The sequence below is a fragment of the Phoca vitulina genome, unplaced genomic scaffold (genome assembly GCF_004348235.1).
Source record: "Phoca vitulina isolate PV1807 unplaced genomic scaffold, GSC_HSeal_1.0 scaffold6, whole genome shotgun sequence".
Lineage (NCBI taxonomy): Eukaryota > Metazoa > Chordata > Mammalia > Carnivora > Phocidae > Phoca > Phoca vitulina.
Window position 1 is genome coordinate 31,605,244 of NW_022589709.1, and position 144,179 is coordinate 31,749,422.

Consider the following 144,179-nt stretch of genomic DNA (forward strand, 5'->3'; position numbering starts at 1 on the left):
CAACATATATATTAAATATCAATGCAATATTGGGCGCCTGGGTGGCTCAGTCGTTAAGCGTCTGCCTTCGGCTCAGGTCATGATCCCAGGGTCCTGGGATCGAGTCCCACATCGGGCTCCCTGCTCAGCGGGAAGCCTGCTTCTCCCTCTCCCACTCCCCCTGCTTGTGTTCCTGTTCTCGCTGTCTCTCTCTGTCAAATAAATAAATAAAATCTTTAAAAAAAAAAAATATATCAATGCAATATTGAAACATAAAACTTATTTCCTGGCTCAGATCTGAGCTGAAAGGGGAGGCCCCGTACCTGTGGTTCTCAAATGACAATCTGTGTGAAACCAGTATCAGTATCATCTGAAGCTCTCATTGAAAATATAAATTATTGGGTCTCTACCCAGATTTATCAGTCATTATCTTGGAGGGCTGACTTAGGAACCTGTACTTTTCATACTGTCCATAGATGATTACAATGCCCAACCAGGTTTTGAAGGACTGATCTGTTGTTTAATGTTCATGTTTTTGAAGCTTCTGGTATATCCACTTTGGAGCATCACTTGGTGCGGCAACAGGTGATTATTTTACTACTTATCCATTTCATGTAAATGATCATTCGGCTCTTTCCCCTCCCCCAGCTTACACAAAATAGAATAACAGAACAAAATTCAAAATTTCCAAGTCATTTATAAATGATACTACTCAAATATTCATATAGTATCTTCATTTTATTTAAATATTTAAACATTGACATTAATATTCAATTTATTTAAATTCATTTGAATATTTAAATATTCAAATATTAAATCTTCCTATTTTAACACTTGAAAAATAATGGAGGGTTTCATACTTACTATGGCCAGAGTTAAATACATTGGAAATATCCCTTGTTTACACTCAGGTCATTATTTTTTAGATAGATGATAAATAGCTATAAATAAAGTGATAGACATGTTAAACATCTGCATTTGGGAATCTACCTCCTGAATATATCAGAAGCTCTTGGAGTCATAAAATACAGACAAGAGAGTGGTACTCCTCAGATCATGGGATAATGCTCTGGGTGGTTTAGTAGAACTGCCAGTTTGCTGTTGTGTCCTCTGGACCTTGGCAGTGGATATGGTTCTTGGCCTCATATTTTCATATATTTTTAAGGGCAGCTGTTCACAGGCTGGCACTCTAGTATGAAATTGTGTCCAGTTTATTCCACATGGCTACAAGATCTGGTTACCTGACACAACTGGCATATAGCCAGGAGAGGTTGGCGTTTTAGAGAATAACACAATGGCAATTTCTGAGCTGTGGTTATCAGCATGACCCCTAAGATCTTTTTTTTTTTTTAAAGACTTTATTTATTTGACAGAGACACAGCGAGAGAGGGAACACAAGCAGGGGGAGTGGGAGAGGGAGAAGCAGGCTTCCCACAGAGCAGGGAGCCCGATGTGGGGCTCGATCCCAGGACCCTGAGATCATGACCTGAGCTGAAGGCAGACACTTAACGACTGAGCCACCCAGGCACCCCATGACCCCTAAGATCTTAACATGTCTACTTTTTCAGACTTTTCTATTGCCCTCTTCCTTCCTGATCATCATGCCTAGACATGCATACATCTTTACCTTTCTGAACTGTGTCTTTGTGATATTGCATATATTGGTCCATCTGTGGGGAGTTAACTCCTTCCACTTTCACTTGACCAATTCCCATTCAACTTTAAGGGTCAGTTTAGAGGATGACTTACTCCAGATGGCTTCAATCATTATTTCCTTTCTTCACGAAAAGTACACTTTGATGTACTACCATAAAAGCCTATAGTCTAATCTGTCCTAGGGTTCATAAAATTATACTGAAATTATTTACTTGTCTGTCATCTTTACTCATCACAATTGTCCTTGGACATTTTATCTCTTTCAGTATGACCATCTAATTAGAAGCTTGTAACAGAGTAGGCATTCAGATAAGGATTAATGATTTAGTTATGCTTATTCTGTATGACTGTATCCAAGCCTATTGATAATATTCTTACTTTTGAAATGTAGAAATAAGAGAAATTATGAGGATTTTATCCTAAAGAAATTTTGCTAAAATTTTCCATGTAATGCTCTCATATTCTCCCATTGCTTTAAGTAACATTTTCAGTTACATATGTTACGCGGATTTTCATGTTAGGTCACTTTTCAAATAATTGTGTCAGCACTCTGATATAAAAATTTTCAGTAACTTTATCTAAAGTCTGTGAAGATACATCAGTTGTCCTTGACAATAAAATATAAATATATATATATTCCTTTATAATATTCTATATTTTTATCAAATAATCATTAGAGTATGTATATATTTATTCTATATAAAATATGTAAATGCTGGTAAGTCCCTAAGTATTGGTTTTTGTTAGCTGAGCAAAGAATTACAATATTTTGTAAAATTTCCCAGAACCATAGAACATCTGAACATACATATAACATGTATTGGTTTAAAGGATTTACCAACTATTTATGCTTTCAAGTTATTTGAATTATGAAATTTGAATTAACCATTAATCACACCACTAATAGCACTCTAAAAATATCATACTGCTTTAGAATTAGGAAGTATAATACTAAGGAATTTTGAGTCTATACCAGCAAAGATTTAATCTTAATTTGATCATGAATGATTTTATGACTTGAAATGAATATATTTTACCATGTTCTACATTCCTCATTATAAAAACAATAAATGTTCAAAAAACATTAAATGTTCAATTTATATTTTTACAATAAGATATTGATAAATAATGGTTTGATTGCTTCGTTTAATGACATTGTCTGATTACTGATTTGGTATATTTTTCAATGTTTTCTTTTTTGGTTCTTGAATTAGAATATTGTTCTGAGAGTAAATATATCATGGGAAAACTGTGATTATAATGTCCAAAGTGAGATTCTTTTCTGTATCATTTTGACTAGTAGAAATCAATGGTGTATGATGAACTTTAACTTAGCTCCAACCAGATAATACAAAATAGATATTTTATTCTAAATTAGAAATGACAAATGTCAAGTTAGAATTAACTGTAGCTATGATATAAAACTAAGCTTACTACATCCATAATAAAATAATTTTTCACAGTAACATGAGGGGATACTCTAACTTAGTTGAATTTTCTTTTTCTTCATATTTTTTAATTGAAGTGTAAACATACAATGTTATATTAGTTTCATGTACATAACATAATGAATTGACAATTCTATACATTATTCAATGCTTACCATAAGAGTAGCCACCATCTGTTACCATACAATGTTGTTAAATATTATTGACTATATTCCCTAAGCTGTATTTATTATCTCTGTGACTAACTTATTTTATAATTGAAAGTACTTTTTAATCCCCTTTATCTATTTCACTCACTGCCCTTCCCATCTCCCCTCTGGCAAACCCTCTAGTTTGTTCTCTTTCTGAGTCTGTTTTTGGCTTTTGTTCATTTGGTTGGCTGGTTTTTTAGATTCCACAAATAAGTGAAATCATATGGTATTTGTCTTTATTTGTCTGACTTATTTTACTTAGCATAATATACTCTAGGTCCATCTGTGTGGCACAGATGTCAAGATGTCAGGAGCTCATTCTTGTTTATTCCTGAGTAACATTCCATTCTCTCTTTCTCTCTCTCTCTCTCTCTCTGTATGCATAGCCCTTTATCCATTCATCTATCAGTGGACACTGGGTTTGCTTCCATATCATGGTTATTATAAATAATGCTGGAATAAACATAGGGGTGCATGCATCTTTTCAAATTAGTGTTTTTGTTTTCTTTGGGTAAATAACCAGTAGTGCAATTACTGGATCACATGGTATTTCAATTTTTAATTTTTTGAGAAACCTCCATATTGTTTTCCAGAGTGGATGCACCAATTTACACTCCTCCCAACAGCGCACAAGGGTTCGCTTTTCTCCATAGCCTCTCCAACATTATTATTTCTCGTATATTTTTTGATAAAACTATTCAGATTCATGTGAGGTAGTATCTCCTTGTGCTTTTGATTTGCATTTCCCTGATGATTAGTGATGTCGAGCATCTTTTCATGCATCAGTTAGCTATCTGTATGTCTTCTTCAGAAAAATGTCTTTTCAGTTCTGCCCATTTTTTAAATGGATTGTTTGCCTTTTTGGTCTTTAGTTGTATAAATTTTTTATGTATGTTGGATAATAACTTTTAATTGGATATTTCATTTGCAAATATCTTCTCCCATGTGGTATGCTGCCTTTTGGTGATTTCCTCTGCTGTGTAAAAGTTTTTGGTATAGTTCCAATAGTTTATTTTTAATTTATTTCTTAAAGAGGGAGAGGGGAAGAGGGAGAAAGAGAACCTTAACCAGGCTCCACGCACAGTGCAGAGCCAAAGGCAGGGCTTGATTTCACAACCCTGAGATCATAACCTGAGCTGAAATCAAGAGTTGGATGCTTAACCGGCTGAGCCCCCCGGGTGCCCCTCCAGTAGCTTATTTTTGCTTTTGTTTCCCTTGCCTGAGGAGACATATCCATAAACATGTTGCTAAAGGCAATGTCCAAGAGATTACTGACAATCTTTTCTTTAAGGGGTTTTATGGTTTCAGGTCTCATATTTGGGTCACATTTATCCACTTTTAGTTTATTTTTGTGTATGGTGTAAGAAAGTGGTCCAGTTTTCCCAGCACCATTATTGAAAAGACTGTCTTTTCCCCATTGCATATTCTTGCCTCCTTTGTTGTACATTAATTGACCATATAGGTGTGGGTATATTTCTGGGCTCTCTATTCTGTTCCATTGTATATATGTCTGTTTTTATGCCAGTACCATAATGTTTTGATTACTATGGATTTGTAGTATATCATAAAATCTGGAAGTGTGATGATTCCAGCTTTGTTCTTTCTCAAGATTGCATTGGTTCATTGAGGCCTTCTGTGGTTCCCTACAAATTTTAGTATTTCTTCCAGGGCTGTAAAAAAATGTTATGGGTATTTTGATAAATTGCCTTAAATTTGTAGATTGTTTTGGGTAATATGGACATTTTACTATTAATTCTTCCAATCCATGAGCATGGGTATGCCTTTTCATTTGTGTTGTCTTCAACTTCTTCATTAGTGTTTTATAATTTTCTGAGTATGGGTCTTTCACCTCCTTGGTTAAATTTATTTCTAGGTATTTTATTCTTTTCAGTGCAGTTATAAATGAGATTGTTTTCTCAATTTCCCTTCCTCCTACTTCATTATTAGTGCATAGAAATGAACAGATTACTGTATATCAAGTTTGAATCCTGAAAATTTACTGAATTTATTTATCTGATAGTTGTTTGTTTTGTTTTGTTTCTTTTGGCAGAGTTTATGGTTTTCTACATATAGTATCATGTCATCTGCAGACAGTTTTACTCCTTCCTTCCAATTTGGATGCCTTGTATTTCTTTTTCTTGTCCGATTGCTATAGCTAGGATTTCCACTACTATTTGAATAAAAGTGGTGAGAGTTGACAAGCTTGTTTTATTTCTGATCTTAGAGGAAATTCTTTCAGTTTTTCACCATTGAGTATGATGTTAGCCATGTTTTTTTTCATATATGGCCTTTGGTATATTGAGGTATATTCACTCTTAACCCACTTTGTTGAGAGTTTTTATCATGAACAGATGTTGTATTTTGGCTATTGTGGACATTGCTACTATAAACACTGGGGTGCCTGTGCCCCTTTGAATCACTATTTTGTATCCTTTGGATAAGTACCAGTAGTGCAATTGCTGGGTCCTAGGTAGTTCTATTTTGCATCCCCACCAATAGTGTAAGAGGGTTCCCCTTTCTCCACATCCTCACCAGCATCTGTTGTTTCCTGAGCTGTTAATGTCAGTCATTCTGACTGGTGTGAGGTAGTATCTCATTGTGCTTTTGATTTGTATTTCCTTGATGCTAAGTGATGTTGAATACTTTTTCATGTGTCCGTTAGCCATTTATATGTCTTCTTTGGAGAAATGTCTGTTCATGTCTTCTGACCATTTCTTGATTGGATTATTTATTTTTTTGGGTGTTGAGTTTGATAAGTTCTTTATACATTTTGGATACTGACCCTTTATCTGATAGGTCATTTGCAAATATCTTCTTCCATTCCATAGGTTGCCTTTTAGTTTTGTTGATAGTTTCCTTTGCTGTGTGAAAGATTTTTATCCTGATGAAGTCATGAAGTCCCAATAGTTCATTTTTGCTTTTGTTTCCTTTGCCTTTGGAGATGTGTCTAGCAAGAAGTTGCTGAAGGCCAAGGTCAAACAGGTTGCTGCCTGTGTTGTCCTCTAGGATTTTAGTGGATTCCCAGCTCACATTTAGGTCTTTCATCCGTATTGAATTTATTTTTGTTTATGGTGTAAGAAAGTGGTCCAGTTTCATTCTTTTGCATGTGTCTGTCCAATTTTCCCAACACCTTTTGTTGAAGAGACTGTCTTTTTTCCATTAGATATTCTTTCCTGCTTTGTTGAAGATTAGTTGACCATAGAGTTTAGGGTCCATTTTTGGGTTCTCTATTCTGTTCTATTGATCTATGTGTCTGTTTTTGTGCCAGTACCATACTGTCTTGATGACTTTGTAATATGGCCTGAAATCTGGAATGGTGATGCTTCCAGTTTTGTTTTTCTTTATCAGAATTGCTTTGGCTATCTGGGGTCTTTTGTGGTTCCATACAGATTTTAGGATCATTTGTTCTCACTCAATGAAAAACGTTGATGGAATTTTGATAAGGGTTACATTAAATGTGTGGATGCTTTGGGTAATATAGGCATTTTAACATTGTTCTTCCAATCCATGAGCATGGAATACTTTTCCATTTCTTTGTGACTTCCTCAATGTCTTTCATAAGTGTTCTATGTTTTCAGAGTACAGATCTTTTACCACTTTGGTTAGGTTTATTCCTAGGTATCTTATGGGTTTTGGTGCAATTGTAAATGGGATGGATTCCTTGATTTCTCTTGCTGCTGCATCATTGTTGGTGTATAGAAAGCAACAGAGTTCTGTGCATTGATTTTATACCCTGCAACATTGCTGAGTTCCTGTACCAGTTCTAACAATTTTTTGGTGTCTTCTTTTGGGTTTTCTACATAGAGTATCATGTTGTCTGGGAAGAGTGAAAGTTTGACTTCCTTGCCAGTGTGGATGCCTTTTACTTCTTTTTGTTTGGTTGCTGAAACTAGGACTTCCAGTACTATGCTGAACAACAGTGATGATGGTGGACATCCCTGTCATATTCCTGACCTTAGGGGAAAAGCTCTCAGTTTTTCCCCATTGAGAATGATATTGGCTGTGGGTCTTTCATATATGGCCTTTATGATGTTGAGGTATGTTCCTTTTATCCCTACTTTGTTGAGGGTTTTTATCAAGAAAAGATGCTATATTTTGTCAAATGCTTTTTCTGCATCTATTGAGAGGATCACATGGTTCTTACCCTTTATTTTATTAATATGGTGTATTATGTTGATTGATTTTCAGATGTTGAACCACCCCTGTAGCCCAGGAATAAATCCCACTTGGTTGTGGTGAATGATCCTCTTAATGTACTGTTGGATGTGATTACCTAGTATCTTGTTGAGAATTTTTGCATCCAGGCTCATCAGGGATATTAGTCTGTAATTCTCCTTTTTGGTGGGGTCTTTGACTGGTTTTGGGATCAAGGTAATCCTGGCCTCATAGAATAAGTTTGGAAGTTTCCTTCCATTTCTATTTTTTGGAACAGTTTCAGAAGATTAGGTATTGATTCTTCTTTAAATGTTTGGTAGATTTCCCCCTGGGAAGCCATCTGGCCCTGGACTCTTGTTTTGGGAGATTTTTGATTACTGCTTCAATTTCCTTGCTGGTTATGGGTTTGTTTAGGTTTTCTACTTCTTCCTGTTTCAGTTTTGGTAGTTTATACATCTCTAGGAATGCATCCATTTCTTCTAGATTGCCTAATTTTTTGGCATATAATTGCTCATAACATTCTCTTATAATTGTTTGCATTTCTGTGGTGTTGGTTGTGATCTCTCCTCTTTCATTAATGATTTTATTTATTTGGGTCCTTTCTCTTTTCTTTCTGATAAGTCTGTATAGGAGTTTATCAATCTGTTAATTCTTTCAAAGAACCAGCTCCTAGTTTCATTGATCTGTTCTACTGTTCTTTTGGCTTCTATTTCATTGATTTTTGCTCTAATCTTTATTATTTCCCTTCTCCTGCTGGATTTAGGCTATATTTGCTCTTCTTTTTCCAGCTCCTTTGGGTGTAAGTTTAGGTTGTGTGTTTGAGGGTTTTCTTGCTTCTTGAAGAAGACCTGTATTGCTATATACTTCCCTCTCAGGACCACTTTTGCTGCATCCCAAGGGTTTTGGACTGTCATGTTTTCATTTTCATTTGCTTCCATGTATTTTTTTAATTCTTCTTTAATTTCCTGGTTGACCCATTCATTCTTTAGTAGGATGTTCTTTAACCTCCATGTATTTGTGTTCCTTCCAAGTTGTTTCTTGTGGTTGACTTTAAGTTTCATAGCATTGTTGTTTGAAAATATGCATGGTATGATCTCAGTATTTTTGTACCAGTTGAGGCCTGATTTGTGATCCAGTATGTGATCTAATTTGGAGTATATTCCATATGCACTCAGAAAGAGTGTGTATTCTGTTGCTTTAGGATGAAATGCTCTGAATATATCTGTTAAGTCCATCTGGTCCAGTGAATCATTTAAAGCCCGTTTCCTTGTTGATCTTCTGCTTAGATGATCAGTCCATTGCTGTGAGTGGGGTTTTAAAGTCCCCTACTATTAATGTATTATTATCAATGAGTTTAAGTTTATTATTAATTGATTTATATATTTGGCTGCTCCCAAGTTAGGGGCATAAATATTTACAATTGATAGATCTTCTTGTTGGATAGACCCCTTTATTCTATAGTGTCCTTCTTCATCTCTTCTTATAGTCTGTTTTAAAATCCAGTTTGTCTGATATAAGGTTGGCTACTCCAACTTTCTTTCGACATCCATTAATATGACAAATTGTTCTCTACCCCCTCACTTTCAATCTGGAGGTGTCTTTGGGTCTAAAATGAGTCTCTTATAAGCAGCATTATCAATGGGTCTTATTTTTTTTTTCTATTTAGTCACTCTGTATCTATTGATTGGAGCATTTATTCCATGAAGAGTTAAACTAATTATTGATAGGTATGTACTTACTGCCATTTTGTTAATTATTTTCTGGTTGCTTTGCAGTTCCTCTCTGTTCCTTTCTTCTCCTCTTGCTCTTTTCCCTTGTGGCTTGATGGCTTCCTTTAGTGCTATACTTAGATTCCTTTCTCTTTATTTTTTTGTGTATCTATTATAGGTTTTTGATTTGTGGTTATCGTTAGGTTCATATATAACACCTTATGTGTATAGCAGCCTATAATAGAGTTGATGACTAATTAAATTTGAATGCATTCTAAAAGCTTTCTAAAAGTCTTCCAGATTGCTGATTCATTTTTCTACACCCTCTAATCTGTTGGTTCCCTCTAGTGTATTTTTTTCATTTCAGTTATTGAATTCTTTACTTCTGACTGATTCTTTTTTATATTTTCCATCTCTTTGCTGAAGTTCTCACTGAGTTCATTTACTCTTTTTTCAAGTGCAGTCAATATCTTTATGATGATTACTTTGAATTCTTTATCAGGCATATTGCTTATTTGTGTTTCATTTAGATCTTTTGCTGTGATACTGTCTTGTACTTTCATTTGAGACAGATTCCTCTGTCTTCTCATTTTTACCAACTTTCTGTGTTTGTTTCTTACGTATTATGGATGTCAGCTACGTCTCCTGGTCTTGAAAGTTGTGGCCCAGTGTAGAAGAGGTCCTATGGTCCCCTGTTAGTACAAACCCCCTTGGTCACCAGAACCAGATATCTAGGGTATCTCCTGTGTGGTCTCTGTGCACCCTACTGTTGTGACTGGGTCATGGTTATCCTTAGCGCAGTTTGCTGCTCTGACCCAGTTTGCCTGCTGTGTGTACACTGGGCTGGGTTTGGTCCAGTGTTGTTGAGAGGCCTGAGACCACTGCAGGCTCTATGTGGTAGAGGCCAGGAGTCAGACTAGGTGTCTACAATCCACCTCTTTGCCACACAGAATGGCAGGTCTTTCTCCCTGTGCAGCCAGCTAAGAAGCCTGGCTGCAGGAACTGCAGGGGCACTGGTGTGTGGACTTATTTTCCCCCTCCACAGGGCAGGAGTCACTTTAAGGTGGTGCAGATTTCTGCAAAGGCTGCTTCCAGGGTATGGCAGGATAGGAGCCACTTTGGAGGGAGCCTGCTGAGGCTGGTAGGGTGGATGCTGTGAGTCTGAGGGCAACATGGGGGTGGGGCATGTAGTACTAGCAAGATAGATGGAGTATCAGGGCTGGTTCCTGCTATCTAAACTGGGGGAGAGGAAGAGAAAGGGAATCTGACAGCACTTTTGCTCCCATAGAAATCTGAAGATTCCTGTCACTCCAGCTCATATTCCAAAATTAGTAAATAAATCTTCATTTATACTCCACACGCTTTTCAAAAAAAGTAATTTGCTACTGATGGTCATTTAGGTCAATTCCAAATTTTTGATATTATTAAAAATTCTGTGAGTACATTTCAGTGTTGCCCTATTTTTTTGTGTGAATATCCAGGATAAGTTTCTAGGAGTTACATTGTTGTATAGAAAATAATATACATTTTACATTTTGATTGGTATTATATTTCTTTCCAAAAACATAATACTAAATACTGAATGTATACTATGCAACATATAAAATGCATTGCATTTATGATTTCTTTTACAAATCATCTGTAATTACATAGCTTTGACACACACAAGGAAGATGAGAACCATCTTTTATCCCTGAACAAATAACTAGTTATGATAAAAACATTTGTTGAAAATTCCAAATTTTTGCCACCAACTGAAGAATTCAAATATAATTATATATTAAAGTCTAACATGAATTTGGTTCAGTTCTCTTTTGTTGATTCCATTCTATTTAGGTTCTTATTCTTTTTCTGGTGTCAAATATTTAGTTACTTTTTTATTTTTAAAGAATGTAAGATTAGAAAACTCTTAAAATTCCTTACCTCTCTTCCACTTTCAACCTCTCAATCATTAATTATATTTTGTTCTTTTACGGTTACTGTAGCTTACTTTATTTTTAACGTTTATCATTTTAAAGAAGATATTAAAATTGCCCTGCAGTTATCAGTTTTGACTAAATAACTTGTTACATCATTAGGAAAAATACAGAAATTGACATACTATCATTTTCTGTCACCTCTTCTCTCTATACTTTATTCAATATAAGTTTTACTTTGTCTATGACATTTATTGAGTTACACTGTATGAAATTGGTATTTTTGTAGATGAAACATTTCTTATATCAGCTATCCTGTATGAGTCAGTCTATTATATTCTGTTATTCATAATTCTTATAACTCTTTAGCTTTAACTCTGTATTTAGATATAGTCCATATTAAAAATGCAACATTTTCAGGTATCTCTTGTTGACCTTCCTGTAAATGTCCTATGATTGTGATATTTCCTGAGCTCATATAGCACTCACAATTAGTGCCATTTTCATGCTACTGTCCTAAGAATTGTGACAGGTATAGTATTAGATTTTTGCACAACTTTGCATGTGTGTATGGGTATATTTATATTTATTGTAATATAAATAGATATACATATTTACATACATAAATATTTATATAAATATATAAAATTATAATTACATAAAATCCACCACTTTAAAGTGAACAAATGAATGGTTTTTAGTATATTGCCAAGGCTATACAACCATCCTAAGTAATTCTAGGATATTTTTAATACTTCAAAAAGAAACCCCATACCAGTTATCAGTCAGTTTCTACCCGCCTTCCCCTTGGCCAACAGGGGGAAAATATACTTTCTGACAATATGGGTTTGCTTAATCTGAATATCTCATACAATGGAATTATAAAATATGTGCCTTTTGGTTTCTTTCACAGCATAATGATTCTAAGGTTCATTGATGTTGTAGTATGTATTAATTGTTTATTTTCTTTGATGGGTAAACAATAATCATATATATCCGTAAAATGGGTGAATTTTATATAAATATATAAATTTATATATTAATATACTGTTATATTAATATATTATACAATTATAAAAATTTTAAATATAATCTATTCATGTATAAAATATATTTATAAATATATAACATGTAATAATATATATTTGAAATATATATACATATATATTCATATTAATATATATATATATTTTTTTTTCATACCCTGATGGACCCTTAGGTTGCTTCCATCTTTTGGCTTTGTGATAATGTTCTAACATTCATTTATAAATTTCTGTTTGAATACCTATTTTTTAATCTTTGTTATATAATTTCTATATATGAAGAAGTGGAACATGGGATTATATAATAATTCTACTCTTTTCTGGAACTGCCAAACTGTTTTATCTTTTGGCTGAAATCATAGTTTCACCAGCAATGTATGAGAGTTCCAGTTACTCCATATCTTGTTTTATATTTGTTTTTACATTATTATACCATTCTTTTATGTGTGAAGTAGTAGCACATTATGTATTATTTTGATTGGTATTTCCTAATGAAAATGATGTTGCGTACATTTTCATGTGCTTATTGGCCATTTGTATATATTCTTTGGAGAAATATCTATTCAAATACTTCCCCAGTTTTAATGGGTTTATCTTGTTATGTTGAGCTGTAAGAGTTCTCCATATATTTTGGATACTAGACTTTTGTCTTATGTATGACTTGCAAATATTTTCTTCCATTCTGTGGATTATCTTACTATCAAAGGATAGTATCCTTTGATACACGAAACTTTGATGAGTTCCAGTTTACCTTATTTTTTCTTTGGTTGCTTCATTTTTGGTGTCCTATCTAAAAAACTGTTCCCCAATCCAATGTTGCAAAGATTTGCACGTATGTTTTAAGAGTTTTATAATTTTATCTTATTAAAATTAATTTAGATATTTGATCACTTTTGAGTTAATTTTTATATGTGGTGTAAGATAGGGGTTCAGGTTCATTCCTTTGCATGTGAATATCTAGTTGTGCCAGCAGCTAGATAAAAAGACGGTATGTTTAAAAGATGATTCTTTTCCCCATTAAATTTTCTTAGCACTCTTGGTGAAAATCAATTGACCATAAAAGTAAGGTTGGTTTTATGTCTGGATTTTAAATTCCACTCCATTGATTTGTCTATCCTTATGTTAGTAACACTCTTTCTTTACTACTGTAGCTGTGTTGGGTTTTGAAGTTGGGAAGTATGAGTCCTTTATCTACTTTTTCTAGATTTGGGCAGCTATTCTGAGTCTCTCATATATATATATATGCTCCCCCTGCTTGTGCTCACTCTCTCTGTCATATATATATATATATATATATATATATATATATAATATCAATACTTAACACATGCAATAAAATTGATGCTCAGATGGACATTTATAGCTGTAATGTTGCCAATAAAAAAGATCCCAAATCAGTAATATCTAAGAAGTGTTCCTATATGTCTGCTTTTTAAAAAAAATAAGTGTTTAGGAAGTATTAGTGTCACTCTTCTAAATGTTTGGTTGACTTCACCAGTGAGGTCATCTGGTCCTGAGTGATTCTCCATGTGAAGTTTATTATTATTATTATTATTATTATTAATTCAATCTGTTTACTTGTTATACATCTATTCAGATTTTATTTTTCATCTTAAGATTTGGTAATGTGTGTCTTCCTAGAAATGTACTCACTGTTGTTTAACTGTTTGGCATATATTTGTTTAAAGTGTTTCCTTAACATCCACTTATATTTCTGTAAAGTCTGTAGTTACGATCCATTTTTAGTCCCTGATTTAAACAACTGAATTTTTTCTCTTTTTTTCTTGGTTGGTGTAGCTAGAGTCATCAACTGTATGGATCTTTTCAAAGAATCAGTTTTTTGTTTTATTTTTTTCTGTATTTTATCTTTTTTTTTTCTCTAATATTTACTACTTCCTTCTTTTGCTTGCTTTGGACTTTGTTTGCAGTTCTTTTACTACTTTATTAAAGTTGGAGATTAGGTTACTGATTTGGGGTCTTTTTTATTGGAGGCATTTACAGCTGTAAATGTCCATCTGAGCACTAAATTTATTGCATGCATTAAGTATTGATATTACAAAGTATTTTGTAATTCCACTGTGGTTTATTATTTGACTCCTTGGTTAATTTGTTAATAACCAATATTTTTGAATTTCCTAAATTTCCTTCTGTTATTGATTTCTAATTTCCTTTAATGTGTTTGGAGAACACACTTTATATGATTTCCATCCTTTAAATTTTTTTGAGGCTTGTTTTATGAACAAACATATGGTCTATCCTATAAAATGTTCTTTGAGCATTTGAGAAGAATGTGTGTTCTCTTGTTGGGTAGAGTGTCTATTAGTTCTAGTTGGCTTGTTCAAATCTCCTATTTCCTTGATATCTTCTACCTATTTGTATTATACATTATTGAAAGTTGGGTATTGAAGTGTCCAAATACTGTTGAAATATCTCCTTCTGGGGTGGTTCAGTTGGTTAAGCATCTGCCTTCGGCTTGGCTCATGATACCAGGGTCCTGGGATTGAGCCCCGCATCTGGCTCCCTGCTCAGTGGGGAGCCTGCTTCTCCCTCTCCCTCTGCCTGCTCCCCCTGCTTGTGCTCACTCTCTCTGTCAAATAAATAAATAAAATCTTTAAAAAAATATATCTCTTTCTGCCTTTAGTCCTTTTAATGGGTACACTTGTGTTTGCTACATTTGATGGTGTCCCATAGGTCTCTGAGACTCCATTTACTGTTTTCATTTTTCTTTGCCTGTTCCTCAGACTGCACAGTCTGAATTTATCTTTTGTCATGTTTGCTGATTCTTCTACTTGCACAGATCTGCTGTGGATCTTTTCTACTGAATTTTTTATTTCGGTTATTTTAGTTTTCAACTACAGGATATCTATTTGATCCGTTGTTATAATTTCTCTCTCTCTCCTTATTGATATTCTGTATTTGTTGAGAGAATATTCCCATATGTTCCTTTAGTTATTTAGACATGGTCTCCTTTAGCTCTTTGAACACATTTAAAATAGCTGTATATATCATGATGTTTTGATGAAAAATGTACATTTCAAATACCATAAGGTACAACTCTGGAAATCAGATACTCCTCCTACCCAGAGTTTGTTACTAGTGCTGTTTGCTTTTATTATTTGGTTAATGACATTTCTGAACAAATTTTAAAGTCTGTTTCTTTATAATGTGTGGCCATTAAAGTCTCTACTTAGTTTGCTTAGTGATCAGATAATAACTAAATAGGGATTTTTTTAAATTCCTAGAACAAATAAGTCTTCCACTCTTTGCTGAGGGGCTCTGCGTGACCACACCCAACCAGGAATTTTAAACCCAGATTAGCTGTGCAGAGCCTCAGGGAATATCAGAGGTGAGACCTGAAGAGCTTCTCATGTATTTTTCCTGTACATGAGAACAACCCTATGAATGAATGATGCTTCCCAGGAATATATCAGAGATTTTTAAAGCCCCTATAGACATCTCATTCATCACCTTTCCCTTTTAAGATTTTGGTTAATCTGCTGTCTGCCCCAACTCTTATAAATCACTTTAGGCAATCAGGATGTTAAAATATTTGACAAATACCTCTTGGGGAGAAGCTTTTAAAGGCACTCAGCAAGTTCAAGTGAGGTGAAATTAAAATAAGCTATTTGAGTAGAGTCTTCCAGAGAACCACTACGCAGGTCAAGTCATTACTATTTGGAAATCAAGTTTGGAAACAGCTATGGTGCTGTTTTGCTTCCTCTGAAACCAGTAATATGGCCTATTATATTTTCAAGTGTACTGCTGAACTGTAGAGTGGTGGATTAAACACCACAAAGCATGTTGTTGATGCTGAGATTCAGCCATTTTTCTTGATGAAACGTTACCTCATTGCTGAAGTCTTCAGAGTTCTGAGAAATTTGATTCTGAGTTTTTGGCTGCTTTTATTGCTTTTTTGGAGTGTTTTTACCCCACGATCTCGCAGTTATCACTCCATTTATTTTCATTGGAAATTTAGAGATATTTCTCTACTTTGAACTTGCATGGTTCTGTGACAAAATCTAAAGGAAGTCTTCCTTTTATGGTTGTTAGGGGATTTTTTTTTTGACAGAATGCCTAAATATATATATATTTAAAACCTAACCATGCCAAATGTTTTTGCCAGTGTTAGTTATTTTATGACAATTTTACTGAAACACTTTTGTCCCTTTGAATTAAAATTTCAGTTTTCTGAAATTTTGCTAATTTTTTTTATTGTTCTGTAAGTGGTTAGATTTGCTATTGCAAAATTATATTTTATTGTTCTTTAAATGGTTAGCAACTCATATTAAATTGCTATTATTGTTTTGATCATTTTTATCCCATCTTTTTCCTTTGCATTAACTATAATTATTTCGTTCTGTGTTACCAAATTATTTTCTATCTGTGTCTTTTCTTAGTTACTAAATTAGTTATTTGTTCAGCAGTGATTTTTTTCTCATTCTTGGTGTACTGAGCTTGCCAAGATCCCTTTTTATTTCATTCCATTTTTAAAAATTAATTTTCTTTTTACATTTTTCCATTATACAACAAATGAAAGCAAATATCTGTTTCTTAGGTTTTATTTCCAAAAGCTTTTTATCTGACATTTCATTCATTTTCCTTTTTATCCTTAGGTAGCATTTTTTCATAGTTGTCCTTACATATCTTTTCCATATATGTATACTGAAGATTAGAAATCCTATCAAAATACAGTTTTTCTGTAAAACATTCATCAATTTATTTAACATTTATGATTACCTATTAGGTTCCAGTGATTATTCTTATTATTAGAATACACAATGAAAAATAATTCCAAATATCCCTACCCTAATTCAGCTTGCATTTTATCAAGGGAAGGACAGACATAAAATATAATCCTAGTCCCTGTACCACATACCTGGTAAAATACCATAAGACAAGAATCGACTATGGGTATTATGGTTTGAACTTGAGAGCACAATTATTGAGATATCTCCATGGCATGAACCAGGATGATGTCACTGAGGTGATAAGGACAAATGTCTTGGATTACATGGACGTACAATTTTAACTCGAAATTGTGACTTGAGAGGTTAAGTACTATATATTTTATCCATCTCTTCCATTGCAAGAGATTTTTGGGGAAAAGTGTTTAGTAGTACCAATACTTACATAATTGAAAACTTTTTGTTGTTGTTGTTACTCCATTTTTTAAATTTTTTTATTAAAATATAACGTATTATTTGTTTCAGGGGTACAGGTCTGTGATTCATCAGTCTTACACAATTCACAGTGCTCACCATAGTACATACCCTTCCCAGGGTCCATCACCCAGCCACCCTATCTCTCCCATCCGCCTCCACTCCAGCAATCCTCAGTTTGTTTCCTGAGATTAAGAGTCCCTTATGGTTTGTCACCCTCTCTGGTTTCATCTTGTTTCATTTTTCCCTCCCTTCCCCTATGATCCTCTGCCTTGTTTCTCAAAATCCTCATATCAGTGAGATCATATGATACATAGCATTCTCTGATTGACTTATTTCGCTTAGCATAATACCCTCCAGTCCCATCCATAATACCCTCTAGTTCCATCCATGTCATTGTAAATGGCAAGATTTCATATTTTTGATGGCTGTATAATATTTCATTGTGTATATATACCACATCTTCTTTATCCATTCATCTGTCGATGGACATCTAGGCTCTTTCCATGGTTTGGCTATTGTGGACATTGCTGCTATAAACATTGGGGTGCACATACCCCTTCGGATCACTACATTTGTATCTTTGGGGTAAATACCCAGTAGTACAATTGCTGGGTCATAGGGTAGCTCTATTTTCAACTTTTTGAAGAACCTCCATACTGTTTTCCAGAGTGGCTGCACCAAAACTTGCATTCCCACCAACAGTGTAGGAGGGTTCCCCTTTCTCCTCATCCTCGCCAACATCTGTCGTTTCCTGACTTGTTAATCTTAGCCATTCTGACTGGTGTGAGGTGGTATCTCATTGTGGTTTTGATTTGTATTTCCCTGGTGCCAAGTGATGTTGAGCATTTTTTCATGTGTCTGTTGGCCATTTGGATGTCTTCGTTGGAGAAATGTCTGTTCATGTCTTCTGCCCATTTCTTGATTGGATTATTTGTTCTTTGGGTGCAAACTTTTAATCTACATATTTTCCTGCCTGATTTTTACTATAAAAGCTATTAATGTCAGACATTAGCTTTCCCCCTCTCCAAGTGAGCCAGATAGATACTTTAGTCAATCTTGACTGATTAATGTTACAAAGAAAAAGTTTGCTGAGGGGATGATTTACGGAAAAGGCCCTATCCTTAAATTAAAAAGAAAACGAAAATAAAATCATCCCTTCAGTTAAATGGGAGATGCCCACGATTTGAAATAATAGGAAATAAGCCTAGAAATCAAGCTAATAAACATTCAAGGAGGCTGAAATGTGAGTTCTAAATAGCAGCTCTGATGTTCTGAATTGGTGTGGAGCTCTATCTATCTCTGGACTTCTATTATATTTCTGGTGAGAAATTCTTAGCAAATGCATTCCCAATGATACAAAATGACAAGGATAACTTATCTGTTACCTGTAATATCAAAAAGCTTGTATTGTAATTCACTCCTAATCACGCATAGATTTTTTTGTTGTTGTTAACATTTGGTCAGAGATAATCAATCTCCCTCCCTCTAGCAGTTATTTTCACTGTGACAGTATCAGAGTTCAACCTATATGTAATCAGAATCTTATAAGTAGAATAAACAGGAAAGAGTATAGAAGAAAAAAATACTGAAGAATTTCCAAAATTAGACCTTAAACCACAAATCCAAGAAACAACAAAATTATGCATATTATATTTAAACCATTGAAAACTAATGGTGACCAAGGACAAAGAGAAAATGTTAACAGCTGCCAGAACAACAACAACAAAATACTATTTACAGAAGGACAAGTATTAAGAATTACAGCAATCTTTTCATCTGAAACCATACAAACAAGACAAGACAGCGGTATCTTCATGTGCTGAAAGGAAAAAAAAAACTGTCAACGTAGCATTCTTTATACAGTGAAAACATTCTTGAGAGTTTACGGAGAAATAAATACTTTCAAGGAAACAAAAACCAAGGGAATCCATTGCTATTAAGCCTAATGTGCAAGAAATGTTAGAAAAAGGTCTTTAGGAAAAAGGCATGAGATCAATCAGAAAATTAGACTGTTAGTAAGATGTGAAGAACGTTGAAAATGGAAAAAGTAGAGGTAAATACAGTATTTTTTTTTCTTTTTTGCAGTTTTTCTAAAACATAACTGATGAAAACAGGCCAAATTATATGTTAGGTGTTTACAGAACAAAATTCAGGTCAACAATGGCCCAAGGGATGGGAGAGGGAATGGTTTTCACACAAAAATTGTTTACACTGAACATGAGGTGGTATAATATTATGCTATAGTAGTTGCAGGTTATTTTTAAATGTATGTTTAAAACCCAGAGCAACCAGTAAAATATATGTTTAAATAATATAACCAATAAATTAGATTAAATGGACTCATTAAAAACTGCTAAATTAAAACCAGAGAAGGCAGAAAAAGAGAAAAAGATACAAGGACCAAATGGAGAAGATAGAAAACAACAAGATGCTACCAGATAACCCAACCACATCAATAATCATTGGGAATGTCAATGATCTAAACCCACAAGTTAAAGGAGAATTTTACATTAAAAAATAAGTAATGATCCAACTATATGTTGTCAATAAGAAATCCACTACAAATATAACATATGAATATGTTATGGTAAGAGGATGGAGAAAGATGCAATCAATTATTAACCAATAGAAATCTGGAATAACTATTTCAGACAAATTATACTTCAGTACAAGAAATTTTTTCAGGGATAGATGGGAGCATTACATAATGATAAAAAGGGAAAATTTTACCAAAAGACTTAAGAATCCTAAATTTGTATGCATGTGTCAACAGAGCATCAAAATACACGGGGAAATAATGGATAGAAATGAAAGGACAAATAGATGAATTTGTAACTGTAACTGGAGACATCAATATGCCTCTCAAAAATTGAAAGAACAAGTAGCCAGAAATCCAATAAAGAAATACAGAACCCAAAAAATACTATCTATCAATCACTTGGATCCAATTGAGAGTTCTGGAACACTCCATCTAACAATAGTGGAATACACATTCTTCTCAAGTGCACATGGAACATACATCTAGGTAGACTGCATCCCTGAGTATAAATCCTTAATCAATTGAAAAGAACAGAAATTACACAAAATATGTTTTTGGACTGTAACAACATTAAACTAAATTAACAGAGAGGTAGCCAGAAAATCTCCCAGTTATTTAGAAATTAAAAAAAAAAACACATCTATCTAATGCATGAGTTGAAGAGAAAGGCTCAAGGGCAATTTAAACTAGCTGCTTTTTCTAACTTTCCTCTTAGCTTTAAAGAATAGTGATGGATAGCAGCAGTGACACTTTGAATGGTAAAGTTATACATCTGTGCAAGAGGAGTTTTCAGCCTCTCTCTATATACTCCCTGCCTACCTACCCAAGATGAGCCTTCCACAGTACCATTTTGGGTGGTAATAAGAATGAATGTCAGATTTTGACCACTCACCTTCCTTCCCCTCTAATACTGGGAGAAGCATAGCTATTATAGAGTTTAAGAGCAGTAATGATTTTTAAATGTGCTTTCTTTGTAGACCTGTTAAGATATAATGGTAGGTATCGAATTTCTGCTACTGTCTTTCCTTCCTTATTCATATTTGTTTTGGTAGGATATTACTAAGAAGGTTCTGTCATCAGTTTCTCTCTGTTCTTTTACTTGGAAAATTTTTCCAAGTATTTGCAGGTGTTTTTTTTTTTTTTTTAATTGTTCCACAGTTTGTTTATAGTGAAAGGTTTTTCATTTAACAATAAGTTTATAACATTTTTTAACAAGATTTCAATTTGACCAACTCAATTAATGGCTTTATGGGCCTAATTTCAAGATGAATCATCAATTTCAAAGGTAATTTGATCGGGAAGGAATTTGGTATGAAATGAAGTCATATTCAGAGTTGTGGGTGATTTCTGAGCCCACTATGCAATTCTAAATCTAATCACAAAAAATAAAATTAAGAGATTATTTGCTCAGCCTCTTCCTTACAAAAAGAAGATTTTCAAAAGTACTACACTAGGAACAACAAGTGATAATAGCACTTTCTTAATTTAGTCCATTAGATTTTCCTTTTATCATCCTATTTCTCTATTACCTTTTAAATAATATTTTATCTTGCAAGGAAACTTTGAAGATGTATCTTCTGATAGAACTTTTAGAGAACGTTGCTCATGTTTGATACATGAGCCCACTTAAAAACCCTAGTTATGACTCAGAGTACTTTTCATCATTATTTTCTCTTAAAATTCCTAATAAATATATTTCATGGTTTCATGTAATTTAAAGGGTAAACACAACTTTAGTTAGTGAAGAGACCCAAAAGATTATTTCTCATTTTGTTAATTCTTTTCTATTGTTATTTCTTCTGAATCTCTGATAGCTTTTTTTCCCTTATTTTCCTTTTTTTCTTAGGTAACTATGAAAATATTAAGCATCAAAAGCAGTATGGAATTTTTATTTAACATTACAAATTAAAATTAAACAATTAGTAGGGGTGCCTGGGTGGCTCAACTGGTTAAGCATCAGTTCAGGTCATGATCTTGGGGTCCTAGGATCGGGCCCCACATTGGGCTCTCTGCTCAGCAGGGAGTCTGCTTCTCCCTCTCACACTCCCTTTCCCTCTCTTTCTGTAAATAAATAAAATCTTAAAAATATCATAAAATAAAAATTAAATAATAAGTATTCTGCTTTAGTTTAGAATGTTGAAGTCTGGGTTTATTTAAGGGCTTTTATATTTTATTATAATATATAAATTGTATATGCTATTATATAGTTGATAATATAAATTTTTTATTATATAGAGAGAATATGAACACTAATGGTCATAACTAATGGATCAAAAGCTAACATAATCCCATTAAATATACCAATGGAAAAAAAAATAAATAGAGAGAGAGAGAAAAAACATTTCCAGTATCTTCAAAATAGGAATACTCCTGGTTTAGTAGAAGCTTTCTTTAGGTGGGTGTAGGACATTAGTGAAATGTTGTTGTAAATATATTCCACTAATGGTCATACTCAAATGACTTAAACAGATTAAACAAGGGACTCTTCTTTGTGGGGACCTCTGTAGGCTGTTGGGAGCTGGCTGGCTGTTATCCCTACATTTGTTTGTCTTTCATTTGTTATTTTAAAATAGTTTCAGATTTACAATATGTATGCAGAGACTTTACAGAACGTCACAGCATAAGTGCAACTTAGGCAGCGTATCACTTCCTTAGAAAGCTCCCATATACTGCCTCAGGACGATCCTTTCAAGCAGATGTCAGTCATTGCCATTTAACAGACGGAAAAAAAAAAAAAAAAATTGAAATGAGGATTTCTCAACCAGCAAGTGTGTCAGTACTAGAATTGTATCTTCATCCACCTTTTTGATACAAAAGGAACAAAACTTTTTAAAAATTTTAAAGAGAAGGGAAAAATATTTTACTTGGGCCCAAGTTAGGACAGCTGCCTGGGATACACAGTCTTCACAAAGAGAGTGCTCCAGGGAGGCTACATTTGGTGCAGGGTTATCTATGTTCTTTACGTAAAGAGACAAATCATCATAATGAAGGACGTTCCAGAAAGTTACAGACTTTATCTTATGTTTTTAGTATGTGCAAACTGCATGACTTTTATGAGAAGCAGGGATTTTTTTCCCCCCTTATCTTTATGTTTAGAATGCTCCTTTTTGATTGGTTAGTTTATTTATTTATTGGAAGCAGATGTACAATGTATGCTCAAGGCAGAAACAGAGCCATGCTTTGAGGTTTTTTGGAGTCATTTTGACTTTGGTAAATGTTAAAGTAATAGCTTCCCTGGGAGCCCACAAACAGGGCCTATGAAGGTTAAAAGTTGAGAATTTCCTTTATCAGCTCAACTCCATAGCATTTACCCTTTACTGTATCAACAGAACATAATACCCATTATATTCTTAAGGAGTAGAGTAATACATTCAAAAGGAGACTAGTTCAGGATTTAGACACTGGAATTTCAGCATTGGTTTTGCAGCTAACAACCTTTGTGACTTCAGGCATGTAAGTGAACTTCTCTGGGCTTAAATTCATGCATCTCAGTAAAAAGGAATTGAAGTAGCTAAACCATAAATCTCCACCAAGCTCTAAAATTTTATGATTAGATTCATTCTTCCTATGTTTATAAGCACTGGGCATTTGCCAGAAGCCATTTTAAAGAATGAGAACAGAAAAATCTTACTATTGTAAATTGTCAAAAATGTATGTCATTGTAAACATATGTGTAGGGCCCTGAAGTTTAAGCTTCATTTAGCTTCACTGTAAATCCGCCTTTAGTGACATCACTGAATATGGCTTTGCTGGCATGTTTAGCCGGTGCGGTGGGAAAGAGGAAATGGTGGAATATTTAATGATATTACCCAGAAATTCTCCTGACCCCTTTCCTGTCTGAGGTGTTGAGGGGTAAAGAAGTGATCCACTTCTATTAGTAATTCAGAAAAAATGAATTTCTTGCTCTCTTGGAACAACTGAAGAGCCTCTTCTAGAAACTTACTAGAGTGGTAAGACTCACTAGAGTGGTAAGATCATTGGTTGTAAAGCCAAAGAGATGAAGTATTAAGTACTTACTTTCATTTCAAAATTAAGCAGTCAACAGTGCACCTAGCATACTGGAGAAAGCAAGGATTCCCAAAAGCTACTGCAAACAAAAAAAACACACACACATTATCTAAAGACTATGATATGAGCAATTTGGTAATCAAATACGAATGTAATTAGTGACAGGCCACATGACAAATGTGTTTAACAGCTTGAAAGTTGGGGGATAACATTTACATGTAATTCTAAAAATAAATGTGTTAAATGTGGAGAAATCAAGATTAGGTCTCAGGCTACCCTGCCTTTGCCTCATAAACCATGATGAATTGGATCGCACAAAAATTTCATCTCACAAAATCCCACTGGATGTAAACAGAAACTAGCTTATTTTGTTGCAATCTAAAATATTCTGCATACTAAAATAGCTCATAGTTTTGGATGATTTCACATCTGCCTAATGTACCATTCACTTTTGTTTTTGTTTTTTTAAGGAGGATACAGCTTTCAAGCAACAATGAGGACATTTGCTACAATGACATCTCTTTAAGATAAATTACCAAACCCTTCAAGACCTAAGAAGATGGGGCCGATTATTTCCCACATGTTGGTCAAGGTCATTGAGGAAAAAAATAGTATAAAAAGTTAATATTGCAGGAAAGACTTAGCATCAAAAATGAAATAATATTTGATACTGAAAAAGATATATTATCCCCATAGCTCTGCCAAATTCAGTGTCTACACAAATTATTATCTCTCTTTTAAGTGTCAGTAAGTTACAGTTCTCTAAGGGCAGCTTTAACTGCTTTCTGTTACTTAGAAATTTCCTCTGTTTTACTTCTCTCAGTCAAAATGACTTCATTTTTTACAATGCCATTTCCTTTTATGTCAGAATTGTGTGCCATGGTATAGAATTTCCAATTGAATATACCTATTCTCTTTCTGTCTACAAAATATACATACCAAATGAATATCTTAAGTATAACTTGCTAAAATAAAGGATGTCACATTTCAGTTGCTCGTGGATACTGATACTCTTTGTACTAAAATCTTAGTACATATCCTCACTTTAAGAATTGTCAGTTTGCTGGATACAAGGAAAGTTCCCTTACTCGTGGAGGTGATAATATTAACAACTAATAACTCATAGATTAACACTACAGTGAGCTTTTAGTCCTAGAATAAAAGATGATAAATATATTATGACTCCTCTACTCTTATTTATAATTTTATTATCAGCTCTGTGGAAACTGTCTAAAAATTGCTTTATATATAAATTCAGCCCATTAAATATGATAAAATTATTGATATTGTTGCAATTATACTATCAACTTCCCTGAACTCAGTTTCTCTAAATTATTGATATTGTTGCAATTATACTATCAACTTTCTCTGTTCTTTGCTTATAGTTGTGCTTAGAAGTAACTTTCTAGAATCCACATTTCCAATATGTGTTCTAAAATTACTGAAGAATTAAGAAGTTATATACCTCAGTATTTGTTTGGAACATGGATATTATATGGATAATATATCTGATAAAAAATATTAGATCTTTACCTGGAAACGTTTAATGGTTGGAGTTTGGGGAATATGGTGGCAGCGGCGGTCTTTCCAAATCCCCATTAGACCAACTAAATAGGGAATACAAAATCTCTTGTACAACGTATCCAAAAACTAAATGAAAGTGTCTTTGGTCACTCCAAGATGAAAGCAGGTGGCCAACCATGGGAGCAGGAGTAGGAACTGAGAGCCTTCAGATCATGATGCAAGTTTAACAAGTGTTAAAAAAAGGACTGGGTGGGAAGTGTATCAGTCTACATCCCAGTTCTGAGAAAAATTTGACCTGGCCAATGAGCTGCCCATTGGTCAGTCCTGAAGTGGGCAGAAATCAAGTGGATCTAGTACTCCATATCAGGCTTAATCTTTGGCTGGGGCAGCCTTGAAGGAGCAGGGCCGTGGAGCCCAAGAGAAACATGCTTTGGTCTGAATGTGATGATAGAACCAGTGGGGTGACAGCTGGAGGATGAAAGTCAGCTATGCTCTCTGTGAAAGCCTGCGAAAGAGATCTGAGCAGAGCACCTTAATGGCTGAGGCAGTCTACCCATTACAACTTATACATGCACTTTTCTAAGCTCTTGCATGGTTTTCTGGGGCCTCTCTTTCTGAGAAGTTTACTGGAATGAAGCACAGCTCCTTTTTTCCACCGTTGTAACTGGGGCCACAACTGAGACCTCCTTCAGATTTTAGAACTTAGTGTTCTAACGAAAAATAAGAGAAATTGACACCGGATATTGAGTAGCCATCTTGTTACTGTCAGGTAAAAAGTGATAAGAATGTAGAGAATATGTATGGGAAAATTAAGACATTGTAAAAATTAAAATAAGTATATCTGATGAAGCTAAGCAGACATTCCAATCTGTATGATTCCAAAAATCTTAATCTTTAAGATAAAAATATAATTAATGGAGAATTAAAAGTTCAAACTAGACATATGAAGTGAAAATCAAAAAATATGTTATAATTCTCCAAAGAAATTACAAGATAGAACATACAAAATAGGATTTGAATTACAGAGAATAAAAAATGGTCTATTAGGCTTCTAATGATGATTTCATAAACTTATAGACAATTTAAAGAATATACCATTTAACAAGACAATAGCAATAATTTTCAGAACCAACATAAAATATGTTATCTAACTAAATAACAACAAAACCATAATTGGTCTCAAGCATGGGTCAAGAGCTAATTAACACTAAGGCACACAGAATAAAAAATAACTGAGTTAGCAAGTAAAAAAATGCTGGTTCTAAATCAGATTTGATGATAAGATTACCTATGAAGGAGTAACATACTCATCACAGAGAGCAACAATGTGTTACTGAAATAAAATCTTCAAAGTGCTGAAGGAAAATTACTATGAATATAATTTTATTCCAGCTACACAATCATTAAATAATGTAAGTGAAATAAAAACAGTTTTAGATACAATGAAAGCCAGATAAATTGCCACCCATCTACCTCCACTGAAAGTGCTACTCATGGGTGTAACTCAGCAAGCAGGAAAGGAGATCCAGACAGAGAGAAGGGGGTATAAGAAGTAAAGAAAATGGTAAAACCTATAGGTAAATATACATACATATATATGTGTGTGTGTGTGTGTGTGTACATATATATGTATATATATGCACATGACTATTCTGTGTGCATATATTGACAATAACTCAGTGTGGGGTGATTAAAAATATCATAAAAATAAAAATTTAAAAGCAATATGAAAGATGAGAAAACTAACCACATTAGTTTGTCTTTATAAATGCCTTTTTTCTAGCACTACAGGAGAATAAATATGTCTATTAATTCAACATCCTCTAAAGATTGTTTTAAGTAATAACTAAAATAATATTAAGAGGTCTATCTCACACTGACAGAGGTAAAAAAAAAAATGAATAGAATATAGAACGTATAATTTGGAACAAGTGTTCTTGATCTTAGCATATGGACATTTTGGACCAGGTAGTTCTTTGTTGCGTGGGGTTGTGCTATGCTTTGTAGGATATTTAGCAGCATCCCCAGACTTACCCAGTTGATGCTAGTAGCAATCCTCAGCCTGTTTTGACTGCTGTGAGAACCACAAATAGCCTCACTTGAGAGCCACTGATCTAAAATAAGGCAGAAAAGGAAAAAAAGATAGTCAATAGAAAATACAGAATATGTGAGAAGAATAATTTCACATATACTAGAAATCATAATGTAAAGTTTTAAAAATCACTTATTTAAACAGACTCCTGTATTTTAAAAATCACAAAAATACAGTGTTTCAAAAAGTCTTATCTAAATCATAATGATTCAGAAGAATAGAAAATTACAAGGGATGGGCCAAGCAAAATTCCAGACAAATCTATAAAAGAAAGGCAATATAATAATATTATGGGAATTTAAACAGAATAGTATATAAATAAAGGATAGTATCTAAACTATAATCATTCATCAAGATATAAAAAGCATGTATTGCTACATACCTATTACAATAGACTAAAAGTTATAATGCATGAATTGTTAGAATTCAAAAAATAAACGTATATTTAACATTAATTTTTCTCCAAATGAATCAGCCAGTAAAAAAATAAATACTAAGAACATTGATTAAACAGTAGTTTATATACAGAATACATATTAATATTCTACATATAAATATTACACATTTAATATACATGAAATTTAAAACATGTACATATGTCTAACTACTAATATCAACATATATGCATTTGTATGCTGACATACAGAGGTAGACAGATCTCAACATGTTAGTAATAACACTTTCCCAAATTTGATCATGTTTTAGGACATAAAAAAAAAATTCATAAGAAATAGTAATAAAAACGAGTAAAACTACTAAAAAAATAGTAGTTACCACCATACAAATCATCTTCTTTAAAAACAATAAAATTCAATTAAAAATCACTAATTTTAAAAAGTCCCTCCTCCATTCTGTTACATTTTGGGAACTTAAACACTTCTAAAAAGTTCTTCCAGTTAAAGTTCAATCACAATAGAAATTACAAAATAATTGGAAATACACAAAAATGGAAGTTAGAGCATGTTTCCTCCTCTAAATCCTCTAATCCTACCTTCAGGGTTGGGGAAGAGGCCCACATATTGATGTGACACCCAGCTTCCCCACCATTCAGTCCATCAAAAGCTAACAAAAGAAAGCACACTAACTCAAAGCTAGAGTAGCTTTTCTCCAAGGGGAGCAACAGAAATCCTCCCACCAGAACAACTGGGATTAAGTCCACATTTCCCAGAAACTTTTAGTCCTGTCTCTTAGTATAGGCCTAAGCACTATAGCCAAGACCTTATTTTCCCTTGGACAGAGCTCTACCTACCCAGTGAAGTAGAGAAAGCTCCAGAAACTCACTGGGTCATATCCTATATTACTCAAAGCCTTGCTACCACTATCTGCAATGAATCCATTGGGACTAATCTCATTATGTCTTTTTTTATCTCAGTTAGCAAAAAACTTCCTAAACTGCTAGGTTTTCTTTCTATTTCTACACCTTAATCCAGTAAAGCCCTGTAAATCTCCATTGTTTCTTCTTTTGTAGTCTTCTGTCAACTTCTTAAATTTTATTACTCTATTCCTTGAAATTCAATGTTATGCATGAGTTACACATAAAATTCTCTATACTGTCAACATATTACCTGAATGGTCCCTTCACTCATTTTGTCCAAATTGCAATCCAGCTATCACCTGGATGTACTAATTAGTGCATGAATTCCCTCATAGTGTCTCCCAATGGTGGCTTTATTTTTCTCACTAGTGGCTTTATTTTTCAGAGTCCTTATATCACTGTTTTGGAAATGAACTAGGTATTCTTTTATTTCTAAAGTCACATTTAGAACATATGCCCACCTTTTTAGTAGCCATGTTCAAATGTAATCCCTAATAATTCTCATCTCTTGGTATTCACATTTCTGTGTAGTCCTAGCCCACACTGTGGGAAGTGATAGAGTGTGACTTTCAGAGTAGGTCATAAAAAGCATTGAAGCTTCTGCCTTTTTTCTCTTGAATCACTTGCTCTGAATCTGGCTGTCATGTCCTGAGGACACTCCACCAGCCCTATAAAGAAGTCCACATTTTGAGTGAGATTTTCTTCCACCCACCACCATCAACTTGCCAACCATGAGTGAGCAACTTTAGAAGTAAATCTTCCAGGCTCAGTAAGGAAACCCTGATGACCCCAGTCAAGGCTGACATAAAAGTTGCACTATCATAAGAGAAATTTCTAAGGCAGAAGCCTGAAGCAATGCTTCTCTTAAATGCCTGACTGACAGAAACTCTGAAACAATAAATATTTGCAGTGTTTTTATGGTCCCAAATTTTAGTTAATTGGTTGCGCAGCAAAATGTAAGTAACACAATCATTTTTTTTTTTTTCTAAAATCTCCAGCTCTGAATCTCAGGTCAACAAGCTTTATTAACCACCATATCTCATTACTGTCATCATCTGCCTAGTCCTGGGACATCACCCTTCATTTTCTAATGATTTTAGCTAATGTCTCACTGTTACTCTTTCACAGACCACTCTAGCAGGAATTCTTCCAAGTTTCCATATATAGAGAGATAATCCTTCCCTACACGCTTTTTTCATATTTTTATTTTCTAATTTGTTGGAGAAAATAGTATCTCATTGTTTTGGTTGTATTTTTTTTTAACCATGAGTGAGTTTGAAAATGTTTTCATATTTTCAAAAACCTTTTTTCTATCTTTTCTGTTGAATCGCCTGTCCGTGTATTTTTCTCATTTTCAATCAGAGTTTTGCTACTTAACACATCAGTTTTAAGGCTTTTTTACAATTAGGACTATTAGTCTTTTGTTCTGATTACTGTAAAAGTTTCTTCCCAGTTTCACAGTTTTCACTGATTATTTTAGGTCGATTTTCACAATACAAAAGCTTTAAAAATATTTTTACGTACTCAAATTCATCAATCCTTTTACTTATTGCCTCTGGATTTTTTAAAACTTAGAAAGCCTTTCCCTGCACTGAGATTCAAGAGAATTTCACCCATATTTCATTGTCATATTTGTATAGTTGTGTGTTTTTTACTTTTGTATCTCTAATCTAACTGGATTTTTTTCTTTACACACAATGTGAGATATGGATTTTTTTTTATTACAAATGACTACCAAGATGTTCAAGCACTGGGTGTTATATGAAAACAATGAATCGTGGATCACTACATCAAAAACTGATGATGTATTGTATGGTGACTAACATAACATAATAAAATAAAATATAAAAAAATAAAAGTCTGAATAGTCAAGGCAATCTTGAGAAAGAACAAAGCTGAAGGCATCATGCTTCCTGATTTCAAACTATATTACAGAGCTACAGTAATCAAAACAGTATGGTCCTGGCATAAAAATAGATACATCTATCAATGGAACAGAATAGAGAGCCCAGAAATAAAGCCATACATATATTGTCAATTAATTTATGAAGAATATACACTGGGAGAAGAACAATCTCCTCAATAAATGTTCTTGGGAAAACAACAACCACAAGCAAAAGAATGAAACTAGATCACTATTTTTTATCATACATAAAAATCAACTTGAAATGAATTAAAGACTTGAATGTAAGACTTTAAACCATAAAACTCCTAGAAGAAAATATAGGTACTATGCTCCTTGACATAGGTCTTTGCAATTATTTTTTGGATTTGATATTAAAAGCAAAGACAACAGAAGCAAAAACAAACAAATGGGACTATATCAAAAGCTTCTGCACAGCAAAGGAAATTAATAACAAAATGAAAAGGCAACCTACAGAATTGGAGAAAATATTTGAAATCATGTATCTATTAAGAAGTTAATTTCTACAATATATAAAAAATTCATACAAATCTATACCAAAAAAAAAAAACCAATCCAATTAAAAAATGGACAGAGGATATGAATAGACATTTTTCCAAAGAAGATATACAAATGCCTACCAGGTACATGAAAAGATGCACAACATCACTAATCATCAGGAAATGCAAATCAAAACCACAATGATATACTACCTCATACCTGTTAAAATGGTTATTATCAAAAACAAACAAAACAAAACAAAATCCACAAGTATTGGTGAGAATGTGGAGCACAGGGAACCCCTGGTGGGAAAGTAAATTGTCACAGCCAATACGGAAAATGGTATGGAGCTTCCTCAAAAAATTAAATAATTAAAAATAGAATTACCATATGATCTAGCAATTCCACTTCTGGTATTTACTGGAGGGAAATGAAAACATTAACTCAAGAAAATATGGGGGGGATATATATATGGATATATTATTCAGCTATAAAAAAAAAAGGAAATCCTGCCATTTACAACAACATAGATTGTGCCTGAGGGCATTATGCTAAGCAAGATATGTCAAGCAGGAAAAAATACCTATGATCTCAGTTATATGTGAAATTTTAATTTTTTAATTTTTTTTAAGATTATTTATTTATTTATTTGGCAGAGAGCAACACAGCAAGAGGGGTAACATAAACAGGGGGAGTGGGAGAGGGAGAAGCAGGCTTCCCGCTGGGCAGGGAGCCCAATGTGGGGCTTGATCCCCAGACCCTGGGATCATGACCTGAGCTGAAGGCAGACGCTTAAGGACTAAGCCACCCAGGTGCCCCTATATGTGAAATTTAAAAAAAAAAAAAAAAGAATTTAAACGGAGATCAAATTGATAGTTGCCAGAGGCAGGGGGTGAGGATGGGTGAAATGGGTGAAGAGATCAAAAGGTACAAAATGCCCTTAATGAGATAAATAACTGATGGGGATGTCATGTACAGCATGGTGATTATAGTTAATAATACTGTATTATATATTTGAAAGTTGCGTTGAGAGTAGATCTTAAATGTTCCCATCACAAGAAAAACGTTCCTAGCTTTCTGTGGTGACGAATGTTAACTAGACTTACTGTGTTCATATTGCAATATATTGCATATATATACACACAGTGTGTGTGTATATCTATATATCTATCTATCTATATATATATCTCAAATCATGTACAGTTGAAACTAATATAATGTTAGGTCAATTATATCTGAAAAAATAGTGGAAAAAAATCTAAATTCTATCAGACCTCAAGAAAACATTGCAACTATATTGGTTACGAAACTAAGACCTGTATCCCATCAAAAGTGGAAGGAAGGAAAAAGAGAAGAGGAGAAAAAATAAAGCTTTACTCAACCACTGTATAAATAAATAACCTCCAAAGCTTAATATTCCAAGTCTGTTTTGGCATAAAGTAATGGTTTGGGGATCAGAAACATGTATAATATAATCCTTTAAAAAAATCTATTTTTGACATCTGGTATCTGTTCAGAGATGAGACATCTGGAAAGAATTTTGATTTTACAGGGGAAAAAAGTCCAGACAAACTACAAATTCACAACTTCCCTTGAACCTACCTGGGCACTGACGTTTCAGGTGAACAAAATCTAAGAAGGTGCCTGCAGGGAAAGATGGGACAGAGACGGGCGCCTGGGTGGCTCAGTCGTTAAGCGTCTGCCTTCTGCTCAGGTCATGATCCCAGGGTCCTGGGATCGAGTCCCACATCAGGCACCCTGCCCGACAGGAAGCCTGTTTCTCCCTCTCCACTCCCCCTGCTTGTGTTCCTGCTCTTGCTATCTCTGTCTCTGTCCAATAAATAAATAAAATCCTAAAAAAAAAAAAAAAAAAGATGGGACAGAGGCAGTGGCTTATTGGGCAATTAGCTACAAGGTAGAGTTTATTTAGCAGAGGCTGTGAATTGGTGGATATCAGGAGTGCACTGCTGAGGGAGTGGGAAACCCCTTATGGGCCACAGAAACTGGGGAGTCCACTTCCTCTTCAGGATTTTCTCCTTGAACCCCATCAGGTGCTCATGGAAATTACTGGATAAAGTTATAAGAAGATGTCGTTAACACTGCAGATTTAGAGAAAGAATGGCAGGTATGGGGGGAAGGGCATGCAATTCTACTTGTTCCTTTCTCCACTCTATCCCTTCTGGAATAAAAGTTTCAATATGTGGAGGTTAAAAGCAATAAACACTATCACAGTTGGACACTGAAATAAACATATTACGTCTAAAGGAAAGGGACAGAAACACAAACACAAAAACAAAACCTTGCACCTGGAAGAGGAATGGAAATATGAGAGGTGGGCCCAGAAACACATCTAGGGAAGGGTAGGGGCACCAAGAGGAATAGGAGCTGAGACTCAGGGACTTAATGCTTGCCTAAGACACAGGCTAAATCAGAAAGACAAAGTACATTCTCCCCCCAACACCAGGCTAAGAAGAGTTGAATATTGTATTAGAATTCTTCAGAGAAAAGAACCAATAGAGTGTATACACAGTACCCTCAATATTGCAGAATTTTCTGATTAAATTTTCAGCCACAAAACAGCTGCTTTCTGCTTTGTCTGCTTCTCACTCCCTGCACTTGCCCTTCAGGGGCTGGCTAATGCCCTATGTGCATTATTGTTTATAAAATAGTAGGTTCGTGCACGGTTTTTATAGTTGTTTTTTTCTTCATAGATTATGTCTCGTGTCCTGGCAGCGTGGTAGTGCTTAACTGTGTATAATTATGTTCTCCCTAACTCACTAAGAACTCAGCAGGACCTAGGTTACTACTTTCTCTCAAATTCTAAATATTTTTCAGGAGTCAGCAAATGATCAGATTTTCTGAAACATAATTTCATTGATGAATCTGGAGGTTTTTTTTAGTGTCCTGTTCTCAGAGATCTTAGCCTCTTAATTTCTGGCTCTCTTTGATGTTTCCTGGCAACTTTCAAGAGCTGTTTGTTTTCAATTTTTAAGCTGAGGTTTTATAATTATTAGTGGTGGAGATTGCATCTTACATTTTGTTGAGCTCATTGATAATGTTTCATCTAATGTCCTTTTTTCTATTAAATCTTTGTTCTTGGGTATGAAATGGTTTCTTGGTTACTTTTGTTATATTGCTTTCTCATGCTGTTCACTATTCTTAAATTTGGTAAGTCTCAGATGAGTGCATTTTTCATATGCTTTAATCTGTTTGTAGATACTGATTCACAACACAGTTTTCCTTTATTAATTCTTACTGAGGGTAGTGTATGTGTGTATGTGGTGGGGGGAAATATGGGATATACAGCTGAAAATGGTATAGTCAAACTTACCTCCAATGACTGTGAGTTGATGTTGAAAATTATGTTTAGTGTTTGATCATTTAGAATCTCGATCTCCTCATGCCTAGCAGATATAACAAAACCTATGCATATGTCCTCCCCTCTCCTAAGCACAAATCTGAAATTACTGCTCATGACTGAAAGAATAACTTTCTACTGTTAAATCCTTATGCTGAGGAGATGTGAACAGTGGGGAAAAATTATTATTTTGTATAAATAATCCTAACACAGTATTACCAGAAATAATTCTAGTATTACAATAAATCTTGCCTCCAAAAGATATATCCAAGTCCTAATCCCTGGACTCTGTGCGTATTATCCTATTTGGAAAGAAGAGGTTTAAAGACGCAATTAAGTTTGAAATGGGGATAGCATTCCAAATTATCCAAGTGGGCACTCAATCCAATAGGAGACAGACAGTGACAGAAGAGAAGACAGACACCCGGAGGAGAAGGGAATGTGAAGACAGAGGCAGAATCTGACAGAGGCATGAATGCCAAAGAAGGTCAAGGATAGCTGACAGCCACAAGAAGCTGGGGAACGGAAAAAAATAGATGCCCTCCTAGAGCCTGCGCGGGGACTACAGAGCCGCCAATACCATGTTTGTCGACTTCTGACATCCAGAACTACAAAAGAATAAATTTCTGTAGTTTAGATGCCCCCAAACCAGGGTAATTTGTTATAGCATTCTTGGGAAACAGTTACCTTCCTCTTTCTGGAAGATAACACTTCTAGTTTTTGAATGTCTGTGAAAACAGTCATTTTTTTCCCCAGTATACCTCCCTATAAATGTTAAAAATTTGGTTAACTTCTTCAATATTATCCAATCCACTAGCCATTTTTCAGAGATGCCTCATGAAATTTGAGCTATTAAGTGCTTTTATTGCTTAGAAACAGAAGAGAAGGCTGCCTGCCACAGTGGTCGATCCACTATCTTAAAAACAATCTTCATCATATACTGAATATACTAATTCTAATCCATTTAATTAACAGTTAACATATTAAAATAAAGTTATTTAGAAGGAATTTTAATTTCAATTGCTAGTAATTGTTCAATTTTATTTTTAATTGTTTTCATTGTACTTAAATTGCTTGAATAAAAAAAGATTATTATAAATCACATAAAAAGAACACTACAACTAGTTTTCCTTTCTAGTGTGTCTTCCTTTTTACACGTAATTCCTGTTGGAGTTACTCCATCTATGTATGAAAGAATGAAAAGTATAGAAATTAAATACTATTGTGCAAAAAGAATATGGATATCATGCTATTCAACTTAGAAATTTGCTTGGGAAGGCATTTCTAACAGAATTTCTTAACCTTGGGGATTGCCAGAAGAAGCTGAAGTGATACTGTTAAGTGAAAGTTTACAATCCCTTTAGTAGAGATAGAGAATTAAACTCCACTTAGCAAATTTCACTGTTTCCCTTAAAGCTGCTTTCATTGCTAATGCAAAAAAAAAAAAAAAGGATAAAATTAAACAACTAAATTATTTTCACAAGTTTCAGGGAGATTTACATAATCTAGACCTTTCTTAAGTTTCATTTTATACTTTGGAGTTTTGAGAGCTTTGATTTTTAAGCACATGACAGATAAGATTCAGCCTTAGAAGACTGCGCTTTGACACTATAAATCAGTCATACCACACACACTGAGATTTATTGTCGTTTACAGTCACTTTGTACTCAAGGTAGAGGTTTAAAGCATTGGTTGTTAACACCTGTATTACAGAATTTGAAGAAACCCCTAGGGTTTGTCAGTCAGTTATGCAAGTTGAGACAGTAAATAACGAACTCAATTGCCAGGACAGAAAAGACACGTTATTTTTGTAGAGTTTAACAACCAAGGCAAAATTACTGGTCTCATGACAGAAGCTTAAGTCCTATAATTAAACTTATTACCCTGTGACCTTGGATGCTGATTGTCCATTTGATGTTGAAACCAGCTGCTGACTCACAGGTTCCAGGTGGCACAGATAGAATGTGACAGTGAAAACTGGTCAAAGATTCTGCCTGTTTTGGGGTATTAGAAACCATTCACCAACACAAATGAATGATTCACAGTGATTCTACATGGTTAAATGTGTGAAAAGAGAGAATTGTAGTGAGGAAAATGATTTGTGATTTGACTATTATCTGGGCTCGTTTCTTAACCTCGGGGATTGCCAGAAGAAGCTGAAGTGATGTTGGTAAGTGAAAGTTTACAATCACTTTAGTAGAGATGGAGAATTAAACTCCATTAGCCTTATTTCAAATGAAGCTTTATATCATATTAAGGAGTGAATAAACATGCTTTAAAAGAGCTTGTTTTTGAGAACCATAAGATGATTAAACAAACACTTAATCTGACTTGTAAATACTTTCTTGATAACCTTTGGTCTCTCTGGAAGGACATGTTTACAGACCATTTTTCTAGAAGTCTGGAGGCTATCATATATAACTGACAAACACCAATAAATGAATCTCTTGTTGGGGCGCCTGGGTGGCTCAGTCAGTTAAGCAGCTGACTCTTGGTTTCAGCTCAGGTCATGATCTCAGGGTTGTGAGATTGAGCCCCGCGTCAGACTCCCTGTTCAATGAGGAGTGTGCTTGAAGATTCTCTCCCTCTGCTCTGACCCAAACACACACTCTCTTTCTGGCTCTCTCTCAAACAAATAAAATCTTTAAAAAAATGAATCTCTTGGGAAGATGGAATAGAGCATACCTATCAACTATTAGACATTGAGTATGATTATCTATACATACAGATCATCAGATCTTACATATATCCTTTGATTACAAAAATAAGTAACAAAAAATCCTTACTTGAGGAATATTATATAACTGAAAAGCAATTCCACAGTATAACCCCGGAACTTTAGCCATCATCAGGTCTTAATCTGACAAATCACAATATACAATTTTTCCCTGATACTCCAATTTCCATGCTGTTTGGAGCTAATATTGTTTAGTGCTTAATTCTAGCGTAAGTCCTTAATGACTCTGGTAACAAGGTCCCAGCGGGTAAGAAGTAACATTCTGGTTTTCATGTGTCTGAACAACCCCACAGATCTACCCGAGAGTTTTGCTACTCCCACTGCTTCTCTCCACCTACTGTTTCAGCAGCCAGTAATATAAAGGGATCATCACAGCAAATGTTTTTTGTACTTTACATCTCCCTATTCCCCAAAGTGACTGTTGCTCATATGAGTCCTTTAGTCTGAAACGTGTCTTGCTCCCTGTGGGTTACAGATATTTAAAGTAAAGCTCAGATGTAAGAACAGTGCTAAATATACCCTAAAGTTTTATGTTTTGTTTTTCAAATATAAGAAGACTACTTACAGACTTGCAAAATAGAGACTACATGTCAAAAATATATACTTGTTATAAACAATAGTATTAGTTGTTTTTGTCACAGTTATTATTTTTATTATTCCATTCTGGTTTAATAATATTAAGGACTTAACATTTAGAAATCTCTGTATATTACTTAATGATATTTTTATAAATTGAATGTCATTAGAAATTTTGATAATTGTATGTACTTATCATTTATCATAGACTTTAAAGTTTATAAATAACTTTCCATTAAAATTTTTGTATTTAGCATTAGAGAAGTTCACTTCATCAGTGGTTAAAGTAATTATATTTCTTTTAATGATAAAATGTTTTAAGTAACTGATAAAAATAATGTATGTCCTGGGCGCATGGGTGGCTCAGTCGGTTAAGCATCTGCCTTTGGCTCAGGTCATGATCCCCAAGTCCTGGGATCAAGCCCTGCATCAGGCTCCTTGCTCAGTGGGGAGTCTGCTTGTCTCTCTGCCCCTTCCCTGCCTCAGGCTCTCTCTCTCTGTCTCACTCTCTCTCTCAAATAAATAAAAATAAATAAAATCTTTAAAAAATAATAATAATAATGTATGTCCTAAATAAACTTTCCTTCATTCTTTATTACATGGGTTCAATATAGATGTTCCTATTCCTGATTTTCATTTCTTCTCCTCCAACCATCCTCAAAACATACCTATTTTAAATTTTATTTAGTAAATTCTTTAACAATTTCTTTAACCATTTCTTTAATTTTCTTTAATTATTTGATTGCTTCAATGTTAAACTCTTATTCTAATGTTTCTACTAAGTACATTATGTAATCAACCAATTAATTTGAAGACCTACGTCAATGAAGCATAAAGTGCAAATAATTCAAGCAAATAAATTTTCAAATGGAAAGAGAATTCTATCACCAAACTGACAGTTGCTTACAGGATGAGAAATTACACAAAAGAAAATGATCTGGAAATTAGATAAAACCCTTGGATGGCACATAAGCCACAAAAATAGATTTTTATTTCACATGCAAAGTCATATTTGGTATCATACCCTAGGGCTTATTTTCTTTCATTACATCACATTGCAGAGAATATTTTTTCACAATTTCCATTGCTTCTTTCGTTCTTTTCCATATTCTTTTCATACTCATAGTGCACATACTCTCAAACAATCTGTTTAAACTCTAGTCTCATCTAAAATTCTAATGTCACTTGGAATAAAGTGGAAAAAATAGTGTAGCAGAACTCTGTTCACTCTTTAAGCTGTGTTTTAAAGTCCACACAAGAGCTAGTTGTTACATATTACAATAAATAGGTTTTGCTTCAGAGGCTTATTACTTTTACTGATTAACACTACAGTTGATTTACCGTCTTTCATCTGCCTAGAGAATGCTGGATTCTTTCAGGAAAAAGGTAAAGGTTGTTGAAAAAAAACACTTGCCAAATGGTATCCATTAGAGTATAACAGAAAGGAAGTTACTTCTCTTCTAGTTGAATAAGACTGAATAAGTAGTCCTGTGAACAAATCTGCAGACAAGCAAAAGCTTAAGCACTGTGTAATTATAAAAGAATAGATAGTGATGTTTATACAATCCCCACAAAATTCAGTATTTAAGATAGGCTGGGAAAATAATCATGCAGATAAATTGCAGTTATTTTGTTGTTTTTAGGTTGGGAAATTTGCAGTTTCTACTGCTATTTTTTTACTTTCTTACATATTTTTTTCAGTCTATATATTTAGAAAGAACTATGTATAAAGATAATGGCATCCCACAAATTCTGGTTTGTTCTAATGCAGAACTCAAATCTTCAACTATGTAGTCACTATTAAAAAATCATATGTCTCTCTTTAAAATAATTTGAGATGCGTATAAATTGAGTTTCAGAAATATCAATGTGGACAAGACTATAAAGTCAGTAAGAACCATAAAACTCCTGACACTCATGTAGTGCTACTTCCATCTGATTGAGTCATCTTTATAAATAATGGCATATCAACACCCAGCATAATCACTAGGTAGTGTATTAAAAGGTACACTAATATATACATATATATATTTTTCTATTTTATAAAATAGTGATTATCTCATTGCATTTAGGACAATTATATCCCTAAAAAATTTTTAACAATACAAAAACAACAACACAATTAAATATCCAAGTACAAGTAAGTAAAATAAAACTTTCAATGTGCCTCAACAGAAAAAAAGAAAATCACTAACTAGGTTTACAATGAAAGGGAATGGACAATGACACTGATCCAGAATGATTTGAAAGGTGATATCCTTAAAAAAAAAAAAAAAAAAAAAGTGACATCTTGATAAAGAAGTATTGGCAAATAATGTAGAAAGAAGGGGCACCTGGGTGGCTCAGTCGCTAAGTGTCTGCCTTCAGCTCAGATCATGATCCCAGGGTCCTGGGATCAAGCCCCGCATCCCTGCTCAGCAGAAAGCCTGCCTCTCCCTCTCCCCCTGCTTGTGTTCCCTCTCTCGCTGTGTCTCTCTCTGTCAAATAAATAAAATCTTAAAAAAAAAAAAAATGTAAATGAGGTCAGACATTAAGACCTCCCTCACCGATATTTAAATATAATTTTTAAAAGTTAGAAAAAACCCCACAAAACAAACTAATATACAAATTGACAATATCAAGGAGAAAATTATAAGTACAGTTTAATGCTGTGAATCTTACAAATAAGTCAGCAAAGAAAACTTTCACTTCTGGCTATATAAGAGTACCTTGTAGGACCAATTCTTATTTAAATGGAATTAGGAGTTGATATCCCAGTGATAAGGAAGGAACAAAGTGAGGTGAATCTCAATTTTTTTGCTAGTTTTCCCCAGAGATATTTACCATATCATAAGTGGCAAAGGTAAAGATATGAAGAGCTGAGCAGAAAGTTGTAACTGAGAGAGTAAGAAATATAAGGGTTTTATGTGGTCAGAGTTGAAGAGACAAGTGATGGTGTTTAGGACATTTATGAATTGAGGTTATAACATCTTAGAGAAAACAAAAAGTCAAATGGAGTCTTACGTTTTGTACAACATTTTCCCTAATCCCTACGATGTGTTTTTATTTGAGTGCAGCAATTTAAAAAGGCTGATAATTAAGTATAAAGTAGAAGGTAAGAGTCTCAGAAGTCAAACGGGGCTTTTGGCAGATTATTATGGAGATCCTTGTGCATATAAGGCATAGGATCCCTAGAGAAAGAGTAGGGCTTTAGGACAGACTCTGAAGGGAGACGCGTTAAAGGAAGAGCACTATGGAAATCAACCAATCAAAATAAAAATGGAAAACTCCTTAGAATCACCTCAATCCAAGAGTGATTCAGATCACCTACCCCTTCTCTAAATGCTTCCAGAACCAAAACATACACTTTCGCAGGAAGATGACGTTATTCAGAATCTCACATAAAATATCTACATTAAGCAAAATTATAATCATACCAGAAAATAAGACCAAGAGAAACACCAAAAAAATAGAAAAAGTCTCCTAGACAATCCAGATATCAGTATTTTCAAATACTGTCTTTAACCATTAATAACAAGGTCAAAAATACAAATGAGATGCAAAATTTCAGCAATAAATTGAAACTTATAAAAGAAACGAGGTGGACCTTCTAAAACTGAAATATATAGTAGATGAAATTATAAATTCAGCAAATGAACTTAAGAGCACATTAGAGGGGCTGCTGGGTAGCTCAGTTGGTCAAGCCTCTGACTCTTAGTTTTGGCTCAGGGCCATGGGATCAAGCCCCATGTCAGGCTAGGTGCTCAGCAGGAATCTGCTAGAGATCTTCTGCCTCTCCCTCTCTATCTGCCCCTCCGCCTGCTCTCTTTCTCTTTAAAATAAATAAATAAAATCTTAAAAAAAAAAAAAGAACAAATTAGACACAACTGAAGAGACAATATTTGAACAGAATGATAGATTAGTAGAAAAGATGCTACTTGGGGCGCCTGGGTGGCTCAGTTGGTTAAGTGACTGCCTTCGGTTCAGGTCATGATCCTGGAGTCCCTGGATCGAGTCCCACATCGGGCTCCCTGCTCAGCAGGGAGTCTGCTTCTCCCTCTGACCCTCCCCCCTCTCATGCTCTCTCTCTATCTCATTCTCTCTCAAATAAATAAATAAAATCTTTAAAAAAAAAAAAAAGAAAAGATGCTAATTGAAGAAAAGAGACAAATTTATTATGAAAATACATAAAACAGAATAAGCACTATAGTGGTCATAAATAAAAATATGTAATCCAGAAGAAAGGAGCAGAATAATAGGGCAAAGTCTATTAGAAGAGACAGTGGATCAAAAGCTGATAAAACTGAAAAAAAAAATGGCAAAAGAAATTATTTAGAAAGATTTTAGAAGTTCTACAAAACCCAACAGGATGAATCTGAGAAAACCACACTTAGCATCATAATGAAAGCGTTTAAGAAGAAAATGAAAACAAGAGCTTGAAAGTAACAACAACAACAAAACCTGCAATTCACATTTAAAAGAACAACAAAGTAACAAAGCATTGTATTCACAAGAGAAATAATGAATTTCCATCTTCTAAATGCTAAAATAACTGCAAACATAGTATTTTATTTTCTGTGGGAAATAGCCTTCAGAGATACTGGCAAATGAAAGACAGTTTCAGACAAACAGAAACTAGAACCTGGAACCGCCACTAGGAGAACATGGCTGGGCATTTCTGACTTGAGTCTTTCATGAGGTAGTATTCAGATACCAGCCAGGGCTGCAGTTATCTCAAGGCTGAAATGGGGCTGGATGATTTGATTCGGCAGTGACTGACTCCCACAGGTTTGGAAGTTAGAATTAGCTATTGATGGGAGACCTCAGTTGTTCTGGAGGACTCTCCAAAAGACAGCTTGAGTGTTCTTACAGCATGTTAGTTGGAGTCTCACTGACTGAACAAAGTAGGGGTCCAAAAAAGAAGCTGGTATGCCTTTTACAAAACAAAATGAATAACAAAAAGCTAGTACTATAACACGTAATTAGAGAAATGTAAATTAAACTACACTATGATTCAATTTTTCACCTTCAATTTCTCAGATTGCTAAAAAAATTAAAATATCTGTTAAAAATTAAAAATATGAATGACAACATATTCTGAGCATGAATCGGGATAAACAGGTATCATATATACTTCAAACTAGGGAAGAATTTGTCAACATCTAACAAAAGTACATTAGCATTAACTTCTGACCCAGCAAACTCACTTCTATGAATTTAGGCTGGAGATAAATCAAACAACAACTTGAAAACACACATTTGTACACTTATTCATGCAATATTAGCTGTAATTAAAAACAGAAAAAGGAAAAAAAAATGAAACACTATCTCCATTGATAGGAGAGTGATTAAACAGACAGTACTTCTGCATGATGAAGCATTATGTAGCTACAAAAAATGATGATGACCTCTATGAGTGGATAGGAAGTGATATCCAGGATATATTTTTAACTGAAAGAAGCAAAATACAAAAGAATATCTATAATGAGTCATTTTTTCATTTACTAAAAATGTGGCAAAAATATAAATGTATTTATTCTTTTCTTTGCAAAAATAAAGATAGAGAAAGTAAATCAAATACTAATGGTATTGATTACTTACAAAGAGTGGGTGGCAAGAGGGTTGAAAAGATAGAAGGGTGAAGATGACATTCTCTGTATTCCTCTGTGTACAATTTTCACTTCTGGACCCATATTACTAGTTTGTATACTAGTTTCCATATTTATGTTACTAGTTCACATACCAAAACAAACAGACAAATAAAAAATTGCTGATTCTACAGCTGGAGTTTGAAGAATAAAACTCTGGAACAGCTTTTGTGTATGTGTGTGCCAGAAAATAAAGTCATTAAAATATTGGTAGATCGATATATAGCACACATTTACAAGAATGCACATGTAAATACACACATATCTATTTACATGCATGTATAACATATAGGTATACTTCATAGTTTGTCTGCTAAGGGAGAGTTGTAAGAAGATAATCTTCAAAGAATAAGCACAATGAGATTTGGGTTTTTTTTTTTTTTTTTTTTAAAGATTTTATTTATTTATTTGACAGAGACACAGCGAGAGAGGGAACACAGGCAGGGGGAGCGGGAGAGGGAGAAGCGGGCCTCCCGCTGAGCAGGGAGCCCGATGCGGGGCTCGATCCCAGGACCTGGAATCATGACCTGAGCCGAAGGCAGACAGACGTCCAACGACTGAGCCACCCAGGCGCCCCGAGATTTGGGGTTTTAATCACAGTTTCTAAAAATGGAAATTTTGTCTCCTCTTTATATAGATTAGAACCTAATTTTCTCAAATTCTGTTACTGTAACAGAAATGACTACTATATTGTTTTGTTTATTTAGTACGTGCTTCATTGAGGAATAGGTGTTGAATTTTATAAAAGGTATCTGGGGGGTATTTCTTAACTTGGTCATGAGATTTTTCTTTTATTACCATTAATGCAGTTAATTAAATTAATGTATTTTATATTATTGAAACAAATTTCCATTCCTTTATTAAATACTCCATGGCCCTAATATTTCTAAAGCACAAATATTTTACCCTTTTAATATTTCATTTTGGATATTTAAATTTATATGTGAAAGTGACATGGACTTATAGTAGTATTACTATTCAGCCTGAAGTGACATGGACTTATAGTAGTATTACTATTCAGCCTGAAGTGACATGGACTTATAGTAGTATTACTATTCAGCCTGGTATTAAGACTTCTCTAGCCTTTTATTTTTCTTATTTTTTTTTTTAATATTTCATTTATTCATTTGAGAGAGAGAGAACACCAGCTCTCTGGTGGGAGGGAGAGGGAGAAGCGGACTCCCCGCTGAGCTGGGAGCCCGATGTGGGGCTCCATCCCAGGACCTGGAGATCATGACCTGAGCCAAAGGCAGACGCTTAACCAAATGAGCCACCCAGGCACCCCTCTAGCCTTTTAAAATAGCTTAAAGAGTTTTTATTATTGCCTATGACTCAAAACAACTCTGTCTCTTACAGGTTTAAAAGAATGAATATTACAACTATATGCCTGCAGTTTTTAGGTTTGTATTTCTCTTCTCACCCAAGTGATTTTTGAATAAAAGTTTTTCTTTAATTTTCTGGTGGAAGGACTTTTGAGTTTTTTATTCTTTTGTTTTATTGATGATTTCCAGTTTTACTGCTCTGTGATGAGAGAATGATGTATTTCTATTTCATGAAAATTACTATTTTCTCTCTCACCATCATTTTTTAAATGTTGATATGCATTTGAAAAGGTGATGTATCTTCTGTTATCACTATAGAAATTTGGTACATATCCATAAATCTCAGTGATCATGTTGCTTAACTCTTCTGTGATCCTTTGTTTTACTCCCTAATTCCATTCTCTCTTCCACCCCAGAAGTAACCACTATTGTTCAACTGATGAATTTCTTCCTCATCCACATTTTATAATTTCACTACACATTTATTTGTCTATAATAAATTAATAGCCTCATCTATGTCTTCCTATATTGGTGAAAGCATCCCTAGGTTTTTTAAGTGTATACATGAAAATAGAATAACAGATATACAAACCTAAACTATTATGGGGTGTTATTATTAATATTTTACTTTATTTCCTTTACAGGATAGTATTTTTAAGCCATTCAGATTTTTAAACTTTTGTTTGTTTCATTTATCTCTTTATTTATTCCTTTATTGTGTGCTGGTGTAAAACAAAATTGACAATTTTTTATAGTGATTTTTCAGCATGTGCACACTTTTGGAATTTCATTAATTGTAGTTTCTATGTAGACATTGGTTTTATTGATACATAATTTGATCTTTTGCAAATAATTTTTTTTTTTGCTTTCTATCCTTTATTACATAGTTTTCTTGTTGTATTATGTTGGCTAGAATTAGCAATACAATATTGAATAGAAGCTCTGGTAATTAGCTTCTTGTCTCAATCCCAATTTTTTAATCAGCATGAAAATAATTCTAATGTTTCAACATTAAATAAAAATTACTAGAGGTTTTAGATAGACATTTTAGTTACAAAAAAAAAAACTGCACATGGTAAATGTTTTTAACATGAACAGAAAGTAACATTCTGTTAATATTCATGTGTGTATGAATAATTTCCTTAATATTTAATCATCCATGCTTTTTTGATTTAAAACTTACTTGGTCACAATGTATGATTTTATTTACAGATAGATAAATTAAGTATACTTATATTTTAATAAGAAATCATTTTGTGAAGACATTTTTGGAGACTGCAATTAATATTAAAAATGATGTGGGAGGTTTTCCCCTTCTATTATGTCAGAAAAGAAATGGTATAAGATAGGCCATGTCATTTCTTTGAAGTTTGGTAAAATTCAATGTATAAGTGCATGTGACTGGTGCTTTCTTGGTGCACAGATTTTTTAGTACTGGCTAGATTTCTTGGTAAGATGGTTAAAATTATATTTACATATGTTTACAATTTTGTATTATTTTTGTAATTTTAATTTCTTTGTAAAATGTCTAATTTTGTTAAAGTTTATAAATAGAACCACTGCACCTATTCTTTTTTTTTTTACAGTGTAGTTTTTTTTTTAAGTCTTTATTTAAATTCCAGTTAGTCAACATACAGTGTAATATTAGTTTCAGGTGATTCAGCACTTCAGGTGATTAGAATTTAGTGATTCAACACTTCCATACAACACCTGGTGCTCTTCACAAGTGCTCTCCTTAATCCCCATCACCTATTTTACCCATTCCCCACAGCCACCTCTCCACTGGTAACCCTCACTTTGTTCTCCACAGTTACTACTATACCTGCTCTTACTTGAATATTACAGATATGATGTGTCAGCAAGTCACCATGCCCCTCCTTTCCTACATACATAAAAGTGCCAGGATGACCTTGACTAAGTCATCACCTATTTGGGAAATATAATTATGCTTTAACAAAAAGACATGAAAAAGAAACTCCTGGAAAAGCTATTTTGGCCGATTTCTAGCTAGGATACTGTGGCAATACAATGCAGAAAATGCTGTAACTATACTGTAGACACAATATGAAGACATTTCTCCCCACAGCTCTTACTCATTACCTTTAGAGACTGCATGTTTCAATTTGAAGCCTCTAAGATTTTTCTTTATAAATCTGATGCATAATAAAAACATTTATTTGTTCCTTTTCTGCACTTTCAGAAGCCTCATATCTTTTTAACTTATAAACATTTTTAAGGAGGCACATAGCTTGTTATTTAGTTAGCATTTAGGCTACCCAAAGATAGCAGCTCAATAAATAAATTCAATAATTAAATTTCCCTATCTGCAAATATTTATCCTAAAATAATTTTTCAGTCTTCATTTTTTTATAAAGAGAATAGGAAGAATAAGGAAAACATACATATATTATAATGTATGAGAAATATATTTTGACCATATTATAAAAGAGACTTTTCAAAAAACTTCAATAAACTACATCAAATAAATTTTGAACATTTGGAATGTACCAGATCTCAAATTAGATGCTGTGAGGATTGAGGCATATGTTTCTAACCTGATGATACTTACAGGAGCTGACTCACACTCCCATCAAAATAATTTTATTTTATTTTAATTAATTAATTTATTTATTTTTATATATAGAGAGAATGAGCAGGGTGGGGAAGGGCAAAGGGAGAAGGAGAGAGAGAGAGAATCTTAAGCACGCTCCACAACTAGCATGGAGCCCAACATGGGGCTCGATGTCATGACCCTGAGATCATGATCTGAGAGTCAGATGCTTAACTGACTGAGCCATCCAGACAATCCCCAACAAAATAATTTTAAAGAAAATATATTTTAAAAATATATTTAATTTTGGGATGCCTGGGTGGCTCAGTTGGTTAATCGTCTGCCTTTGGCTTGGCTCATGATCCCAGGGTCCTGGGATTGAGTCCTGTATCGGGTTCCTTGCTTGGTGGGGAGCCTGCTTCTCCCTCTACCTGTTCTGCCTGCCCTTCCCCCTGCTTGTGCTCACTCTTGCTATCTCTCTCTCTCTCTCTGACAAATAAATAAAAATAAAAATATATATATTTAATTTTTTTATGTTTTTTTTTTTTAAAGATTTTATTTATTTGACAGAGAGAGACACAGCGAGAGGTACATAATAGAACTTCTATTAGGGGGAGTGGGAGAGGGAGAAGCAGGCTTTCCTGATGAACAGGGAGCCCGATGCGGGGCTCGATCCCTGGACCCTGGGACCATGACCTGAGCCAAAGGTAGACGCTTAACGACTGAGCCACCCAGGTGCCCCAAATTTTTTTATAAGTTTAAGTGTGATTTCCTTTTTGATTGCAACAATACTTCATAAAATTGCTAAGTGAAAAACGTTTAGAAGCAAACTGTAATTCCTATATATTAAACATGTTAATTTGCAAGAACAATTTGGAAACATTCAAAGAATTTTTATTTTCCTTATCTCATCCTAGTAAGATATCCCTTACTTAGGGATAAGTTGCTATCCCTCCTAGTAAGTGGTAAGTTGCTATCCATCACATTTCAGTTTTTGTCACCATTAAGTGATACAAAGATCTGGAGTATTTATTCTTAAAATAGAGAAATAAAGGGGCACCTGGGTGGCTCAGTCTGTTAAGCATTTGCCTTCAGCTCAGGTCATGATCCCAGGGTCCTGGGATCAAGCCCTCTGTTGGGCTCCCTGCTCAGTGGGGAGTCTACTTCTCCTTCTGCCTCCCCCCATGCTCATGCTCTCTCTCTCTCAAATAAATAAAATCTTTTTTTAAAAAATAGAGCAATAAAGTTTTACCTGACTTCTCATTTCATAAAATTAAATATATACAAAACCTGGTACATAACTGCCTCAAATAATCTTTATAAAAAGCATTATTTGAAAATTAGACACTATCGCTTTTTCTTTTAAACTGAAAACTTTAAACATTTCATTAATTGTAGAGCATTTTTGACTGCAAATATTTCTCACTGTAATCAGTGATTTTGTATAATAAAGACTGGAAATAATTTAGTAACATTAAACTTATGTTACAAAATTTGTATTTGCTGTTGTAAAACCAGAATGAAATGGCATATACTTCTATACTACAATGTTTAATTTAATGGAAATACAGAAAAGTAATTATTCTAGAAAAACATCTAAATATGCAATTCAGTGACATAGTCTCCTAAGTTTAATTAAAATTACTTCCTGTTTAGGAAAACAGAAAGATCTGCAGTCTACTATTGACCATCCCAATCAAATGTCCCTTATGTGCCAAGACAGAGATTAATATACCTTCTTCTCTCATGGACCACCTTCATATCCTAAAGCATGATTACATATCTGAGGTTTCAAGCCATCTCCTTGATAACAGAAAGCATGTACTGAAGTTCTATTATGTATCAAATGTCCTCAGGGATTATGTACATTACCTCCTCTAATTTTTCAACAACCACTTAAGATAGGTAATAATTTAAATAATATCTGTCTATAACAACTATATCCCAGATACTTCTAAATTTCCACAATTTCAATAACACTATTTTAAAAAAGCATAAAGTTTCCACCCTCATGGACCTTATGTTCTCGTGGTGGTGGGAAGAAGAAAGAGTCAGAAAATAAACATAACAACTTATTAAAATACAAAATGTCATTTGCAGATGTTATTTTTAGAAAGCAGAGAAAGGAAATAGAGAGATTGGATAGTCAAACCAGGTCTCCCTTAGTTAGAACATGATTTTTTTTTTTTGAGATTTTTTTAATTTTTGAATCTTTACTATAGCTAGTATTTTTTTTCTTTTTTTTCATTTTATTTTATTATGTTATGTCAGTCACCATACATACATCATTAGTTTTTGATGTAGTGTTCCATGATTCATTGTTTGCATATAACACCCAGTGCTAGAAGACGATATTTTAATAAAAATCTAAAGTAGATGAGAGATTGAGTAATGCAATATCTGGAGAAGACCATCCCAAATCTAAGGAACAAGAAAGGGGAAATCTTTTGGGGGAAAGATTCCTGGTTTGTTTGGGAGTATCTTGAACAACAGTGTAGCCGAAGGTGAAGAAGTGCAGGTAAGAGTTTCAGATGATGAAGAAAGAATGGGAAAGAGCTATCAGATCCCAAAATATTTGTGATATTTTTAACAACTTTGGCTTTCACTGAGATAAAAAGGCTTTGAAGTGATTTCAAAAGAAGAGGGACATATGCTCACTTGGAAACACTGTGGCTTCATGAAGAGAATGACTGAAGGGAGAAGGGAAGCAGGGAGATCAGACAGGAAGCTATTGTGATAACTCATTTCAGGGCTGAAGATGGTTTGGACCAGTGGCTTTATGACTGTGGGGATGAAGAGGATGTTGAGAAGTGGTCTCCTACTGGATGAAAGGCAGAGTCAATAGGATTTTGCTGAGGGTTTGAATATCAGATATGAGGGAAGGAGGGGAGTTGAAAAATTTAGCCTGAGCACCTGGAAGGAAGAAGTTAAAATTTGCTGAGATGGGAAAGACTGCCCTGAGACTCTAAGAAGTTTATCTTTTGAAGTATTATGTATGAGGTGCCAATTAAACAGCCAAGTGTAATATCAAGTAAGCAGCTGCAGACATAAGCCTGGATTTCAGGGGGAGATCTAGGCTGAAGACGTAAATTTGGGAGTTGTTTGTAAACAGATGATACTCAGTGAACCATGAGACTGGATGAGAACAAAAGAGATTGTTTATATATAGAAAAGGGAGGAAGTCCAAAGGTTGGCATAGGAAGATAAAGCAGAATCAGCAAAACACTCACCAAAGGTAGCCAGGGGAGTAGGAGAAAAAACTAGAAAAGGCTGAATTAAGAATGTTAGTGAATAGAATATATTTTTTTTTAATTTTATTATGTTATGTTAATCACCATACATTACATCATTAGTTTTTGATGTAGTGTTCCATGATTCATTGTTTGCATATAACACCCAGTGCTCCATTCAATACGTGCCCTCTTTAATACCTATCACCAGGCCAACCAATCTCCCCATCCCTCTCCCCTCTAGAACCCTCAGTTTGTTTCTCAGAGTCCGTGGTCTCTCATGGTTCGTCTCCCCCTCCGATTTTCCCCCCTTCATTTTACCCTTCCTACTATCTTCTTCTTTTTTTTTTAACATATAATGTGTTATTTGTTTCAGAGGTACAGGTCTGTGATTCAACAGTCTTACACAATTCACAGCACTCATATTTTAAGAAGAAACCTACAAGGGATTTAGAAGAGCAAAGATTACTGGTGACTTTGACTAAACAATTTCGGTGGGGAAGGGCAGGGAGGGGTGGGGAGAGGGGAGGGGAGGGGCAGGGAGGGCGGGGAGGGGAGGGGAAGGAAGGGAAGGGAAGGAACAGGGTAGTAGCTGGAAAGAGACAATAGGTCAGAAGATTTGATTAAAGTGGAAAAAATACAGCCTGTGTATTTAGTGATGGGGAAGAAATAAATGCATGATTACGCCAAAAAGAAGGGAGAAATCTGGTGTGACAGCCTTGAGTAGAGAAGAGGGGATGGATCTGATGTACCAATGAAGCAGGTGGCCTCTGTTAAGAGCAGAGAGCTCATAAATATTTAGAGGAGAAAAGGCAAAGCACAAGAGCAAAAATACAGGTGAGTGGGGGTATATGTGATGATGGGAGCTTGCTGAAATTTTCTTCTCACTTTTTTTTTTCTTAGCAAAATAGGAAGAAGGTCAGCAGTTGAGAATGTGGATGAGGGACAAGGTGTTGGATGTTTGATAAGAGAAATAAAAAGAGAACTAGTCATCTAGAAGAGTCTAGAAACCTGAATGAGCCAGAGAAATGTGGCATGATTGGCAGGAGGAGTAGGGGACTGATAGAGATGAATGATTTTCTTTGTGAGATCAATCACAATTCTGCTCATTTGGTAGATGAGGAAATGGAGACAGAGAAAAAAGTCAGATGTCAGGCAGCTAGTAAATGTCAGAATTAAACATGCAACAAGTCCGAACCTAAGAATAGTTAATCATTTTATTCTGCCTAAGTAATCTTATGGCGTTACCAAAATTTCCCATGGATACCAGAAGGTAGAGTGTTGTCAAAATTTGAAGCAAATCATTCTCCATTCCCTTGTGAAAAGACACAACTGTCACAGATGGAGTTTAGCAGGCAGCCGCTAAAGCAGAATCAAAGAAAGCCTATATTCCCATCTCTAAAGGACCTCACAACCATAAGCTAATATGAGAAGGAAGGAGTATTTGGTGACTGTGGAATAGGCACACCTACTATACATGCCATAAGATTTTGATAATGGTAAGAAAAAAGTATACAGAATGGGAGGGAAAAAAAAAAACCTACTGAGAAACTGAACCACTTACTTGCTGAAGATTCTTCATTTGATACCTGTGGCTTATGTGATATAGGGAATTATAAGATAATTCAACCTCCCCTGAATTCTCATCACAGATATTCTTTAAAAATATTGTGGACTATGCTTAAAAATGGCCAACATGGTAAATTTTGTGTTATGTATATTTTACTACAATAAAATTAAAGCATACAGATTTGGAAAAATATATGGGCCTTCATTGTCTCTAAAGATATCGTATGGTTTTAATATGGGTATAATCAAGTTTCAAAGTGTAATTTGACAGACTAAATACAAAAGCAAAAGGAGAAGACTTTATTGGGTATGAGCAAAGCAAGTTTCCCTATATTCTTAGATTAAAAGACAAAGAACATTTAGGAGGCCTGATTAGAGAGAGAGATAAAGGGGGCGGAAAGCCTGTGGTGGGCTGACCTTGTCCATAAAACTATACAAGGTTTCTCTGTGGACCACTGAGATTTTATCCTCTGGACCGTTGACACCCTCAGGGGTACTACTCCACACTGATGCACGACTATTGGCAAATGAGGCTCTTCTGCAAGATAAGCCAAGACTCAGTATTTTCCAGACAGAAATATCAGCCATAATGTGTTAACTGTGGAGAGTTAGTTGGCAGGATGACTTCACAGTATAAAAGACCGACGAAGGGAGGTTAAGCCATTCAGAGCTCATGAAAGACAAGACACTGGTATTTTCAGTCAAAACATTAATGTCATTTTTGTCAATTAACTGTACTTTTAACATGAAATGTTAAGCAAGAATAATCTAACAATCTAGACAGCCTTATATGCCCAAGTTTCAAAAATTCTTGTCCCTTGTAACACACTTCAGACCAAATTCGGTAATCTTCTTACCTTAGGTACATCTATTTCTATTTAAAATATAAAATTGTAAAAATGCAATGTTTGCTTTTCATTCTCTTTGCAGTAACATTTTGTCAGAAAATGAGAAATACCAACTGCAGGTTGAATAGAAGCTGCCCATTAGCTGTTTCTGCTAAATTGCAATTTCCAAAACAATCATTATTTTTAATTCTATTTTGCTTCCATAATGGTGGTTATTAAAGTGCCTCATCCATAATGAAAACCTAACAAGTTAATTCTAGACAACTTTACCTTGACTACAATATTTCCAAAAACAACTATTTCACGACAACAGGAAGTATATTCCACTGTTTGTCTTTTTAGGGATGAGATAGTACCTAGAGTCTGGTCATGAAGGAGTTGAACCTTTTTGTATTTTTGCCAGTTACACTAGGAAACAATACAGCATTTTAAAGCAGTATTAATCAAAGTTCTAAAATTACACTATAGAAAATAAAATTTATTCATCTCATTTTAAATCTAAAGTAGAAAATACTTGTTTCTAATAGTTTTGTTTTAGCAAAAGTCTAGATTTAATCAGTAAAATATGTGTTCCTTAGCACAGGCAAGCTGTCTTACCTGTGGTACAGTTTTCTGTGTACTTACTTGCTGGCCACCCAAGTTAAAGCTTAGACAGGTAGAGATGGCCATTGTTGAAATCTCATACACAAAGAAGTATTATAAAGCTCAGGTCACTTCAGTAGTTCTGAACATTCATGTTTTAATCTTGTGTCTGTCTTCAGGTGTATTATCATTATACCCCAGGAAAATCTAAATTCCTGCCAAAAAGCTTCTAGCTTTTATGTTTCGATCATGTGGATTCCTTCTAAAAAAAAAATCCTCCCCAGCCCCCCAAATTTTCCAACATTTTCCCAAATGTAAATTCATTCTACACTTAATTTCCATTTCAATCTTAACCCCTCCACAGAGCTAGCATTGATCCATGAATTCTTTTACTTCCAGTGAAACACGTGCTGTCTGCTGCGAAAATTTCTATGACTTTATGGAACCCCTAGACATTACATACTTTTAATCTTTGATGAGAGTTAAGTGTGCACATGTCTAGTTTTCTACAATAATCACCTAGCAAAGGACAGGGGTCAGGTGTCATGTATAATGATAGTCGGGTTTCCACTTACAAGTACATAATTCCTGTAGAATATTCAATGCTAAATTATCACAGGAGTACCCACTACTATGTAGATGTAACGAACACTTGACAGTAAATATTGACTCTGTTCTATTACTATGGACTGTTTGTACTGAAACCTGCGTGATAGTAAGGATAGAGAGGGCAATCTAAGTAATTGCCTAATTAAATGTTCCAGGGCCCTGAGCAACTTACATAGTAAATAAGGAGAATGAGCCTCATCAATTTCCCAAAGGATTTCTTTTTTTTTTAGATACAGTGGCCAATAAATAAAACAAGAGAGACAAGATATATATGCAATCATATCTACATTAACTTAACCAGAATATGTGAAAGAGTACATTCTCAAAATTCAGAAACACTCATGAATAGAAAAACTCAAGGTAATTCCTGCATTCTTAACTCATCAGTTTCCTTATGGCCTTACCAATTTATCTTTATCCTAACTTTCCCAAAATCTTCTCTAGAGTTTCAGAATAGCAGAGATGGACAGAGGTCCCAACTCTATAGTTACTCTTTTATTACCATAAGGTGAGGAGGAGGGCAGATCAGGGTACACGGTATGTCCAACATGGACCTTAGCTCTAGTCCTCTAGTAATTAAATTTCTACTCTCTCATTGACTCTTCTCACTTCTTTGGTCAAAGAATGCAAACAATTTCATGATTCTATCAATTTTCTCTACATGTTTTGTGACTCTTATAAGTCCTAGTGACCTGAACATATTCAATTTCAAATCTATTATATTACATATATTTTTAAAATATATTTTAATTTCTTTCCCTCTCCATAAAACAGATATATGTCTCTGAAAATACAGACATTTAAACAACAAATAACTATAACATTAAAGTTAGTCATTTTGAACATTTATTATAACTACCATTTTTTCAAATATGCTGCAGGGTTTGAGAAAATAGGGTTAATGTGAGATGATACAATATATGAGAATGATGATATAAAAGAAGCTATAAGAAGTCTTCCTGAAAACCTTTATAATGACAGGATGTCATGGCCTTAGTGATGAGAGACTGAATATACAAACGGACAATGCCAGAGCATATATAAAAATACAACTGACCCACAATCTGCCTGACCAATCCAAGAAGCCAGACCACACACTGTATGGCAATCGATCCCAGTCAGTCCTAAAACAATAACTGATACCTTACCTCATACTTGGGTCCACTTCCAACTTACGACCAGCAGGACAAAGCCAAATACGCTCTCCTAACCAATCACAACACCTTGTGTACTGCATACATTTACTATTTTAATACTCTATAGTTATTCATACATGTTGTATGCTTCTTATATCTTTGATTGCTTTCCAGGGTTTATAACTTGATTTGTAAGCATTAGGTATTCAGTAAATATTGGCTGAATATTAAACTAATGTGTTATCTTTTTAATAATTTATTTCGTGATATCATGGTAGTTATAATAATATCTTAATAAAAACTAAATTGAAAGATACTATTGATTTATAAAACAGATTTTTTGGGCACACCTGGGTGGCTCAGTTGGTTAAGCATCTGACTTTTAGTTTTGGTTCAGGTCATGATCTCATGGGTGGTGAGATGGAGCCCCTCCACCCCCCACCCCTGGGGACTCCACACTTAGTGGGGAGTCTGCATGAGATTCTTTCCCTCCACCTCTCCCCCCACTCACAGGTGCATGCACACACGCTCTCTTTCTCTCTCTAAAATAAATAAATAAACCTTTAAAAAAAAGATTTTTAAAAGAATTTGTTTAAAATTGGAAGTTATCTGTTTCATGACTTCACTGAGCATGTCATTTATGAGTAGTTATCTTATATAAGTAAATTAAACCATTTCTTGAGATTAATTAACCAATAGTCTATCTATTTTATAGGGTGATCAATACAATCAGCGTTACCCTCAATTTTAACCTAATTCTAATACTTTTAACTTTCCAAATATTTCCAAGTATATACTCTTGTTTGTTTGGGGTTTTTGCTTTCTTTTTTTTTTTTAACTTTGGTTTTTCATTGCCTTGAATATCTCAATGTGCTTAGAAATTAAAACTAACCGATTATGTCTTTCACAATAGCCATGTGTATGATACTTTGTACAAATAAAAATTGTTATGCTTATTGATGAGTTCCTTCTGAGTCTTTCCTTAAGGTACCTTTTAATTTTATGTCTGTTTTTTGTTTAATCTCCCATTTATAACTCAAGTCCTTATAAGCAATATTTTTGTGTTAATTCACTACTAATATTCTCTTCAATTTTGTTCATCTTCAAGTACATATAAAAGGTAAGGGAATATGAGAAAGAATGAAATTCAAAAATTAAAATAGTTTGTATTTGGTGTATAGTATGAATGTCATAACCTTCAGATTTCTACCTTACATTTGAATCTTTTATTTTCTTTCACAAGTTTTCTGTTTTAATAATTGTATATCTTTAATAGAAGCTTAAAATAAGTCTCCTTTAAAAAGTCCTAATTTTGGAAATAATCCGAAGAATGTAGCATATGTTTAGTTTGTGTCATTTTTAGTAAAGTCATAGATGCTGCTCCTGATGGCACAGCTGCTGCTGATAATGAAGCAGAAACAACGGAAAATCACCTACTATTCTTTTTGTTTTGAAACAATGAAAAAAAATACTTACATGACAGCATTTATAATGCTTATGTAGTTTTTTTTTTTCCCCCTGCAAAGTTCTCTAAATCAGTATATTCACTTATTTTGTAGAAAGAGGATTGCCCTTGGAGGCAAAACTAAACTATCATTTGCTATGTATCAGCATTTTCTTTAATTCTCCTTCAGGAGACCTTTCGTTCTTATTTCATGATAAGGCAGGAAAATAGAATGAGCCCAAGGGTACTATTTAATTACATGCTTTCTCAGCTAGAAATCAAATAGGTCATTTCTCTCTGAGTGAAACCTTAATGATAAAGGAAGAAGGTATGAGAAATAATATTAGAATAATGATCGTCTAAATGAGATCCTGATACAGAACAAATCAATATAATTTTCTAGGGTTCCACTAATAATGACCTGCAGACTACCTTTAGGTTGACTGTTCAGTCCAAGCCAATAATCCCATTCTTTTTTCTATCAAATCTAAGTCTCTACCCACCAGTTCACAGAGTTGGACCTTCAATGGTAGTGTCAGTATGACGGGTCCCATCCCCAAAGCCACAGATGCCTACACAAGAAATGATGACCTAACCCAAGACTATTAGAATCCACTTCTCAGAATTTGAAATTGGTATTAGGTGACTGGTTTTTAAGGGATTATATTTTAATATATAATGGTCTCTTAAAAAGAAAAAAGGAGATTTAAAAACTTGAGTACTGTACTATGATTTTCCTCCAGTACTTTGACAAAGTTGCTGTCAAACAACAACAACAACAAAAAGCCCCAAAACCAGATTATAAAAAAACACAGTAATAAAGTAAACAAAGATGGGGCGCCTGGGTGGCTCAGTTGGTTAAGCGACTGCCTTCGGCTCAGGTCATAATCCTGGAGTCCCTGGATCGAGTCCTGCATCGGGCTCCCTGCTCGGCGAGGAGCCTGCTTCTCCCTCTAACCCTCCCCCCTCTCATGTACTCTCTCTCTCTCTCATTCTCGCTCTCTCAAATAAATAAATCTTTAAAAAAAATAAATAAATAAAGTAAACAAAGAGAAACACAAGTGAGAATATTTTGAGTTCCTAATGCGTTTCTATCTCCTACTCTCGTCGCTTTCTGAGTCCCAAATATATTTTGTCCTTTTGCTTCTTCGAATCCTCAAAATAAAGCTCTTCTTCTATTAAACTCATGTTGGTTTCTGGTATTTACAAATAAGGTAAATACAGAATCAATGCCACATATGTCAGCAGTCTTGGCCAAGATAAACTACCTTTGTAAATGTAGCTGTGAAAATTTCTATCATTCTATCACATAGTATATTCCTAAAATCATTTAAATCCATGGATTCTCAAGGTCACAGACTGACACAAGAAAATAACTCCAGTGTATATTGGAAATAAAAAAACCTAAATTTTAAGTTGGAAACTTCTAGGGTCTTATCTAAGAGGCAAATATCCTCCAGGGCCTATTTTCCCCCTAAAGTTCTATTCTTTTTTTTAAGATTTTATTTATTTATTTAAGAGAGAGAGAGGTTGAGATTGAGAGAACAAGTGGGATGAAGGGCAGAGGGAGAAGCAGATCCCTGCACAGCAGGGAGCCCGACACGGTACTCAATCCCGGACCCTGGGATCATGACCTGAGCCGAAGGCAGATGCTTAACCGACTGAGCCACCCAGGTGCCCTAAAGTTCTATTCTTTATCTGCATAATTTGTCAATTCAGGTCATATCATTACTCTCTGATAGTGGAAATTGCTCAGAATATCGGCAGAGGGAGAAATAAGATAATCAATGGTGATCCCAACCCAGGGAGCATCATTCCAAGCAACTTGATGGTCTATCAGCATGTGATCTATGTTAAAAATGTCACTGCCACATCTTAGAGTATCCTATCTGGCCCTACTTGTTCCTACCTGTTCATAGGCAGTGTTTCATATTTTGTAATTATAAATCTTTGCGATGGCAATGATATCCTCCATTGTACGACTGAGTAAACAGAGCCGGAAAAGTTACTAATTGTGAGGACTGAAGCCCAGGCCTCCTGTATCCTCATAGGCTACCTTCCCAGGACCACACCTCTTCTCCACTTAGAGGACAGATGAGGGTGTGCAGGGCACTGACGTGCTGAGTCAGGATTGTGCTGTGCTCAAAAACAACATCCTAACCTCTGCTTCCAAGATGCTGAAGATTCCTATGTGGATTTACTAATGTAAAAAGCTGTTATTAGGACACAGCGCTGAGGTAATGAACTGTAGGTGGTGGCTAATCATTTTTATTTGTGCTTTAATTATAACACTTGACTGTTTTCAATTAAAAAACATTACTCTTTAAGCTAGCAACCTGAAAAACAGATCTATACTCAGAGTAATGAGATTCCTGAGAAAGAATAACATATACGTTTATAAAACTGAAGTGACAAGGATGCCAGTAAAATGGTCTAGAATATAGTTGTGCTGACCCAGGTATTTTGAAATACGGAGGGAAGCAAAAAGGAGATGTAACAAAGAGGTAAAGTTTCAAGAGAGAATCATATAGCATTTTATAAAGATCTTTACTGTAAAGTTTGTACAGATTTTTACATAATACATGAGGCATATTCACACACATGTACAAACATGCAATACAATACAAAACATGTAGTCACCATTTTTTTTGGCGATATACTTAACGTTTTTTCCTCATTGAGCATTTCATTATTATTCATTCACTTAGTTTCCATATCCAATATGAAAATGTTTGGTAAAAATAAATGGGGTGCCTTTTTTTTAAATACTAAAAGAATCTGGCTGTATTTGCAGAGTAAGTTTTTCTTTTAAATACATATTCATAAAACTACATGTGCTCAGAAATATATACTAAAAAATAAATATATACTAATATAAACACTCTTATTTTGACTAATTAATTAATCTTCAGAATATCAAGGAAGTACAGAAGATATTATTCTCCCCATTTTTAAATTAGCATGCTCAGTGACTTGGGCAGGGTCATGTAGATGGCCTCTCCACAGAATGGTGGTGTCAAAGTAGACAGACGCCTGACATGGGGCTGGCTTCTGAGGACATGTCAAGTGGTAAAGGTGGACACTGCCGAGCTTTTCAGGTGAAGCCTCAGCAGTCACCACATTCTGTTGGTCCAGTCAGGTCCCCAGGCCAGCCCAGTTTCAGAGGAAGAGATAAATGAGTCCACTTCTCTATGTTAGGAATGGGAAAGGATTTGCATCCATATTGAATCCATTATTCTAAGAGTCTAGCAAGTACCCAGTCACCCTAGGATCCTCAAGACCAGAAACGAGGCTATCAAACTTAAAGGTGGTGATGGTCAGATAAGGGCCTCCTTAGTCTTCAAAAAGCTATAAAATAGTTTGAATTTGATTTAGTCTTCTTGAGCAAGATGAAGCTTTTACAGAATTCTGGAATATATCCAGTATCACTGATACTTAATCCTAATAATATGAATAGATGTTATAGCTTATAAGACAAGTGAATGTCGAATAACCAGAGTTCCTTTCAGCATAAATTTAGATTTCAAAGTTCTAAAGCTAAATGAGATATATACCATTATATATTTACTTGTTTTTTACTCTTTCAAAAGCACTTTTACTTCTTATTCCAATGACTGAATAAATATATAATAGGGTGTTTATCAAGAAATAAAATAAGAGATTGAAATACTTGTCCTGATACATGTATCATAAGTAAACAATGAAGTACTTGTGGAAATTAATTCTTAATAATCAAGGGAAGAACACATAAAAGACATAAATGGTATGTGATATTGAGATAAGTGCTTTTAAAAAGAAAAGATGTCCCTGTCAAATGGGAATGTGTTATTTCATATGGAAATTCATAAAAACCCTGCTGCTAGTATAATGGCAGTAGGATGGGTACTTGGAACTAATTTTTCAGTGATGGTTTTGAATTTGTGAACTATGGCATGTATCTCCCAGGTAGCTGGAATAGGGGAGAGGTTTTTTGGAATTTAGCCTTTGGTGAGGGAAAAGACATTTTCCTCAATGCAAACATTTGTGAAAGGATTTGGCATTCTAGGAAACTTCACTGATAATTATTAACTGAGCTTTGCTCTCAAAATTTCATAGAAACCTCGAAGCTCAACTCCAAGATCTTTGTCCTTGTTTTTAAGCTTCCTGGATTCTGATCCTTTATCTAAAATAACTAAGAGATATTCCATTTTCATCTCAAATTTGGCATTTCAAAAATTGAATTCATAATTTTCTTTACAAAACCAATTTCAGGCTTACCTTACTTATCTGCTCTTAATTTCTGTGTATCTTCTCTCTGCCATTCCTTTCAATTCTTACAGCTAACACTCCGTTGTAGACTTCTGTGTGTCACCTAAGACACATGGTCTAACCATATTTTTTCACAATTCCATTTGCTTTCTGTGTCTATGCCTTTTTGCACAGACTTCCAACCCTCCACCTCTAAGGATCAACCTCCTCATATTCCATCACCTCAAAGTGACAATATGCACGTACCCATCCTTTAAGGTTTAGTTGTATCTATCATCAACCTTGGCATTCCACCTTTACTCTCACTCTCAACTGTTCTCCAGATGGCTCTGTCCTCTGTAACTCCTAGCCTTTGTTTCCAACTCCCTTTGATCAGTCTTAACGTGTTTTGCCCTCTGTCAATTCTTTCTTTGATTCCTTTTATTCATGGCTTGTCACCTTCATTGATCATAAGAATGCTAAAGGTGAGGAAACCCATTTTTACTTATCTGTGGACCACATGCTGCTCAGAGTTTTTGGCTGATTAAGTTGATTCATGCAGTTCAATGAGGCAATAACACCGCTTGGGTTTATAAAAGTAGCACGACGTTTAAGGACTCTGAAATAAATTTTCTGCTGGATATGAGCCTAAATCCAAGCATCACAATAAAGTGCAATTTGGGTGGTTTATAAAAAGATCAAATGCCAAACAGAGAATTCAGATGTTGCATGTTAATTAATAGTAATTGATGTTAATGGCTGGCTAACTGAAAGATTTCAACAAAATAAGGAGATACTCACTAGCTGTAAATCATACACTAAGAAAATTACCACAAATTCCTTTCAATAATGGCAATCCATACACAACAGCAAACAAGCAAGAAAGCTTAGATCATGTCACAATATCCAAGAAACAACCTTTGTAAAAGAAAAATTTACTAAGAGAAATTAAATCTCTGTTTCATGTTATTTTATAGATAGTACTATGTAATCCATTGTGATATACAGTTTTGGGAAAAGAGGAGTCAACATGATTTTTTTAAGATTTCCATGGTTCTATCCATTCTGCTGTTATAATGAAAACTCTTAAGTTATGTTCATGCCTATAACAATATAAAACAGGATGCAAAGACCTTCCTGGAACCAATAGTATAGATGAAATTAAAACAAGACATAAACAAAATCAGGTAAAAGTCGACAATGGAACTTTATGTCTAAGCAGTTATGGGCCATTACCTATCATATAGTGATAAGATAAATACTCTTTACCTAAAAGAGATATGCCTTAGACAGGTTGTCCATAAAGTCTCAAGGGTTGATTACTAAAACAGACTGGTAAAGCAAAACAACTCAAGTTGAGGGAATGAAATATTACATACCCACATTGTTTATCAAACACTGAATGGTAACTCCCGTTTGAATATCAGCCAGCACATCTGGACTTACTAAACAGGCATTCTAACAGAAATGACAGACTTTTCAAAAGACCCTAAGAGTGATTTGAAAGTTCAGCTATAAAAATTTATTTTTATTTTCCCAATCTGGTGGGGTTTTTGTCAGATGCCATGGAAGGCATGGTGTCTGAGTCCCAAAGATAAAATGAACTGAACCCAAGTCAGAGATGAGAGAGGATGGTTGACAGATGATGGACATTTGGGCCCTTGTACACCCCGTACATTCTCCCTTTGCAATGCCTTTTCAGCGCCAGTTGGAGCAAGTCCCCACTGTCCAAACTGTCAACAGTAGTTTTGTGATATGTGCTTCTTCAGAGTCCCTGCATCTATGAATGTGGATAGATGCCTGTGCTCTGAGGGTCCTGATCGTTCAGTGTTTTAGCCCAGCTTCTACAGACTTCTGTATGTATTTGTGTAAACTAAAAAGAGCAAAATTCCCCCCATGAAATGTCCATGATACTTGACATGCTTTATAAATTTTTAACCTTTCATGTGATCAGTGATTTTCAGACTGTATCTTCTGTAAGCCAAAAATATCTTTTGTGTTCGATTTGTGACATTTACAAGCAGACATTATTCAGCATTCAGGGAGAGATACGTGGTATTTTGAATATATGATAAATGGGCTAGAATTAAGAAGGAAAAATAAATGAAGGCTATAATGGCACTAAACTGAGAAACACAAAGACATTAGTGAGTTCTAAAAATCAATCCAAATAAACCATTCAAAATAAAAAAGGAATACTGTAACTTTCAAAGAAGCTTCGAAACTGAAAAAAAAAATATTAAAGGCTTATTTTGAAGAATGAAAAAGAATGACACTGAAAAGGATGTCAAATATTCCAAACTATTAGCTATATAGTTGTCTAAATTAGAAATAAAACAGGCAAAGCAACAAAACCTGCCCCAACCCATCCAAATATAAAATAAGAAAAAAAAATATTCTTTAATGAATTTTAAAAGATTAAAAAATCATCAGATCCCTATTTACATGGCTTTCTATGCAAGAAATAGATTGAAAGCCAGATGAGACAAATTACTGAAGGTAATAGAGTAAGCAAGTAGTGGAGCCAATTCTGTAATCTTGGTTTTTAGATTTGATTGCTGTTATTCTTCCTTTATGTTTGGTGAACTTCCAAAGACACAAATCCACATGTGATAAGGGCTTTCCACCTTTTATCAAAACTACAGGGGCTAATGACACCTATGAAAGTGAATGAATGATAAGGAAATATCACACTGGATATAGGCTGTTGGGCTAGCCTCAAAACAAAAAGTTGTAGTTGGATTCACTTCAAACTCATATCTTTAAAACGCTGAAGATTTCAGAATTAGAAGTATTTCTGCGTTGGCAAAGTGGGCCCAACTGCACTTGAAGGAAAAATATTCATATGCATGCATATTCAGGGAAAAATCCAAATCAATACACTCTTGTCAAATTTGGAGAAGAGAAACATGAAAATACATCATCTCAATTAGACATTAACTCAACCTCATTGGGAAACAATGAAATTCATTTCTTCTTCACTTACTGTTTCATTTACTGAGTTCATCCATCTTTCAATTTATCACAACTCTACCTGTAGAAAGTTTAATTTTTTGACATTTGAAATCATTGACACTTGGAAAATATATTTCTGAAGAAACAGTTTTAAAGTAGTTTAAGAAAAGTAAATGTGGTTATTTTCTCTGAGATGAAAGAATTTTTGAATCAATATACACAATTTTAAATCTCTTGAAAATGGATTATTTTAGGATGGTAGATTGGCCATGATGACACTTGTCTGGTTGCTTACACCTCTCCTATTGAGTCTATTCAAGCTCCTAAAATGTTTTATACTGCCATCAGGGGAATTTGGAATGACTTACATTGGAAGAGTGTGCTCTGACCTAGGAGTGAATTCAATTAAAAGAGTGAACACTCAACTCAGGAGGAAATATAGTTTTCATTTTTTATAATTATGGCCTTTAGAAAGCAAAATTTATTTACTCTTATTCATAGTACATTAAATTCTAAATTTTGGCAAAGTCCTGGACTATCCTAAATTAAAACAACAGTAACTAATAATAACATTGATGTTATGTTTTAGTCACTAAATACTGTAGTTTTAATATTTTTGTGTAGAATCATATAATTATATAAGATTTCTATATAACTAATATGTAGTATGAAATTTAATTTTAAGTATTACATAATTTATAAGTAACATATTTCATTGTAAATATATAAATTTAAACAAATTCAGATAATTCGTCATTGCATTTAAAATTACCTAAGTCTTTTAAAAATATATTTATTCCGTATAATTATCCTCCACTAGACTGAGCATCTATTCAGCATCTAGAATGTAGTGCCTATTTCGTTTTTTCTTTTAAAGATTTTATTTTTAAGTAATCTCTACACCCAATATGGAGCTTAAACCTACAACCTTGAGATCCAGAGTGCCATACTCTACCAACTGAGCTACCCAGGCACCCCAACTAGTGCATATTTCTTTAACTTCTATTTTCTTTAAATAAGTTCAGAGATACAGTTTGAAAGGGAATACAATCTGTTTACTTATTTCTAAAAAAATGGGAAAATAGAGAAACAATAAATTACATATAGAATATTTAATTCAGAGATTAAAATATTAATAATATAAAATATCTTCAGGGGTACCTGGGTGGCTCAGTCAGTTAAGCATTTGACTCTTGGTTTTGGGCCAGGTCATGATATTGAGCCCCACATAGGGCTCTGCGCTCAGTATAGAGTAGGCTTGAGATTCTCTCTCCCTGTCCCTCTGCCCCTTCCCCACCTCTTTCTCCCTCTCTGAAAGAAAGAAAGGAAGAAAGAGAGAAAGAAAGAAAGAAAGAAAGAAAGAAAGAAAGAAAGAAAGAAAGAAAGAAAGAAAGAAAGAAAATCTTGTGAGGACTGTTGTCACAGAATTGGTAAAGTATTTTATTCCAAATGGGCAAATGCTAAGCAATATGCTAGCATAGACTATTTCTTAGTCAGCATCGTATACCTGTACTTGTAAGAGTACCTGGTATAGGGGTGCCTGGGTGGCTTAGTTTGTTGAGCAGCCAACTTTTGATTTTGACTCAGTTCATGATCTCAGGGTTGTGAGAGCAAGTCCTGCATCAGGCTCCACACTCAATGGGGAGTCTGCTTGAGATTCTCTCCCTCTGCCTCTGCCCCTCCCTCTGCTTGTGTCCTCTCTTTCTCTAAAATAAATAAATAAATCTTAAAAAAAAAAAAAAGAGTACCTGGTATATAGTAGAGGGCTAACAGATATTTGTTAAACTATTGCATTGATGAATATATGCGATTTTGCCTTTTCTAAGTCACAAGATCTCATGTCTTCACTTGTAACCAATATTCACTTGACAGACATTTTGAAGATCATTTATAGACCATCTAGGCCACCTACAATGGTGAACTCAAAGAAAAAGAAAAGAAGTTCACATTTTCTAATGTGGGGTTTTGAGGAGGGGAAAAGGGAAAACCACTGCATAAACATATAACTTCTTTGCATAGCAATTTATATGAGAAAGAATATAGATTAGAAAAATATGTGTTTGGTTAAAAATTCTATATACATATTTACATATTCTATGTACAGACATATTTATGTATAGAAGAACTTGTCACACTTTCTAACCAAGTCTTTGGTATTTTTCATATTTTTATTCCTTATAGTCCATCAGAACTGCAAATAGTCTGTATGATGCAACTCATGCTAAAATGTTGGACCTACTGTGAAGAGCATGCTGATACAGTGTGTCTGTCTCTGCTACTGGATGTGCTACAGTCCTTAAAGATTAGAGAGCGCCTAGGAAGCCCAGAGAATTGAAATGGGAATGAAGGGATTCTGATAGTACTGGCGTTGTTCACACAGGTGGGTGAATAACTGGGAATAGAGAGGAGGTGATACTGAAAGTAAGTAAGTGGCAATTAAAAATCTGACACCACCCAGAAAACACTGGGGCTCATGTTTAGAACTCTAATCTTTGAATATCAAAGACAGCATTTTTATCAAGAATGCGTTTTACCTCTTTTTGACCTTATCCACTACATGCCATAATCAATTTCCTTGGGAAGAAAGAGAATGAGAGAAAGGAAGAGCGAAAGAGAAACGGAGATTGATATTCTTAGGATATGTGACCATCCCTTTATCAGAGGAGGGCAGAGAACATTGACTGACAGTCATTCAGACCCTCAGTAAAAATGTGATGATTACTTACTCTGTATGGACCACTGTTCAAATATTCAGATAAAAACACTGTTCAAATATTCAGAAGAAAGTAAGTGAGCCGTTCATGAATACATCTGAGCAAAGTGTTTTTAGGCAGAAAGAACAGAAAGTGCAAATGCCCTGTGTGACCGGAGGGGCGTGAGAGAGGGCAGAACAGGGTGTAGTAGGAGATAAGCTCGAAGAAACAGCATGAGGCCTGGTCATAGAAGTCCCAGCAGGGACTTTGATTTTTATTGTAAGATGAGGAAAGAATGGAAAATTTTGAAGACGAATAATATGGTTTCGCTCCCTTTTTAGTAAAATCAAGCTGGCTGCTATGTGGAAAACAGATTATAGAGAGCTAAGTTTAGGAAGCCAGGAGACCAGTAAAGAGGTTCTTGAAATAACTTCAGTAAGAGGCAGGGGTAGTTTTCAGATGACAAAAAGGGGCCAGTTATGGACATAATTTAAATATGAGGCTAACAGGATTTGCTGATGAATTGAAAATAAGGGATCAATGGGGTAGACCAAGAGTGTAAGCAATGGGTAAAGGCATTTTTTCAAAAGTAAGCAATTTTCCTTCTACCAGAAGGAAAAATGATGCTTAGTTGACCAAAGCAACAAATGTCCACAGCAGTTTCCAAGAAGGTATGGGCACAAGTGAAAAAAGACAGGAGGCCCTTATCATCACTGTACCACACAATTAGGGACAGATCATCAGCGAGAACCATATGATGCTGATATCTGAAGTTCCGCACTGTAATTCCTTAAATTTCTAATACCCAAGATCTGGGTTGTTTATACCATCTGGGATAACTCTGTAAGTTTTGGTCAAATGTTCCTTTCTGTTGGTAAAAGGAGAAGCAAAGACTAGCAATTGGTTAAAAAAAAATGCGGGATGTATATCTTATAGTATTTAAAAGAGAACAGGAAATAATAATAAAGGCTAGTGTCACTTTTATTATATGGCCATGTACTTGATCCTACTAATTGACCCCTGGGCAACAAAAGGTCCTGATATGATTTTTCCCATGAGTACAGAGAAACAAGAATCCCACTAGATATTTTTCTAGTTATACAATGGGAAAAGAACTAGGCAGAAACATTGTTTCCATTCTAGGTGTTCTAGCCTAGAGCAACGCAAAGTGTTTCAGTTAAGATCTAATCAGAGAGACTAAAATGAATGCAATAAATGTGAACTGACTTTTCTAACCAAAGGACATTCCTATGTGAGTGGAGTAGTAATACATTTTAATATACATATATCTGAACTTTAAAAAATACCTTATGCAATAAATTGAAATAAAAGCATTTTCTGAGTATATGAGTAAAAATAAATTTAAATGAAATAAATTTAAATGAAATAAATCTCTCACATTGGCTGAGAGATTTTTTGTCTTGGTCAGTTGAGAATATTAACAAATTAAGATAACATTACTTCTCTAAGTTAAATGCTACAAATGCTACTTCAAATACTAAATGAGGAATTTTGCCTCTATCTTAAAATCCAGTAACATGTGAAGACAGTAATTGGAAGAATATTCATCTGCAACATAAGCCTTGGCCAGCAAAACACTGATGGATAAACAGTGCACAATCAGTGTTTGTTAACTAAATGATGCTAAGCACAGTTTGATTATTCCTTTTTTTTTTTTTTTTCTAAAATGACTTTCCATTTGGGTTCTTTGTTACTAATCACACAATCAGAAGGGTACTTTTCACGATGGTCTTGCCTTTGTCATATTAATAATTCATTCAAATAAATTCCTATAACTGGCTCTACCCTTCATTCTTTTAGGCATTTGTGACACTTACTACTTAACCATAAGAGTGGATGGATGTGATAATAGTAAATAGAAAGCCGATCCCAATTTAGTAAAACTCTGAAGCTACAGTCATTAACTCAAAAATGCACTTGTCAGAGGGGCGCCTGGGTGGCTCAGTTGGTTAAGCGACTGCCTTCGGCTCAGGTCATGATCCTGGAGTCCCTGGATCGAGTCCCGCATCGGGCTCCCTGCTCGGCAGGGGGTCTGCTTCTCCCTCTGACCCTAACCCCTCTCATGCTCTCTGTCTCTCATTCTCTCTCTCTCAAATAAATAAATAAAATCTTAAAAAAAAAAAAAAAATGCACTTGTCAGAAATCAGACTTCAACGAGACAAGTTTCTTCATATTTTACATATATGTATCTTGACATTAAGATAAATCTACATAAAAGCAATCCACACCAACTATAGTGTTTCAGAGAAATTCTAGAAGCATAGAAGGTGCTATTCATCTTTTTTTCTTTTTTTTTTTGAGTTTTAACCATTTAATCATACTCTCTGGTTATTTTTTTTTTTTTTATGCTTAAGAAAATCAGTAATTTTATCAGGTAACTTAGTGTTTTTTTTTTTAATTATGTTATATTAATCACCATACATTATGTCATTAGTTTTTGATGTAGTGTTCCATGATTCATTGTTTGCGTATAACACCCAGTGCTCCATTCAGTACATGCCCTCTTTAATACCCATCACCAGGCTAACCCATCCCCTCACCCCCCTCCCCTCTAGAACCCTCTGTTTCTCTGAGTCCATAGTCTCTCCTGGTTCGTCTCCCCCTCCGATTTCCCCCCCCTTCATTTTTCCCTTCCTACTACCTTCTTCTTTTTTTTTAAAACATATAATGTATTATTTGTTTCAGAGGTACAGGTCTGTGATTCAACAGTCTTACACAATTCACAGCGCTCACCATAGAAGGTGCTATTCATCTTATTCTTAGAGCAACAAACTAAAATGTGACCAAAAGGATCCAGATTCCTGGTACTGAACTAACAGAATTCTATACCCAACAGTATCTGTAAAATGACTTTCTAGGACTCATCCCATAGAAAGTTTGTAATCAATAGACTTAGAATTGATACATTCCAGAAGGTAAACTATGTAAGTGGTTAATCCACTTACATTTGTTTAGAAAGAGTGTGTGCGCGCCTGTATGTTTGTAAAATAATGGGTATATAAAATGATCATATAAGACAAAGGGATATGAAGAAGAAGAAGTCCAGAAAGACAAAGTAAAATCCTGCTGTTTAGAATTTGCATATTGTAGGCATGTATTAATTAATTAATTTATTATTATTATTTTTTATTTCCTGGATTCTTGTGTGTGTCCCCTGGTAGAGATCTTCCTTTTGGGTGTACTGGGATGCTGGCTTGGTAAGACTAACTCCAACTGCCAGTGAAGCTTCCGGCATGAACGCAGAAAGAGAGAAAGGAACGGTGGGGGACTCAAAAGTTTCCAAAAATGTGAGCAAACAAATGACTGTAATTATCTAATGGACATCATAATTCTCCTATGCAAATATAATTACTTCACTCTGTGCCTGACGTTGCTATCTTACAGAGCATACGGCCTTAAAATCTTACCATGGAATTCTCAAGTGTATTAATATTTTTGTTGTATTTATACACAAATACTAATTTAAATCATTAATTTCCTTCTGGACTCCCCTGATCCTGCTTTCTTGGCTTCTGGTTGTTCTTCTTTACCTGATCATCCGTGTTTAACTTTCTTCAAGATACAGCTCAATCTGAAACCACATGTTTTTTCCCTAACCCATTAGATTTTCTCCTTCCCTATTATGGACTGTTGCTAAATTTATCTTTGTTAAGTCTACAAACACCAACAGGATATGTCCTATATTTTGCCCTCTTTAATATTCCATGCAACTCTGGGAACTATGTATCTAATATCATATTTGATGACTTAATGACCAATTTCCTGCCCTTACCCACTGTTTATCTTGCAGAGATATTTTTATAATTTAGAATGGATTATTTAGACTTCTAAATTGTGATGATCTAGTAATAAATAGCAATAGATAATTTTGTTTCAATTTGCTTTATCTGTATGTGGAAGATTTTGAGATTTTCTCCTTTTGTTTGTAAGGCCCCTGATTTTTTTTCCTCTCTAAATTGCTCATATCCCTTGCCAACTTCTTTTGTGATATTTCTACTTTTCATGTTAAATCACAAGAGTTTTTTAGATGTTCTCTGTATTATTCCACCATCAGTTTTAAGCATTGCAAGTGTCTTTTTTCAGCCTATTTTTATAAAGCTTGTCTATACTCATTACAACAAATCCAAACAATAGAACACTGTGAGTAGAAGTAATTGCCTCTTCCCGAATACTTACGGAAAAATAGGGCTATTTCCTGTTGGCTGTGGAATAATCAGCATATTACACATAGTCAGGCACAACATACGAAATCCTTATTACGTGTCTTGAATATATTAATGAACATTACAAGCAGAATCACATTTAGAGGCAGGCAAGAGTTTCCATGCCCTGGGCTCCGTGCTCTAGGACACTCACGATTGCTCTCTTTTACCTTCCTGAGGTGAGGGGCCTATGGGACCAAATTAACAAGTGGACCTGAGCCTGAGGTCCCCTTCTACACCATATTCTAAGCATCTCTGGTCTTTCTGGCTCATACTGAATGAAGACAGGTTGGGTCACAGATGAGGGCATATCTATTTTTGAGTGGTGGCCACATAGAGGGATTTGGGTAAAGCTTGAATGTGAGGCCCTCAGAGTGCAAACGGAGCTGGGAGAGTAAAGGAAAGGGTGTAAGCCTGGGCTCTGCTGTCACTGTGGAGATGCTAAAGTGCTGTTTCTAGGAACTGCAAGCTTTCAGAAAGTTTTCCAGCAAAAACAAACAGACAAAAATCTAATGCATAGTCCCTCACCTTGCAGTGCCGTGTCCCTGTAGTGCATGCAACTGGCAGAGCTTAACAGGGACATAACTGTCAAAGGAGAAAAGTAATTTACAGAATCAAATCTCCAGCATCACAAAAAGGACAGACTAGGATTGTTTGAAACTGAAAGGTAAGAACTTAATAAATGACACAACATGCTAAGGAACTAGAGTAACAGCTACAACAATGATGAAGAAAGAGGAACAAAGTTAGAAGACTTAAGTGGTTAAAAAGAAAACCACAGGTTCGGGGCACCTGGGTGGCTCAGTCGGTTAAGCGGCTGCCTTCGGCTCAGGTCATGATCCCAGGGTCCTGGGATCGAGTCCCACGTCGGGCCCCTTCCTCAGCGGGGAGCCTGCTTCTCCCTCTCCCTCTGCTTGGCACTCCACCTGCTTGTGCTCTCCCTCTATCTCTATCAAATAAATAAATAAAATCTTTAAAAAAAAAAAAAAGAAAACCACAGGTGCAAAGTGGAGTCAGTCATGCTAGGCCAGGTTTCCAAATGAGGGTTTAATACTTAACCTAATTATAGTTTTGATCTTCCTCAGAAATAGAGTCTTAACTGGTCAGTCAGGGCTTTTGCACTCAGTACCAGTAAGGCAATCTGTCACACAGGCCCTCTCCGTGCCCCAAAGGAAGATGAGGTAATCCACCTAATAAGACCCTTTTGCAAAATGAGATAACCCACCTAATAAGACCCTTTGTCCCCAAAGAAAGGTTGGCTCACATGAAATGATTATTTTTTTCTGCCTAGGACTTCTTTGTCAGGCCTTCAAAAATCTTTTCCTTTGCCATTCCCCTCTACTTGTTAGATGGGATGCTGCCCAATTCATGAATTGATTCATAAAGCCAATTAGATCTTTAAAATTTACTCAGTTGAATTTTTGTTATTTAATAAAGCTAACTGATTAAAAGATTTATTATAAAGCTACCTAATCAAGGAGGTATGATAGTGGCATAAGCCTATTTTGAAAAACTGAACAGTAGAGAGAGTCCAGAAATAAAAAATATAATACATTGTTTGAACAAATGTATGGAAAAAGTTGAATCTCAGCCCCTACCTCACACCTTACATCAAAAGTAATTTAAGATGGATTATACATCTGATTTTTAAAATTAAAAAAGTAAATAAAGCCTCCAGAAGCAAGCAAAGAAAAATATTTTCCAGAGGTTGGAACAGGCAAATATTTCTTAAAAGATGATAAAAAAGCACTGGCTACAAAATTAAAAAGATAATAATATACTGGATTTCATCAAATTTAAAACTCCTACTCATCAAAAGGCAAATCACAGACTGCAAAATTTTCACAATATAAATATCTAACAAAGGATTATTATTCATAATATACAATGAAACCTTACAAGTAAACAAAGGAACAACAAAGAAAACAACAGTTTAAAAATGGCGAAGAAGAGATAGTTCAGACAATTCACAACTTAAAATAGAAATGGCCAATAAATACACAAAAAATTGCTCAAGAATATTAGTCGTAAGGGAAATATTAATGAAAACCCCAAAGTGATACATTTCATACCCATTTGATTGGCTAAAATTGAAAAGACTGACAATTAGAAGCATTAAACCCAACTACCTCTTCTTTGTTCCTATCCCGAATAATAAGAATATTTTTGCTTCAGGGGCACGTGGGTAGCTCAGTCGGTGAAGCGTGAGACCCTTGATTTCGGCTCAGGTCATGATCTCAGGGTTGTAAGATTGAGCCAGCATCGGGCTCCATGCTGAGCATGCAGTCTGCTTGAGATTCTCTCTCCCACTCTCCCTTTGACCCTCCCCCCAGTCACACTCTCTCTCTCAAAAAGAAATTTTTGCTTCATATACAAAACATTTTCTTATTGCTGATGATACTATTCAAAAGCAATTGAATGCTATAAAAGAACTGTTACACATTAAGATATTTAATATTTTTATCTAAATATAAGTGATGAATGAGATTTTTAAAGCAAGAATAAAGTGAATATTTGAACTGCTTACTGTACTAGTCTTATTCCAGATTCATCTAGCTTCATTCTTAGGTAAATATCTCAGACTGAGATCTGATAATCAAGAACATGCAGATCCTAGTTAGTAGCTTAAAAAGAGGGTGTTGAGTCATCAAAGGAGCAGGAAGCAACTTTAAAGGAGATAACAATCTAGTGAATCAATGATTACCAGAAAATCTCCCAATAATTATTTCCTTCAGATGAGTTTTCATCTCCCAAGATGAGTTTCTCTCATGGAAAGACAAGTGTCTTCTCCCCAAGCCCCACTTTCACTCCCAGCCAACGGCACAGGATTAAACCCATCTCACGCTCAAGAACAAAGTGCACACACACCTACCAGATATTTACGAAAGTGCAACGGACTTGAGAAGTTAAACACTAGATATTCTTTTCTCATTCTCATTTCTTCTTTCAAATACCCCTAGCCAGGCCCCAAGCTCAGGAAAGAAAGCGTGGAAAACATACCATTGAATGAGAATCCCAGTTAACTTCAGTAATTTATACCACTCTCTGTCATAACCCCCCACAATACTTAAAAGCATCTGCTATACAGAAAAAATCTCTAGTGGAGTGTCCATATGCAAAGACATCTAAAAGCTCAAAAGGAACACGTATGAATTATTAAGGCAACAATTGCAGCACATAAAGATCTGTAGATACTAACAACTTATAGTTTATCTAAAAGCATTTAACAATAAGATGCCCCTATTGAAAGCTGGTGGCAAAATCATAGTCCCTGGGAATTTCCTCTGATTTAATTTATGGAAACTTCAGTATTTCCTAAAATGATATAATTATTTTTAAGGAGCTTAATTGTTTTTTAAAGATTTTAAAAGTTGGAAAAGGCACAGAATCAAAGCAGACTTATGTATATCTGTATTTAGGAGGGGAAGCATGATGAAGGGTAAGAGAGTTCAAAGGCATAGTGATCACGATTTAATGAAGTTAAAATTTATTATTATTTTTTCATATTTATAAAAATCATATGACTATGTCTTTGAAGAGTGCTATGCAAATGAAGGAGTTTGGTGAAAAACTGTCGTGGTAAACCTTCTATGGATGTTAGCTTCTTGTGACTTCCTTTGGTTGAATACTTAATGTCATGTCTTGCTTCAAGCAGAAAGAAAAAGAAAAACCTTCTTGAAAGATATAGAGGAATACACAGCACATGTATGTGCTTAAGACATTTATTCATCTTCCAAAAAATAAGCCAAAAGGGGTTTGCATAAATATATGTCATGCTGAGATAAGAGGAAAATATATTTAAAACTTTGCAAATAAATTAAGGATATTTTTGGGTCTTTATTTTCATTATGAACTAACCAAAACAACATATGTTTAATGATGAGTAAACAACAGATTGCACTACATTTCTAAGAAGTGAATTTCTTCCGAAAAACTGAAATCTTGTGTCTCCTAATTACCACCAATAATTATGCTTGAGGTAAACCTTATAAGCTGTGATATTAACATTGAATAAATAGGTAGCTCTCATTTATTTGGAAGTGATTGAAAACACCCTTTTTAGAAACATATATGTGTTTACTGCCTCTAAATATCTTTCCCAAATAAAGGTCAGATGAGTATTCTCTATTTTAGCATCACTAAATGTACCTTTTTTTTTTTAATCAATCTCTGTGTATTTGGCTCACCCAGGCAAAAAATACCCCTGTATTGGTCACTGCCATTAATATGCAAAATTAATGGATATACATTTAAACTGTTAACATATATTGTGCATATAAAATGGCAAGCATGAGCAAAATGATTTTATAAATATTATTTATCATTTTAAACTCTTAACACTCTGGCACAAAAAGGTGTTTATTGATGGACAACATGATGCCTACCTTTTTGGAAAATGAGAAAATCTAACCAGACTACCCAGATTTAGGTCCACAGTAGATGACTTCTGGGCCCTCTTTTAGGTCTTTGTTTCTCTACAGTAAAGAGGCTAAGGTGGCTTCACTGCTCACCAAAAAGGTTTGCTTCTCTTTTCATAGTTTATAATTGTCACCTGGCAGTGTTCACCAGCTGGGGACTGTATTTTGCAGCCCTGCTTACATCTGGATGTGGCTATATGAATTATTCTCTAAAGGAAATGTGATCACAAGTGAAATATGTAACTTCTAGAGAAAAATGGTTAAAAAGTGGAAATATCTTCTCCACCTCTTTTCTCCCAAATGCCAGCTGGATTCAGAAGAATCCAAAGCCTTAATAGAGATTCAAAGCTGAAGATACTGTACCCTTATATCATCAGTTGGAATAAAGTCAGTAATGAAACACAACACGTGCACTGGAGTATTAGCAGAGGAAGAGTTTTTAAAATTCTATTTTATTCTATACCCATTTTGTTGATGAATGAACTAAAGCTCAGAGTTTAAGAAAGCTTCTCAAGGACACACCTAGGCAGAGGTAAAGCTGGATCAAATCCAGATCTGTATTATTTCCTGCATTAATTTTTCATTGTTGCTGTTAACAAATTGCTATAATATTAGTGGCTCAAAACAACACAAATTTAGGTTATAGTTCTGTGAAGTCCTGCATGGGTCTCACAGGACTAAAATCACTGTGTTGATAGGGCTGTGTTACTTTCTAGAGGAGAAACTGCTTCCTCGCCTTTTTCAGGTCAGAGAGGCTGCCCATACACCTTGATCTTCCTCCATTTCCAAAGCCAACATACCATTTTTTTCCTCCATAGTCACATCTCCCTCTGACTCTATTTTGCTTTTCTCTTCAATTTGCAAGAACCCTTCTGATGGCAATTTCCCCATTTTGGTGTCAGGCAATTAGCAACCTTAATTCTATCTGTAATCTTGAATCCCCCTTTTGCCAGGTTAACTGAACATATTCCTAGGTCCCTGGGGTTGGGATGTGGACATCTTGGGGTAGGGGGTGGGGAATTATTCTGTCTACTGCACTTCTCAAACCATACTCTTCACCATTATACAGAGTGCTTCATGACCTGGACCATATGTGGTGATGGTGCCACTTATGAAATGATCCCAAGGAATTTTCAAGATAAGATGCTAGAAAATATAATAGTCATTTCTTGATTGTAAGTTATCTTCGAATAGCTTTCAGCCATTTCTGCATACCTTTTCTGTTGGAAACCTTCTTTCACAAACCAAATATTTTTTTTCTCCTCATGAGTCTAAAAAAATAGGAGGAAGGAAAGATGCTCATATAGTCCTCCACAGCAGGTAGATTACAGCTCAATTTTCAGCATCAATAAAGTGTTATTTCTAAGGAAAGAATCATCAGGACTTCATTTTTCTCATGTTCATTTCTAGAGTATTCATGTAGGCACTCTCCTACCAAGTAGTTCAAGTAAATATAAACATAACCAGTAGGCAGACCTATATAAATAAAAACAGAGAAGTCCAAATGATAGAAAGATGTGCACAAAGGGAATATAAGTTTTTATAGTGCTGCCATATGAAGGTAAAGGGATAGGATTTGTGAAAATAGAGTGTGCTATCAAAAAAGAATCAAGATGTCTTAATAAAAGAAAATAGGAGTAGCTCTGCTTTAATTTTACATTAACTATACATGTAAGAAGATTTTAGGTTTTAAGAAACAAATTGTCAAATGAAGTATAATAGGAGATTGAGATCTGAACATTCAGAAATCATTCAGCCAATTCAAATTCCTAAGTCTTATGTATATGTTTATTGCACCCTCGATGATTGCCATACATAAGATTAAGTTTTATATGGATATGTTGAATTGAGGGAGGAGCAGTATTTGTCATGCAAGGGCACACCTAAACTTGGAACTAGTTCTCTCATGGTGTGGGTAAGTGGACCTGGAATGTCTACAAGCACGTTTATATGAACTAGCTATATGACCTTGAATCACCACCTGACTTCTCTGTTCTCTGTTCCCTATGTGTAAATGTAGGTTTGGACACCAGCAGTTTTCAAACATGAGCATGCCTCAACATCAACAAGAGAGCTTCTTAGAAACTGGAATGCTGGTCCCCAGTCTCAGAATTTCTAACTGAGTAGGTCTGGAGTGGGACTCAAAAATTTACATACTAAACAATTCTCAGGTGATGCTATTCCTGCAAACCCGGGGCCATACTTTGAGAATCATGGGAATAAATTAATAATAGTTCTTTTAGCAGTCGGTAAAGTGTATCTGAGTCACTGCACATGCATTATCCTCCCCACTCATTCTTTCCCTTCTTTGCTCTCTCAAGTGATTCTTGTGGTCCTTCACACCCTGCTAAGAATTAGTGGGTTATGCGATCATTTCAACCTGGTAACTCTTTAAATCTGTGTCAACAATGAAATCGTATGTAGAAAATATGTCCAAAAGAATGAAAGGATGCAAGAATGGCAGGAAAGAGGGAAGGAAGAGGAATTCCATTTGTACTGGGTTGTTACCATGCGCCTCGAACTGTGATAAATGCTAAAGAAGATAGAAGAAAAATATAAGAATTATAAGGATCCTGGTGTGAAAAGTGTACTAATACGTGGCTCAAGGCCATAAGAAGAACAAATGTAAGGCTGTGATGGAAAAAGAAGAGAAGAAACCCGATCTTGTAGTAATTGAGAAATGGAGTTAATTGTATTTCCAAAATAACCTGTATGACAAGCAAGGGTTATTTGCTAAACTCTGGTAGTTCCAAATTGAAACTGTGAACTAAAGTTTCAAATGGAAATGAGTTGGGCCGAGTATACAAAGCATCTCAGAAACCACTTAAATTGCACTATATAAATGACAATAATCATCAGGATAAGAATACTGCAAATGACACACACAGTTAGAATCGCTGTAAAGACTCATCCTGATTTCAAAAGATGTGGTCTCTATGGCAGCTCCTTGACAATGGTGCATCTGCAATGCATTGCCCCTGCGAGGTGAGAATTACCAAGGAGTACAAAGTGGTCTGCTGTCATCAGAATTTGTGATTGCTTATAGTCTCTGAAGCATCTCGCGTTGGAGAGAGCCAAAGATCCCGAGCTGCTACAGCTCATAAAAGTCAGAAATAGCAAAATATGTTTCCAATTAATGAGTCACGAATAGGAAAAAACAAAAAAAACAAAAACTGCTGCATTTCTTTAGATGGCAAAATCCTTGGCTTTTCATGCTATGTAGCCAAAAAGGAAATAATGACAATGTTTCAAACAAGATGAACTCCATATGATAATGCAGCCTAATGAATCTTACAAGCAAGACTTTTGAAGAATTGTCAAGATTGCCATGGCAGCTCCTCATTAGTGCCTTTCTGTGGTTACCAAGTAATTCCAGTAACAAAATGCCCTGCTCAAGACGCAGGCTAAGGCAAATGAAAGCATGTGAACTTCTTCACTCTTAAATTACAAGTTTGAAAAAATCTATTTGGGTAGGGCCCTGGGAAGAAAGGACGACGCTGCATACATCAGGCAGTTTGCCAGGTACTTAAATTCCACGGTGGCACATTCTAGACGGTTTCCTCCAACCACATCTGCATCCCTGACTATAAATGTTATGAGGAAAAAAAAAAAAAAAAGAACTGGGAATCAACTGGGAATCAACTCACTACACTCTTTTTAACGTGTTAGCTGTGGAAATCAAGTGATAAAAATTCACAAAAACTGTACATTTTTTTCATTGTCTACAATTGTCTAATAATTATCTAATATGAAAACAATTAATGCAACACTTAAAATAACCTGACAGGTATCATTTGAAGGAGTTCAATGGTTGGACGTAAACATCCAAGGGCTTGATTTAAATCATTAGTAAGGCACATGGTCTCATTTGTTTTCCTCCAGTAATCTTATAACAGAAGATTTGTGAATGGAGTACACCATGAAGGTTGACTTAAATCCTGCTGTGAAAGAAAAGGAGATGGAATGTACCTAGCAAAATTTATACTCAGACAGTAATGTAATATTGATACTTAATTTCAATAGTTAGCTTCTTTGGGGATTCCTTTTATGACCTCCCTTGTTTCTGGAATTTAACAAGGGTCAGACCCATGCACAGGTGAAACACACTCATGTTTTCCACCCTGCTTATCTTATCGATATCTATAAGCTACTTGCAAGTGGTATCCTTCTATGCCCCTGACCTTGTCGCTGTGGTCCTCTGGGAAGTGCTCCTTTGCCACCAGAGCTTACCCCTGCACCGTACTGCATACACCTGCGGACAGCTTTCCCATCTTGGACATAACAGATTTGCATATTTACTATGGCAGTTCTCCAGCAGGTAGCAATACATGTTCTTATTCTTCCCAAACCAATATACTAGCAGAGTTTTCTGACAGAAAGAGTTAAAGTCTCCTTTGGAAATGGTGATTAATTTAATAAATTCACCATAGAGGTTAAAAGTAGCTCTGATTTCTTCCCTAGGATGTTCTCCAAATTGAAAAACCCTAGATTGTTGAGGCGCCTGGGTGGCTCAGTTGTTAAGCATCTGCCTTTGTCTCAGGTCATGATCCCAGGGTCCTGGGATCGAGCCCCACTCAGCAGGAAGCCTACTACTCCCTCTGCCCCTCCACTTCTTATGTTCCCTCTCTCGCTGTCTCTCTCTCTGTCAAATAAACAAATAAAATCTTCTAAAAAGAAAAACCCTGGATTGTTAATCAAAGCTTGTGTGTCATTGCTGGGCCCAGAGCATCCTCCTGAAGAAAGTCTGAAATGTGTCACTTTCTTGAAATCTGTGTCACCTGACCTAATTTCTGCATCTTGAATTTTATAGACTCTTTCATACACGTGGCTCATTTTGCTGTGGTCAAGCTCACTCTCCGTAGAAATGAGGCATGGTCTTTGGAGCTTGGGTGGCAGGAGACATCAGTGGATCTCCATCTCTCCACACCTCGGCAAGGGACCCAGACACACAGACGTTGCGTTTGGTCTCCCTCATCCGCTCTCACTGCATACATCCATGCATTCACAGAGGAGCTCTGCAAGGGCTTGAATCCCAGTTTAGGCTCAACTGATAATCAACTCACTGCACTCTTTTTAACCTGCTAGCCTAATTGCTTTTAGTTTTTTCCTTTCTGACCTCAATTATCCTTTGTCTTTGCTTGTATGAGGATCTCAATTTGCCTCATTATTTTTCAATATATCCTCTCTTCTTGCCCAGGATCCTCCTGTTAAGACTAATATTTTACAAATCCAGGTATTCATTTCTAATATAACGTTCCTTAAAATAAAAAAAAAATCAAAGATATTTGGAAATAATAGTTTTCTCTTTTTTGAGCAGTAAAGAGGAGGAGCAGCAATGTCTCTAGAAGACAAAACCAAGGAAAACACATCTGATTCTCTTATGGGAAAGGAAATTAACTGGTATGAAACAAATAAATGAGAAACAAAAAACCTCTTTGTCTACTCTTCGGCAGTTTAACAAGAGTAAGGTGAGTTCTGAACACAAAGATAAGGCAGAATGGATTTTTTTCAAATATGAACTGGAGTATTAAAAATATTTTACTTCATATTGATAATATGGCCCAACTGACTACAGAAGATTACCAAGAAAGATAACAGCAAATATTAAACATGTGGTTTTCTTGCTCTAATATAAAGTAAAATAATGCAAAGTATTATATATTAAAGTTCTGTATCATTATTCTTAGTTTACATAAATTCCCAAATTATAGTTATAACTATTTATATAATTATTATATGTAAAATCATAAAACTAGTATCAGTGGTTTAGTTTTAACAGTTATAGAAATGGAAGATTTTTTAATGTATTAGAACCATATTATGCAGAGTATTTGGTGTAATAAATTATTATACAGTGATTATCATTTTAGGATTTTCCTTCAATAAAATCTAAGCAGGTTTCCAACTTTAAAGATAAGTCAATAAGCTTTGAGATTCATATTTTGTATCATATTATTTAAATAAACTAGGTAATTTGTATAATTTGTAACATATTTAACTCAGACTATTTATAGATCACTAGGTTAAATTCACAAACATATCTCCTGATGGATATATATGCAGTAGGTGGATATGTGAATGGCTTTACAGGGAGAAAAAAAACTGCACCCATAGGGAAAGAAGTAATCATAAGGATTTTATTTTTAAAAATGTCATTTAAAAGGCCTTCAATCTCTCCAAATCTTGGTATGAAATTGGATGGGAAAGTAGTTCATACTACAATAATTCAAAAATCAAAAACCACTTAGATTGATAAATGAAAATGAAAGAAATCATTCAATAGAAATTACTTTTTTCAATTGAATTCAGAATGGGCAACCTAGCAAAATTACAGAAGCCATTTAAAACAAGAAGCTTACAAGATCAGGTAGATAATAAGAAAGGAAATCAGGAGATCTAGGTAAGCTTCTCAGTCAGAGAAAGTTAAATGCCGTCCAAAAGAATCCCTAATTGTAACCCACGTGACACCAAAACACACACACACACACACACACACACACACACACATACACACGGCTACAGTTTAAGACAATCCCATTTGCTGTGTCTTCCTATACACTTTTCTTCCCAAATAATCTGATTGACCCTTCTTTGTAATTAAAATGGGGAACTAATCTGGAAACTTGTAAAATCTTCTTTGATGTTATTGTAGATTGTCCATGATCTCATTTTTTTAAAAAAAGGCAAAATTAAAAATATATATATTTCTGTGATAATATTCAAATAGTTGAGTTTCTACTCCATAATAACATTTACCATGTTAAAAAGAAAATCTCTGTGTGGCTTTGGGAAGTTATGTGAGTTCTCTGGTACCAATCCCTTATTAATAAAATGAGATATTATGTGTTTTTATCTGAAAGAGGTAGCTGTGGACTAACACATTAAAGTCAATCAAATGTGCCAAGAGCTCTGGAGGAGAGTATGTCTGGCTATGAAATATTTAGTATGTGGGAGGCATCTGAGTTGTCATTTTTAATAAAGTTGTTGGCAAGAAATGCCAATCAGGAAGACTATCGCTCTATTGCCTGTTGTTTTTGCCTGTGGTTTTATTTATTTATCTTTCATGGCAAATTGAGAAAATGCTTGAAAAATAAATCAAGCATGATTTAATTTCTAAATGTCTATTATTTTAGTCATCTAAAGGTGACATTTTTAATGTTTTTTCCATTATATGTCATGGGAATCGGGAACTCTCTCTTATGTATAGAGCAAGGATTTTACAGTTCTTATAGAATAAAATACAAAGAGCGTGAAGTAAATGACAAAACAGGAGCACAATGGAGGCATGTACACGTACAGTGTGGCCTAGCCAGCGCTCCATGAGGGGCCCCTGTCAGTGTACATGCTGGGTGACCAAAAGCAGTATTACAATGATCCCTGCTATTTCGTTAAAGCACATCTCAGAAACTACTAGCACACAAGTTGCAGCCAGACAACACATCAGACTTACGTGGTCTCCCGAGATGTCAGAACATTTCTGTATTAGCTGCAAATATTGAATAATTCGGATATTTCAGATACATGACTGCTTTTTTGATTTCATTCTTTTATGAGAAGACTGAGAAGGAGGAGAAAGAGAAGACATGCTAGTGTATTTGAAAAACATTATATCTTTAAGTGGGCAAGAATGGCCTAAGGCTAATTTATCAGTTGTCATTTATCATGATGCTTTTATTATCTTTCTCTCAACCAATCAGCATCACTTACATTATCTGCCTGCCCTCATTGGAATTGATGTCTATAACTCCCATATTAATAGCACCATGTAGAGATTAATGGAAAGATTAATAGAAAGCATAAATGAAGCTGGTTTTGATTAATTTACCTACATTTTATAATCTTCAGTTTCCTTATCTTTAAAATGGTGATAGTATCAACCATGAAAGGTATCAAGAAGATTAATTGGAAACATGTTTCTAGAAATAACAAAACAAAATTTTAAGAAATATTTTACCACTAGTATTTCTTACTAAGTTATAAGGACACAACAAAGAAGCAAATGGTTTGAATGATACTGGGAATATATATCGCTCCATAAGCCTTTCAGATGAATCAAGACATCTTTGTATATCATAAAAGAGCAAGCTAAATAGGATTCCAAATCAGCTCTGTGAAATAAAAATTCTTAACATATTATTTGGTAATCTCACAAATAAAATAAAAATAGCTAGATATACACTTATATTTAATTTTAATAAGTCAAATCAAGACAATATTAGGAAAAAAGTTTACAATATCCAATATTCCCTACAACTACGATAATGTCTTTCCAAGTCACAAATATACCTCTTCTCTTTCTTCTCTTTGTATCAATCTCCTTCATATCCGAAATACAGACAGCAGCATAACAGGTGTTGCAAGCTTAATCTCTGGCAAAGGTATAGAACACCATGGAATGGGACAGTCACTTTGAGATAACCTAGCAAAGTTGAATCTGAGAAAACGGAGATTCAGAAAGGTAAAATAATTGATCAGAGGTACCACAGTTGATTAATAAAAGATCAGGAACTCTAATTTGGAAATCATAACGCCTAGGTCAGTAGGTTTTCCAAAAATAGTATGTTAGTTCCACCCACGCTTAATTATAAATATATATGCAATTTCTCAACTAAAGATTTAATCATATGTTATGGAATACTATCTTCATCACTAAAATTCAAACAGACATTAAGTATTCTGAAGAGCATAAAAATAACAAGCCACTTACTCCAGCAATTGTTATAGAATACTAATGGAACCAGAATGACCAAGAGGGAGTAAGCCGAGAATATTTACATCATTACAGGGGGCAATAAAAGAAGAGCATGATTTGTTGATCTTTGTTTTCCAGTTACTAAAATTGGGTCTTATTTTCAACAGATACATTTGAGAGCATTGGAGAGGAATGAAGTATATAAAAATAGAAGCTTCAGACTAGAAAACAAATTGGCAAAACATCTAATAGAAGAGGTGCATCCAAAATAAGCAAAGAAATCTTAAAACTCAACAATAAAAACAAATAAACCCACTATAAAATGTGCAAAAGATCTATAAAGACTGACTCAAGAAGACATATAGATGTAAAATAAGCATAGGAAAAGATGTTCAACATTGTCATTAGGAAAATGCAAATTAAAACAACGTGATATTACCACACATCTACTAGAATAGACAAAAGTTAAAAATGGACAATACAATTTGCTGGAGAAGATATAGAGCAACTGGAACTCTCATTCATAGCTTGTTTCTCAGACGGTTCAAATACGAAATAGAGTTTACCATATGATCCAGCAATCCTACTCCTAAGTATTTACTTAACTCATTTGAAAATTTATGTTCACACAGAAGCCTGCAGGCCAATGTTTATACATACTTTATGTATAATCTCCCCAAACGGGAAGCAATCAAGGTGTTCTTCAACGGGTAAATAAATAGACAAACTAGAAAACCATACAATGGAGTCCTTTTGAGCTATAATAAGATATCAGCTATGAAACCATACAAAGATAAGGATAATTCATAAATGCTTATTTCTAAGTTAAAGAAGTCAGTCTGAAAAAACTACTGTATTGTTTTGTTTCACATCAGTTTCTGGAAAAGGAAAAACTACGGAGATAATAAACATACCAGTGGTTGCTGGGGCCTTGGAAGAAGGAAGAACTGAATAGACAAAGAATAGGAGACATATAAGGTGATGAAATTATTTTATGTGATTGTGATTCTGTAATGGTGGGTACAAGCAACTGTGCATTTATCAAAAAATAAAGGAAGTTTACAGGACAAAAATAAACCTTAACATAAGAGAATTTAAAAATATATTTTAGGAAATTGGGAGTTCCTAGCGTTGAACGTGGACTATAACAAAAACAAACAAACAAACAATCCCCCCCCCCAAACCCTCTAACTGAATTATAAATGTATGAAATAACCTCACTCAAAAGGGTGGGGAAGTCATTGACATAAGATGTTCAGGAAATAAGTGGGGGCTATAAGAATAAAGGACTGTATCCTGCCTGATAAGGTTATTTTCCATGGAGTCAGAGGCTAACAATTTGGAAACTGCTATACATGGATAATGTAATTGAAACAATAAGCAAGTTAATTGCAGAGTGTAGAAGGCAGGCTTCTTAACCGTTGAAGTGGGAGGATGGAGACAGTCAATGGGAGAAGGCTAGAAAGATCCACATGGTAATGTATTATGCATCTATAGGAGTTCATGTTCAGTTGAATACAGATATAGATGGATATACACACAGAGAGACAATTATGCACATGAGTGTATGCTTGAGTTAGTATCCATGTACTTCCTTATTCTGTCACCCAAGAACCTGGAAGTATCAACATGCTGACAACAATGATCACACTTATTACCCAGATCTTGGTTTCTAATATTATTCTCCAAAAAAGGGAACTGAAACACTTTGGAGCAATGACTGATTCTAGCACTGGAGGGCATGGCATATACAAGATGTGCCTTGAGTATCTTGTAATGCCAGAAAACAAAGAAATGCTCAAAAAGAAATAAACAATGATTATGTTGAAAAGAAAAACAGGGGCGCCTGGGTGGCTCAGTCGTTAAGCGTCTGCCTTTGGCTCTCGTCATGATCCCAGAGTCCTGGGATCGAGCCCTGCATCGGGCTCCCTGCTCAGCGGGAAGCCTGCTTCTACCTCTCCCACTCCCCCTGCTTGTGTTCCCTCTCTCGCTGTGTCTCTCTCTGTCAAATAAATAAATAAAATCTTTAAAAAAGAAAAAAAAGAAAAACAAACAAACAAACAAAAAACAAAAGCCACATAGAAACCAACTGTGAAAAGCTCCCAACGGGCAAGGCTGGACAAAATTCAGCAACAGATTTTTTAAAGGATAATTTAATTATAACTCAAAGTATAAAATAAATATCTATTAGTCCATAGTGATAAAAATAAATGATTAAATAAAATTTTAAAAGTTGACAAGAATAGAGGTGCCTGGGTGGCTTGGTGGGTTAAGCAATCTGACTTCAGCTTAGGTCATGAACTCCAGGTCCTGGGATCAAGCCCCACATCAGGGCCTCTGCTTAGCAGGGAGTCTGCTTTTTCCTCTCCCTCTACCCCTCCCCCTGCTTGTGCTCTGACTCTGTCTCAGATAAATCAATCAAATCTTTAAAAAAAAACATCAAAAAGAATAAACAAATCTCCCATCCTGAAGAATTCCAAGTAATTTATGCTGATACTTTACCCTCAAGGAGGGCAAGCATATCTCCCCAGTCCCTAAGTATAGGCTGTGCATAGTGACCTCCTTTCAAAAATATAGTATGGGATGGGGGAGGAAGAATAACTTTATAGTGAAGAAATATGGCAAACATGACTTTGGTTTGATGATCATGAAATCATCATCAGTAATGTCATATAGACAGCATTTACCCTTGATATGATGTTATGAGAATGGCATTTACCTCCATGGTCCCCCTACCAAAAACCCATAACCTCAATATCATCGAAGGAAATTTCAGACAAATCCCAACTGAGGAACACTGTACAAATTATTTGATAATCCTTAAGTCTGTCAAGGTCATCAAAGACAAAGGAAATCTGGGAAATTGCTATAGACAAGAGGAACCTAATTTGACATGACAACTAAACATAATGGGATATTTCAGTTGGGATATTGAAACAAACAAAAGATTAAATTTTTAAAAACCTAAAATAATCTGTATAAAGCATGAGCTTCAGTTAATAATAATGTGTCAATATCAGTTTTTTAACTGTGACAAATGTACCATACTAATATGTTACTAATAAGGGAAACTAGGAATAAGGGTAATGGGAACTCTGTATTACAACTCTTTCATAAATCTAAATTAATTTTAAAATTAAAACCTTATTTTAAAAACAAAAAAATAATAGAAATTACCAGTGAATCTGGAAATTCAATGAAAACCTCTTTGTGCTGGAAATACATTTATTTTTAATGCCTGGTTTAAACATTCATTGTTTAATGCCTAATTGATTACCCTGGTTTGAAAGCTGGATGGGGTTGGTTTGGATTGTATGGATATATTACAAATGAAGAAGAAACAATGTAAAGGAGATCTGTGATGCCCTAATGATAAAACTCTATTCTACAAAAAGGCATAGAGTCAGTAAGCAGTAATTATAAGAAGGAAAAAGACTGAGGAGCTTATCAGAAATCATCTAAAATGTTAAAAACAACACTAATCACAAAGTTCATAAATACCAATTAAAGCCTGAAATCACCACAGTGCAGCATGTAGACTATGTCCGAGACTGGAAAAAAGGTTTTTATATATTATAGTTCAGTTAGCATTACATACTAGAAAGCATATGAGAATTACACTTACAAAAACATGTTATCTTTATTAACTTAGTGGATGATATGGCACTGAATCTGCCCACATTCCAGTCACTTTATTTCTAAATCTGTAAAATCAAATTAAATAATATAGAAAGAGTACTTTTTAAATAGTAAAATCTTAAATAAATGCTATTTTCTCTAATCTCCAAATACAAACCACCCAAGATCTTGCATTTGCAGGCAAATGATAGAGATAAAAGATCAGTTTGGTAAACATAGTATATTAACCAAAGTACTAAAAATTGGGTTGACTTAGGGGTCTGTGAACTGGTTTAAAGCTTCTTGAGTAAAAAGGTTCAGGGGTCTAGTGTTACAGTTCTACAGACAAAAATGCACATCAAAAAAATGGCTGAATTACTTGATACCAGGGTAAATTGCTACCAGCATAAAAACACAGTATCAATAGAAACTATGTGTTCTTAGCTCTGCAACTTTGCCCCTAACATTTATGTAATAGAATGTCCTTTCAATTTCTTTCTACCAATTTGTATCAACTGATACAAAATAAATAATAAATCTCTGTAAACTCCCAAACACTTAATGCTAGACAGTCCCCACTCTGCATGGTAGAAGGGGACCATAATAGTTACTGTGCAATTTATCATCTTAACAACTGTCCCGTGAACTTTAACTTTTTTTGTCAAAATTTTAAAAATCCTGTCAGTTACAAATACATAATAAAGTTTTAAAAATACACTAATATTTATTTAATGCACTGCATTTTACATTAGAAACAATGAGATTAAAGTGTTTTATTTCTTTTGATGTAGCAGTAGTTTAAACAGCGTTTACCTTCTAGTCATATGATCCAAAAAAAAAAAGAGCATCGTTCATATATCTTGGAAATTGTAACATGCCTTTCTAAATTTGATCAGTGGTAGCATTTTATCCCTTGCCCTTTCGGTGACATGAAATGCTTCCAGCATTCCCTTAGTGTATTTTTTTGGCCAGTGTCACTTCCTCTGAGACTTCTCCATCCTTTTCTTCACGACTGCTTTCCTCCTTTATGTCTCTAAGTTTGCCTTCACTCCGCCCTGTTGGCATTGTATCCAGAGGCTCCCAACAGCAGTGTCAACATTCCCACGATCAGCTATTTCTTCTCTAATTCCACTTCTGTTGATTCAAAGTTTACTTCAAGTGTTAACCACTTTTAACTTCTTTGCTACACTTTCATCTTTGTTGGCCAATTCAATAGCCCATTTCTTTAAAATATCACACGGGTTTATCACTAGGGACAAAGAATCAGTACAACTACATGCTAAGTATCTGTGCATAAATTGAGTATGTGTGTGGTGACCAATTTTCAATAGACTTTGAAAGAAGTGATGGGATTGGTATTGATCAGGAGGCAGATCTATGTTATTTGCATAGTGATTTATGGACTCAGGTAAGGCAGTCAAGTTTGTACTTCATATAATTACTCACAGTTAATATATCCTAGCAACTGAAATTTGACCCGTGTTGTTGGGAGACCAGTATTATTTAACTAATCTGTCCTAACTGAAATCTGTGTATATCATAACCATGCAAAAACAGTGACTATCAATAAAAGAATTAAGAAATTATAAAATAAATCCACTTTCAATGAACATTTTTACATATATATGTATACATATAATTTTTTTATGACAAAATTGTTTCAGTTTCTCAGCAAGTGGCCAATATATTAGAATAGTCATATATCTTTTCAACAATTAAAGAAATATTTGTTAAGCAATTGGAATAATGCTTGTGGGTGGAGAACAGAAAGAAAACTAATCTCTGCCCTCACAGTACTGACACTGCAGTGAAGAAAATAAGCAGTAATAAGATAAATAAGTTATGAAAACTAGCATAATAATAATAACAAAGGGGGGAATGAAGCTGGGAAGTGTAGCATAGTGTCAGGGAGGTGGTTAAAATTGTCAATAGAATGATCAGGGAAGATTTCACTGAGAATCTAAATTTGAAGTAAAGACCTAAAGGAAATGAGGGAGTGGGGATTATGTACATTTTATAGAGGAGCATTTCCTGCCGAAGGAATGGAAATCTAAGGGCTGGGAGTTGAGAGTTGTCCTGTTATGGTAGAGGAATAGAGAAAAAGTCAATGTGGCTGAGTCAATGAGAGGAAAAGAGGAACAATGAAGGAAGAGGGGATGGGGAGCCAGCTTACAAAGACTCTCAAATATATTTATAGTGTGGTTTTACTCTGACTGAGATTACAAGTCATGGCAATGCTTGGGCAGAAGAGTGGCATTAAACACATTTTAACAGTATCACTGGCTTCTTTCTTAAAAACAGATTGATGAGGGGTCGAGGCAGAAGAAAAGTAGTTAAGATTCTATTGTAATATTTCAGGAAAGAAATTAATGAGGTTCTAGACTAACATGGTGTTTTGGTGTGATAGTAAATAGTTGAATTCTATTCATATTTCAAGATTAGAGACATATCATAGCAGTTTTTCAGTATCACAGAGGTGTCTGAACAATCCTCTAGAGTTGGTCAAAAGAGAATTTGAGATATTAATTGCCTGAAAGGAGGTAGAACTCAAACACTAAATCACATCATCAACCATGAAAGCTCTCTTGCAGCACAGTGTGCAAACATTTTCTTTGCAAAGGAGAAGAAATGAATTTTAAGATAAAGTTGAAACAAGAGGAAAGAACATATTTGACTAAAATATTTCAAGATTAATTTTAAGGGTCCCTTCAGCTTTGTATGAGATGTCAGTTTCACTTCCAAAAACCATTCCAAGACAGGGAAAGGATTCTAAGACATAGGATAAGAGGCAGCATGATAGCCTACAGGGAACACTAAACTATAATCCCGAGTAAAAGGCAAAATCTTAAGGCCTCAAGGGTTTTCCTTTGAAACAACTTTCTGCTCAATAACTTGAAGACAAACAGCCTAATGTGAAAGCGGGAAGTTCGTGCTTTCATAGAGTCCCCTTGTAGGGACATACTTATACATATGAACTTGTAGCCCCATCTCTCAACTAATTCTAGTATCCAGGGGAAAACCTTTTCAACTTTTGAGTATTTGCCTTTTCAACATGGAGTAGAGAATGTAACTGTATTCCAATTGTTCATGGATGAGGTGGCACATAAATTTGCACACAAATCTTTGAGATATTTTTTAGAAAATGTATATTTATCAAATGGCAAATCTGTTAAGTTTACATGTGATATCTTTGTTTAACCAAATCATTTTACTGGCTATTGTACCATGAGTACCCTTTATTTTCCCTTTCTGGTACATTCTCTCAATATATTTTACAGCTAATGCTGCATGTTTTTCACTTTAACGCATTCTGTCCTCTGAAGTAAACAAATGAATACTGATTTTTGTCAACCCCAGGTGACTCATCTTTTGTAATTTGTCATGTCAGATTTTATCAGCCACTTCATACTGGCTTACTGGAAAAGCACAACAAAATCCAATTGATTCAACACCAAAAAATTTATCATAACATGACACTTTTTAAATGATGAAGTTCCACGATAGATAGAAAAAAGGCATTGTACTATTTAAAAAACTCATGAGAAAAAAGAAAATAAAAACTTTCTCTTGGTTATTCAATGTTCCCAAGTATATCTCTAGATATTCTGATCATTTTGAAAAGAAACCCATATTAAGAGTAACATCCTTGATTATTATATATATGTGTGTGTGTGTGTATATATATATATATATATATATATATATAAAATTCATTTCCTGCAACTTTAAAAATTGGCTAGCTTAGTATAGGACTAATGCATTGAGTATAGCACATTCCAATGTTTACCCATCAAGTTTACCTTGATTTTCCAAAGATTCAATTCCAGCCATTTAGCACCTGCTAATTATGAGATACAACTTCTAAGTTCTGAATAAAATTTCAGAGTGCTTCCAAGACCAGTACATCATCAAGAAAAGTAGGTAGACTCATTATCCAAGGATCTATGATTGCAATGTTAAATGAAGCATTATTTTGACAGGTTTTCACTGCATCATGCTTCTTCCTTGGCAGTCTGCCAGCAGACAGATTTTTTTTTTTAAATAGCTCCCAATGAGATTTCTGTAAATCCCACATGTCAATTACCCTACATATTATATACAGGAATAAACTGAACAATCCTGATATACATTTAAAAAGACACCATTCACTGTGTATGCAACTTCTTTGAATAGCTGTCTTCCTACTTTACAAATATTGAACCATAAACAAAATAGTTAACCATGTTTACTATTACGGTTAAAGTAGTATTTATTAACTATGAAACTCACAGTAACTGGATAGAGTTACATTTCATTCATTCAACACATTATAGGTAGTAATAACGGCAATGTGCTAAATCTGTGATTTCACCTTATTTTTACATCTATCCCAGAAATACAATTATATCTTTATTTTAATGATGAGAAAACTAAAGCTCTGATGCTGGGGATACAGGCAGATAAATCCTAACCTGAGATGTATGAGGACAAACAACTTAAAAATTAACTATAATTAAGTATAATGAATGTTGATAACAGGGAGGGGTGAGAATGAACAGCAAGGGGCAATGACCAACTTTAGATCAAGAATTCTAAGTTTAAGGAATTGTACAAGAGAATTAAATCAGGGCTGGAAGTTACCAGTTAAAAGTAAAGAAGGAGATGGGGCGCCTGGGTGCCTCAGTTGTTAAGCATCTGCCTTTGGCTCAGGTCATGATCCCAAGGTCCTCGGATTGAGCCCCACATTGGACTCCCTGCTCAGTGGAGAGCCTGCTTCTCCCTCTCCCACTCCCTGTGCTTGTGTTCCCTCTCTTGCTGTCTCTCTCATCAAATAAATAAATAAAATCTTAAAAAAAAAAAAAAAAAGGAAAGGAGGAGAACAAGAAGGAAGCAGTGGGAAAGGTTTCAGCAAGTACCAAGCACTAAATATGGAAGAGCAGACACAACTGGTAAGAGTTTGGTAGGTTTGAAAATGAACCTAATGGTGGCAGTAAAGTTAATGTAAAGATAAAGACATTGTCAAAATGTGGAAGAATTTGTATGTTACGCTAAGGGCAATTGTTAGGCACTGAAGTATCATCACAGTAGGTTCACATTTTAGAAGATCACTCTGTCTCTAAATGGGAAAGGATTAGAAGATGGCAGCTCTGAATTCAGAGAAACCTAAAAGAAAATCACTGCCATAGTTTAGTTAGTTGAATTAAATTAAAATGTTTTAGCTGAAGTGGGAGGGTTAGTAAGAGTAAACAACAAAGAAAACATGCATAGGAAGTGGAGACAAAGGAAGTGGTTTTCAAACATGAGCATGGGGGCGCCTGGGTGGCTCAGTCGTTAAGCGTCTGCCTTCGGCTCAGGTCATGATCCCAGGGTCCTGGGATCAAGCCCCACATCGGGCTCCCTGCTCAGCGGGAAGCCTGCTTCTCCCTCTCCCACTCCCCCTGCTTGTGTTCCCCTCTATTGCTGTGTCTCTCTCTGTCAAATAAATAAATAAATAAAATCTTTAAAAGAAAAACAAAAAACAAACATGAGCGTGTGTCAGAACCATCTGAAGGGTTTGCTATAACACACATTGCTGCGTCTACTCCCAAGGTTTCTAATCCAGAAGATACAGGATGGGACTGAAGAATTTGCATTTCTAAATTCCCAAGTGATTCTGATGTTTCTGGTAAAGGGCTCCCTTTGGGAACTACAGGTCAAAAGAAGGAAGCTGGGAAGGGAGCCAAAAAAGTCAATGGTCATGCAGTCCCACCCTTCTTCCTCACACCATTGTTCAGTGCAGGGAAAGGAGCTCTCCAAGGAATGAACCTGAAATGAATCCAAATCATTCAAATCCCATTAGGACTCAGGATTCTGTCTTTCCAGAGACCACATTTCCCCACAAACTCCATTTATACAGTATCTAATCACACTCACAAGCCAAGAGAAAGATTTAGAAAGAGATTTGACTCTAGAAGTCACTCTTGGTTTGTCTATAGATCACACATGTATGAAATTGGATTAATCATTATCCTTGTTTCATGACACAAGCATTGCTCAACGTATGGTCTACTTTTATTAACTGATAGTTAACTTAAATAACAAAATAAGCACCTGCCAATCAAACATTGAGACAAAAAGTCAAGATATTGACATAAACCTATATTAAAGTATCTGGTAACCCCCACCGCACATCCTGACCTTTCCCAGCCTGAGTTAACCATCACCTTTAATCTTTTGTGTTCTTTTCATATAAGTTTATGCTTATACACATGTTTTTCTATAAAGAACATTTTTCCATTTCAGGATTTTTTTAGCTTTACATAAACTACATTATGCTGTATGTTATGTTTAAAGACATATATTTATAATTAGTATTATATTGGTGATATTCATCTATAAGTCTATGTGTCACTGGATCAGGTGTGACTACTGTAAAATATTTCATTACATGGATATACTATAGTTTTTCCTTTTGTTTTCCTTTCTGTGAAAAATACCTCTGTGAATATTCCTGTATATGCCTGGTCATAAATATATGCAAGTTTATCTTAGACAGTAACCTAGGAGTGGAATTGCTGAGTCATCTTATATATAAATGTTCACATTTAAGAGATAAAGCCAAACTTTTTCCTGATTGTAGTAACATACCCATTAGTGATTAATGATCCTTTGGATCTATATGCTCTTCAGCACTTGATGTTAACAAATGGATTTTTTTTTAATTTTGACTTCAAATGAGCATCAAATTGTATTTCATGGTTTTTGTGTTTCATGGTATTTCTGATCTTGATTTGCTCTTCTCTTTCTTGATCACTAATGATTTTTTTTATTTTAAATTACTGATTTTTATTACCTTATATTTACTTTAATTCTTCTGATATGTTCTTATACAATGCAGTTTACCTTACATGTTTTCATCTTTTAGAAAGGAATAAAATTGAATATGAGCAAGCTTTACAGGGCCAGCTTCTAGTGTTAGTGATTTTGAACATCTCTTTGTTTGCTGACTAAATATGTTTTCTCTTCTATGGCTATTCCTTTTTCCCTCAACTTTACCAAGCATTTGTGTTTTTTAAAAATTGATATATAAAAGGCCTTTAGATAATCTTATTTCTAATTATTTTTTAATACAATCCTCAAATGTGTAGCTTTTAAAATATCAGGACAATGAAAGATTTCTTGGTAAAGCACGCTACCAAGTCATTATTAAAAAAAAAAAAAAAAAGGCTCTAAGAAGGATAATTTCTTAGCCTTGTACACAAATACCTATAAAACCAAACAACTAAAGAAAAATAAATAAATAAAACCTGAGCTGTTTTGTAGAAACTTTGTAAACTTTCCCTTTAAAATCAGTAATAAGGAGAAATACCAACCACACTGTTGAGAATTTAGCTAAACTGCTTCATAATATCACTGTCTTGGGCAATCATTTTGTGTCACCAAGTGGCCTTCAGGAATAGCTGACACTAGTCCATGCCCGAAATAATACGTCACAGAGTCACAAGTTAATTTAAGTTCCTGATATCATTTCCCCAAAGGCCCTTTTGATAAGCAGTCTTTCCCGTCCTTTCCCTGGGCCTTTTCCTTGTGAGCCACTTAAATAAGACCCCCCTGAAACTTACCAAAACCCCCATCTTTCTGGTTTGAATTGACCAATCTGGCCTCAGCTCAGGTACCCCAAAGCATTCTGAGAACCCTAATAATGGCACATGACCCATGTCCTGCTGTGTTTTTAGCATACACACTGCCTTGTCCTCTCCTTGTGGCCCCTGGAGCCATGCCCTCTACCACCTCTAGGACCTGTGAGTTATAAACTCCTCCCAAGGCTCACTATCTAACAAATGTTAATTTTTAAAAAGTCACAACATAAACCAATAAAATATTGAAGCCTTTAGTCAATAGTCAGAAAAAGAATTTAGAAGCAGAAGCACTGGAAAAGAGGAAATACAACTTCCTTTTTGGTTTGTTTGTTTGTTTTGCAGATGATATGACCATTCACCTAGAAATTTTTTAAAAATCTACAAATTTTTAAAACAATAACCAAGGTTTAATAAATTGGTTATATGTGAAATTAATATACAGTATTTAAATGGTTCTGATACCCTCCTCCCTTAGAATTAGTGCTTCCCCAAAAATGTGTTTGGTTCCCCAGTGAAATAGACTGTTACTTAATCAAGTATAGGCATATCTGGACATCATTTCTGAAACACAAAGTTTAACACAGTTTACTCTCAAGCTGCAATTTCTTTCTCTTTTCCTCTCCCTCTCTCTCTCTCACACACACACACACACATATGCACAAACACATATGCATATACAGATAAAATTCAAAAGGGACATCCTTTATGAAAATAAACAAAATTAAAACAAAATTAATAAGGGTGGTTCAGGAACTATAAGTTTTATAGTCCAAAAAAGAAAAAAAAGCAGTTACTGAGAAATGCTGTGAAGAAATACAAATAAGCTCAGGGCACCTGGGTGGCTCAGATGGTTAAGTGTCTGCCTTTGGCTCAGGCCATGGTCCCAGGGTCCTGGGATCGAGCCCCGCATCCGGCTCCCTGCTCAGTGGGGAGCCTGCTTCTCCCTCTCCCACTTCCCCTGCTTGTGTTCCCTCTCTCGCTGTGTATCTCTCTGTCAAATAAATAAATAAAATCTTAAAATAAAAGAAATACAAATAGGTAATATTTTATGTGTACTTTGATGAATTCTAATTTTTCTAGCCTATATGAAATCTTCATGTACTTGAAAAAAATCTTTTTAAAGGAATAAGACGCAACTGAGATAACTAGTTATCCTATAGTGATCATACCTTTTTCCTTGTTCTTACTGCTATAAGCATAAGTAGGGAACATTAACAGTAATTGCAAAAATGGAAATGAGCCTAACACAGGGAGGAAAAATAATGCAGGTTATTGGGCATCTTTAATGCTTGAGTAAGGACAAGTAAGTAATACGAGTTAAATTTTTGAGTAAGAAGGGTAAGTAGAAAATCTATTTTAAAAAGCCACATGCTATTACATTTTCAACATATGCTATACATTTATAGGGCACAGAATTGATTAGGTAACTCAGTGTTTTAATCAAGAAAATCCCCTGGATGGGTATGGCAAAATGGGTGTCTGGTTCAGGGTAAGAAGCAGAATTACATTATTTTAAAATAACAGTGGTAATTTTAATCAAGATTTTTGCCTAAATTTGTGAGCTAAGTGAATAACTGATTACATAATGATCAAAAAAGTAATCTTGTTAGATGATTTTCATATGTCTAAAAATAATCACTTAAGTTTTCTCTCCAATTAAATTCACATATATTAATAAAAAAGGGGACAGATGTTTTCTTTAAAACATTCTTATCAATAGAATTTAGTAATGCAAATGTGGCTGCTATTGCATAATTGATTTGAAAAGAATAGTCTAAATTTAAGAATTCTTTAATTCTTAAAGGCATGCAAATAGTTTCATACTATCTAATATTTAGCTAGTTGAGTACTGTTTAAAATTTCTTCCTTTCCTCCAATAATCAAGTATTTATTGAGAATCCACTATGTGCCAACCACTGTTCTGGGTCTTGAAGAAATAGGAGTGAACCAATCATATAAGATTTCCTTTCCTCATGGAATTCTAGTGGAGGAAAATAATTTTCAAAATAAAATCAAAGTATCTAATATGATAAATGTGAAAGACCTAAGGAGAAAAACGGCATAAAAGAAGTATGCTCACTCTATCTGCAAGGGTTATGGAATTGAGCCAGGATCCAGGAGGTACACTGGGACCGGTGTATACATATCTCAGATCTTATTCTTCTGCAGGACCTACTGAACCCTGTACTTTGTCCCTTTGCCCCACATCCTAGCTGCAGTGGCCACAAGGATGGTTTGCCCAGAGCCCGCTAGACCTGCAGTCATAAATGACCCAGACTGTCCCACTGTTTACTTATTTTTTAATACCACTGGTTATTCTTAGACTTTCCCCAGAATGAAAGAACTTCCACATGGCTCTCCTCATGTGCAGCAGAGACAAAGCCTCAGCTCTGCACCCTATTTCAAGTTCACCAGCGGAGGTCTGTCTTCACCAGTGACTGCTGGAAAAACTGCTTCGCAAGCTAGAAGGGTTTGGGAATTTATACCCAATGAAGTAAACTCTAATGAGAAATAAGAGATTGCAAACAGACCATTTAATGTCTTGCTCGTTCTTTCCCTGTTGGTCATTTCCAAGAAGTAATGATTGCATAGGTTACTTTTGGAAATGGCTTAAATGACCTAAGAAACAGTGATATTCCTTGTGAGGCCATCATCCATTCAAAAGGATCTGCTTACACTACTTCCTTTCCTTTCCCTTCCCCTTACTTCCTTCCTCCCTTCCTCCCTCCGTCCCCCCCTTCCTTCTTTCCTTCTTTCCTTCTTTCTTCTTTCCTTCCTTATTTCCTTCCTTTCTTCCTTCCTTCCCTTTCCTTTCTCTTTCCCTTCCTTTCCTTCGTTTTTCCCAGCCTTACTTCCCTTTTCTTACATACTCCTACCTAAGCTTTGTCTCAAGTCCTGCTTGCTAGGAAACTCAGTGATGTTAGTTAATTCCTGTTGGGTAACAGCATTCCCCCAAATTTAGCAGATAAAACAATAGCCATTTTAAAATTTTATGGGTCTAAACGGTGCCAGGGCAGTTCTAGGGATCTGACTAGACTTGGTTGATCTCAGCCAGTTTCGCTCATACCTGTGTTTTGTAGGCTGAAAGCTGCCAGTTGAAGTTAAACTCAGCTGAAATGAGTTGTCTCTAATGAACATAGTCTTCCATCTTCCTAGTGTAGGCTTGTTTTCTTGGGGGGTGGCCAGGCTCCAAAAGGGTCAGTGTAAGTGTGCAAGTTCTTATAAGGCCTAGGCTTGGGTTTAGAACCTATCCCATGCACAGTGGGCTATTTCCCAAAACAAGTCAAAAGTCATCTCAGAGTAAAAGGGTGGAAAACATCTTATCTCTGTCCTCACGGGGGCAGCTGCAAAGTCATATTGCAAGGAACACTGTCAGAGGGAGGGAAAGAACCGTGACCATTCTTGCCATCAATTAGGCTAGGATAAAATAGAAGGCCTCACTGAAGAGCTGACATTTGAATAAAAATATCTAGTTGTGGGAAAGAGCTAGGAAGTTATCTTGGCAAACATCATTGCAGTCATGGAGAACACCCGGGGCCAAGTCTTTACAGCAGGAGCATGCATCGATTGTTAAAGGAAAAACACGGGCGACTGCAGTTACAGCAGAGGGAGCAAGGTGGAGGGCGCTAGGGTACGTGTCAGTGAAATCTTGAGGTCCTGGGGGGAAACAACTGAATGAATGACTTCAAAGTTCAAAGCACTAACTTCATGACATAAAAATCACTTGGGCCCTCTGGCTCTCACTCTGAGAACTGAACGAGCTTTGTAAAGCAGTGTATTTCAAACTGTTTCATGTAGCTGAGCCATTTCCTTCAGTGACATCTTTTATAAAACTGCTATCTGTTAAAAGTAAACTCAAACTGATCCACTACCTCCACCTTTGTACCAATCTAGAGGCTTTTTCTTAGAAACACTTTCTGTAATAACTAGACCAGATGATCCTTAAAGTCCTGTCCACATTTGTGGTTGAATAAGGTCATAATAAAGTTCTCTATAAACTGCCTAACATATCAGAAAACTGAGCAGGTAACAGGTCATTCATTCCTAGACCCTCCTTATCAAGTACTGTACCCTGTCACAAAAAATTCAGCCTTCAGAGCTATTAATTTTTGTCACTAACTTAAAAAACCCTCAACCACGTATTTACATATATATTATGTTTATTTCAGAACTTCTCTTAATTACTGTTTTGCAAATCAGTTCAAGGTAAGATATCTTAGACCCATTTTCTGAGAATCTCAAAAAACATTATCAGCTTCTGCTTATTGATGATTCCTATGATGTCTAAAAGAAAAAAAAAAAAATAGTGCTAGTAGGAAAAACTACTTATTTAGATATAATTTTATAGTTTAATAAATCTTATAATAGATTTATACTCTGATGTAGATGTAGAATAAGCTAAGTATTTTTCATCCAGCGACAAAATTCTACAAATTCAGAGGCAACATGTTGCTTAACTACATTCATTCAGGCCAATCAGGGAGCATATAGAGATGATGGAATTTTCTTATTTTTATCTTTAACCACTGGATTTCATTCCTTCTGAAAACCAACAAAGATATAAATATCAATAAAGTACACATGACATTTTGAAATCCTCAAGCCAGGAATTTCTCACTCTGAGAAAACCTTAAACTACTTCTGTTTGTCTTATACAGTATTTATAGTTGCATTCTGTGTAAGTCACGTACAAAATCATGAAGAGAAAACATGGTAAGATCATGTTCCTACAATCTAATGTTTGATTTTAAAATATTTTTTCTGCTAAACTAAAAACCATATATAGTATAAACTAGCGTTAGATACAACATTTTATAAAGGAAATCAATCTTTGCTTGTAAATGATTGTACATGAAATGAAGTAAATGATTCTCAGCGGGACTTTCAGTAATCTTAATGAAAATTAAAGAATTTTAATTTGGTTGTGAAACTTAGATTTTAATAGAGATGCAGAAATTTTAAAATTTGTCATTATAATCTTCCCAATGGTACCATTTTCTTTTCTGTTCTCTCTGATCCACATTACCTAATTTTAATTTCTCATTGCATAAACTGTTCATGTCTTGGTAGACACTTTCTTCCTTCCCTTTTGATCCAGAAGTACTGCTTTTAATTTTGAAAGCCATTTGTAAAGTATAGCTGTTGTAGATAATGCCACAAATACAGAGTTGAAAAATGTCAAAGACTATTTCTTTCAGTCCTTAGTAATAGTTCTTGACACCTAAAAAAATTCTTGTCAGCAGAATACTGAAGATAAATAATTTCGTTCATATTTCTGCAGAAATGCACAAAATAAACATTGATCTAAAGTGACATTTATTAACCTGAATGTGAGATTAACTATAGCGTTCATCGGGAATAATATTTAATACTCATCTAGAAACTTTCATCTCAGACTCAAAAAATGTAAATACATTAATTCTATAATCCTTACAAGACTCCTGTAGAGAGGTAGTAATTTTTAACACTTCTTCATTGATGAAGAAACCAAGACATGGAGATTACCCCCAAGTTATACCAAAAATCAAATCTGACTATAAAAATGAGACTTGTGTTTGAATTTCTAGCTTTCTATTACAAAGTTAAAATTTTTGTCCAAAACAGTTTATTAGTTTTTTTCAAAATATACTTTTTTCTAAAAAGTAGAACATGTGAAAACATTTCTTCTCCAGTAAATCAACCAAAAATAATAATCACTTCTAAATATTAAGACTTTCCAACATATGGACTCCTGAATAGTCATACTAAAGAAAGTCATTGAATATTTACTTACTCAACAACTAGGGAAGAATAGGTGAAAGCTTGTAACAAGACAGGATCTTAGGGTGTGTGGACATTAACAATGTAAGATCAACTTTCCTATGGACATAATGTTTTCTTAAATTACTCAGTGGTGTCAAAAAGTGACAGAGACAAATGCCTAAAAGTTGAAGTTTTTGCTGATCACATTGCTCTGAAGATTGTCCATACCGAGGTATGTAATGGAAAGTTATAGTTACAGCAAGAACAGCTCTCCCCTTACAATGGCAGACATGGATTCATCTAAATATTTTGATGATGACTCTTCCTCAACAGATGATACAAGGAGTCATCTCTCATCTCACAGCCTATGTCAAATCCAATATGCTTTTACAGCATCATGTCATTCTCAAAGTATTTAGCAACTTTATATTTTTTTACAGAGTTTATATTTGTTTACAGAATTGTGTAATTATCTGTCTTCCTTACTGGACAATAAGCTTCATGAGGATGGGGGTGGTATCTGTTTTCCAAACTATTCCCAGTACTTGGTACAGTATCTTTCACATGTTAAGTATGAAAGTATCAATACATTAAAAACATTTAATTTGACTAGGATATTTGCGCAAAATGTGCTTCAAAGATATTTTTTTTTCCATTACGTACAATGTAATATAGTTACGGTAAGACATCCCTCCCCATTTACCCATATAACATAATATGGTGGTGGTGTAACAGTACCACCAGCATTTTGTAGCCTTAAGATGACTTTTAGAAAATGAGGGGCGCCTGGGTGGCTCAGATGGTTAAGCATCTGCCTTCAGCTCAGGTCATGATACCAGGGTCCTGGGATCGAGCCCCACATCGGGCTCCTGGCTCAGCGAGGAGCCTGCTTCTCCCTCTCCCTCTACCTCTCTCCCTGCTCATGCTTTCTCTCTCTCTCTCTGTATCTCTGTGTCTCAAATGAATAAATAAAATCTTAAAAAAAAAAAGAAAGAAAAGGAACCAAATACTCCTATCTGAAACATTAGTTCATTAGTGTAACTTGCTCTGAGGTTATCATGCCACTAATGAAATAAAGTATCATAAGTTAAATTAGTTTAGTGGATCTCTTGAGTTAAGTCCAAGCATATTGGGTAAAAAGGTTTTTACCCTCAAGTTTCTGTCATGCCTTTTCTTGTATCTTTTTATTAAGTTGCTTTTGAATCTTTAGGTGGGGAAAGTGAATAGATTCCCAGAATGATGTAAAATAGACCAATTTTGGACTTTTCTGGAATTTCTCAGATTCAAGAAACTTCATTTCAATAAACACCCTTTTGGGGATCGATTGAATTTTAAAAGAGAAAAGAGTATTCTGTTCTATTGCCGAACTTAAAATATTCTGTGTTTCATTAACTTGCTCAAAGGAAAAATGTTTTTAAAAAGCTTGATGGAAAAACAATTAAAACAAAACAAAACAAAAAAACCCACACCAAATAGTACTGTGCTGCAGAACAAAATGTTTAAACACAGTAAACATGACTTGAATTATAAATATAACTTGGAAACATTAGCTATTTGTTGTTTGTTAAGAGTATTTTCTTAAACATCTGCACCTCTATGTGCATACGTGAGCCGATGAGTGTACATCGGTGAGAACACTGCAGACATCCACAAAGGCAAAGGAAAGTTCATACACCGTTTATTTCTTTTGCCCTTGTGAACTGCAAGTAGCCCTACTCTGGGTGAGGACAGGCACTCAAGCCTTCGGAGTCTGAGCCTGGTGTCCTCACTGCAGTGCCATTAGAAGGCTGTGCTGTAGGATTGCTTTTGGACTCCCACATGTGTGGTTGTATAATCTCTCGGCACCTCACTTGGTTTTTAATCTCTATATTTGAAGTATGAAAGCCTTTTTTTTTTATTTGAGATATAATTTCCTGAAATGACTTAAATTTATATGCAAATATTAAACATCTCAATACTAACTCATAATGGCATTTATGGTGTTTAATTAAATAGTGTAAGGTTGGTGTGTATGGTTTAGCAGCTCATGCTAATTTCAGATACATTCAGTTTCACAGGCACATCCACAGAATATGTTTTGCATAATATAGAATAATTTGAAAGAGGATCTTCTCAATATATTTTAGATATCTTAATGAATCCTGATGATAAAGCCATATGAAATCAGACATGAACATGAATAGGTTTTCCCTTTTCTGTTTTTTTCTGTCAGTTTCAAATACTGTGAGTGGGTCTATTTTTATATTTAATCAGGCTAAGTGCATAAAGGGAAAAAAAAAAAAGCCTTCACATAATATCCTGTCAGTAAAATTAGTAAAACCTGGAAAGCAATTTCCATTTTAGTATGTGGATCAGGAGATAAGTTGCAATATTGGTTCATTTTCACTATAGCAAAAGAAAGTGTAATTTTCAGTTCTCTTCTAACTTCTATTATCCACATGGGAGCTGTTATTATCTACATAATGTACTGAGGCATTTGCAATTAGGCTTACTGTTCAGATTAGTCTCCCTTGGTTTCAAGTCACTTTCACTTGAAACGATAAAATTAAATTAGCAGTTCTACCCAGGTCAGTGTGAAGTTTCCCCCGATGGATTTTCAAGCTATTGTTGTTCTGTTACGGTTTTTATATCATAACATTGGATGCATTTGGAATACAGATATCCATGTCCATTTGCAGGAATTTTTCATAAGAGGGCAATATATAATTTTTTTAATCCAATTTCTTCCATGTAGCTATCGTATAAGCGTTTAAAACTGCAGTTGAATGCCTTGCTTTGGAGTTAGTTCGATCCTCTCCTTTTGGTGTTTCAAACTATGTGATGAGGTTTATATTAAAGTATACTGACATGACAAAATAATACAGAATCCTTAATGTAAAACAAATTGCCTTCGTTCTTTGAAGCAGGAGATAGAATGACTCTGAAATTACGACTAGGAAAGAGCTAGTCTCTTTTTTGCTTTCATTTTCTCTTTCTTTATATTCTTTTATTTCCTTCCTTTCTCTCTGATATACATCTATTAAGCATAACCAAAGAATTGTTTTTTTGTTTGTTTTATTTTGTTTGTTTATTTTGGTCTTTTCAGAGTGTAGGGAGTACAGAGAGGGACTTTTTAGAAAAGGACAATAGGTAGAGTAGCCACCTAAATAGTATTCACATCCAAATTACACTGCATTTAACTGATGAAACTGATGTGCAACTGACAAATAAGTGAACATCCTCAATAATGGAGGTAGCTCTATTTTTGCCCTGGCTTATTTAAAACATGAAATAAACTTGCATCCTAGGCTCTTGCTTTAAGGAATTCCCTTTATTCTCAATTACACCTGTCCTTTAAACCTTCCCTCTATTTAGAAATCCCTTGTCTCATTTCATTGCTTGACTAGCTTTTACTCTTCCTTCAAGCCACAGTTTGTCGCTTCCATGAACGCTTCTCTAACATCCTCAAACTAATAGGATGGGTGCACATCTTTTGGACTCCTGTAGCCCCATGCTCTCACGTCCGCATGGTGACTGCGTATTGTTCAGCTCATCTTTAAGGCATCAATTGCCTCATTCATTTCTATTTCCCTAGAGCTTTACACTCATTTTTAACAGAGAAGATGAATAATTATATGTTTAAAGACTAACTGAATAAATGAATGAATAATTAAATGATAGGTTAGGTATTTTTTTTAAGAGAAGCAGAAAAAACTGACAACAACAAAGAAGCTAAATGTGAAAGACTATTTAAGCTGTCAGAAATTCTTCCAAATTATTTTCCATCTTTCCTTATAAGATACATGGTTTTCTGACTTAAGGATCACATCTGGCTTTGTGTATGTGGGTGTGTGTGTATACACAGGTAAGAGAGACAGATAGACAGACAGAAAAAACAGACAGGGAGACTGTGGATGCTTTTAGGCAAGGTAACCCATCTTCAGGACACATTCTCTCTTACTCCCAACTGTATCACATCTGATCATCTGACCACCTCATACATTTATGGTACCTGACTATTCATAAGCATTTGAATTTGGAACCCTTGTTCTACTATATTTTGGGAATAACAATGCTCCAATAGCAACGAAAAATTAGACAAGCAATATTTACTTTAATTTGGTGATTTTTCTTTACTAAAAGACTGACGACTGTATTAGTTTGAAAATTCTAATCTTCTGACACTTTTATTTTTTTTAATTTAATACTCAATTTCAATAAAAACTTCTCAGACAAAAACAAACAAAAGATACCCATAGGTACACAATCCCTATCCAGAATTCTTAAAATCAAAACTTTCTGAAGATCCAATATTATTTCATAACTGGTCTGATTATAACACTTGACTAGAATTCACGTAAAGCTTATTTTGTTATTTATTTATTCCATTTAATAAATTTACTGAATATTTGTACATTTTGATGCAGAAATATTAATATTGTTTACTTTGAGGTGTGGTCAAAATTTGAAATGTGTTTCAAAATTTTCTTAAATTAAAAAATGAAAGTAATTTAAATTCTGAAGCTCATCTGGACCTAAGGATTTTAATTAAGGTGATAAAGAACCATATAAAATAAATATAAAACAACCTTAAATGTAAGTATAGCTGACTAGGAATTTTTTTTAAAAAGAACAAGAAATAAGGAATAAAAAGAAACACCTCCTGCAGCTGGTAGGGGAAGGGATGCTTTATTTAGTAATGGTACACAGGCACTCAAAATATTCTCCCTTGGGAAAACTCTTTTTAACTTGAATCCAGGAATGACCATGATTAATGTATCTGGTTACTCTGAATTTTGTTCCAGGATAAAAAGTCCCCTAAACCATTTTAAACAACCTTTTGTCAATTTGTGTTTGACAAACATTAGCAGCTAGACTTTTTATTTTGGTCCTATCTTAAAAATGTAATAATCTTTAAAGATAATTATAATGATGTTACCTTAATTTCACAGTTTTAGATTGTATTTTCTTCTCTGTACATGCTAACTACTTCACATATTGTCTTCTTTGATATTAACTAGATACTAGCTAGGATTAGGAGAGATGGAGATTTCATATGTAGATAAAGCATATTCTTTAAAAAGTGGTTCCCCCCAGACACGCCTGGCAAACAGTGCTGTCTTACCCAATGGATCTTACTGGTAATAGCTGCTTCCTACGGAAAGTGGTGAAGTTGCCCAAGATGAGTGAAATCCTCCCTACCCTTTTTGTCTTTTCCCACCAAGGTTGAAGGCGTATCTCTAGGTTTCCACACATGTATGAATGGAAATGAGATTTTCAAAAGAAAAAAGGTCTAATTAAAAAAAAAAAAGAAAAGAAAATCTTGCTGTCAAGCTTTTTTTGGTTTTAATCATGTTCATTGCATATGAGGCAATCTTATTATATCTAAACAGAGATACTTCTTTATATTGATCTGAATCCTATCAGCTTAAATTCACAAACATGTGGCTTTTTTTTTTTTTTTTTTTTTTAAGGGCTTTTTACAAAACTTGGTGCTAACTTGGAAGACCTACCACGGTATCCAGACTCTCTGAGAAAAACCTGATGTAACTTAAATTTAGAACTATCAGATATACACATATGCACAAATCTGCCCAGGTATACTGAATCACAATTTTAAAGGTCAGAAAAAAGGTCTAATCACTAAGAAATTATTAATTTTCTTTAAAAACTGCATAAGCGGGCGCCTGGGTGGCTCAGTTGGTTGAGCGACTGCCTTCGGCTCAGGTCATGATCCTGGAGTCCCGGGATCGAGTCCCGCATCGGGCTCCCTGCTCGGCAGGGAGTCTGCTTCTCCCTCTGACCCTCCTCCCTCTCATGCTCTCTGTCTCTCATTCTCTCTCTCTCAAATAAATAAATAAAATCTTTAAAAAAATAAATAAATAAATAAAAACTGCATAAGCTATCTTATTATATTCCTGTCTAAAATTGTTTTCTGAAAATGACTGACATAAAGTGTGTCTTACAGTCCATAACGTGAGGTGTCATACACGCTATACTTGGCGGGGTCTGAAAATTTAATAGACGCTCATTACAATAATAAGTTTTCTGAGAATACTAAAATACATTACAGGTTTTAAAAGTACACTTCTTTAAAAAAGTACACTTTAATAAAGAAAATATGATGTATTTATATACAGCTCCCAACCAAGCAAAAAATAGGACCATCAAATTTAGACCAGTTGAAGATGAGTGCAGCTTCTTATGCCATGAATGGATAGAAGTATCCAGTCAAGTGAACTTTTTCCTCAGCAAGCATATCAGAAGATGACTTAGTTCAGACTTGTCAATGTATTAATTTAAAAGGCTCCTATCTTGCTTTCCCAAACTCCCTTCTAAGCCAATGTCTTTCTGAATGGTGCCGAACTTTAACAGAGTAAATGTGCTTTCTATGTAATCAATGAAAATGCCTACAGCAGCACAAAATAAACCAAATAACAGTAAAGCCCAGCTGTCTCAACAGGATAGGGACCCAGCTATTTGTGAAACTGTATTATTAAATCCTGTCTTAGAGCAATGCACTTGTTCTGTATACACTGATATAAGTGTAAATACCCTGAAAGTTGAATGATAAAGTTCATGCAAATTAAAGAAACACTGTAATGAATAGACCTATGGTACTTTTTTCCTACTTTTAGGTCATTCATGCCAGTAAGTGTTTAATAATCAAGACATTTTGAAGTTTTAAATTTGTTCACAGTGTAAACCCTAAAACATAGATAAAAAGTTTTTATTCTGATTACAACATTCTCTATAGATAATTTGAAAAATAAAAACCAACTAAAATCCAATCATCTCAAGATAACCTCTATTAGTATTCCTTTCCTATATTTATTTTTATTTATATTTCATATGATTCCTTTTAACTTATGTAATTATATGGTATATATAACTATATTTATTATAATTGCTTAATATTTATATATTTTAATTTAAAATTGCCAATATTTGACTGTACTGATAAAAATGGTAACTCAATATGATTGTGTTAAAATGTGCATTATATTGAATGCATAATATATTTTTCTGCTTTCTCATTTAATATTATATTGTCATCATTTAAGCATATTTTGATTTATTTGCCTAAATTTCTTTGGATGAATGATAGTATAACTTATATAATAATTTCCTAATCTTTTGGCATTTGAGTTGGCATCTTTCAAACTTCTCATTTTTTTATACTATGAACAGCCCTGTTCAGCGTTCTTCAAATAAGTCCCTAGATATTTCTTTAGGATGGATTGTTACAATTACCAGGCATTAAATCTTTAAGTATTTTGATCCACATAACCAAATTCCTTTCCAGGAATGCCAGAGTAATACAGATTATGTAGACTGCTCTAAGCAGGTTGCAGACATGGATCTCAACTTCCTCTCAACAACAGCAAAACTATACATTCTAACCATTGCTTAAACCATAGGTGAAAAGCGGCTTTGAATATGATTAAATAGGGAGATAAATACCCTGGTATTAAAACATAAGATTCAGGAGGTCAAGCTAAGCTTCTGAGTTTATTTCCTGTCCTATTAAAAATTCAGCAGAATGATAGTAAAGAAATTTGAAAAATGTGGGGGAGCCCAAAGCCTAAGGAAAATGGGAAGGAATCTGTTGTCTTGTTCTCAGCAGGCGAGAGATGTCAGCAGAGTTCTCAAAGGTGGAAAACTGAGGGAATGGTGTTGATTGGTATGCCACACAAAAAAGGGCTAGAGCAGTGGGTTTCAACACTTGACTTAGTTAATACCCTGACAGACATGAAATCAATGAATGTACTTTCAATGGAAGGCAGGGGTAGGAGAGGTTGCATTCATTAAAAGGATATATTGATCCAGTTGCAAATGACATATCAGATAAAGGGCTAGTATCCAAAATCTATAAAGAACTTATCAAACTCAACACCCAAAGAACAAATAATCTAATCAAGAAATGGGCAGAAGACATGAACAGACATTTTTCCAAAGAAGACATCCAAATGGCCAACAGACACATGAAAAAGTGCTCAACATTGCTTGGCATCAGAGAAATCCAAATCAAAACCTCAATGAGATACCACCTCACACCAGTCAGAATGGCTAAAATAAACAAGTCAGGAAACAACAGATGTTGGCAGGGATGCCAAGAAAGGGGAACCCTCCTACACTGTTGGTGGGAATGCAAGCTGGTGCAGCCACTCTGGAAAACAGTATGGAGGTTCCTCAAAAAGTTGAAAATAGAGCTACCATACGATCCAGCAATTGCACTACTGGGTATTTACCCCAAAGATACAAATGTAGGGATCCGAAGGGTTACGTGCACCCCAATGTTTATAGCAGCAATGTCCACAATAGCCAAACTGTGGAAAGAGCCAAGATGTCCATCGACAGATGAATGGATAAAGAAGATGTGGTATATATATACAATGGAATATTATGCAGCCATCAAAAGGAATGAGATCTTGCCATTTGCAATGACGTGGATGGAACTGGAGGGTGTTATGCTGAGCGAAATAAGTCAATCAGAGAAAGACATATATCATATGACCTCACTGATATGAGGAATTCTTAATCTCAGGAAACAAACTGAGGGTTGCTGGAGTAGGGGGCATGGGAGGGATGGGGTGGCTGAGTGATAGACATTGGGGAGGGTATGTGCTATGGTGAGCGCTGTGAATTGTGCAAGACTGTTGAATCACAGATCTGTACCTCTGAAACAAATAACGCAATATATGTTAAGAAAAAAAGAAGAAGAAGAAGAAGAAGATAGCAGGAGGGGAAGAATGAAGGGGGGGAATCGGAGGGGGAGACAAACCATGAGAGACGATGGACTCTGAAAAACAAACTGAGGGTTCTAGAGGGGAGGGGGGTCGGTTAGCCTGGTGATGGGTATTAAAGAGGGCACGTTCTGCATGGAGCACTGGGTGTTATGCACAAACAATGAATCATGGAACACTACATCAAAAACTAATGATGTAATATATGGTGATTAACATAACAATAAAAATTTTTTTTTAAAAAAGGATATATTGAAAAAGTCAAATTTCCCCACGTATCTTCCTGGTTTTTTGTCCAAAATGGTCACGACACAGGAATTTGCCAATTACAGGTAAACACTTAGAAAAATAAATAATAATAATAATAATAACAACAATAAAAGAGATCAAAATACAGCCAGGTATAGAGTATAGAGGGAAGAAACTATGGTAGAATCTAACAAGGGATCTGGATTCCTAAATTAAAGCTTTAAATATTTTAACATCTCATAGTGAAGAATATTATACAAACTAATCTTTGAATATTCTTTAAAATTGAACTTATTACTGGATAAAGTATCCCTGGATGTGCCTAACGCATATATAGTTTCTGAGTATTTCTACTGTATTATTACCAAAAAGAGAGGAAAACTGAGAGTCACCCAAAGTTCAAGAAAAATGAAGCAGGAAAGAGAAAAATCTAAAATAATAAAATACACAATCTGATGTTAGAATAAATGGAAATAATGCAGAAAACAAAAAAACTAAACTTTATTTAGTAGTTTCAGGCAAATTACAGAAGCTGTTTTAATGATAAAATAAGAGGAAGAGATACTGTGAAAAGAGTTATGAGAGAGTGAGAAAGAACTCTTGGAAATTAAAAATGTAACTGCAAAAGTTAAAATGCCACAAAAAAATTAGAAACCAAAAATGTGAAATTCTCAAAAATGTACAATAAAAGACAAGTAGAAAATATAGAATAGCTAGAACATCAATTCAGAAAGTCCAACAGTTTCAAATGAAGATAGGCTGGTTATGAAAACATTTATACCCATTACCTGGATTTAAAGAGACACAAGCTACTTTAAAATCACCCTTTACAGGGCACCTGGGTGGCTCAGTTGGTTGGGTGGCTGCCTTCATCAGGTCATGGTCCTGGGGTTCTGGGATCGAGCCCCACATTGGGCTCCCTGCTCGGTTGGGAGCCTGTTTCTCCCTCTGCCTGCCACTCTCCTTGCTTGTGCTCATTCTCTCTCTCTTTTTCTCTGACAAATAAATGGATAAAATTAAAAAAATAAGGCAAGGACTCTAAAATTTCTATAGATGGGAGAAAAAAACAAAACAAAACAACAAGAACAAAAACAGCAAGCAATGTCAAAGCTTGAGACATTGGCACAATATAGGTGTATGTTATAAAGGAAGAAAAGAAAATTATAGGCAATAAGTAACTCTGGAAATGGGGTGACAGAATTGCAGAAAAAAAAAAAGATAGTTATCATAACCCATCCTTTGGTTCTGAATTGAACAATATTTATTTAGGCATTATAATGCAAATCCTGTTAATTACTCATTTGATCCAAACTGGCTCTCTGTACATTTTGTTTGCATACCATTAACAAGAGAAATAGGAAAGATGATAATAAACTGATGGGGATAAAAAAATCACATGGTTCAATTAAATTATTAGAACTAAAGAATAAACTCAAATACTTAGAACAATTTTAAAATAAAGAAGCATATTTCAAAGAAAGCTGTGAAGAGATATCACCTTAGATTTTTATCTGAATAACTTCCATAAGAAATACACAACTTTAGTAGAAAAATTTAAAAGTTTGAGCCTTGCCTTAGCAAAGCTAAAGTATATTTATTACACATAGAAACTTTGAAAACAAATATAATCAAATTCTAAATGTTCCATATGGAACCGATATTGTTTCTTCATGTTATTTCCTCTACATTCCTTCTCTAAAAAAGGATATAGTGAGAAATGAAGCCAATATAATTACCTGCCTCTATGTAAAAGATGAAGACAGGCATATTTTCAGGTTCTTAGTTAAACATCTCTGAGACCAAACAAAAAGACCCTAACAGTTGGCCCTAGGAAGTATTTCCTCTCAGAAAATAAGTAACCCAACCACAACAGTCTACCTGTCAAATCTAAAAGGACAATCATCAAGACTTATTTTAAGATCATTGCCTTGCTGTGCCCACCAAACCAAAACTATTCTATCATCAAATCTACTTAATTCCAGTCAGTTCTTTACCTTGAACAATCCACCTAAATGCACCAAACCCAGGTCCTGAAACCCTTTAAATAACCTTCCCTATCTTCACTCTGCCAAGTTTGCTCTGCTGCATTAAGTTTAATAAATTTAATTTTGCTTGATCAACAGATTTTCCTGTTAATTCTGTAGTAGGGTAGTCGTCTTCAACAATTCTGGAGACCCTACCAAGATCCACCAGAATCCACCTTGACGCCATGGTTTAAAATGATCTTTTCCAAAACAGAGTATGCCTTTGAGATCTCTAGAGCTCTGCTACTACAATGCTGAGCTATGTTCTATGTTGAGTACAAACAACTATTAATGGAAATCCCAAACCCTGAGTTTATTGTGTATCCCAGGAATGTATATTCATGTTTGTTTGTTTGTTTGTTTTTAAGATTTTATTTATTTATTTGAGAGAGAGAGAGAGAGCATGCACAGGCTGGAGGCGGGGCAGAGGGAGAAGGCGAAGCAGGCTACTGGCTGAGCAGGGAGCCCCACATGGGGCTTGATCCCAGGACCCCGAGATCATGACCTGAGTCAAAGGCAGACAATTAACTGGCTGAGCCACTCAGGTGCCCCTCATGTTTTAAAAATCTTTTGATAAACTGATCAATTTTGAAAATTAATATTCTTTGCAAAAAGTCTGTCTCTTACTAATGACACTATGTGTCTCTCTAACTGCCTTCATCTCTTTCAGTTGTTAGTCTGTAAGAGGAAGTTCACAGGGCAAAGAACAAATGTAGGTCAGCTAAGTTTGTCTTTCAAGTCAGCTATGAGGAATAACAAGCGACAGGTTGCAATAGCCTAGGGTCCATATAGATCAATCTTCCACTCATCTCTCAAATAGTTGGAAAATTTTCCTCAAATCTTGTTTTGTCTATGGGAGTCTGGGTGCCCCAAAGATCCACTTAAACACCTTCTATTAGAAGTGGCTGCTAATGTGTCTGTTCTCCAACTGAAAAGGACCAACTCTATTAGGTTGGGATCCTGATATATATGATACTTAAGCAACATATTTGATCAAAGATATTTTCATGGGTTTCTATCTATCTATGTACATGTCTCCTCTTGACCAGACTCTGGCCTCTTATAGGACTCTTATTATAACATTAATTCTTACTCTTTTATTTCTAAATAGCAAAATATAGCAAATATAATTTACAAGAAAATTATCACTTTGGGGAAATTTCAATATATAAAAAAAAGTTTACTTAAAGTTTTCTTACAGAACTGGGAATTGGGAACAGCAATAAATAAAAACAAGCTAATTAAAAATGAGCATAGGCTTTGAATATGCATTATACCAGAGAAGATCTACAAATGACAAATAAGCACATTAGAATATGCTAAGCATTATTAGTCATCAGAAAAATCCAGTTTTAAACTAGAATGGGATACCACATTATACCTATTGACATGACTAATAAAAAAGATGATAGTTAAGGATGTGAAGACATATGAACTATCATAACGTGCTGGTAGTTATGTAAAATAAAACATCACAGCCATTTTGGAAACAGTTTGGTATTTCCTGAAAATGTTAAACATAGAATTACTATGGGATCTTACATATATACCAAGAGAAATGAAACCATACATCTACTCAAACATGTCTATACAAACGTTCATGGCAGCATTATTCACAATAGCCAAAATGTGGGATCAACCCAAATGTGTTTTTGTTTTTTTTTTAAGATTTATTTATTTGACACAGAGAGAGAGAAAGAGAGAGAGTACAAGCAGGGGGAGTAGCAGGCAGAGGGAGAGGGAGAAGCAGGCTCCCTGCTGAGCAAGGAGCCCGACGTGGGGTTCGATCCCAGAATCCTGAAATCATGACCTGAGCCTAAGGCAGACACTTAACCAACAGAGCCACCCAGGCATCTCGACCCAAATGTTTTTAAATAAAGAATGGATAACTAAAATGTAGTATATTTGTAGAATGGAATATTATTCGGGAGTAAAAAGGAAATAAGTACTGATACCTGCTACAACATGTATCAACCATTAACCCATCATGCTAAGTAAAAGAAGCCAGTCACAAAAAGGCCACATATTATATCATTCCATTAATATGAAATACCTATACTAGACAAAGATACAGAGAGAGAAAGTAAATTAGTGGTCGCCTATGGCTGGGAAGGAATGGAAAATGTCTGCTAATGTGTACAGGCTTCTTTTTGGAGTAACAAATGTTCTAAAATTATATTTTCATGATATTTGGTGTTACACAATTCTGTAAGTATACTAAAAAAAAAAAAACATTTAAGTACACATTTTAAATGGGTGTGTGGTATGTGGATTGCATCTCAGTAAAAGTATATGTTTGTTCAGGATACTGACCATAAGCCCAAATCGATATTTTGTATAGCATTTTAGTTTGACATTTCTTTCTCCCTATTGCAGGAATTATACTGTATCAATTTATGAATATTAGAGACAAAAGAATCTACTCTAGTCAGTTTAAGGGGAAAGGGATTTAAGGAATACTTAAGTTTCTTCAGAACCTCCCCATGGGCTATAGAACCAGACTTGGTACAAGGAAGATTGCAAAAAAAGAACTCAGGTTCCAAAATTGCTTCCTTAAGGATTCCTTAAGACAAATAAATGATATGGAAAACTTAAAACTGTGTTGCATTTGGATCACTCTACCTACAACTTGAACCTATATTTGTCATATATTCCCCTTCCCATAACATACACACTATTATTACTTCCTACTAGTACTACTCTTCCTTCTGAATCTCTTCCCTTGACTCGTGTCAAATGGAAACTCTTCAAAGATCAGCTGGCCTTTACAGTTAGCTTCTCTAAAGGAAGAAATCCCTCGTGGTTGATTTTAAATCATGGTCTCTTTCGGAATTAAGAGCTACTGAGAGGATTTTCCCAAGCTTAGACAAGACAGACAAGAAAATTTACAAAGGAATCTAGGATAGCTGTGAGGATGGGGTGGATGCCATTATACACTGCCTAAGTCTCCCTTCAGGAATGTAGGTCCTAACAGGTTCAAGGTCACCTGTCTCCTTCCTGGGGCAGAATATACCCAATGTAATATACTCATCTTTTTCTAATTTCTTAAATCAGAAACTCTTTCTTTTAAACATGAACATTTAGAACTACAGTTTTCCTTTCTAAAATTATTTAGGTATATCCCATCCATTTAAATATGAGTTTTTAAAAATAATTTAATTCTGTTTTTACATTTTTCATTATAATTCCTTTTGATTTCTGGATAACTTAGAAATATATTTTCATGTATTCCAACTTAAATACCTTTGTATACAGAGGATATTATCTGTATCATTTTTATTGCTGATATCTGTTGAGGCTTGCTTTGTGACCTGGGATATGTTCATTTTACAATGTTCCAATGAACCTGAGGTTCCCAGTTCAACAATGCATTAAAAATAATTTTTAAAAATATTTTATCCATTAGGCGTTGCCTAGAGCCAAGGTGTTGGTGCGTGATTGGCTATAAATGACACAAGAGAACTTTTCAGGGTATGAAAATGCCCTATCTCTTGATTGCAGTAGGGTTTCATGGATATAAGTTACAACTCAACGAAGTTGATTTAAAAAATACTTTATCTAGTGTTTTTAGTAACTGTACTGGAAGTAATTTTGTTGGGTATGTGGTCAGCCATATTGCCTTAAAAATCACCACCAAATGCTGCAAAGATAGAATGACAAGTTGCAGGCAGCATTTAGAATGTCTACACGGTTGAAAGGTTGGAGAATGTAGATACCACAAACAAGACAAGTTATAAGGCTACTACAATCAAGCGGGAGTTATAGATCTGAACTAAATCACCAAGACTAAAAATAGAAAGAGAATGAGTTGTGACATGAAGGACAATATACTGCACTTAATCTCTGGTAAGGTATGGATCAAAATCCCCTCTGCCAGAGGAGGAAACAGGATAAGATCACCTCGTTGTGATATAATTTATTACTTCAAATTAACATGTCCACATTAAATATTCACATTAGCTGAGTAGGCAGAGCACAGTATAACTATATAATTATTATTCTTTTTATGAGCAAAGAAACAGAAAATACAAAATAAGTCCCTCCCAGGGAAGGTAAATGATGAATGTGGTACGCTGTGGACCCCGGCATCTCTGGCAATGAGGATGTGAAGAGGCAGGGAATGTATGTATATAAACAGAAAGTTGCTGGAAGAAAAGAGATGGCCTGGAGACAAATTTCAGCTACTTACCATTTCATTATGGGCTAGGCCAACTAACTAGTAATAATAATAACTCCCTCTGTTGTGAGTCTTTCAGACCATACTGCTTCCTATTAGCCTTAGGAAGTATATAATTTTTTTTGCGTTTGAGACTTAACCTCTGTTAAAAAACAAAAACTAAAACTAAAAACTAAATGATGAACCAAGAAAGACACTAAGAAAAATTATCTATAAATATCAACCTGGCCGTCACGCAGTAAATGAACTGTAATGGCTGACACTTCCCTAATTGGAATAATGGCAATGTCAGGCTAAATATGGATCAGATTCAGACAATCTTTCAGCAAGATTTCTCTAAGGAAATACTATGTAGACATGTGTTCAGGAAGCAGTATTCAGCAGTAATAAGTAGAAATCCATTCTGAGCTAATAAGTTTAAATGGCTGCCAGTTTTAATATGTTTTACCTAAAGATACAATCATCTTCCTGAAGATAACTCACACTGTGGGAAATAAGAAATGTCCTTAGTAGACTGAAAATGTATGTCCCCAAATCTCAAAGGGACTAGTAAGGAGATGGGCATTTTATTCAGCCTGCAATGAGCAGTCATATAAGAGAATTCCAGGACTTCTGCAGTGAATGAAACAGTAACACAAATTCCTAGCATGTCACTTACACATACAAATATATATAATCTATTTGACCTGATTTCCTTGGCAGTGAGTACACATTTGGAAGAATAAAACTTAAATTATTAATTTGATGAGTTTCCACGAATATAGAAGAGAGAAAAAGAACAATTAAATTCATGATATGATGAGATTTCTATTCTGCCAGGAGAAGTGAATTATACCTACAAAATATGTCTGATATATAAGCCATTTTTTTAGAAAGTGATAATTGTAGATATAGTATTCAAAACTGATTAATATATGGCACTTATTTGAATGTTTACCTTTTCAAGAATCATCAATAACCTCTTATGTCAATCCTTAGTGGGCACATAGATTAGATTTCCAAATTAATAGGACATATTCTTAAATATCTTGGATAGAAATATTCACTAATTAAAAAACTAATTACTTCTGTCTTTTCATTCTTAGCCTTGAACCCATTTGAAGGATGTCAATTTTTCCAGAAGCAACTCAACAGGGAAAAGCAAGTTTTCATGTAAGCAGTAATGCTGATGTTACCATGCATCCTTTCAATGTAATAATATAGCAATTTTCTCTTATTATCTATTTTAAATGTTTTATTAAGTGTGCATCATTCTGAATAAGGAGTAAGAAATACTGCTTTTCCCAAGTTTAGAAACAATTCAGAAATAAAAGTATTAACAGGTAGACAACCAAAATATTATCATTCCTACTAATGAGTATGAGGCAGGAGGGAAGGGAGACTCAAGAGTCACGCTGACCAAAGTAAATCCATTTTGGTTTTAGGCTGACCCTTAACCTAAATGTCAGCAGGTCATAAAAGGAAGACCTCAAGACCCCACTCCCTCGGGCTGGACATTCTTAAAATTGCTCCCTGGGGGTAATTCCACAACCTTAAGACAATGAAAACACTAACTGCCCAAAGTGAATGATAAACCCAGAGTTAAAGAGTAAGCCCCTCTATACAGTTAGCTAATTGAAGAAAACATAAAACATTTTGTTACAGGCAAAAGGGAGTCCTCTTTTTCAACTGGCTAGAGAGACTGCTACTTTGTGTATGAAGTCGCTCCTTTCTTTTTTTTTTTTTTAAATGTTTTATTTATTTATTCATGAGAGTCAGAGAGAGAGAGAGAGAGAGGCAGAGGCAGAGGGAGGAGCAGGCTTCCCGCTGAGCAGGGAGCCCGATGCGGGGCTTGATCCCAGGACCCTGGGATCATGACCTGAGCCGAAGGCAGATGCTTAACCATCTGAGCCACCCAGGCGCCCCTGAAGTCGCTCCTTTCTAACTTCTATACTTAATTAATCTTTGTCCCTTTCTCTAAATGGCTTGTTCTTGAATTCTTCCTTGAGCAGAGCCAAGAACCGTCTTGGCGAGAGGGCCTGAGGCCCACCGTCTTGGGGCCTCGGCTCCAGGCATCTGGTATATATAGCATTGAGTCCAGGATCCCTAGTTTTACCCTATTTTAAGCAATGCAAGCAAGTGTTCCTGTTTAACAAGCAGCACCTCTATTTTAAACATTAAAGTATCTCTAAAACATAACTAATTAGATCATCCTTTCTGAATAGCACACACACTCTGAGAAGCACTAAGTAATTTTGAACAAATGCATTTTAAGACTTGATATTTAGCCATCAAAACCCAAACCTAGCATGACAATGTCAACGTATGTAATATCACTAAACTGTACACTTAAAGGTGGTCAAAATGTTATCTATCCTTTGCTACATATGCAAAAGAGCCCTAAGTTAGCTCAGCTTCCTGTCTCCATTTCTACATTATTAAAACTGTCTCAACTCCTAAAACTCTTAGTCAATAAATATATGATGCGAGCCCACCTGGGTCTGAGGAATAACAGAATTTCTGTTTATTATTTAAAATTATAATATCAAATCTAGAACTCCAATGTCTATAAGACATTGTAACTGTAAGAAAAAATAAGTACCATCCATTCAAATACTATGGACCTAATAAATCTCTCATTTGTCCTTTAAAATAGAAATTTTTCAGGGAAGTGGCTGTAATGTAAACTGTAAAGTGACATTTTAATTTAGAAAAGTTTGTTGAAACAATGCTTTCATCAAAACATGCATTTTCCTAAATGATAGGGATCGCAAAGTATTGTTGAATCATTCACATGCTCAACATGTAATCCTAATAGTTTACTGTAGTAAAAGGTTTTGGTTTGTTATGGCTATTGCTAAATTTAAGTTACAATTAATTGTTTTATAATTACATAATATTTTATAGCATAAAGCTGTTATATTATAAAGGACGTGCAATCACGCCAATACGGTAAAATATTATTTTAAAACCATCCAAGAGTTTATTATTAAGTGAATGCCATGCAGCTAAGGCATTTGATAAGAACGAATATATTTTTTTACATAGGAAATCATTAAATATTATTCATAAGAGGGTAAACATGACTACTCACCTAATTAAAGATCGAACCCAAGTATAAATTAGAGTATGTGCTTATCTGGAATGAGCATTGGCAAGGATCAGATATTTGTTTTCATTCCTGTGTGTTATGTACATCCTGTGCATTTATAAACTATGCATATATATCCCTGCTAGGAAGGCATTAACCAAGGATAGAGCAGCAAAGGAAAAAAAAAAAAAAAAAGCTTTGAAACTTTATTAGAAGCAATTTACTAATCCCCAAGCATGATCTTCATGTGATTCACTCAGAAGTTAAATATCTGTCTACCTGGGTGAGCTCACGGAAGTAACTACTCTCACATGTTTTGCCTTAATTATAACTGAGAACTTTCACAGTGACTTTTTCCTCAGGGGCTTATTTACACATTAGACTAACAAATAGAACAATACAAAATCCAGGTATTTAAACATTTACATTTCTGGAAATCAACCAATGTTTGAAATTTTCATTGCTGAAAAGTAGAACATTTCTACCAAGCAAAGTATATTTAGAGAGCACAGAAAGAGCATGTTTTCCCCCAACTATAAGAAAAACTCATCCTCTCAAGTTGTGGAGCTGTAGGTATACCGCTGCTGGGGATTTTCTTCTGGGAATGCTAGCTGAGAAATGTTGGATTTGCTCTTCTTGAGGGCTTTACAGTATTACTAAAGAAGAGGTTTCTATTGAAAAAAGGGATAAAGGTATAGATTTTTTTATTTTTAAGTGTATTTTCTTTCTAGTTAGTATATATTTGACTTTTGGATTTTTTGCCCTATCCTAGACCAGGACCTTTTTAGGAACTGAAGGCATATCGCTAGCAAAATACCTAATTAATGTTCATTAATGTAGCAAGTATTACACCAAGTCTTTTCTACTTCACTTTATGTAGTTGTCCCAAACTCCTTCAGGGAGTAGGTATTATTCTTTCTGATACAGATGAAGACCCTGAAACATGGGTCAAGTAACTGCTCAAAATGTCACAGTTGGTGGTTTTCAGAGCTAAGACGCCTTCGCCCACATTCTTAACCACTAGCCTCTGTATATACACACGCATATATAAAATATACATATACACAGATATATAATATAGATATGTACATATTCAAGTTGAATTTTTTCCCATCAGGAATCCTCTCCCTTTCCTTTGTTTTCTTTATCTCTTCATGTTTGATACCACCCTACACTTGCAGTTTCTCTCCTAACTTTTGCTGCCAAATTTTATGAGTACATAAATTCTACTCAATGCCTCCATTTTCTCATCTTCCATATGCCCTTAATTCATTACAAAATGGTATTTACTCTCAATAGTCTTTCATAGTTTAGACTATATTTACTGAATTTTTTAAATGCAGTTTTTCAAAGCCCCAGAGATTGTGACTCAGTAAATCTGTGATTGAATTCAAAAATCTGTTTGTTTGTTTTTTTTTCACAAGTGCTACAGTGGTTTTCTCTAATTTTTTTTTCTTCAAGCATGGACCATTTTCAATTGTGTCTGTCACAGTTTCTTAACCTACGGGGGTTTGTTTTCATCTCTTATATTTTGATTATAAAGCCAGAGCTACTGTGTCTGTCTTCTCTCATCTCATCTTTAGCATCCATGACTCTAACCAACACCTTACAGAGAAACGCTTCTCCAATCTGTCTCTCCAGTCAAGATTTGTCTTTTGATTTCTAAATCTTTATATGAAATATCTTATACCTATACCTGGATATCCCACAGGCTGCTTAAATTCAGTATTTATAAATGTAATCTCACTGTATTCTTAGGCCAAACTTCTCTTCTGTTCAACATCCTGGTTAATGGTGCCACTAAACCAAGGGAGACACCTGAGACTCCTAGCCAAATTCTCCTCACTAACCTCCCACATCCAGCCAGCCATTATCAATTGCATCTCCATAACAATTTAGAATGAGTCTACCTTTCCAGCTCCATTGTTTCCCATCTTCCATCACTGTTTCTATTGTCATCTGTAACTCCGATTTCTTTGTCCAACAGTGTAATGCTTTTCCTTATTCCAACTTTTATCTCACATTTCCATTCCTAACACTGCTGCAAAAATTATAATTTTAATATATAAGTAATTATATCCCCCAACTAATAAAAATTTTTAGTGATGATTCCTCCCTTCCATAGTTTGAATGGACACTTGGACTTTATGATCTGGACCCTGTGTATCTTATTTTATGGCTATCTATTAATCTCTTGGATTTTAAATTTGCTCACACAAATCACTTATGAGTTTGCAAGAAATTATTGGCTGGAAAACAAAATGGTACAACCACTTTGGAAGAAGGTTTAGCACTTTCTTAAAAAGTTAAACACAATCTCACCACGGGACTCAACAAAAGCACTCCTAGGTATGTACCCAATTGCTTTGAACACTTATGTTCACAAAAAAACATGAAGACACACATTTATAGTAGTTTTGATCATAATTTCCCTAAACAAGAATCACCAAGATGTCCTTCTATAAATGAACAGATAAACTGTGCATTAGGATAGAATATCATTCAGAAAGAAAGAAAGAAGGAGAGAAGGAAAAAAAGAAAGGAAGGAAGGAAAGAAGGGAGGAAGGAAGGAAGAAGTGAGCAATCATGCCACTAAAAGACACAGATAAACCTTAAATGCACATTACTAAGTAAAACAAACCAATCTGTACTTTAGTTGATAAAGTTGAGCCCCAAAGGAATATGGGAAAATATTCTAATACTATAAGTATACAGCAATTGAACAATTCAATGAATGGATGATGATTGATAGAAATCAGGTTTCTCACAGTTGGAATGGGGATATACAGTTAAAACAAAAAGGCTAAAATAATTCATGTGATAATGATTAGAGTTAGAGACAAGAGTATAAACTCATGGTTAGCTTAATGTAGATACAGATGTTTACATATAGAAATATTCATGATGGGGGGATGGGTGATATAGGGGATGGGGATAAAGGAGTGCACTTATCATGGTGAGCACTGGAATAGCTGAATCACTATAGTGTACACCTGAAACTAATACAACACTATATGTTAACTATACTGGAATTAAAATTAAATAAAAAAGAAATAAAAAGAGAAATATTCATAGATATGTGTACACTATTAAAAAGGGGAAAAACAGTAACTTTGTAGTAGAGAAACCTAACACTATCTCAGCCTCATGACCAGGGCAATATCAACAGTAATAAATCATGTTAATACTATGTATCCTTAATACGATGTGATGAAAATGACCCTTCACTGGTGGTAGCATTCCTACCAAAAACCCTTCACTACAATCTAATCATGAGAAAGATGTCAGGCAAATTCTAGAAGATCATTCTAAAAAATATTGAACCTGTAATTCTCAAAACTGTCAAGGTCATTAGAAACAAGACAGGTCTGAGAAACCGTTAACAGCCAATAGGAGCCTAAGGAGATGTAACAATTACATGAAATGTGGTTTCTTGGATGAGCTACTGAAAGAGAAAGGATATTAGATAAAAACCATACAAGATAGAGTAACTAAATCTATAACTAAAAAATACATTTATGTGCTATATATTGATAAAATTCCTTTATGTTAGTTTGCTTGGGATTTTAAAAGTGGATCTATTTTTATACTAATCATACCAAACTATGAAAATTAAAGAAATCTCTACAATATGCACACCACATACTAATAGCATGTTAATCCTTTGCAGAAAAGCCTACTTATGTAAAAAAAAAAAATTACATATGAGGGGAAATTTCTTTTACAAGATGTGAGCTAATTTCACCATTGTAGTTTATAAAGAAGTGATCTAAATATAGCTCATGAATTTTCAAATACTATTCTATTTCCCTAACTTTTATTAATGTTTTAGTTATATTTATGTAAACCATGGCATTACTTAACAAAGATTTTCCAGAATGCTAAATGACACTTCTTAGGCTGCTATCTTATATGCTTGTATTATATGCTATCTCCATTCACCTCCTGTTCTGAAGGCTGATTTTCAAATAAATCATGTACTATATTGTAATCTGTGCCGCATATATATATCTTTTTTTTCTTTTTCATATTGAGATATTCATCTGATGTGAGAGGGTTAAGGCTGATAGGGGAAAAATTAATAAAAAAATATATTAAAAAACAAGTATCTCAGAGCTTTCCAGTTTCAGATATACAATGCTTTGTCATTTCCAAAGGTGAAAATTAGAGCCTTTTGAATTGGCTGTGTTCTTAAAACTAAAGCCTGCCCCCTGCCATGGAAAAGCTTTCATATTATGAGCTCCTCTTCACAGAGACCTGCTAACCAGCCTCCAGCTCTGCCAGGGTTATAGAAGTATTGTTTTCAATAGAATGAGTTTTCATCAACTGTTTAAATAGTTTTAATAGTTTATTTTGACTTATGCCTTATTTCAATACTCATGTTTTCCTCATTATGTTCATGGGATCTAATTCCTAGGTGACATTTCACAACTCCTTTAGGGACTATATTGTAAATAACCACAAAGCAAATAGTACTATCTACCAACTGCCCTTTCTGATGCTCTAAATTTCGAAACTATTCCTGTAGCAACAGGAAAGTAATATTATCTTGGGGTTTGTCTCCCCATATGCTATCGTCTTGGCCTTTGACAAAATGGTTTCTGTTCTAACATAGTTTAAAGAAGAACACAACCAAACATTCAATATTAGTTGAACTCATGAGTTAGGTCTCAAAGGCTCATTGTTTCTGAACTGAATTGATCAGAAATTAAAGCTGTGTTCCTGGAGAAAAAAGCAATGATTTAGAAATCCTCACAGGGCCTCTCCTTTTCCTGACCTTGTGTCTAAGAATTACAGTATTAGAAGTCTACAGAATCAAAAGCAAGTAACTCTGCTCTGGGGCAGCATGCCCTGTTTATGTTTGGGTGATAAAACCAGTCAAAGGGTAAATTGGAAGTATTACTAACACTATCTAAATCATTTACTGTTGTTGGAAGCACCAAATCATCATTACCGAAGATGTTATGGTAATATTTGCTAGCAAGAGGTTTTTAAAGTCACTTTTTAACTTTAATTCAAGAGTGCAGATTTTTTCCACTGTAAGTTTTGGAAAGATATTTTGCAATCATTGCTTTTCTCCATTTTATAGCATCATCTATATGTCAACCATATATGTTGAAATATATATTTCTATTAACAGTGGTACATTGTTATGGACTAAATTGTGACCTCCCCAAATTCTTATGTTGAAGTCCTAAACCCCAGTGTTACTGTATTCAGAGATAGGGACTTTAAGAAGGTAATTAAAGTTAAATGAGATTAAGGGTGGTGCACTGATCCAATAAAATTAGTGTTTTTCTAAGAAGAGACACCAGAGAGCTCACCCTCTCTCTCCTTGCAGGAACACAGATATAGGCTGGTGAGGACTCAGGGAGAAGGCAGCCATCTGCAGGCCAAGAAAAGAGTCTTCACTAGAAACGAAGTTGGCCAGCGCCTTGATCTTGGACTTCCAACATTTAGAATTGTAAGGATATAATTTTCTGTTGTTTAAGCCACCCAGTTCATGATATTTTGTTATAGCAGCCTGAGCTGACTAATACTTAACATCTACTGAGTGGTTAATGAAGACATATCTGTTCACTACATATTTACTTCTTTCTCAATACCATTTTCCCACGCTCTTTTATTTAAACATTTCCTCAGTGGTTTTTCTCCATTATTAGTCAAATCTTTTTTTGTGTTTTTTCTTGTTTTTGTTTGTTTCTTTCTTTTTTCCTTCCTTCCTTCCTTTTGTTCAAATGAGTGATCACAGTAAGTATAGAAAACACTGTTTATTATTATTCTATACTTCCTTCTCACTAAATGAGACTGGAATGGATTCTAGTGTTTCTTTCTTACAACATATTTATGTGGTAAAAGTGTGCTTGTTTAAACCTCTGAAAGTAATCCCCTTACTCTTAGTGGTTTATTGGTGAGGATGTGAGCTATTCTGCTCAATGAGATGTAATGGTAAATGTGCTAGGAAGGAAAATCCTTCATTAAAAGGTTTCTCATTTTTAAAAGGGGAAGCATGTGAGTGAGTGGCCTTGGCCTTGCCTAGTCATTATTGTCTGTGGATATGAAGTCTGGAACTAGTTTAGCTTCTTGCAAACATGAAAACCATTTGTTTCGGTAGAAAGTGATATACTGATATAACAAAGATAAAAATAATTTAGAAGTCTGAGATTATTACTGATTCTGGATTAAATAGCATTGGAGTTTTCTTATGTCCAGACTTTTTGCTAGGCAAGATAAAGCACTGAGTTGAATTTTAATAATTATATATGACAATTACATCTTAATTTATAGGTAGGATCAGAAATTAAAATCCTTTGATTTACACTTTCTTGAGTTGTCTTCAACATAAAACTTTTGAAAATAATTTTAATTAATCTATTTAATAAATGCCTTCCACATTAGAGAGAAAAATAGATACTTTGTATTAAGTGAAACTTCTATATTTCAGTAAAACCAATACATAAAATTGCTTGTCATAAAAATCTCTGGGAATGATATATAAGAAATAAATAATAGTGTAAGGGATGCTGGGAATTAGCACAGGGAGTCAAGGGTAGAAGGAAGACTTCTCACTTTACACAATTTTCTTTTTAATTTTAAGGTCTTAGAAATTTGTAAATATATATCAAATAAGTTTAAATTTTTACAAAAGTAAAGACTGATGAGGCTGTTAAAAATCAGATATTTAAGGGAAATAAAAATTAAAAAAGTTACTCAAAATATTAACACCTTAATTTTACATACAGGGATCTATATATAATGAATGCAATTATAAGGGTATCATCAAAACTATTTTAGCAGTTTTCCTCATCAGTCCATACCTGCTTTAAAATTTCTAATTTGATAACTAATAGATATCTCTTACATTTTCTGAGCTTCCTTATTCCTATTGTTCTTCCTAAATATTGCATAAAGAAATTTATATTCAATGTGATCAAGAATTACAGTATATAAAAGTAGGAACTTTTTTTTTCAGTGCTTATTGAATACAGTACATTAAAGGCAGAAGAGTACTAACATGATTATTATCAAGTTAGGAGGTGCTATCTATACTGACCAGTCTAATCCCAGGTAGTCATATGGAGGATTCTATTGGTACCTGATCTGGTGGCTTATCTAAGTGGAACTTGCTGAAGATCTGATAGTTTTCTAGGTTTCTAATATAAGTTTTAAAAATCAATAATTACCTAAGAAATTCCATTAAACCATTACAAGTATTATATTGCATTAAATTAATATAATTAACCATAATGCTTAGTGCTACCTGATCATAGTGAAATTAACATTCAAATTTTACTGATGGCAGCAATTTAAACATTATATTAAAATATCCAAATATAAATGGACATGCCTGCCAACCATAAGAGTATCCCTCTTATGGAAGCTTATACAATGGTAATCATCCAGCAAAAGAATAAAAAAAAAATATATGAGCTTAAAAGTTTTTTTTAAAGATACATGCCCTTTATTTTATTTTATTTTCTTAAGATTTTATTTATTTATTTGAAAGAGAGACACAGCAAGAGAGGGAACACAGACAGAGGGAGTGGGAGAGGGAGAAGCAGGCTTCCCGCTGAGCAGGGAGCTTGATGTGGGGCTTGATCTCAGGACCCTGGGATCATGACCTGAGCCGAAGGCAGATGCTTAATGACTGAGCCACCCAGGCTCCCAGAGTTTAAAAGTTTTTAAAAATGTTATTTACAATAGCATATTATTAAAAATAAAATATTGTAAGTGTAAATACATAGCAGAATGATTGAGCAAATGGCAGAATAAGGACAATATATCACATACATATAACAACTTACCATATAAAGATTATGTATTAATATGAGAAAATGTTCATCATATAAAATGAAATAATAAAATATTCTACTTCTCCTATGATTTAGATATATTAAATATATATAACTATAAATATACAATTTTATATAAATATAAATATACATGTCTAGGAAGGGACAAGAAAGAAACATGGAACAAGGAAATTAACTTACTGAAAACTTTGCTGCCTTTTAAATTTATATGTTGATTATAATCTTATTTACACAAGAAGCAGATTATATATTGCTCTAATTGTCCTTAATAAAATACACTTATGCTTTTATACTTATCAAATACATTTTAAGATAAATTTTTAGTGAGGGGCGCCTGGGTGTCTCAGTCGTTAAGCGTCTGCCTTCGGCTCAGGTCATGATCCCAGGATCCTGGGATCGAGCCCCGTATCGGGCTCCCTGTTCGGCGGGAAGCCTGCTTCTCCCTCTCCCACTCCCCCTGCTTGTGTTCCCTCTCTCGCTGTGTCTCTCTCTGTCAAATAAATAAATAAAATCTTAAAAAAAAAAAAAAAAAAAAGATAAATTTTTAGTGAAATCTATTATTTTATCTTGTTGAAATAGGTAGTTTTAAAATGAACAATCCTTGATAAGTATGGAATGAGTTAAACCCACAGAGCTAGTAGATTTTCTTCTACCCACAGTCCTTCCACTCATTTTTGCTACATTAAATAGCTGATACATAATGAATAGCTTCTCTATATCCTGAATTTTTCTTTCATAAGTGTTTTTGCGTCCCCTTTTGTCTTGAGGCTTGTTGAAACCTCCTGCATGTTTAGGGTAAGAATCACCAATAGTTTCCAAATCAAAACATCATCTAGTAGTATCATGGATTCTGAGGCCTAGTCCCACTCATATTGAATTATACTGGATTCTGTTCCACTTATATTGAATTATCTTGTTGCACACCACTTATCTTCTTGGGAAGATAAAAGTAATAGAGGAAAGGCTTGGGGGCTCCTGCGTGGCTCAGTCAGTTAAGCATCTGACTCTTGATTTTGGTTCAGGTCATGATCTCAGGGTCATGAGATTGAGCCCCATGAACAAGCTCCATTCTGGACATGGAGCCTGGTTAAGATTCTCTCTCTCCCTTTCCCTCTGCCCCTCCCTCTACCCATGCACTCACTCTCTCTCTCTCTCAAAAAAAAAAAAAAATTAAATTAAATTAAAATTTAAAAAAAAATAGGGAAGGCTTGAGGGGCCAAGAACTAAGAGAGAGGTACAAAAAAGTAAAAGTAACACTCACCAGATATTTTTCTTGAGGTATATACTAATTATAAAGTTGTAAGTGGGAGAGGGGACTAATAAGCTGACTTGCTTGTGAGACTGGTAAGAGTTTTCAGTCCTCTTATGTTTCTTGGAAGGAGAGACTTGTAGTAGGGTCCACAGAGGCCTATAGACTAGGATTAAAAGTAAGCCACGAAGAACAGCTCTCAGTAAGTCTTAAGCCAGTTATAAATAGTTCACCCCCTGATTTCTGTGAACTATAGCCACCATATTGCTTGACAGAAGGAAAAATAAATTCCCTCTGTGGGGAAAAAAACATTATCCAGAGTCCATAATATCTCTAATGAAAATTAGAGATAATTCATAAAAATTGTCCAGCATTCAAAAAAAAATTATTAGACATACTAGAAAACAAAATCACATAACACAAAGAGAGAGAGAGAAATAGAAACAAATTTTTAAAAATCTGCTTGTGGGCATCTATATATTTTATTTTTAAAGATTTTATTTAGTTATTTGAGAAAGAGAGAGAGAGGGTGAGTGTATGCAAGAGGAGGAGCAGAGTGAGAGAGACAAGCAGACTCTGTGCTGAGCATGGAGCCCAATGTGGGGCTTGATCCCAGGACCCTGAGATCATGACCTGAGCCAAAATCAAGAGTTGGTCACTTAACCCAACTGAGCCACCCAGGCCCCCCATGGACAGATATTTTAAATGATTGAAATTATAATATTTAACAATGAGTAATATAGAGAATTTCAGCAGTTACCTTAGAATTTTAGAACATCAACTAAAATTCTAGAACTGAAAAACATATTTAAAGAATTAAACGTGAATAGGATAACATTAAATCAGAAGAGAACCCAATGACTATAAAACGAAAAGACATTAAGAGTAAAGCAATCTAACTTAAGCAAAAAGAAAAAAATACAGAAAACATCATAGAGGTCATATAGTACAAGGTGGAAATACTGAACATCTAATTACGTGAAGTCTCAGAAAAAGGAGACAGATAATATAAAGAAATGTTTAATAAGATAAGGGCCAAAATTGTTCAGAAATTAAAAGACTTCAAACCACAGATTTAGTAAGTGCTAGAAATAGCCAAAGGGTTAGTAAAAATAATACCACACCAGGGCACATAATAGTGAAATCAATGAAAACCAAATAGAAACAGAAAATCATAAGTCCAAGAGGTATAAAAATAATTATTTTAAGCAGCTTCATTAAGACTTATAGCTAACTTCTTAACAGAAACAAGTTCAAGCAAAGACAATGGAATAATATATAAAAAATGGTGAAAAATATTATTCATAGGCAAATGATTATATATGTTGAAAAAAATCAGATAAACTATTAGAATTAATAAGTGATTTCAACCAGGTCTTTGCACAAAATTTAACATTATATCTAACCACCAGCAACAAAAATGGGAAAACTCGTGTTAGAAAATAATGTCATTGAATACTTCTACTTTCCAGTTCCCCAGGTAAAGAGTTTGGAAGTTGCCACTCCATCCTAATAAGTAACAAATTGAAATTACTGAAAAATCAATGACTATTGTAGGATCCATAAGAGAGGTGAGGACACAGGGCAAACCAGTGTCCCCAAGTCACAGATTAAAGAGACAGAGAAACAAATAGGCAGGAACCAATGCTGGGGTAAAAATTCTGACTTACAATTGACAAATTGCTGGAGGCTCGGGGTGGACGAGTCTGAGATTTAAAATCTTCAGGGGGACCCAGTCGTAGTTGGGGCCTGGGGCCCCATAATTTTGTGAGATTTATCTTCAGAGGCTTGACTAGTTTCCATCAGTAAATATCAACATAAAATCTGTTTGTGCTTCCAGAAGAAGGAAAAAAGTAACAATTTTTTTTTTAAAGACTTTATTTATTTATTTTGAGAGAGAGAGAGAGAGAGACAGCGAGAGAGGGAACACAGGTAGGGGGAGAGGGAGAAGCAGGCTTCCCGCCAAGCAGGGAGCCCGATGTAGGGCTCCATCCCAGGACCCTGGGATCATGACCTGAGCCTAAGGCAGATGCTTAACGACTGAGCCACCCAGACACCCCGAAGAGCAACAATTTTGAAACATCCCACAGCACTCTGTTCTTAACAAGGCCTGCTCTGAGAAGAAACTAGTGAACTAGGGTCTAACTTGCTAGGGTATTATTAGAGCCTTAGCAAACTGAGAGAAGGGAAATACCCACCTCCAGTCAGCTCTTGCCTTTTCTGTGGAAGAAGAGAAATGCCCAGCTCCAGCCCACTGGAGACATCTTCTCCCACTAAGGGGGCAGAAAAAAACTGAGAAACACTCATGAAGTTCAATCTAGAGGCACAGATGCACTAAAACGCTGAGACCTAATCACAGGACTACAGAATGCTTCCCTTCTTCCAATACCAAACCATCACATCAATAAAGGTCTATTTTCAGCAGTTCCTTTTACCCAGTACATCATGTCTGGCTATCAAGAAAAAATTTGCAAAACATACTAAAAGGCAAAAAACGCAGTTCAAAGAGACAGAGCAAGCATCAGAACCAGACATGACAGAGATGTTGAAATTACCAGCCTAGAAATTTGAAACAACTATAATTAATATGCTAAAGGCTCTAATGGATAAAGTGGACAGCATGCATGAACAGATGGATAATGTAAGCAGAGAAATGAAAATTCTAAGAAAGGACCAAAAAAGAAATGTGAGAGATTAAAAACATTATAATACAATAAAGAGCACTTTTGATGGCCTTATAGACTGAACATGGCTGAGGAAAGAATTTCTGAGCATGAGGATATAGTACCTCAACAGAAACCTCCAAAACTGAAAAACAAAGAGAACAAAGGTTAAAGGGGGTAAAAAAAGGAACAGAATATCCAAGGACTGTGGGAAACTACAGAAGATATAACAGATGTGTAATAGGAATACCTGAAGGAAAGTAGATAAAGTAAAAGAAGAAATATTGAAACAATGAGAATTTCCCCAAACTAATATCAGATGTCAAACCACAGACCCAGGAAGTACAGACAACATCAAGCAAGATAAATCCCCACCCCTAAAAAAATATACATAGGCATATCTTTTTCTAACTACAGAAAATCAAAGATAAAGAAAAACTCTTCTGAAAGTAAGCAGAGGGAAAAAACAGCTTACCTGTAGAGGAACAAAGATAAGGATGACATTCAATTTCTCCTCAGAAACCACGCAAAACAAAAAGAGAGTAAAGCTAAATATTTAAAATATTGAGAGAAAATAAAAACCTCCAACTCAGAAATCTATACCCTGCAAAGTTATACTTCAAAAGTGAAGGAGAAATAAAGACTTTCTCAGGCAAACAAACTGAAGAGAAATGTATGCCTTGGAGGAAATGTTAAAAGAAATTCTTCGGAGAGAAGGAAAATAATATAGTTCAAAAACACATCTACATAAAGTAAGGGTATCAAAAAAGAAATAAATGAACCCTTCCCCCTAACCATGCTGGTCTGTGCCCCAGGATCCTGCCAAAAACACCACTGGTGTGTTTCACCCCTTTCATGTGGATGTCCCAGCTCTGACACGGCTGCTGTGGTCACTCCTGCCTTACACCGCAGAACAAATTCGTTGAAAGGAAACGAGAGCAGAAATCTTGGTCACAGTAATCAAAAGATGGTTTCTTGCAGTACAGTGACCAAAGAGGTCCTCCTGTAAGCAGGAGATACCAATTGTAGACTGAATACTAACAATTTCCACAGGTAGGAATATTAAATATGCCCTTTTGAGTAAAAACGGAATGTGGTTTCCAAAAAACAAGTAAGTAAATAATGCCATTCCAAGCACTGAGAACATCAAACCTTACAAATAATCTAATGAAAGACGGCTTTCTGTCATCGATATATGGGGCATCATGAATACAGTGTCATCCTTTCCATCAGTTCCATCAATTCTGATTAGAAATATCTGATGTAGGATCTGTTTTTTAATTTACATATTAAATTGACATACCTTTTACTTCTCAATATTTTTTCCAGTTTTATTTTATTATTTTTTTTTTTTAAGATTTTATTTATTTATTTGACAGAGAGAGTGAGAGAGCACAAGCAGGGAGAGGGGCAAAGGGAGAGGGAGAAGGAGGCTCTTCACTGAGCAGGGAGCCCAATGCAGGACTCGATCTCAGGACCCTGGGATCATAACCTGAGCCAAAGGCAGACACTTAACTGACTGAGCCACCCAGGTGCCCCTTTTTCCAATTGTATGTAGAAATAATTGACACACATCACTGTATAAGTTTAAGGTATACAGCATGATGGTTTGATTTACATATATTGTGACATGATTAACACGACGGGTTTCATTAATATCCATCTCACATAGATACAATAAAAATAAAAGAAAAAAATTTCTCCTTAGTAAGAACTCTCAGGATCTAATCTCTTAACAGCTTTCCTATGTATCATACAGCAGTGTTAACTATAATCATCATGTTGTACATTATATCCCCAGTACTTATTTATCTCATAACTGGAAGTTTATATCTTTAAATGTTCTCGTAATATTTACACTTTATCTTGACTCTGTTTTTCGAGTCGGTCCCTATTTTTGCCTTAGTGATAAGAATAAGTGTATCTTGAGACATTATTACTGAGTTAATTTTTACTTCCCTTTCCATGAAAGCTGAGTTTCATTGCTTCCGTGTTCCTAGAATTGCCATTTTTTCGTTCAAATAATAATATTTATTTTGGAGTTGTTTGGGTAACTTAGAGAACTTTAAAATCCCTATTCTATCTCTGAAATTGAACATTTATTTTTATACTTGTGTTGGCCTTAAGAATGTGCTAGAAGTGAAGGCAATGGTTAATAGAGAAACTTATTAGTAGAAAATGACTATTTGAACAGATTTCCCTGTGACCTGAGTTCAAACAGTCAGCAAGCATGCTTACTTTAACTTCTGGGCAAGATTCAGTTGGAATGAGTATGAGCCTTAAGAAGGCAAGTGAATAAACTTAAGCATCATCATATCATTAACAGCTAGGGGTAAGACACTTTCTATTTCTCTACTGGCTATCTAATGTAACTTCAGTGAGGTTTTACAATGTCCCTTGAAACAGCTATTCAGCCACCAGAATTTTGAAGAGAGGGCTTGTTAGGGCATCTTATGTGATCACTAAAGGTGCTAGCTGGGAGATTAACAATAAGCAACCTGTTTTATATTGAAAAGACAAAGTGATTTCAAGTTTGGATATGCTATTGAAGTAACCTAAGTAAGAGATATCAGTAGACTATCAGCTAGAAGAAAAGGAGATGAAAAGAAGTGGATGAATTCGAAAGGTGACCAGTAGGCAGAATTATTAGGATTTGTATATGAGATTGGGAGATCGGAAATCAGAATAGTCAAAATATTGCCAGAGATGTTGATTAAACACGTGGTATTGACATATAATTTGGGGAATAGTTGAGAAATTCGGTTTTAAGCATGCATAATTTGAGATGACTATAGGACACTCAAGTGTTGAAGTTCTTAGCTGTAGTTACAGACAGGGGATCATCAACTTCTAATCATTCAATTTATGAGAAATGAGAAAATCAATGACGAGTTGTTCAGAGATGCTGATGGGAGCCTCCAATAATGTACGCCTCTGAAAATGGCCAACAATCATAGTTTGTGAAATGGGAGGAATGCATTTTCTGAGAAGTCTTATTCACTTTAATTTTGTTTAAAAACAATGCACAACTACTATATGGTGAGCAGTGTCTAAAGTTCCAAAAGGAACAAAATCAAACCCTTCCCTACAAAAAAATGTACATTCAAAAATTAGGATATCTTTTTAATTATATTTATATTTTTCTCCCCACAGATACAAAAAACATATTTTTATCAGAAAATCTAGGTTGGTCACCCAAATATTATTTTTCTATTATATATGTGTTATATATAAAATATATATAGTAATGTAGTATACATAATAATTACATAACATATAAAATATATATGTACATATATATTTTTGTTATAAAGTTCTGCAAATAAATAACTATGGGAAACAGAATACAGAGCACTAAGAACCTACAAAGACTCAGAAATAATATAGAAACTAACCGGTAAAAATGTCACCAGTTTTCAACATCCTAAATTTCTAATAACACTAAAATAAATACAATGCTTTATCTTTACAAACTTCTTATAAGTTGCTTGGTGGAATTGATCATAGTAAGCATTGTGGCTCTTTGAAGTGGAAAGAGATGTTGGAAAGAATATTATGTTAACCTTGTAGGTTAATAACTATGGTTCATTGTCCTGTTTTCATTTTTTTTATGCATTGGCTTAAAATAGAAACTTAACATTTGTTGTTTGGCCAATTACCTCATAAAGAAATTGCTCATATGGTGCCAAGTGAGAACAGATGCTACAAAACGGCATCCTCCTATACACAGCTTTATAGTTGTTAATTTCAATCCATTGCAAATGTTTTTCAATTCCATTTAAAGAAGATGATAACTGTGATGTGTGAAGCTTTCATTGTTATTAATTTATTTATTTTTGTAGCTTTGTCTCACATAACAATGTGATTTCTTCAGGCTTGATTCTCCATTTCGTTCAAAGTGTTTTATTATTTAAGTCTTCTCATTACTTAAGGCTTTCCCTTTTGTTCACTATTTGGATTCTCATAACCAACACACTTATTCATGTGTGAGATGCTGCATTAAACACTTTTGTCAGAAAAGTAAACAATTTGGGGATAATAGCATAGTGTACACCAATTAAGCAACAGATGTAGGAAACTGGAGTAAGAGAAAGACCGAAAGTCCACCAAGTGTGTGCACGTGTCTAGGGAGGGGAGGGTATATTCGTGGGCTGTTCACTCAGCTTGATGATATATATATATACATTTTTTTGCTTTCAGCTGTTGTTATTTGGTAGGTCTATGCCAAATCATCTCACGAGATACCAGAAATGAGCAGACACATTTTCATGTTTTGCTTGTTATATTCCCCTATTTATCCACTGCATATGAAAAATACGTGCACTATAGATATATATAACAAAAAAGACAAAATTATCCAATAAGATTAATGTCCGCAATATCCTTGCATCTTAGGTTTCCTTTCTGGGAAGAGTGACATATTTATCTGACTTGATTTGGAAAGAAATCTTATTATAATTCTTATTAAAAAAAGAATGGATTTAGGCTGTGTCCAATATTAACTACTAAATTAGAGAGACAGAAAGACTGCCCCAGATTATGTAACATTTTAATAACTACCATACAATATCTTGCAATAAAAATAAACGATGCCTTAAGCATTACCTTTTCATCTACTCTTGTTTTCTAATTATAGAACTAGACAGTTTTTGGGGGGACATGAGGAAATGGCTTTGGGTCTCCACACAAGTGTTCTGGTAATGACAAGGCCATCTCATCGATGACAAATTTAGATTTGATAAGGGTCTCAGTTTTTTTATTTTCCAGAAATAATAGAGTGGTAAAAAAATTTTTTTTAATAATTAAATAATTTTACTTTCAGTTCTTCTCTTTTTTCCTTCTCAATAAATTTGTGTTCAATATGCATGTGTTTACAAATACATCTGTTCCTTCACCAGTTTCCTAACATATTGTCTTTGCTTCTAATACACCTGATGTAGATTTACCTAAACTGTGAATAAAAGGCAGGTCTAATTGTTTATTTTGCAAAGGGTAAGATTCCAAAAATAGTAGCACACTGGTGACAAAAATAAGGATTGTACTCTAAAAATTGAGCCTTTCCATGCTCTAAAGGAAATGGTCACAGAAGAGATATCTTAGACTAATATGAAGTTGTAAGAACTGAAGTATAGATGTTCTGATAAAAACTTTTTTCTTCTTTAAATCAGTTGAAGAGCAAATGTGTTCATATTCCCCATTTCTATTAACTAATCACAGCATTATTTTCAACCCAATTTCTGTGTCCCTGTAAGACCCAAAGCTAATTGACTATCACAGATTCACAGATGTTATTTTATTCATGCTCTAGGCAAGTCTTACTGGTCATACCGTGTATTTTATTCCTGAACTGCTAATAGAAAAACACTTAAAAGCACCTGATCTACTCTGTAGCTTGCTCAAACCATGACACTGACCCTGAAAGCTTCATGTTTATACTGAAAAACCACAAGATGGGACCTTAAACTTCCCTTGGAAGAGCACTTCTCTGGAGAAATAAACTTAGGCCACCAATATTTCAGGACTTAACTGATACCTAAGAATGGCTTAGCCTAATTTGATGAACATGCCAGGCTAGATGACATTTTTTTTTTTTTTTTTTGAGAGCGAGAGCAAGTGCCTGAGCATGGGGAGGGGCAGAGAGAAACAATCTTAAGCAGGCTCCATGCCCAGCGCAGAGCCCAACACAGGGTTCAATCTCACGACACTGAGATCGTGACCTGAGCAGAAATCCAGAATCAGATGCTTAAGCGATTGAGCCACCCAGGCACCCTGACATTTGATTTTTTAATTAAAATGTAACAGGTAATACAGTATCATGTCATCTACAAATAGTGAAAGTTTTACTTCATCCTTGCCAATTTATAGTACTGACAATAAAAATAGGCACATCAATGGGACAGAATAGAAAAACCAGAAATGATGGGGCGCCTGGGTGGCTCAGTCGTTAAGCGTCTGCCTTCGGCTCAGGTCATGATCCCAGGGTCCTGGGATCGAGCCCCTCATCGGGCTCCCTGCTCAGCTGGGAGTCTGCTTCTCCCTCTCCCTCTCCCCCTGCTTGTGTTCCCTCTTTCGCTGTGTCTCTCTCTGTCAAATAAATAAATAAAAATTAAAAAAAAAAAAAAACAAAAAAAACAGAAATGAACCCAACAACAATATGGTCAATCAATCTTCAACAAAGCAGGAAAGAATATCCAATGGGAGAAAGGCAGTCTCTTCAAGAAATGGTGTTGGGAAAATTGGAAAGCAACATGCAGAAGAAAGAAACTGGATCACTTTCTTATACCATGCACAAAAATAAATTCAAAAAGTATTAATGACCTAAATGTGAGACAGGAAACCATCAAAATCCTAGAGAAGACAGGCAGCAACCTCTTTGACATGGCCATAGCAACTTCTTACTAGACTCGTCTCCTGAGACAAGGGAAACAAAAGCAAAAATTAACTGTTAGGACTTCATCAAAAGAAAAAGCTTCTGCACAGTGAAGGAAACAATCAACAAACCTAAGAAGCAACCTACTGAATGGGAGAACATATTTGCAAATGACATGTCTGATAAAGGATTAATATCCAAAATATATAAATAACTTATAAAACTCAACACCCCAAAAATGAATAATTTAATTAAAAGTGGGCAGAAGGCATGAATAGACATTTTTCCAGAAACTTAAAGATGGCCAACAGACACATCAAAAGATGTTCAACATCACTCATGGTCAGGAAAATACAAATCAAAACTACAATGAGATATCACCTTATACCCGTCAGAATGGCTAAAATCAACAACACAAGAAACAACACGTGCTGGCAAGGATGTGGAGAAAGGGGAACCCTCTTGCACTATTGGTAGGAATGCCAACTGGTGCAGTCACTCTGGAAAACAGATGAAGTTTCCCCAAAAAGTTAAAAATAGAACTACCTTACAACCCAGCAATTGTTCTACTAGGTATTTACCCAAAGATACTAATTCAAAGGGATATGTGCACCTCAATGTTTATGGCAGCATTATCTACAATAGCGAAATTATGGAAACAGCCCAAGTGTCCATCAACTGATGAATGGATAAAGAAGAGTGGTATATATATAGTATACACAATGAAATATTACTCAGGCATGACAAAGAATAAAATCCTGTCATTTGCAATGACATGGTTAGAGCTAGAGAGTGTTATGCTAAGCAAAATTAGTCAATCAAAGGAAGACAAATACCATATGGTTCCACTCATATGTGGAATTTAAGAAACAAAACAAGTAGGCAAAAGGAAAAAAGGGAGAGGCAAACCAAGAAACAGAGTCTTAACTATACAGAACAAACTGATGGTTACCAGAGGGAAGGTGGGTGGGGAGATGGGGGAAATAGGTGATGGGGATTAAGGAGGGCTAGTGATGAGCACCAGCTGTTGTATAGAAGTGCTGACCCACTATATTGTACACCTGAAACTAATATTACATTGTATCTTAACTGGAATTTAAATAAAAACTTAACAAATGTAATGGGTAATAGAAATGTTAGAAAGTCAGTCAAAATTGGTGAAAGGATTCTGAACATTCTTTTGTCACCCCACAATTCACAAACCATACTTAAATATACTGACATTGCTTTCAGCTCTGTATGACAATGGAAAATACTGGATTTCTGAGTGGACATGAAACCAAAATAGTACTTCATTATTTCTGTTTGGGGTATTTATATGGGAATTGAGTGTGGCATTTGCTTACCAACAAGCCATAGTTGAACATTTACCACAATTGTTTTAGACCAGCTAACTAACTCCCAAAAGTCGAGCAACTAACTGTTCCCCTCTCATCACCATTCTCTGATATGATTTGAAAGATGTAGTGTGTGGTTGGTGACAAAATCTACCTGAACAAGACAAAGCTTAATGACTTTTAAATAAAGTGGGAATCTGCTCTCTTCTCTAAACAGACTGACAAGATGTATACTCCATAGAAATAGACAGAAGGGTTACTGAACAAAAATATATATATATATATGTTATTTATCTTTATTCAGTGTTAACAAACATCTTATGGAAAAAGAACTGCAGCTACTTCTGGCAAATGTTCCTTAGAATAAGTAATTATATTATAAATATCCACTATTTTCAGCAGTAAGAAATATTGCTAATAGCATATGCCAGGAGATTCATGCTCCAAATTGTAGGGTATGTAGACTTCTCCAAAATCCTTCCTAAAATCAATCACTTAGTGGTCACACGTACTTGAAATCAAAGTAAATTTTAAATCAATGCTCAGCATACTTTCTATAATATTAAGTAATATGCACATCCAGCAAGAGGAAAGCTTAACATTCTTTGTAAGCAGGATAATAAAGGCGGTAATTGCTAATAGAACACTTGCAATGATCTAATGTCGAGTCCATAAACACCTACACATTGACTGTCTCAATTGCTCTTAGATGAATCTTGGAAGGTGGCAGACCATTTTTTAGTGCAAACTGACACTCAATTATGGTCTTCATTTAATTAACTATAGTATTCACAAGGTCAATTTGTTCTCTATATACAAGATATTACATCTTCCTTATCCAACATAGTGTCCCTGCCTTTCTGTCACCAGAGACTGAAATCAGGTTAGCATCTTGTGTAATGATCCTTACAGATAAAGGTGCATTGTTCAGCTGAATGAGAACATAGAACAGTAGTCTAATCACAGAGCAATATACTTTTAAAGCTAGAATATCATTTGAGAGGTAGTAATTCATCTACACAGCATATTGTAGAAAGAAATAGCAATCCTCCTACCACTTGATAGAGAAGCAAAGACACTAAGAGATCCATAGACACAGAAGAAACAAAGGAGAACAAGACCTCACACATGTTCCGTTGTTATAATCACTCTACTTTTTACCCAAATAAAACACGCCCTTTTAGGTTTATATTCCACATAAGCTCAAAAAACTGTCAAATGCTATAAAGGCACATAAAACAATACAAAATTCAGCAACCTTGTGCATGCGCGTGTGGACGGACACACACACACACACACACACACACACACACACACACAAACTACCAAAGTACTGATGAACAGTTATGAAGTTTCTCCCTTTCTTCAAAATTCCTGCTTAAAGCAGCTGCTGATCTCTCTTCCTTTCTTGGTTCCCTCTCCTATTTCTCAAAAATCTCTCCTCTCTTAAGACACTGCTGTTCTCCCCTCACATCTTTATCCTGATGGCTACCTCCAGGGATATCCCCCATCTTAAGTCTTTTCCTTCTAGGTGTTCCATCTTTTCCTGGGCATATATTTTTTTATCCTTCCCAACCCCTTGGCTTCCCTAATTCCCTATCTTCATTTATTGCACCATTATCTCAACAATGTTTAGTTACAGAGATAATTTTCCTTACAAGGAAATTGGAGTTGTGTGTGTGTGTGTGTGGAGTTGGCTGGGGAAGGGGAAAATGAATATGTGAAAAATGATACTTAATACAGATTTTGTTCTTGTCACATCTGTGTATATGCAGACATGCATAGCTCTGTTATTTCACCAAAGTTATGACTGAAGATCAAGTTCTTATGACATGGTCACACTTAAGTCAATGGTTTTTAATTTGAGCCACTAATTTCACCTCTTATTTTACTTTAGAACTCTTGCTGTCTCAAAATATGTAGTCAAATGCATTCAGCCGGAAGTTTTCTATTTCATACATCTCCAAACGCAGAAGGGCCAATCCCAGAGATCTCAAAAAGTATAAATCAGTTAAGGTAATACTTGTCTAATTTACCTGATGGATAGAAGACTTGAACCAGAATAAAATCTGTCCATGGAGATCTACCATTTATTAAAGTGAGACTTTGCCTCTTTTACATTTATGCATTTATAAAATAGCGATAAACATAACCTGTATCACCCTCAAAAAGTTGTGACTAAATGTTAGGATATATATTAAATCACTTGATAATTGCAAAATTCCAATTCAGTGAAAGGTATTTATGTTGCCATTGATCACTCAGCCAGGTGGTGTTAAATGGGGTTTCTTGGACACCAGGTTTTTCCATTGCTTTCCAGGTGTCCTCTTATGCATATTTGTGGCATTTGCTCAGCCATTCTGTCTGTTATTTAAGGCAATAAGCAAAGAATTAAGAGAACAGACTTTAAAATTAGACCATCTAAGCTCAAATTCTACTTGCTACCCATGATACTTAGGAGATGTCATTTAACCTCTTCATTCCTCCGGATCTTCATGTGTAAAATGAAGATAAAACTAGCACCTAACTTAAGGTGTTGCTGTGATAATTTAAAGTGTTATATAAATTACTAGAAAGAAAAAAGGGAGTATTTTTACCATCTGATATTCTGTCATAGAGTCTATGAGAAAGACAAAAGTCTTATATAACTGAAAATATTACTAAAAGTTGCTAAATTAAACGTCATGTGTTTGCAAATATAAGGCACTATTTCCTAATATATTCACTTTGATTTTCTAATGTTGGCTATATTTCACTGTATGTTATAAGCATATCATTTAGTGAAGGGAATAAAGTATGTGGGAACAGACAGACTTCGGGGGTTGAAATCTGTTCATCTTTAAGTAAGTTATTTAGTATCTTGTTTTATTTTTGGCAACTTTAAGGCAATTGCAATAATGATTCTTAAGATTTTTGTGAGCTGTAATATGAAGGTCTTCACATTATTCCTGGCAAATGGGGTATAAGAAAAACATGTTACCTTCTCCTGTTGATGGGGGGAGGGGTGTGTGTGTTTTCTAATAATATTTACTACATGTCAGGTGCTTAGACTTCACACTCACCTTCTAAATTTCAAATGAGGAACCAATCTCAAGTCTTAAGATAATCATTAATAAATGATACTTTAAAAGGTGTTTTAGGGGCACCTGGGTGTCTCAGTCAGTTAAGTATCTGCCTTCAGCTCAGGTCATTATCTTGGGGTCCTGGAATCAAGCTCCCCATTGGGCTCCCTGCTCAGTGGGGAGTCTGTTTCTCCCTCTCCCTCTTCCACTCCCCCTGCTTATGCACTCTCTTTCTCTTTCAAATAAATAAATAAAATCTTTAAAAAATATAAAGCTTCATAATCTGCGTCTCTGGACCCTTATGAGAGCCTGGGATTTTTTTTTTTTTTTTACAAAACATTATATACCTGTGGCCTGGTCTGCTGATTGCATAAACAATGCAACACATACACGAGTATTATCAACATACAAAATCATTTAAAAACATGGATTTTTGTTTGTTTTCATTTACTGTCTCAAGAGATACTAACAGCATATAATCATTTTAGGAAATAATAAACCTATCTGTTAAAGCCAGTCTTTACCCAAAAAATGTGGAAATCACTAGCCAGAGGACACTCAAACTAAAGCATTTTAAAGTTATTTTAAATCTGATTCAAAGCAGGACTCTTATTTTAACTGTCCATCTTCCCCCACACTCTAGTTACTTTTATAGTTTCCTCTTTATGCTCTGATTTTATAGTGTGACTGCTCATGCATATTTGTTCCAGGGCTAAATTTCTAATATGCATAGTGCACAGAATCCTGCACTCTCAGAGTTAAAAAAGACCTTAAAGTCATCTAGTTCAACCATACCTCAGATGCATGAATTATTCCTACTTAGTGTCTACATCCACTTTCATGGTGCCTTAAATATACCCTAGACATTAGCCCTATAGCCTAAAACATTAACTCTGACTCTAAGTGGAATTCTTAATTCATCAGCACTTTTAAAACTCCCCACTTGTAACAAAAAATCTCAATTAAAGTGTATTTAACTGCTACTTTCACAACATGACTGATTCTCTATAATATATATTGAACTAGCTCATCATCAGTATGCGTCACTCTCATGTATTAAATTAGATGCCTAGGGAACTACATTAACTCTTTCAGACCATGAGGGTATTTGGTGTTCAAAGTGCAGTAACTGTAGTAAAGAGTTATGTACCAGAAAGAGGCAGGAATAATAGAGAGCTTGACAAGAAGTAAAATAAAGAGTTCCAGAAATAAATGACCTCTATAAGAATGGTGCTTTTAGTACATTTTAAATACAAAAGAAACAGATTATTAAATACTGTCTGCCGCCATTTAAGTGGATTTCATCTGAAATTTAAATCTATATAAGCACTCACTCTTTAAAGCATCACATTAAGAGGGTTGGATTGCCTGTTACAGACCTCATATTGACAGAAAGATGTTGTGATAATGACAGTCATTAAAATAACTGCCTAGTCAGTCTCAAAATGATAGGCATTAAATTTGTGTTTATTAACCTTTAACTTCCCTTTTGAGTTTTCAGTGACTCAAAATGAAAAGTACTGAATTTAAAATTTCTCCTCTCTCTTATTTTCTTTTCTGTTAATTTTTTCCCCACAAGAGTCCTATGCTAGTCACATAGCATTACAACTGACATTAAAATAATGCATGATTAAAGTATTCATTGTACTGTCACAGAATGGACTCTTGTCCAATAATTTTGGATATAAAAACAAGGAACATTATTCTCCACAAAAACTTTCTTTTTTTTACATTCATTGCTATTGGAAATTGAGCGTATTCTACATAGTCTACCATCAATTTAAGGACCAAGATTGAGATGAAAAGATACCCTTTATGATTAAAACTGCGTACATTTGTATCTCTTAGTTCCTGTGAAATGAACTGATTCCTAGTTTCTTTAAACATACAACATAGTAGTCACTTATTCCCATAGGTTATTAGTATCAGAAAGTTCTATAAGATACTGAATTGTATCTAGAAGCTCTAAGAAGTGCAATGGATGTGCAAAATTCTCATAGAATTTATTGTACAAAATATTCTGTATTAGTTTCCTGTTGTTGCCATTAAAAATTATTACAAATGCCGTGGCTTGAACAAATTTATCCTTCAGTTCTCTAGGTCAGAAGCCCTGAAGTCCAACATGGGTCTTCCCAGGCTACAACAAGGGGTCTGTAGGCCACATTCATCTTCTGCATGCTCAAGAGGAGGATCCATCTTCTGCTTACTTGCACAGTTAGCAAAATTCAGTTCCTAGAGATTACAGGACACCACTTCCTTGCTGACTATTGACCGAGGACCTTCCTCAGAGTCTAGACAGTGCCACATTCCTTGGCTCAAGGTCTTCTTTCTCCATTTTTAAAGCCAGCAATATCAAGTCCCTCTTACTCTTCGAATCTCTGTTCCTTCATTTTCCATCTCATCTCTCTTACCCATCCAGAACTCTTCCTGGATTTTAAGAATTCATGTGATTACACTGGGCCTCCTGAATAATTTAGGATAATTTCCCCATTGCAAGGTCTATATACTGAATCACATCTGCTAAGTGTCCTTTGCCTGTAAG